Source organism: Haemaphysalis longicornis, unplaced genomic scaffold (genome assembly GCF_048455015.1).
Source record: "Haemaphysalis longicornis isolate Haplotype H1 unplaced genomic scaffold, Haemaphysalis longicornis Haplotype H1 scaffold_1, whole genome shotgun sequence".
Taxonomy (NCBI): domain Eukaryota; kingdom Metazoa; phylum Arthropoda; class Arachnida; order Ixodida; family Ixodidae; genus Haemaphysalis; species Haemaphysalis longicornis.
This window is the reverse complement of record NW_027526203.1, coordinates 21,273,044-21,417,222: the sequence shown is the minus strand read 5'-3', so window position 1 is coordinate 21,417,222 and position 144,179 is coordinate 21,273,044. Positions and strand designations below refer to the sequence as shown.

At 48.0% G+C, this 144,179-nt stretch overlaps 1 protein-coding gene across 1 annotated transcript; it reads left to right on the top strand.

Annotated features, from left to right (window-relative positions):
* The first annotated feature begins 53,965 nt into the window (after window positions 1-53,965).
* On the top strand, window positions 53,966-124,527 carry LOC144157864 (uncharacterized). The gene is made up of 12 exons (XM_077688618.1): window positions 53,966-54,132; window positions 57,686-57,733; window positions 61,087-61,149; window positions 65,593-65,658; window positions 67,206-67,536; window positions 75,454-75,753; window positions 86,509-86,682; window positions 90,268-90,562; window positions 96,573-96,694; window positions 114,403-114,464; window positions 120,462-120,568; window positions 124,520-124,527. The coding sequence occupies exons 2-12, from the start codon at window positions 57,690-57,692 to the stop codon at window positions 124,525-124,527; spliced, it is 1,572 nt and encodes a 523-aa protein (XP_077544744.1). The 5' UTR covers window positions 53,966-54,132; window positions 57,686-57,689.
* Window positions 124,528-144,179: the final 19,652 nt, after the last annotated feature.

Genomic DNA, 144,179 nt, shown 5'->3' with positions numbered 1-144,179 from the left:
GAGAGGGGGCGCCATCCGTATGACCGCGACGCGCGGAAGGGCGTAGCCAGCAACCGATACTGGCCATTGTGTTCTCAGCGGCTTTTTGGGTGGCTTTTTGTTGCACATTATAGACGTTTCGTGGGCTCCTGGTGAATGTAAAGCTTTTTCCTGTATCACTGTGGTAAGGTTTCGGGGACCGTGAACTCCTGTAAGGTTTTCAGTCGAAACCAAAAATAATATGACTGAAAAAGAACTCTGGTCAAGATTCGAGCGTGCAGGCCTGGAGGGGGGTAGGGAGGAGGGGGCGCTAGGGCAAATAATTAAAATGTGGTGAATGTAGGCATGTAAACATAAAACACCCGCATTTCCCCGAAGGGGAGCATGGGGAAGTGCGAATGCACGGGTGATGCTATGAGGGGGAGTTATGTTGAACTGTGTTGGCATTCGCCCGTTAGTTGCATTTAACACCCTCGCGTGATCAAGTGGGGATTCACACACCCCGTTAGTCGTTCTCTGGAAATCTTGGTGAATTAAAGTGTATGTTCGAGGAGATCACACACACACGCAACCAAAGTGAAACGACAGTATTCTTTATTCAGCACTTGTTGGTGTTGTCGTTGTAGTTGACGGTCATTATGACCGCCTTGTGGTCACTGAAATGTACGGTCAAGAGTTGTTGCAAGACCGCGCGTATCAGACAGTTCCTCGCAAAGGCCAGGTCGATGTAGCTGCCGTTGATGGTGGTGGGAGCCTCTAGCGGTAGGCACGTCATGGAGTGGTTGGCGAGCATGTATTCCATCAACCACTCGCCGCCCTTTCGCACGTCCACGTTAAAGTCCCCAACAACCACGACCGGGTCCGAGGGCTTTACGCGCCTGGCCACACTCTCCATCGCCGCGTCCACGTATTCGACGACGTCGTCGCGCGAGATGTTTAGCGCGAGGTAGAGGGTGACGACCACGATTCCGTCGCCCGAGTACGCGTCGGTGTAGACGGCACTGTACGGCGACTCGTCCCTGACCGGCGAGGTGGACACGGCGTGCGACACGAGGTTCGCGTAGACGTGACCGACGAGGTAGACGCCGCAGTACTCGCCCCGACTTCCGCTCCCGGCGAAGCAGCAGTCGTCGATGGGGAAGTGGGAATGCACGGGTGATGCGAAAGAATTCTTCTTGGCCAATCGCCCTAAGTGGGTATGTGTTAAAGAAATTAGGAACTCTTCTTGGCCAATCGCCCTAAGTAAGTATGTGGTGCGGACGGACGGACGGCGGTGGACGCGTGATTCAGGGTCGCTTAAGAAGTGCATTCGCACTTAAAACCTAGGTTGGTTTTCCCGAACAAAAATGGAAGTGCATTCGCACTTAAAACCTAGGTTGGTTTTCCCGAACAGAATGCTGGCAATTTGTATGCACAACCCGTACGCGCTAAATCAACATTTGGGAAATTAGAAGCTGTGGCTGTTTTCAAAAAGGCCCGTTCTTCCTCCACGACAATATCCTAGACCAGTGTTCGTAAATTCATTTTAGCAAGGCAGCCCAGCCTACGTAATAGCCCTCACAAAGTTTTCTGCATTCTAGGGGGCTAGCTAATGTTTGTTATGTTTTGGATATTGAGAGTGTGCATGTAATTTATGTAATTTGAGGTTGTGCATTAAACAAATACAAAACGGCGTCGGACCATTGCAAACACCGGTTAATTGTCTCAGGTAAAAAAGAGCGAAAATAAATTAACAACGTGTGCTAAAGAATTCAATCGGCTGCATAACAGGTGTCTCCTGGAATAGGTATTTAACAAAAATATACAAATGTAGAACTTAAAAAATCAAAAAATAAATTCTCTGCCTCATATTGTTGTCCATTACCCACGTTAGGCGAAAATAAAAATATAACGGCTGTTGCGAACAGGCAAGCACCGGATGATTTGGTCGCCGAAAACTTCGCGCATCGAAGTGTCCATGCACCGAAACGCCCGTACACCGTTATGTCCGTACACCGAAATTTCGGCAGCGAAACATCCTGCACCGAAATGTCCTACAGCCGTCTGGAGTTTAGTGAGTGAGTGAGTGAGTTTATTTTACATCGTCAAAAAGAACGATGCGGGTAGGCCCGGGCAAAAAGTGAAAAAAATCACTTGAGGGACGCCCGAGCCCCCCATGTACAAGGCATACAGCGAAATCGCACAGAGCGTATATGACAATGTTATCTCTAATATTGCAAGAACAACACAATCGAAGATGAACTTACGAACAAAGCATAAAACCAAAGCAGGATCACCACAGCATAAAACAAACAGGGAAAAGGCTGAATGCAGGTATGGGGAACGAGAGAGAATGGGAAATATGTGAACACAACATTACAAATGGAATGATTAGATACATAATGCACTTCTAAGGGCAGCATGTGAACATGTTTCGGGAATTACATCCTTTGACAATAATTTATTCAAAACAGAGGGCAAGGTGTTTCGGAGCATTTGGTGTCCGTACATTGTACGAGAGAAAGGAATGTGCCAAATTTCTTTTTTGCGAAACGAATATTCTGAGAGATTTTGTCTAAGACAGGGTTTTTCAAGAAAACTAAGTTGGTTGTGTCGGATACATCGCTTATATTTTAAGGCTTAATGATATTCATACATAGTATTAATCGGTGATATGTGGAAACGAGTAAACAGTTCTGTGTGAGCAAGGTAGTGTACGTTTGCAATATAGCGGATGGCTTTCTTCTGAAGCATGTATATTTTATTAATATTTGTTTTTGTGGTGGTACCCCAAACCAAGAAACAGTAATTTAGGTGCGATACAAAAAGTGCATTATAAATTATTAATTTTATATGCGTTGGCAGAAAATACCGAAATTTCGCGAGAATTCCGGTGCACTTTGCCAAATTCCCCAGTATGAACTGAATCTCAGCGTCCCAACTCATGGTCTTATTAAAAAATACTCCCAAGATCTTGACGGTATCTACAAACTGTACCTGTGACTTACCTATGTATATACCCATATCGGGTGGAGTGGAAAATTGTCTTGTACTGAAAAGAATGGGTTTCGTCTTTTTTGTGTTTATAAGTAATGAGTTTGCTTCACTCCAAACCTTAACTTTAGCGAGAACATTGTTTATAAGAGGAACCAAAGATTGTCCGGTGCTCCCTAAAAAAATTCGCCTAGGAGATTTTCATTTATTTTTATCTCCAGATAATCTGCTGCCGGCGGTGTTAATATTCATATAATATACGTAGTTCGATGTGAGTTTAAATTTCTCACTTAATTTCACCCCAGGATTATCCGACACTATATTTTAATTTAAAAACCTAATTGTAACGTTTATGTAACGACACGTTCCAATTTTCGAAGTGGAATTGGAACGCGTTCCTTTCTCAATAAAGGAACTTGTAACGGGAACTCGTTTCAAAATTAAGAAGGAACGAGGAACGAGCTTTCGTTCCTATTTTAGAGGAACGTGTACAACACTGCGCAGAACAATCGAAAGCATGGCTGAACAGATCAAAATGATCAGTCAGCAGCTACCAGCTCAACAAGTACAACAGGCAAGTCAGATTCGAGAACTGCAGCAAGGGCAACAAGAACAGCTACAACAACAGCCGCATCAAGTGCTGGAGGAGCAGCAAGCCGAGCCGATGAATGAAGACGTGGGAACTAACGGAAAGAAGCAACAAGCAGCAGGGGCCTCGGAACCATTACCCAAGAGAAGGGCCATCGAAAGCCTAAAACAACGCCACCTGTATAAACAATGCCTAACGCGTGAGCGAAAAATGGCCAATCAGCCACTCTCCTGTTGCTCTCTCCTACCCTTCCCCGCTCCGTAGCCTTCCAGCGTGCTTTCGTGTCCGCCAGCCAGCGCCGCTTCTCGGAAACTATGCAAAATAGTGGAAAGTTTGTTTAGCGTTCCCGAGGTGGCGCTCCTACGCCTTCTTGTTTTTCACCATGCCTGTCTGTCTTGGTCTGTCACTGATGAAACTTCCTTTGTCACGAAGCAAAATCCCTTGCGCTGCCGCAGGCTGATGCCGGCTTTGCGCGCTTATCTACTCGGATCGCAGGCCCTGAAATTTTCTGAGTGGGGCATCCCACCTCTATCCCCTCCACATTTAAGTATTGTTTTGACCCCGCTGTTCGCACTCCGCATCGGTACGCACTTCTAAAATTGAGGACGTACTGTAGAAGCGCCAGGACAGCGTGGCGGGATCCCAGCTGCGTATCTTTTTGTTTCCTACAATTTTCTGAAGTTTAAAAGCACGTGATATTATTGGAAAGTAATCGTAGAAGTGAGCGCCTGAACAAAAAACGTGCACGCAATTTTTTCCTATCTAAATACTCCAGAAAGAAAAATGTCTGTAAAATAATGGCTGCCCCATCCGAAAATATCCTTTTTCTGTTAGCTATATGTCTACCCGACAATCAGTATGTTCTTACACTATTTCAGTCCGCCTCCGTCTTTATCTTTGGAAAAATGCAGCAAGTATGAAGCGAGCGACACGTTGAACGAGATCCCCAGTGCGCCACAGAACTAGCGCCCCGTCGCGGCTAAGATGTAAGCGAAACGGCCCTTGAAGCCCAACAGGCAATCTGACAGACACACGTCGTAGAAGTGGGTGCAGCGTTCGCGACTCGCGAGCAGTGACGTAAGGCGAGATGTCCGCCGGCACGCGCCACATAGCGGATCAGTGCCTGAACTAAGCGTTACTACCCTTCCCATTGAAAAGCGCGCGACGCGTCAGGCAATGTTAATACAGGCGGCGTTGCCTAAAAGAACGCAAACTAGTAGACAGGGTGGACAAGTTAGAAGACACGGTGGCAAGCCTAGTACAGTCGTTCAACAGCTTCAAAAAAGAGATCCGCTAAGATTTCGTGGAAACAGTTAGGCAAAGTGTGGAAACGATCATGCAACAGAAGGTTACGCCGGCCCTGCAGCAGAATATCAGCACGACCGTCCAGCAATACGTGCCACCAATGGTACAGCAGCACATGGCTGCAGCCGTACAACAAATAAGAGTCGAATTAGGCATCAGTCCTGCTGCCGTACCACAGATAAGAGATGAGGTACACCTTAGCATGTCACCATGGACAGGAACACCCCAAGCACAGTAGATGACAAGACCCTGGTCATCTGGCAGTGGAACTGCCACGGTTTTCATAGCAAGAAGGCAATACTCCAGGTCCAAATCATGCAGTCAACCAGAAAGCCAGACATACTAGTGTAACAGGAAGAGGAAGAGGTCGACGAGGAGCCGGGCAGCAGCCAGAAGAGGAGGTGAAAGGACGAGAACCGGACTGTTTGTCTACTTAGTGAACTCGACCCAATAAAGGGGAACGTTACATTTGGCGCAGCCGACTATTCCGGACAACGTGGGTGTTGTTCAATCTGACCCAGCGTGAAGATGGTCGTCTGGTGATCAACGGTTACCAAGAGGACGGGGATGATGCGACCGTGATCCTCCCAGAAAAGGTCAGCACACCTGACTTCATATCTTTCCTTGCCACGAAAGCTAATCTGACGCTAGACGAGTTAGCGTTGAAGAGTAACATCAAGGTGAACATGCGCGCCGCTGATTTTCAAGCTTGGGTGATTAAGCCAAGTGAATCAGTGAACGCAAGGTCAGACCATCCAGAGGAACTCACGCGTATCATGGAACAAGTTTTGCGTTTGCAAGAACAACTCCAGCAGCAACAGCAATTTATGTCTTTCATGGAATTGAGTCGTGATCCGTCCCGGTACAGACAGGAAGTTAAGCCTGATTGTTTTGATGGTACCACCTCAAGTCCCGCGGCATGGATTCAGTTCTACGAATACGCGTGCTCCAACAATCACTAGATAACAGACTCTGATCGCATAAATAACCTACGAGTATACCTTTCAGGGAACGCAAAGAAGTGGTATGAATTGCGGATGGCAGGGAACGCTGACAAGCCCTGGGCTGACTGGCGAGCCAGCTTCATCCGCGCATTCGACTTGAACCCCGTTGAGCGTTGGGATCAGGCCATTTTCTTCAAACACAAGGAGGGGACATTGGTGGATTACTTCTACGAGAAGCGAAGACTCCTGCACCTTGCCGATCCTAATCTCCCCGAGTCGTCCATTGTACCACTCATCATCCATGGTATGACGAAAGCCGTTCAACGCCAGGTTCTTCCAAGGGCTCCTACCACAGCTTAAGGACTCCTCCATGCGCTGAGGGACGTCTGCGTCGACCTTCTGCCGCCAATAGGCCAGACCCGACAGTACGACACTGCTCGGAATGCCATACTATCGGTCGGCAAGCCTAGTGGTGCTCATCAGCCAAAAAACGACTAAAAGAGGGTCATCGGTCCCACCCAAAGACCCCAAGCGAGACTGTGTACTTAATTAAATCTGAATCCAATTTGCTGTATGCACCTATGTATGTCAGCGGGTGACTTGAAAACGTTTTAGTGGTCACCGGAGCATCAGTGAGCATCATGAGTACAGTACTGGCCTCGCCAGATGACGTATTTCCTGGTAGGGTTGTCCAGGTACATGGCTACGATGGGACTGCTAGGGTGCTTGATAAATGGACGCGCGTCGAAGTCGAGTACCAGGGGAGTAAAGTGCTCGTAGAAGCATTACTAATAGATGACGCGAAGTTTAATTTTATCCTAGCCCGTCCTGACATGAAGAGATTGAGGCTCAACCTTTCTTGGAAGGATGAGGTGCTCGTTGACCATCCCACTGAGACGATATACGCGCAGACAAAGCCGTCCATCAGGCTGGTCACGAATAGGGAGACCCGCCGCGGTGGCTCAGTGGCTAAGGCGTTGCGCTGCTGGGCACGAGGTCGCGGGTTCGATTCCTGGCCGCGGCGGCCGCTTTTCTGATGGAGGCGAAAAGCAAAAACGCCCGTGTGTTCGAGATTTCGGCGCACGTTAAAGATCCCCAGGTGGTCAAAATTAATCCGGAGCCCTCCACTACGGCGCGCCTCATCGCCTGCGTTGCGTCGGCGCGTTAAACCCTAAAATCATCAACGAATAGGGAGAACGTCTGTTCCCAATATCCCGAACTTTTGTGTGTAGGCACTTATACGCCAGCCGCAGCAGTCATGGAAGTGCCGTTTCAACTGCGCGATGTTACTGCTGTACGAAAAAAACCCTATGGCATGTCCTACGAAAAAAAGAAGTGGCTAAAAACTGAACTGCAAAGTCTGCTGGAGTATCGTATCATCCGACCTTCCGTATCAACATTTGCGTCACCTATCACAACGGTTCTCAAGGAAGATGGTACATATAGGCTGTGCACAGACTACAGGCTTGTGAATCGCCAGACTGACCTGTTCCCGTACCCAATGCCAAGAATAGACGACATCATCAATGAAACCGGCGGTTGCTCTTGGTTCTCTCGAATCGATCTGTGCAAAGGGTATTGGCAAGTACCACTTCAGGAGGAATACAAGCACTTCACTGCATTCGTGACTCCTTTTGGTACATATGAGTACAACAGACTCCCCTTCGGATGGAAGAATTCTGGAGCATGGTTCCAGAAAATGATGGACACCATCCTACAAGAGTTCACTGGACAATTTTGTGGAGTGTACGTCGACGACATAATAATCTATTCCAGGAGTAGATATGAGTACATATCACATCTCTCACAGGTGCTAGACGCCCTTAGTAAAGCTAAACTGAAGATTAATTTCAAGAAGAGTGAGGTTTTTAACAATTCTGTTGTCTTTCTGGGAAGAGTTTTTGATGGCAAGACGAAAAGCACGAAAGAGGAGTCCGTCAAGCGAATTCTACAGCTATGCAAGCCCCATGACGTGCATTCTCTACGCGTCTTCCTAGGACTCGCCGGCCACTTCAGGGCATTCATCAAGGATTACGCCACTAAGTCGAAATGCCTCACAGCAGTGACGCAGAAAGATGTTCCCTTTGAATGGACCAAGAAATGCGACAGCGCATATCAGGAGCTTACAAAGATTATATCGTCGGACCCAGTGTTGACGCTCCCAAATTTCACCAAACCGTTTGAACTGACCACAGATGCATCCCATTACGGAGCCCGGGCGATTTTGTACCAAAGAGATGACAAGGAATCACCGAAAAGACAGCTCAGGGCCATTGGTTATTATTCTTACACATTTACCAAGGCAGAGATTAATTATTCTACGACCGAAAAAGAGGCCCTGGTGGTAGGGATGGCACTACGTTACTTCCGAACGTACTTGGAGGGCCGACGCTTCAGATTATACACAGACAATCAAGCCTTGACCTATTCTGAATTTGTCCCATCCAAAAGGACGGCTGGCCGGGTGGGTCAGTGAACTGCAGCAGTTCGCATTTGACATTGCTCGCACACCAGGTGACAAGCTACCGGACGCCGATGCCATGTCACGACTTCACATAACTGCCCCACGTGATGATCACCACGTGAGCGCGCTCTTATGAGACGGTGCAGAGGCGATGTCACTGAAAGATGGTCGTTTGCAGGTACCGAAGACTAGTGTACGAAAACTCTTGGCTCTTTACCATGATTCACCTCACTCTGGCGGACATGACGGATTTTGGCGCACATACTGGAAAATCAAGCAAAGATTTCATTGGAACACCATGAAGCAAGACATCTCTGAATACGTACAGACCTGTCACCAGTGTCAAATCTGCAAGGCCAAGTTCAAACCCAGAGGTAGTGCAATGATCATCGCAGAACATTCCAAAAAACCATTCGCAACGATCCACCTTGATTTCGCGGAGCTCAGAAAAAAAAGGTGAGGGAAGAGGCAGCACGCAAGCGTTCCTACTGGCAATTGATGAGCGCACGTGGATGGTCGCGTGTAAAGCCGGAAAGGAAGATGCAAGGAGCGTCATCTCTCTCTTGAACCGGGATATGTTTAAAGACACCAAAACAATTGTGGCCGACAACGGACCAGCCTTTTGGAGTAAGCAGTTGAAGAATTGGGCTCTCCAGCGCAATGTGAAGCTGTGCGTCTCAGCGCCGTACCACCCTGAAGCCAACGGGTTAGCTGAGAGAGCTATACGTGACATCAAGCAGTTCATTTCCCTCTATCCAGATTTCAAAGGGGGCTGGAAATGTGCCCTAGAAACCGCTGTTGCACACCACAACCACTCGCACACAGAAGCTCTAGGATGCAGTCCATACTTTGCATATCATGGGAACTCTGAGTGGCTGCATGCCGATCACCTCCTGGGGATTGCCGATTCAATAGTACTCCGTGAACAAGAAAGGTCAAGAGGGAAAATAAAAGGTACCGGATCGCAATGAAGAAGCATTACGACCGTCTTCACACGGGCAAGGTTCCGAACATTAACGTTGGGGATTACGTCCTTGTCCGGAAAGGCTTGCAGGGTTCCAAGGCTCCTTTTTCAGGGCCCTACATGGTTGTGTAGACTGCTCGCAAACAAGGAATTTTGAAGTACATATGCTACAATGGACCTAATAACATCGTGGAAGCTGCGTCTATGTGCAACGTAGTGCCGTATCAACCCAGGAGGGTTGACAACAGAGGGGCCTGTGTAACAGGAAAAGGAAGAGGTCGACGAGGAGCCGGGCAGCAACCAGAAGAGGAGGAAGACGAGGAGGTGAAAGGACGAGAACCGGACTGTTTGTCTACTTAGTGGACTCGACCCAATAAAGGGGAACGTTACAACTAGTACTACAGGAGACCCTAAACGAGGACGTATGGTTACCGGGATACAGGGTGCACGCCTGTTCTCCGAGTCGAGCAATCAACGGCTCAGGAAGGGGAATATGTACCTTGATAAGGAAAGGAATATTATATGAAGAAAGGGAGGGTCTGAAGAAATCATCGACCGAGCACATCATCACAGAAGTGGTCGTCGGAAAGAAGTGGAAACAGAGTATACATCCTCAACGTATACAGCAGCCCGAGCAACCACAGACAGCGATTCAAAACTCTCATGAGTAAGGTCAGCAAAATGGCAGGACACAACGCCAACCTCATTGTTTGCGGTGACTTCAATGCTCATCACAGGGAGTGGGGATACGACGAAAGTCCGATCAAGGGAAGAGACCTCCTGGAGGCCAACCAAGAAGAAAGCCTAATCCTAATCACGGACCCCGCACAACCAAAGCGAACCGGCTCCATAAGAGATAGAGACACAACGCCAGACCTTACTTTCGTCAGGGTTGCCAGCAATACCAGACTTCCAACATGGTCCAATACAGGCCTCGATCTAGGCAGCGACCATTATATCCTAGAAATGAAGGTCCCCGTCAAAGAGAAGCCGCTCGAGAAGCGAATACACAAGCTGACGGATTGGGATCTCTATCGCACCCTATTACCGGGGGAAGAAGAAGAAATCCAGGACATAGACGCGTGGACAAGTAAAATATTGGAAAGCGCCAAGGCCACAACTAAGGAAATCGAGACGGTACCGGAGATTGAAAAAATCGACAACCGCCTAGCACACATGATAGAAGCGAAGCTATCCATCCACAAGAGGTGGAAACAGCAACGTAACAACAGAAAGTTAAGGCAGAAGGTCACCGCCCTCAACCGTGCAATCCAAAAACACTGCACTGCGCTCTGCCGACAACAGTGGACAGAGATCTGCAATGCAGCAGATGGTCAACTACATGTTGGTAAGACGCGGGCGTTACTGCGTCACCTGCTGGACGAGACCAGAACCAAGTCTCGCCAACGTGACAACTTAAGCAAAGTGCTGAACAAGGCAATAAGAGAGCTAGGGCAGGATGAGATGTACAAGCATATTGGTAACAAATATCTACCGGCCAACCCCGAGGAAAGCCACCCCGACTACTGAGGACCGGCCAACGACAAGCTAGCCAGGGACATTGAAGTCTGGGAGGTTTGCACGGCGGTTCAGGAATTGAACTGCCGCTCAGCAGCCGGCTCGGACCGAGTAACAAATAAGGTGCCCAAACACCTCAGCGAACCGGCGATAGCCAGCCTTACGGCCCTGTTCAACAGGTGCTGCAAAGAAGGCAAACTACCAAAACAATGGAAAACAGCAAAGACCATTCTAATCCCAAAGCCATGCAAGCCACTCGGCATCGAGAACTTACGCCCAATCTCCCTGACATCGTGCGTGGGGAAGGTGCTGGAATACGTCCTCATGAATCGATGGCAAACGTACCTAGAGGAGAACAACCTATAGCCGGACTCTATGCTCGGTTTCAGCAGCAAATTGAGTAATCAAGACGCTATGATACAAATCAAGGCGGAAATCATTGACAACAAGACCAAGGATAACCAGGCCATACTTGGACTGGATTTGCAGAGTGCCTTCATTCGACAAAGTGAAGCACTCTTCAATCCTTTCCCAAATATGCGCCCTGCGAATGAGAACACGGACGTACAACTACGTACGCGACTTCCTCTCGGAGCGCACCGCACAGGTACAAGCAGGTGACCACACCCTCGAAGAAAGGAAGCTAGGAAGTGTAGGAACTCCCCAAGGGTCGGTGATTTCACCGTTACTCTTCAACCTTGTAATGATTGGCGTCGCAAGACGACTGGAAACAGTACCAGAAGTGAGACATACGATATACGCGGATGATGTTACACTATGGGTGCCAGGTGGATGCGGCGGACACATCGAATCCTCGCTGCAACAAGCTGTAGAATCCATAGAAGATCAACTGCAGGGCACGGGCCTGGTCTGCTCCCCGAGTAAATCACAACTACTGATTATTCCCCCGACAACACGGCTCAAGCAAGATAGCAACATCAAGCTACGAACTAACAACGGGCAAACGATCCCTGAGGTCACAATGATCGGAGTGCTGGGCTTCCTGATTGAGAGGAACCGTAGAAACAAGGAGACTGGCACCCGTCTCATTGGTAAAGTGGCGGCAGCTACGCAGCTCATTAAGCGAGTGGCAAATAGAAGATCTGGTATGCAAGAGGACAGCCTGCTACGGCTGATCCAATCCTTCGCAATCAGCCACATTGCTTACGCCGCGGCTTTCCACGAATGGCTACTACATGAACGTAACCGTCTGAACGCTGCCATACGAAAGGCGTGCAAAGCAGCTATCGGCGTCCTCGATCTGGCAAACACGGAGAAGCTCCTAGAGCTCGGTATTCACAACACGCTAGAAGAAATCAGTGAAGCCCAGAGAGTAGCACAACTCGAGCGCCTCAAGGGATCCAAGACTGGCAGATCCATCCTTGCCAAACTAGGACTGCAAACGGTGTCAAACACTCGGCACCTCAACAAGCAAGAAGATATTCCGGCTGACATCATGAATGCAACCAGGGTCTATCCTATCCCCCGCAACATGGACCCTACTCACAACAGGGAAAGAAGAGTGGCTAGGGCAAAAGTCATGCTTGAACAACATTCTAACGTGCCCGGTATCAGATTTGTGGACGCAGTCGAGTACAGTGACCGTAGATGCTTCACGGCTGTGGTCATTAATGCAAAGACAGGGGAAACAATAACAGCAGTCAGCATCGCAACACGCGAAGCACAAAATGCCGAGGAGCTGGCTATCGCCATGGCCATCGCCGACCTGGAAACAACAACAGTGCTGTGTGATTCAATGGGTGCAGTGCGTAACTTTGCCAAAGGCCGAATGTGCAGTGGGGCAGTGCGGGTGCTCACCGCGGTGAACCGTAACAAACGGAGGATAACAGTGAAGTGGTTCCCCGCCCATGCAGGGAACGATGTGTCACAGACAATGGCCAACCACAACGAGACGGCTAATACAGTAGCGCGAGAATTAGCAGGCCGCGCGACAATAATGGATTCGTCTGCAGAGTGGTGGATGGAGACCAAAGATAGGTTTGACACCTTTCAAGGTGTAACCAAGTATTACAGAAACAATAGAAGGGTGATGGCACCGCCACACCCCGAGCTAACTAGGGAGCAAGCATCAATATTCAGGCAACTGCAGACCAATTCATTACTGACCCCGGTCATAATGCGGCACATATCAGCAGAACTGTACCCAGACGACACGTGTGTGTTGTGCAACAACGCCAGAGTGATTTCTGCCCATTTATTGTGGGACTGTGAGGTTAGACCAGTTGAGGCTTCAACCAGGACCGACCTCCCGCCGTGGTATCAAGACGTCACGCGAAGTTACAGCAAGGAGGACCAACTTTCAGCTGTCCAGCAGATCCTGTCGGCTCTCGAGCGGCAGCACCGGAGTGAAAGCTGCGGGGCGCCATCCTCCCTCCGGGGAAGGGGGCGACCACCACTGCAGTGAGTAGCGACGGTGCCCGTCTAGTAGAGTGGCCAAAGGACCGACGAGTGGCTCCGTCCGGGCGTAGTGGCAACACTACGTCTGTTACCGGTATTTAATAAAGTCTTTTTCACTAACTCTTCAGATGCCGTTAGTATGACGCCCGCCATGGCGAGGCGCAGTGCTCAGAATGCAGGAAGTAGCCAAAGAAGCTCGTCGCAGTGGCCGTTCCCAAGCGTTTACAATTCAGGGATCTCAAACACGCGGCCCGCGGCCCTCTCATGAGGGTCTTGGTTCATTTATTTGTGTTTTTTAAGCAAATGCGTGACTGTGCGCCCTGCTTGTGTAGCCAAAGACGCAGATGGCCAGAGACTGCTCGAAAACGCGTGGATATCGTCTTTCACGGCTTTGCCTTACCAGAGTGGACACCCCTCTTTTCCGGAGGCCCCTCACTTCGGGCGCCGTTAAGTCGGGTGCACAATGGTCGCAAGCAACTGCGACTTGTGAATCGAGCACTCTACAGTGCGCACAGTGCTGGGCGAGCACAGGCCGCGGAGAAACTGCCGCGGCGTTTTATGACCCCGCGAACGGGGCTGCACGCCGCTATTGAGAAGACGGCGCCTTGACCGGAGTTTTCCAGGCTTCCGCGAAAGTGTAAAAGATTTCCGGGTGTTGTGTGGTGTTTGCGGATATTTGCTTTCCTGTTGGTCTTCGTGTTAAACACTGTTACTTCGCTGCAGATGTGGCGAAAAGGGCGCAGCCACACGTCGGATTCTGGGTTCGGACTCCAAAATGCGCCCACGTGCGTTTAGGGGCGGGTCGCAGCGTTATTTATAGCCTGGGAGAGAGCGACATCGCGCTGCTGAGGAAAAGACTGCACACTGCACGTCGAAACTGTGTACTTCCAGACATCAAACGCCCCATATCGAGACTGAAAACTAAGCGATTGTCCTTCGACTCGCAACCTGTTGACAGCACTGGGAAAGGTAGCGGCGCCACAAGTCAATCATTCAATTCAATTCAATTCAATTCAGTTTATTTCAACATCAAGGATGTTTGGAGGCACAGACAAAAAGCCATACAAAGGCTTGACAGAGGTCCGTGCCCCCTACATGGCACACAGTGGAGAGTAACGGGAGGCCGTGTTCATATTGGCAACAAAGCAATTACATGTTTTTCGCGTACAGAAGCAGAGCGCCACTTTTGTAAAACAAAAAAAAACTACAACAAAGAACAGAGACCGTACTATACGCCTCGAGATTCGCGATCGCTGCGCCGCCTGCCGCCGCTTGTCCGCGGCGTTTGCGGGAATGCGCTGCGTGGCTGATAGGTGGTCATGCAGTGTTTTGGTTCTCTTTCGCTTCTCTTTGCCTTTCCGCGCACTAAACAACTTGTTATGGGGACGTATGTAAGCTAACTGCACGTTTAGCGCACTTAAAAAAAACAGCTGCGTCTTGGTATCGCTCTAACGCCACCAAAAGCTGCCCGGGGAGGCGGTTCTGCGCGCTTCTTGGCTGCTCTTGCGGGCGTCGGCGACGGCAGCAGCATATCACCGCGGTCACCTTCGAACACGTCAGCACAAGTGAATTCTATTTATTGTCGCCTCGTTTAGACCTGATACTGGCACTGTAAGAGCTTGGTTCGTTTTGCAGCGCAGATAACAAATGCGGCTTTGCTTCGAATATGCACGTCGTAGAAAAATATGTTTCGGGGATGTGATAACCCAATAGCTGACAAAAACTTGGGCCTTTTATGGGAGTATAAGCCACGCGAAAATGTTAAGTACACTCAAAGGCTGTGCATTGTCAGATATGTGCCCACTCATGCCTTATAGTAAGAACCAAGGTATATGTTAATGAAACACGGGAAAATGAATGGTCTGCAAGTCAGGAATGAATAGAATAGTCGTACGGGAATGAAAAAAAAAAAAAAAAACAAGTGCAGCCTCTGAAATCCTAAAGACGTTTGTTTGAGCAAGGTAGTATTCACCAGACCAACTACATGCGAAATGCACTATTTCGCTAGAAATGGGGGGGGGGGGTGAGGAGGAGGACGCTCAACTATCGTTGTTTACAAATGCGGAGCGAAATCAACGAATTAACGTTTTACTAATCACACGAACACACAAGCTGCGTGTTCAATTTTCGTTTGTCTTTCGCCTTCAACAAACGGCTGATCACTCGGCGCACGCATTTTTTGATGAATACAGGGTAGGCAGTTCACAAGCGATACGAGGTGTCGTTGGAAGAGTTGATTGATTGATTTCAGGGTTCAACGCGCCGACGAAACGGAGACGATGAGGCACGCCGTAGTAGAGGGCTCCGGATTAATTTTGACCACCTGGAGATCCTTAACGTGCGCCGAAATCTCGTACACACGGCCTCGTTGGAAGAGTGTCGTATCTGATAAGAGTCTCTGATTTCGGTTTATGCTAGATGCTGCAGTCTCCCTGTGTCATATGACGATGTTTCGAATAAGAGTTTGGACACGGACGCGGATTACTCTATAAGCCCATCTTCACGCTTCTGTGGAGGATAAATGTAACAGATGAATCTTTGCGAGCGCTCACCTCGGGACAAGACGACACAGCATTAAATTTGTCGTCGTGTGCTGACTCCGGAGTGTAATGTTGCATTATCCATCGTACTTCTTTGGTACAATGTTTGTGAAATTTATGCCGCATTGGCTTGTTCATTGTACTGATCAATATCTGATATGTGATATTGGCAGGCGTAACTTGCGTGCTGTCAGGTATGAGTGCTCCGCTGGATTTTGTAAGTGCACAAAGTCGATTTACATCATAGTGTGTATGGCCGCTACATGACCATCGGAGGAAACACTGCTTACGGAGACACTGCCACTAAATTTCAGGGCAGCGGAATTGAAATCAGCTGCATGCAAATGCTGGCTTCGGGACGCCGGCCTGTGACACACGCCCGGCGCTCATATACATCTCACTAAGATCGCGTCATAAACGTTTATACTGTCGTGAACACACCACGCTTGCAAACAGAGTGCCTGCTCCACGTTATTCGGTATTTCGAACGCGGACAAACGGTAAATCGCTGTCTTGAAGGAGCCCCAAAAGCAACGGCGACAGAGGGGAGCGGGCCGGGGACTCCCGCGCTCGCTTTCGAAACAGGCCGCTAGGGGGATTTCAGTGGCGCCCCTACAGGCCGCGCTCGAGGCGTATAGGATAAGGGAAAGGATTTTTGTGTGCACCAAGAGGTCAGTAAGGCATTCCGTAATGTGTGACGCTAAGAACAATAGTTAATCCGGGATTGCAGCAACATATAAATGTCATTGATAACAACGGAGAAACAGAATACAATGGAAAAAAATATACAGGAGGTCTATGAGACAACTACAAAAACGCGTTACGCAGATCTTTAAAAGAGACTGTAAAAATATCAGTTCCATGTTCGCAATAAAGTCGATTGAGCATTAAAGGGAGGCGAAATTTCAGCATTTGCTTTCCATAATTTGTGCGGCACGTGTCAACTTGCCATTGCTGTAGGATTGCGGGTTGCATAAGAAATGACGTTTTTTCGTAGTTTCGCAAGTTCGGCCATTGTGCCAACGTTTCTGGCTGTTTCTGAATTAAAGTTCTGAGATAACTTTAATGGATTTTACATTGATAATTTTAAGGTCATGAAACAGACTACTTGTATGGGATAGCGGAGGTATTTTATTTACAATTCGGATAACTCGTTTCTGCATAAGGAGTAGTTTTCCTATGTTTTGAAGAGTGGTAGTGCTCCACACTAATGCGCCATAATTCAACAGAGATGAAAAGAGACCATTGTATAAAATGATATTAACAGATATGGGAAAATAAAAGTACTGTTTCCGCATACAGCCAGTCACAACCGATAATTTCCCGTTTAGGTAACTGATGTGTTTATCCCAGGACATATGCTCTGAAAAGTATACACTTTAAGTTTGGAAATGCGGTACTATTTCGATTTCGGTATTATCTATATGAATGGGAAGCAATGTGAAATTTTTATGTCGGGGGTGAAATAGAATTACCTTTGTTTTGTCTGTGTTGATCCTGTAGATCATTACTAAAGGTCATTCATGATAGAGCGCACTACATAATTGTGCTCCTACGCGCCTGTCGCCTCCGTAAATGTGACAGGTGTCTTTCTGACCTGTTGTTTTTTGAAAGATCTGCAAACGACGAAGGTTTCTGCTGTGGAAGTCTAACGGGCCACAATGTCGTTGTCCAAGCAGTCTTCAAAACGCAAAGTGGAAGACGAGAAGAGGTGCTTTCAGGAGCGATGAGAACTTTCTTATTTCTTCACGGAATCAAGAGACAAGGTGTTATGCTTAGTCTGCCACCAGACTGTGGCTGTGCCGAAGGCAATGTTCGACGCCACTTCATGTCTAGCCATCACGAGAAGTATGGTGCTCTTACTGGCAATGTTCGTGAGCCCACCGTGACTCAACTGAAGGCGGCGTTGGGAAAGCAGCAAAACCTGTTCAAAAAGGCTGCCAAAGCAAGCGACGAAACGGTAAGGGCGAGCTTCGTCATTTCTGAGCTTATCGCCAAATCATCCAAGCCCTTCACTGAAGGTCTGTTCGTGACAGGGCCGTACCCAGAGGGGGGGTTTGGGGGTTCAAACCCCTCCCGAAATTTTTTGATGATGATGATGATAGTTGGGTTTTATTGGAGCAAGGCCGACTATGGGCAAAGAGCGCCAAAGAAGAAGTTACTGAATTGTGATGAGACCGTACATACTAAAACATGTGACTAAAAGTAAAAGTGATGTAAAACAAAAGACAATGGAGATGGCTGGTGTATAGGGCCAGGATGATTACACTTGATATGACAAGAGCTGCAGAAAGTTCACCTCAGCTAAAAACTTAAAAACACGCTGACTAGAAAACATTGGTTCGTCGGCTAAAAAGTATGATGGGTGCAGATGAATGTGTCGTCTGTATAATTCAGGGAAATGTTTGTGTCGTGTTGTGTCAAGTGCCTTGCATGTGATTAGTATGTGGACTACGGATAGGCCTTTTCCACACCTGCTACACGTGGGTCCCGAAGTCCCAGTGAGCAGGTGGGAGTGCGTCGCATGTGTGTGGCCTATCCGCAGCCTAGCCAGGGCGACTTCAGTGTATCTGTTGTGTGAGTCAGTTATGTAGCGTCCCAGTTGTGGTTTTATTACGTGTAGTTTGTTGTCTGTTTGTTGACTCCAGTGTAATTGCCATGTGTTACGAAGCTGTCGTCTGATGTGTGTCTTTAGGTCGGTGTAAGGTACTGTTGTAATGTCAACTGTTGTCATGATAGCAGCATCACCAGCCATTTGGTCGGCGGCCTCATTGCCAGGGATTCCACAATGCCCTGGTACCCAGCATATAGTTATTTCAAGATTTGAGGCATATGCAGACATTAGTACCTTGAAAAGAGCATTTATCACATAATTTTTAGATGACCTTCCTAATGACAGTGCCTGTACAACGCTTTGAGAGTCTGTGTACACAATGGACTTGGGAATTTTATGTTTGATGATGTGGTTTGAAACGAGCAAAATGCCATATGTTTCTGTCGTGTAAATACTGTTATGAAAATTCATTGTTTTGCTTACTCTAAAATTTGGTCTGTGCGCTGCACAAGATACTGTAGAACCAGTTTTCGAAGCGTCGCTATAGAATTCTGCGCACCTGTACTTGTCCTGCAGGAACAGGAAGTGCAGCAGAATTGCATTCCTGGGTACCCTATTTTTTTCTACAAGAGGGAATGACAGGTCGCATGATACAGAACGAAGATGCCATGGTGCGATGAAATTATGAATGGGTGTCTTGTGCGTGTCTGAAAGGGGGACATTGAGTGCAGAAGCCTCCTCCCTAACTCTGAGAGAGAACGGTAAGGGAATAGATGGCCTGTTTAAAAAGAGTTGTAAATTTGATGTATCGTTCAAGGTGGGATTAAAAGGATGGTTGGTCAGAGACACGATCTTGGATGCATACAACAGGTCAACATACTCCCGCTGATGCCCTAGGCACCATTTGTCGAACTCGACATAAAGACTTTCAACAGGGCTAGTGCGGAATGCGCCACATGAGAGGCGAAGGCCAAGATGCAGCACTGGGTCGAGCATTTTCAGGGCTGTTTTTGTAGCAGACCCATACACGTCACTGCCATAGTCGAGCCGAGACCCCACCAAGGCCGTGTAAAGGCGCAGCAGGAGTTGTTTGTCGGCCCCATAAGATTGATGTGAGAGGACCTTAAGAATATTCATTGTTTTTAAGCATTTGCATTTTAGCTGTCTGATATGCGGGATGAATGTAAGCTTTTCGTCGAATAAAATACCTAAAAACTTGTGTTCCTTGTTCACAGGAATCGACACGCTGTTAAGAATGATGTCTGGGTCTGGGTGGACCCCACGCTTCCTGGAGAATACAACACAATAGCTCTTTCCGGGATTAATTTTAAAACCACTTTTGTCTGCCAAGCCGGCAAGCTTCTTGACGCCGAGCTGGACTTGACGTTCGCAGATGGACATGTTACATGATTTAAAGGATATCTGGACGTCGTCTACATACATAGAATAAGATATTGTGGGTGGCAATGCCTTTCCAAGTGAGTTCACCTTAACTATGAAGAGCGTGCAGCTCAACACTCCACCTTGCGGCACGCCATTTTCTTGCACATGTACCTTTGACAGTGCAGAACCAACTCTGACGCGAAAGGTTCTCTCCGACAGATAACTAGCAAGCGTGTTAAACATATTACCAGAAACACCGAATGACTTGAGGTCAGTGAGGATCCCATAACGCCAAGCGGTGTCATAGGCCTTTTCGAGGTCGAAAAACACAGTTAAACAGAACCGTTTGTGAATGAAGGCATCCTTAATGTATGACTCTAGTGCCACAAGTTGATCATTTGTGGATCTCCCTGCCCTGAAGCCTGCCTGGCAGCTCTCGTAAAGGCCGTTATGCTCCAAAAAGTACACGAGCCTCCGGTTTATCATCTTCTCGAGAAGCTTGCACAGGCAGCTGGTCAGGGCAATGGGTCGATAGCTAGCGGGAGAAGAAGGGTCGTTCCCTTCTTTCAAGAATGCTACAACTATGGCATCCCTCCAAGCCTTTGGAATGTGCCCCGAAAGCCATATATTGTTGAAACGGTGAAGAAGTGTTACAAGAGTGTCTGTGTGTAAGTTCTGTATCATTGTGTATGTAATGTTGTCTGGGCCTGGAGCTGAGGGTTTACACGTGCTTAGAGCACCCCTCAGCTCATGAAGCGTGAACTCCGAGTTATAAGAAGTGGCTGACCTGTCATTGTCATGTAAAGGCTTCTTTTCGGCCACGAGTTTGTGTTTCATGAAAGTGTTTGTGTAGTGTGCTGAACTAGAAACGTGTTGGAAGTGTTGTGCGAGTGTGTCAGCCTGGTCTTCCAGTGTGTCCCTTGTTGTACTGACCAGGGGCAGGCTGTGTGTCTGTTGTCCTTTCAGTTTGCGTATACGTGTCCATACCTTGCGTGTGTCTGTGTACGAATTTATAGATGTTATGAATGAGCGCCAACTATCTCTTTTTGCCTCACGGCGCACACGTTTTCCGAATGCCTTGGCCCGTTTGAACAAGAGGAGGTTTCCCGACGTGGGGTACCGACGGAGGATACCCCACGCCTTGTTCTGGGCCTCTCGCGCCCGCCTACAGTCCTCATTCCACCACGGCCTCCGCTGGTTGCGCGGGGCACCAGAGGCGTGGGGAATGGACCTTTCGGCGCGTCGAGGATGTGCGCCGTGAGGAGTTGTGCGGCTTCATCTACGCGTAGGTGTCCTATGGATGTGTGGTGTAGTTTCGATGTCTCTGTAAATGTGTTCCAGTTAGCTCGTGCTTCATTGAACCTATTATGGGAAGATGAACTGCTTGGGCCTTTACCTATATATGTAAGCGAGGTGGGGAAGTGGTCACTTGCATATGGGTCAGTTCCCACACCCCACTCAAGAAGAGGAAAGAGAACTGCGGAGCCAATAGCCAAGTCAAGACATGAGTATGTGTTGTGTCCTATGTTATGATATGTAGGCTGTTTATTGTTGAAAAGGCATGCTCCAGAAGATGTCAGGAATTTCTCTATCAGGCGACCTCGGGCATCCGTTCTGGAAGAGCCCCAAAGAGAGTTGTGAGCATTAAGGTCGCCTGTAAGGATGTATGGTTCGGGCAGCTGGTCAACCAGCGCCTCGAAGTCGGAGCTCGTAAGTGCAACATCAGGAGGAATGTATATGGAGCATACCGTTATCAACCTATTAAATATTATTGAGCGAACGTCTACAGCCTCAAGGACGGTGTTCAAGGTGACAGGGTGGCATGCTAAGGATTTGCGGGCGATTATGGCAACACCGCCAGAAGAGTGTGTGCAGCCATCCCTGTCCTTTCTGTATACCAGGTAACTATTCAAGAAATTTGTGTGTTTGGAATTCAGATGTGTTTCCTGGACACACATTATACTTGGCTGATTGGCATGCAGAATCTCATACACGTCGTCAAGATTATTCAGAAGGCCTCTGCAGTTCCATTGAACAATATTTTCTCTTCCCATTATTAAGTGTTCAGAGCTACTGGAGTGTGACTATTTATGTAGGGTCTTTCGGGCTTGAACTCTTGGGAGGGGTTTTCTGGCCTTCTCTACTGACCTGGACGTCGCAGCACGTTCCTTCCGCTGCGATGAAAGCCGGAAGGGCTCGACGTCCATGTCGTCATCTGAAGGCAAAGGGCTGCCCAGCGGACTGGGCCCCCTTGACATCGTACCCTTTCGGGTGTTCTTTGCCTGCGCTGCCAGTGCCGAAGGCGTGGGGAGCACCACAGATGGCACAGGCAGTGAGGCGGGGGAGGGGGTCACTGCGACTGCCTCCGTCTCCATCTCGTCCGGGCCCTCGCGTGTGCTTCGGGCCGGTGGAGAGGGGGAAACGGTGGGTGCAGCAGCATCCCCACCGGACGTGGATACCACCACAGCCGCTGCTGGCTCAGCGAGCGGTGCGGAGGCGGGTTGGGCTGCTAGAGGCAACCCTGCGGGGGGGGGGGGGGCGGGGGCGGGACCAAGTCCGGCTCGCGGTACTGGGTCCCCGCCGAAACCAGACGCCGCTCCGCCCACGGCGAGCTGCGTCGGCGTACCTCCCCAGGGGAAAAGAGGCGAACCTCTTTCGCGCCTCGGGGAAGGTGATGTTTTCTGTTACCTTTAAGTTAATGATTTTTTTCTCTAGTTGAAACTTTTCACAAGCGCGAGAGTATGCTGCATGTGAACCCCGGCAATTCGGGCAGGTAAAGTTGGTTGCAGTGCAGTTGTCGGATAGATGATCATGCTGGCCACATTTGGCACATGTTGTTCTGCCACGACAGGAGTTGGTACCATGCCCGAACCTCTGGCACTTGGAACAGCGCCGCGGGTTCGGGATGTATGGCCGGACAGAACAACGGATGAAACCTGCGTTGATATGCTCGGGCAGTGTGCAGCGGTCGAAAGTCAGAATCAGATGTTTGGTGGCTATTTCTTTGTTATCTCTCCTAATGACGATGCGCCTTACTGCTGTCACACCTTGATCTTTTAGGCCTTCGAGCAGATCGGTCTCTGTCTCGGTTAGGAGGTCTGGCTCAGATATCACACCCTGGGAGCTGTTGAGGCTGCGGTGGGGTGTGACTCTGATATCCAGGTCTGCCATGCGGGTTTGGCTCATGAGAGTTGTGGCTTGCTTCTGTGAGTTAACCTCAACTAGGACCTCGCCAGTTCTTAGTTTTTAGCATTGTACGTGTTGCCAAGGATAGATTCAAGAAACTTGGATACAAGGAATACAGATTGTGAAGAAAGACGCTTGGATTTGTCAACCGATTCAACTATCAAAAAACGTGGGTAGTTGTCAGGTTTCGGTGAGTTGATGGCAGGAAGATGTGGAAAAGATTCTTCGGTGCGGACCCTTTTCAAGGTCCGATCATGTTTTTAGGGGGGGTTTTCGATTTACCATATGGCATAGGAAAAAGCAGGGGACGGGGGTACTTCCTTCGCTCGGGTTACCCTGATACCGAGAGAGGTCCCGGAGCTCCCTGCCTGGTAAACAGACAGGGAGCCCATCCGCCGGAGCTTGACCTGGGCTCCGACGGCCACCGTTAGAGGTTTCTACCCTTCACCTTAAAAACACATCACCACGGTAGGTCACAGTTTACGTTGGCGGGCTCGGGGTCCGCGGTATCGCCAGTACCGTCACCAAGATTACTCAAGGTGCCCCGTGCGGGGCCGAAATCTTTTCCAGGCAGCACGTAAACAATACTTACTCTTGCTTTCAGCAAAACTACCCCCTTCCCAAAATTCATAACCCCCCCCCCCCGAAAAAAATTTCTGGGTACGACCCTGGTTCGTAAGAGAGAGAGAGAGAGAGAGAGAGAGAGAGAGAGAGAGAGAGAGAGAGAGAGAGAGAGAGAGAGAGACTTTATTATAAGTAACCCGGCTTCAGGGGGAGCACCTCACAGGGTTCCGCCCTGACCTTAGTGTCCAGGGACACGGGACTGGACGATCGTCTTCAAGGTCCCGCGAGCGGAGCGCGAGGAGTGCCGGGGACGCCGGTGAGGCGACCGGCCTCCTGCTCGGTCCGCCGCTGCGTACCCAGAGCCGTCGCCAGCAGCTGAGTTACCGCGGATTGCGATGCGAAGTCCTTAGCCATCAGTCCTAGAGTCACCCACTCGGAGATGGTCCGTGGATGTCCCCTGCGTTCATGTTCATCACATCCCCATAGCACGTGGGGTAAGTCCGCGATCACCGCACCACACACACTGCACATGTTCGACGGATAGAGTCCAGGGCACACATGATGCGCCAAGGCTGGGGTGAGCACCGATCCCGTCTGGAGTTGGCGGAGATGTACTTCTTCTTCTCTAGTGAGACTACGATGTGGTCGGGCCATCTTTCGCCTTCGCGCCCTGTACCACTCGAGCACGTCACTGTACCCGGTGATAGGGCTGAAGTCGTTCTCGTGGTCGTCGCGGCTGGCAACCGCGTCCCCGTCCGTTGTCGAAGGTCCGTATGGCGTCGCGCGGTGTGCGAGCTCGCGCGCGATGGTGTCGGCATCTTCGTTTCGGTTGGGGGTGCCTCTCTGTAGTCGACCGACGTGAGCCGGGAACCAGCGGAGGTAAACCCGACCGCCTCTGTGCGGAGGTAGTATTTCGTGAGCGACACGGCCCACCGTCATCCTGATGTAGTTGTTAATTGCTGTCAACGAGTCGCTAAGAACTGTTCTGACTTGTAGGGGTCGGCACGTGAGCGCCAGTGCGATGGCCGCCTCCTCGGCTTGTGTTGCGATATCCACTCGTACGCTGCCAGCAGCAACACACTCCCCGGTGCTTGCTCGTACGACCGAGAGCGCATATGTCCCTACTCTGTGAGGGTATGCTGCTGCGTCAACATAGTACGCGTCAGCGTCGTTTTCGTACGTGTGCGCCAGAGTGTTTGCTCGCGCCTTCCGGCGTCCGTCGTCGGTCCCCGGCTGGACGTTGCGGGGAGGCGGAGGAACGACTAGTTGCAACGAATGGAGACGCTTTCGTTGGTTGGTTGGTTGGTTGGATCCGGAACGAGAATGGCGCGTACCCACTCTGGGGGATTGGCCAAGTCTTATTGTGATTTCACTGCTAAAGAAGCTTAGTAATTAGTTTCAAACGAAGGGAAAATAGGGTACAGTGATGCTAACAATTTTGGAACCAAAAGAAATTCAATACTACTGTACCAACAGGTATTTCAATAAACGATTAAAAATGGGTTGAAGCTATTGATTAACAAGGCAAGCGACCTGTTTCGGCAATAAATGAGTGAAGAGCGCGAAAAACATCCCCGTTGCACCGACCAAGCCCGACTGCCCCAAATGACAATAAATTAGGCACCGACAAGGCGAGACCCAGGCGCCGGAGGGGAGCCTCCAGGTAACGATTTCGGTGGGAAGAGAACCGCCGGCAAGACAACAGGAAGTGGTCAAGTGTTTCCTCCTCTTGACAGAAGCTGCAGGTGGCCGATGGCGCTATGCGTGCACGGTGCAGATAAAAATTCAAATTAGGTGTTCGACATCGCAAGCAAGTCAGTGTGACCTCGCACAGCCGAGACTGCGCAAAGTCACACTTCCAAGAGTAACGGAGATGCTCAATGTCTGGGCAGCCAGCGATGCTGTCTGGTGGGAAGCTGTCCAGTGAACTGTACCTTCGAAACCTAGTTCCAACAACATAGGCTATCGGGGGCACAGTATCAACGAGAGGACCATTCAGTGCTACTCCTGCCAGGTAATCAGCAGTTTCGTTAAAGGGGCACTGACACAAAATTTTGAAGGCGAGATAACTTCGGAGATAGATTGGTGGGAACACATATACATCATCTGCAAAATATCAGCGGCGAATACAGCCTAGAACATATTTAAAATCAATTTTAAAGTGTGCGAAACGCAACCGAGCAGCCAGCAGAGGACCACGCGCAATTGTAAATAAACAACATCCATACACGTCACGAGTTTGTGTTTGCCGCTTCCGCACTGCCGGCGCTTTTTGCCGGCTCGCCCGGCTCGCCGCTCCAATCGGAGGGCCGGAGGGCGGAGCTTCTGCTCTCGAGAACGAACGACCCGATCGTTGGCGGCGGAGGCGCCGTGATTTCGTCAGCTCATCGGGCAGTTGGCCACGACCAAAGTTCTACAGCGATTCCAGGCACTCTGTTTCTATTACTGTTTATTACCATTGGATGCGAAAACGCGGCGGAGGCACGAAAAGCCCACTGAGCTAGCCGCACGGTCGCTGTGCAGGCGGCGGCCACGGCCGCGACCGGTGCAGGTAGCTCGAGTGATAGCTTGTAACCGCTGCACGAAATTGTCCCCAAGTCCCGACCATGGTGGCTTACATGAGAAAGGAGGTAATGATGCGATGGCGGGTTGCATTAAAAATTGTCATCTGCACCGCTTACGAGAGCGGCACGCGAATATCCGCCGAAGTGCTAAGCCGAACACATCTGTAGGCGGGCCTGTAGGCAGACCGGCCGGCTGCTCCCAGCGCGCATCTTGCCACCCACCGTCTCGAGCGTCGCGCGTCGTTCTTTAGCCGCGGTAGCATTTGCACTCGCAGCGCCTGCGTCACATCCACGGTCGCTTTTTAATTAAGCGCCTCACGAGATCAGTACGTCGGGGCATTCGCAGAAACTGCCGTCGATGCGGATTCGACAGTGCTACGGCGGCTCTGCTCTGTGATATCCCTCCGACGGTCACGTGGTCAGCTTTGTTCACACAAAATCCACGAAATCCATCGTTTCGCGGCACTCGCTGAAACCGAAACTGCGACTTGCCGCATTGAAAATGCCTCTAATTAAACAACCATCGCACGCTGAAGCAAATGAGGTTTCTACAGGTTATAAGTAGGTCACTAGCTACTTATCGTAACAAAAAAAAACAAGATGCAAAATTTTTGTGTCAGTGCCCCTTTAAGTTCAACTCCTCTGTGCCCTGGGACCCAGACCAGCCGGATTTCCCTGACATGTACTGGTATAAGCATCGACAGCGATCGGCGAAGTGGAGAAACGGTTGGTGAAGATAAAGCGGAGCAAACCGAAAAAGAATCCGTCACAATGATCACCTGGGAATGCTCTTCGCTGAGCTTTCGAAGAGCGAGCGCGATTCCCAAAAATTCTGCCAAATATATTGACGTGAAATTCGGAAGACGAAGAGGAAATGCCCAGTCAAGCGCAGGTGAAAAGATACCTACACCAGCTTTTTTGTCTCGAACAGAAGCATCTGTGGCTATAACCCCATGTGTCGGGAACTCTTCTAGGTAGTTTTCTAAAAGGCCAGATATCGTTCTCTCCGGCAAGCATTTGGCATTGGAGGGGAAAATGTTGACGAAGTCAATGTCCACCATCGCAGTGCGATAGTCAAACGTAGGTACAGATAATATGTTGATATTTAAAGGGGCGAGCAAGGACTGGACGAACACTACCTGTGGACGCTTGTACATGGGCCATGATTGGGCAAAAAAGGATGGGGAGTGTACAAAAACCATTTGTGATCGTGATATAGGCAATTCCATTGCACGAAGGTATGCTTCTACTGTCAACACCTTGAAACGAGATATCAGAGGAAGGATTCGAGCCTCCCAGTACAATACCCGAATGGGGACGTACCTTGGCAATCCCAAACACAATCGCAAAGCTTGCCTTTCTAATGTAATCAATGGTCGGAGCTTGTAGAACGGATAACTAGAAAAAAGGATACAGCCGCATTCCAGAATAGGGCGCACGTACATGCGATAGAGCATAAGGAGGACGTCTCTGCGCATACCCGATTTCTTATTACAATATCTCTTCAACACGGAAACCGCTCTCCCCCCTTTCACCGCAATGAAGTCAATGTGAGGACGCCAATTCAGAGTGCTCTCATACAACACTCCTAGATATTTCAGAGAGGTAACCTGCGGTATTGATTTCTGTCTGTATGTCAGACCAATCGAATTTGGGTCTTTCACTGGGAATGCCAAGAGTGCACACTTGTCGACATTTAAGGATAGGTAGAGGCCATCCAGCCATGACTCTAAGGTCGACATATAAAGCTGCAGTGACTGAAACAAGACATGTACATTGCTTGAAGAGCTAAAAAACGCCAGATCGTCAGCATGCAAGTACGACTGTACGCCCGCAATAACGGGAACCTCGCTGAGTAAGACATTAAATAAAACCGGAGAAAGAACGGATCCTTGAGGTAAGCCTCGCGTTTGATTGTAATGTGAGGAGGTAACGCCGCTCTGAGCAATAAAGAATTTGCGACCGGTTAAAAACATCCTAACCCACGAAGTAATATATTCGGGAAAACATAATCGATGCATCTTTTCTAAAAGTATGCCATGTTCCACGCAATCATAAGCTTTGGCCACATCCAATGTCACAAGCGCTGCGGCCTCTTTGGAACGACGAGCCAGATGAAGGCGGCTCTCTAGGTCTATGTGCGCCGACCATATCGAGCAGCCTGGCCTGAAGCCCACCTGTCGAGGACTCAAAATGTTAGCACTATTTAAAAACTTTTCGATTCTGGCCAATAAAACCCTCTCAACAATTTTTACAAGATTAGACGTTAAGCTTATCGGCCTAATGTTATCCAATGAAAGACCTAACACAGGTTTTTTAGGCAAGGGAACAACTTTCGACAGACGCCAATCGAGAGGTACCCAGGAAGCGCGCAGAGAGCGGTTCACAATATGCAGGAGGTCTTCAGGCGACTCCGTAAACACCATCTTTATCATTGGGACAGTAATACCATCTGGGCCTGGTGCTGCATCGGGTACACGCTGTAACACATGGTATAACTCTCCCTTCGTAACCTCTTCGAAGTTAAGATTAGCCGGGCACAGGAGAGGGGAGCCATCGGCCGGTGGGGCCAGTACTGGGTAGCGGGAAGTGAAACGAGCCTGCAGTCCTACAGCCAACTGATCCAGAAGAATTTTTAAGGCTGTTGGCGTGTGCATGAAGGAATCAAGGTTTGGTGAGCTGTGGCTGTTGTTTCTAATCCGCAAGAACGAGAAGAGCGCACGCCTATTACTAGTTTTCGAGAGGAAAGAGAAGCGGCTTGTGTTATATATCTCTTTTGCCCGTGCAACAGTACGTTTGAACACAGCGCGAAAATACTTAAAATTGCTCCAATTTTTGGGACACTGGTTATACTGTAATTTTTTCCACGCTGCTTTTCTTCGGCGGAAATCCCTCGTACATTCCTCATTCCACCAAGGACTGCTTGGCTTCCCTTTAACCGAAGAAATCGTAAATTTAGCTCGAGTGGCCGAATCCTGAATTACTGATATAAGCTCCTTGGCACGAGCGTCAATTTCTTGAGTTGGTAACGAAGCTAATGCTGAACGCATTTTATTTTCATACCGATTCATATTCACAAAGGAGTGCTTCGTACGGGTGACGTGTTTCCTTGCGCGAATATCAAAAACCACGGAGATGTGGTCACTAGATGTAGCACAGTCTGCCGTAGACCACGCAGCAACAAGACCCGGCTTCGCAAAAGTCAAGTCCAATACCGACTTACTCTGGCCGCGCAGGCATGTAGCCGCTTTTGAGTTCTCACAGGAGAGAGAGTGGTCGCTAATCCACCCCCATAAACGCCTCCCGCAAGCATCAGTACGATATCCCCAGTCCACATGATGAGAATTGAAATCCCCTGCTAATATGACATGATTTTTACAAGCCGCCAAAGCTGCATCCAGTGAACCAGTCGATGTCACCCCATATGGAAAGTATGCATTTACAAGAGAGAATGAAACATTTCCTGGTAATTCAAAGTCAACTGCAAGAATTTCACTCTCAGATGAGAGAGAAACAAATGACATGTGTGCACTATGGCAGAATTTTTGCGATACTAAAATCAATAACCCTCCACCTCTACCTTGCCTGTCCAAACGAAACGAGCTGAAATTTGGAATAAAAAATGATTTCTGGGGAGAAAGCCAAGTTTCTTGAAAGAGGATAACATCAGGGTGGTATTGAGCCACAAGCCAATTAAGATCAGGAGAAGCAGAGAAAACAGAGCGGCAATTCCATTGGAGTACTCGTATACTTGTCATTGTTAGCCAAGCTGCGCCGATGATATGGCCTGTTGTAGTATGTCGTGCGGCTGATTGGGAGACTGCACGGAACTTTTTGGATTTTTGGTATTCTTTGGTTTGGAATCTTTGCTTACCTCCCCATCAGTGGGGGAGAGCCTGCGCTTTTGGGCCAGTGGGGAGGACTGGCCTACCTCCATCTCATCCGAGTCCTCAAAACAAGCGGACGACATTTCTTGGGACACAGGAAACTGTCCTAGATCAGTGAATGCTGCATTATCATCAGAAGTGGATGGCATGTTTACAAGAGGTGTAGGCGGGGAGACCCGAGTGCCGCCCGGCAGCGATGCCGAAGGTGGCATTGGGGCTAGATAAGCCGATGCTGAGGGAGGTGCTGCTTCTGCTAAGTCAGCATTATTCAGTGAAGGTGGTTTCCCACTTGCGGCACCTACAATGGAGCCAATTCCTGCAGGTTGAAGCTGAGAGCCGGAGGAAATCGCTGAGAACATTTGCAAAAAGTCTGCCATTTTCTGAGTCATGGCTTGGATTTGACTCATGCACTCGGACAGAGACCCTATAAGCGGCTGTACAATGGTAGTCATGGAGTTCACTACCGAAGCATTGATCATGCTGGAAATGGACTGCTCGCTGACAGAGTCCTGGCGGGAGGCCACAGTAGCATAACCACGCGCCCTTTCTTTGACCGCCGCTACAGCTTCCCCACGTGAGCACCTTCTCTTCTCTATGGTTTCCAACACACTGGTTTCCTGAGCACGAGTCGGACAGTTGGAGTAATCAGCCGGGTGCGATCCCTGGCAAAGGCAACATCGGGGTTCAGCTGCTTGGCACTCGGAGGCAGCATGAGCTCCTCCACACGACACACACCGGGAGTTCGATTTGCAGCCTTTGATGCTATGGCCGTATCTCCAGCATTTGTGGCATTGGAATGGCCGAGGCTGAAGGGGTTCCACCCGGAACAGCGAAGGCCATGCCTTAATCTCCGAGGGGCAGGTGATTCCCGCAAAAGTCACGATGACGGATTCCGTTGGCATCTTTCTGTCGTTGACTGTTCTGCTGCACCGGAAGACCGAAATGGCACCCGCCGCTGCGAAACTATTCAGCACCTCCGGTGGACTCAAGTCCTTACTAACTCCCCTCACGATACCTTTTGAGCATGCAAGGTGAGGAGGAATAAACGCTCTCACCGGCACTGAGGAGAACTGAGTACAGGCTAGAATATCCATGACGCAGGCCTCGTCAGACGACCGGACGAGTATGCCACCCCTGCCGAGCGGTCTCACCTCCGAGACCTTCCTGAAATGCGGAGTCACCCCTTGCAGGTCCACCTGAATGGCCTTCGGATTATTGCGCCGAATTTCGCCCCCGTTTGTTGGAACCAGGGCCACGGGGATGTTCCGCACTCCTCCGTTGAGAAATGCCTCCACAGACAGGTCCTGCATGGGGAGGAATGCCGACCAGGGCGAGGAACCCTGACCGGGGGAGTTGAAAGACATCTCCCTCACCAATACACTAACTCACAAGAAAACAAAAACCCTTCAAGGCTGAAAATCAAAGCCTCTTAACCTCAAACAAACACAAAACCACTCAAAAACTCGGCCAAACCCCACAGAGCGCTCGTACGAGCGAAAACGTGGTCGCGTTTCGGCAAGATTTCCCGGGCCGTCGCTATGCCTGCTCAGCCCGAGTGCGTGCGAGTGCTTTTGCTGCTGACCGCAGCTTAACGCACAGTGCCTGCCCCGCCCCCTGCTCCTCGTAGCAGTCACTTGTGGCGTCGTGCTTCTTGGCTCGTCAACCTTTCATCATGCTGTTGTTGTTGTTGTTGATCCTGATAATTAATGGCGCATACCCAATCAGGGGATCGGCCAAACAACAGAGGATTGTAAAAATGAATGGTACTCTTATCAATTCACGACACGCCTAGGAAGGATAATTTAGATCAGTTGGTTTTGAGAAGAAAAAAAAACTGGAAAATTAAAGCGAGGATGACCAATCTCAATCATAAAGAGAATCGTTTAGAATTTTCAATGTAGCGCAGGAGAGCAGAGCATACATCCCGGCGGCAAAACCCCGTTTCGGATGCCCCGAACGATAGTATAGCCGGCCCTGTTAGTGATATCCCCAAACTGCAAAGCGGCACCTCCAGGGACTGACGTCTCTGTCGAGAAAAACGTCGGCATGTCAACAGGTAGTGTTCGACAGACTCGTCTTCGTTGCAATAGCTGCACAGAGCTGTTGGCGCCAGACGAGACCTGTGCAAGTACCTATTTAACTGGGGTACTCGACAACGTAAGGCTGTGATAACCACCTCTAAGTTGCGTGAAGGGCACCATTCAGGTTTCCATGAGAATTTAAGATGATTAAATTCACTTAATGACAGTAAAACCGATTCTTGCTGTTCTCGGAGTTTCAGCATCCTACGGTACCTAGCTGCTGTTATTAATGGTGTCGGCTCTACGACGTCTACTACAGGACCTGAAAGTGCTATCCTTGCTAGAGAGTCGGCTGTCTCGTTGAATGTGATCCCCGCATGACCAGGAACCCAAAGAAGGTTAATTTCAGTGAAGTGAGGTGGCAGGAGTGACCGAAACGTCCGCAGAAGAGGAGTGTCTTTAGGGGAAGAAAGGGCTAAGCATACAGAAAAAGAATCAGAAATTATGATTGGAGATGTAATTGATACATCCAGCTTTCGTAGCGCCAGGACAATTGCCAGGAATTCCGCGAAGAATATCGGGATAAAATCAACCAGACGAACCGAAAAGGACCAGTTAAGGGAAAGGGAAAATATTCCTATACCGGATTTTTCTTCTCGTTGAGAGGCATCTGTATAAATTATAGCACCTGGCTGCATGGAGGTCAAATAACCTTCGAGAAGACGATTGAGCAGTCGGGCTGGTAAAAGTTTAGCATTTTTGGGGAAAATGTTCTGGAAATTGATAGAAAGAGGAGAACTCCTGTCTCTATATGGAATAACCTGATTTATTGCTACACCCAACGGAGAAAGGAGGCTCTGTACCAGAGTGCTTTGTGGACATGAGGACTTGGGCCATTGGTGCACCATAAACGCACCTGGTTCTACAATAAAGATAAACTGCTCCCTGTTCACCTCAGAGCTATAAGCTCTCAGAAAAGTTTCAACAGTCAGTGTCCGGAACCTATTAAGCAGAGGAGGAACGCGCGCTTCCAAGTAGACAACTGCATTTGCTGCATTCTTAGGCAACCCTAAGCAGCAGCGAAGAGCCTGGCGCTCCAGAATAACCAGACGATGAAGCTTATACGCCGCGGACCCAGCGAATAACACGCACCCAAACTCTAAAATGGGGCGAACGTACATCCTGTATATCATAAGAAGGGTCTCTCTGCGCATTCCCTTCTTTCTATGACTGAGACGTCTTAACATCCCAACAGCACGTGCACCTTTGGTCTCAATGAGGGCAATATGTGGGGTCCAGTCAAGTTCACTGGTGTAAATTATCCCAAGGTACTTTAAGGAAGGAACCTGAGGAATTATGCACTGCCGGTAACTGAGCGTAATGTTAACAGGGCCTGAGATCGGAAAAACTAATAAGGAACATTTGTTGACGTTCAAAGAGAGACAAATACTGTCCAACCAGGAGGCAATGAGGTTCAGATATGACTGCATTAAAGGGTGAAGTGATTGAATGTCAGGAGCTGATGCAAAAAATGCAACATCGTCGGCATATACATATGTGGAGACACCAGAAACCACCGGAATATCGCTTACAAGGATGTTAAAAAGAACAGGGGAAAGGACCGCCCCTTGCGGAACGCCCCTAGACTGTGGCCGCTGTGAGGAAGTAGCATTAAATTTAACACAACTGAACTGCCTGTCCTTCAGAAATTCACAAATCCAAGCTATAATGTACCTTGGGAAGTTTAGGACTTGTAACCGGGACAACAACACAGGGTATTCCACGCTATCAAAAGCTTTTGCTACATCTAGGGTAACTAGAGCCGAAAACTGGTTAGTGCGACGGGCTAGTTTAATCCGGCTTTCAAGGTCAATATGCGCACTCCAAATGGAACACCCAGGGCGGAAACCAATTTGTCTCGGGCTAAAGATTCTAGAACTAGACACCAATTGCATTATGCGTTGCTGCAAAATCCGCTCGACTAATTTAACCACGTTCGACGTCAACGCGATAGGCCTGATGTTTTCAATCGAGAGGCCCTGACCAGCATTCTTAAGTACAGGAAGTATTTTGGCGAGACGCCAGACATCGGGGATCCATGCATGTCTAATAGAATAATTGATCATGTTAAGTAAATGATTCGGAGTTTCATTATATAATAATTTCAGCATTTCAGTAGTAATGCCATCTGGGCCAGGAGCTGCAGCTGTCAATTTAGTCATGACATCAGCGAGCTCTGAGAGCGTTACCTCTATGAAGTCGTCTGCCACGTCTGGCGGGGAAAAGGACACCGCTAAGGAAGATGAAAAACGAGCTTGAAGCCCATCAGCTATCGACTCTAGGGACTCTAAGAGTTCACCTGGAGATAGCACCACAGAGTCTGTATTATCTGGACAGGGTACGGCTTTCCGCGATCGAAGAAAGCGAAAAAGCGCACGCTTATTGTTAGGCTTGGAGAGACTCAAAGATTTATCTGTGTCATAAGTCTGTTTAGCATTGGAAACAGCGCGTTTGAATACCGCTGAAAAATATTTGAAGTTGCACCAGTTAAGCGGGGATAAGTTCTGGCAAAGTTTCTTCCAGGCTACCTTTCTACGTCTAAAGCTGCGCGAACACTCTTCGTCCCACCAGGGACTAGGCGACACTGACTTCTTCGACATCACTTCAAATAATGACGACTGAGCTGAAGTGGAAAGGGCAGAACAAAGGCCTGTCGCACATTCAGCTTCGTTTTGTGGGACTAGAGAGGACAAGGACTCCTTCAGAGAGATTTGAAACCTTTTATAGTTGACAAAAGATCGGCTTTGGCGGTTAATTAAACGGATGGGACACCCGATGTCAAAAACTATTGGGATGTGGTCACTACTCGACCCGCCATCAATGGTCGACCAAGAAGGCACTGAAACACCTCGAGAAGATATAGTTAAATCCAAAACAGATTGCGTTTGTCCCTTAAAGTAGGTTGGAGAATCCGAATTTATGCATGTTAAGTTGTTATCTGTAATCCAATCCAACAAGCGATTACCGCAAGAATCCGTCCGGAAGCCCCAAGTAACGTGGTGGGAATTAAAGTCTCCTGCAAAGATAATTGGAGGTACAGCCGAAGCAATAGCCAAATCAAGGGGTTCAGAATCAACGACGCCACTGGGAAAGTAAACATTGGCTAATGAAAAAGGGAGGCAACCAGGTAGCTTCAATTCCAGCACTAAAATTTCACAGTCAGAGCGTTGAAGTTGGAAGGACACCTTCGCGTTATGAGCAAACTTTGTAGATATCAAACTTAACAGACCGCCACCTCGGGTTGGTCTGTCTAGCCGAAAGGTGCGGTAATTATAAAGACCAAATTCCTGGTTGCTTCTAAGCCAGGTTTCCTGTAGCAAAATTACGTCTGGGGAAAATTGGGAGCACAAACAAAGTAAATCTGCAAAGCCTGCCGAAACAGAGCGACAATTCCACTGAATAACTTTTAGAACCCCTATGATTCAGAGAGACCGGCTGCAGCAACTGCAGCCTCTAATATCTGACCCTTGGGCTTTGAAACAGATTTACCTTTCTTGGATTTTGCTTTTGGCTGCACTTCCAGGGTTTCGGTACTAGGTGATCCGGAACGCTTACTAGACTGATTTACAGTCTCCATGGGCCAAGTCTGAAGCTCCATGTCCGAGTCTGAAGAGGGCGAAAGGGGGGGAAAATAGTCTGTGTCGGCCGTAGCACCACGATCAGACGAAGTACCAGCCTCAGCGTAAGTAAGATGTTCGGATCCACGCACAGAGGTAGTGAGAGTAGACGAGACTTTAACTGAATCCGAGGCAAGATTAGCTGCTGAGAGCAGCGGACCTTCAGGGGCGGTGGAAACTTGCTGGATCACTTGGGGAGAAGAGGTACACGAAAGCGGAGCGGGCTGCAAATATGGCGCCAGCTGAGTCACCACTGTGCGGGACACGCACTCGATTATGCTGGAAGTTAACTGGGTGATAACTGAAGTGACACTTTTCTCAACGGCCGCCGCAACCACGGAAGCAAAAGCTGGGTCAGCGAGGGAAGGCTGTTGGATCTTGGCAACCGCTTTTTCCACCGCGGCAACAATGGCACTGACTACGGCTGCGTCAGCGAGTGATGGAGATTGTTTGGCAGTAACTCCAGCGTACCCACGTGTCCTTTCTTTGACAATGGCAACAGCATCCCCGCGCGAGCAGCGACGCTTACCCATGACCTCAACCACTTGGACTTCTTGAGCTCTAGCAGGGCAATTAGAATAGTCAGCTGGGTGTGCCGCTCCACACAAACAACATTTGGCATCTTGGGCAGTGCATAGCTCGACAGAATGGCTCTCACCGCATGCGCGACACCGGGGAGACGATTTGCACGCCCTGGATGTGTGGCCAAAACGCCAACAGCTGTGGCACTGAAGTGGCCGAGGAGAGAGAGGTTCCACACGGTAAATGAGTGGCCATACTTTAATCTCCGATGGACATGCGGTCCCTACAAATGTAGCGATGACAGATTCTGTTGGCACCCTGTTTTTCTCTACAGCACGGCTGCAACGGTAAACTGACGTGACTCCCGCTACTGAAAACTGCTCTAGTACCTCCTGAGGTGTCATCTGAACATCAACACCTCGAACGATGCCCTTCACGCAAGCAAGGTGAGGGGGGATAAATGCACTCACCTGAACAGAGCCAAACATTGTACATTTCAAGAGGTCAGCGACACAGGTCTCGTCTGACGATCGGCACAAGACGCCACCTTTGCCGAACGGGCGAACCTCCGTAATGTGCTCGAACTTCTCAGTAGCCGCTCGAAGTGCCGCCTGTACAGCCCGCGGGTTTTTCAGCCGGATGAATCCGCCGCTTACTGGCACCAGGGCCACGGGGATGCTGCCCACCCCACTGCGCTTTAGGGCTTCCAATTGCACGTCCTGCGGACGAATAGAGGCCGCCCAGGGGGAACTCCCCTGGCCAGGAGACTCTAAAGACATCCAGGCGCGGAAACCAGCAACCTGGAAGAAAAGAAGACCAAAAGAATGACGGCAAACAACCGCTAATCTGCCTGAAGGTTGGCCGATCACCTGAACCAGGAAAGCGAGAAACCAAGCGGCTTAGAAGCAAGCGACCACGCTGGCAGACACGTCAGAGGAGTCCATGCTTCGGGTAATCATCTTCTTTCTCTTCCGCTGCTGAACTGGTTCCCTCCGGAGAGGTTAGGCCCAGTCTGCGCAAGATAGTTCTGCCAGTTTTGGTGACTCCGAGTCGCACGAGCTGCGAGGTGCGCTGGGCTTCGCCGATCTCCTCCAAAGTATTATGCATTCCCAGATCCGCTAGAGCAGCGTTGCTGGTCCCGGGAAGCAGACCCATGATCGCTTAATACGCCTTGCGTATGGCGGCGTTGATTTTATCCCTTTCATGTCTGAGCCATTTATGGAACGACCCTACGTATGCGACGTGGCTGACGACGAATGCCTGAGCCAACCTGAGCAAACTGGCTTCCTTCATTCCCTGCTTCCTGGTGGCGACTTGCTTTATGAGGCGGGTCGCTATGCATATATCTTTGTGATCAATCGGTCCACTGCTAAAGAGTTTCCGCTGCCGGTGTTAATATGCATTCCGAGGACGCGCAGGGCGTTCACGTGCGGGATGACGCCGCCGTCTCTCGTGCGTAGCGTGATCTCCGAGGCCTCTTTCGCCGCAGACTGCGCCAGTGGCCCGCAGGGGGAAGAATGAGAAGTTCAGACTTCTGGGGAGAGCAGTACAACCCCGTGCCCTGAAGTCGTTCTTCGATGCAGTCGATGGCCTGTTGTAGGGTGGTCTGTAGGTGTCCAATCGTGCCCCCGTTCATCCAGATCGCATAGATGGTGTGATTCACGGACGGTATGCGAGTCAGGCCCTCGGCGATTGGCAGCATGGCAAGGTTAAAGAGGAATGGAGATATGACCGCTCCTTGTGGGGTTCCCTGTCCTCCTAGTTCGCGCTCCTCGAGCTGCAGCTCCCCGGCCTGTAGCTGCACCGTCCTGTAAGACAGGATAGATCGTATGTAGTCGTATGATCGCTTCCCCAGGCCAATTCGACAGACTTGCTGAAGGATGGCTGAGTGGCGCACGTTATCAAACGCGCTCTTGATGTCGAGCCCCAAGATGGCTCTGCAGTCGACAGTGCTAGGATGTTCGAGCAAGTCGTTCTGCAATAGGACATGGCGTCTTGGGTGCTGAGCTTGCTGCGGAAGCCCAGCATTGTGCAAGGGTATAGACCCCTGCTTTCCACGTAGTCCTGCCATCTATTATTTAAGACGTGCTCCAGGGCCTTTCCCACACAGGAGGTGAAGCAGTGCCTGCTCGGAGTCGCTGATGCTACCTGTCCCAGCATGAAAAAGACATTCGAGAAAATAAGCCTCTCTCCAAACACAGTCGCCCAGAGAATTAACGAGATCAGTGGAGACATTGAAAAAGGATTAATCAACCGATGCCACGAGTTTGAAGCATTCTCTATTGCAGTTGACGAAAGCACTGAGATCGTGAGATCAGCTGTTCATTGCTAGTCTGAGAAAAATGTGCCCAATGCCTCGATCTCCGCGTTCGAATCTTCTTCTTTTCTTTCTTTGTTTTGCTTTTGTTTTTGTTTCTATAGTGATCGCATACGCGGCTACAGGCTTCTCGTTGCCGACGGCGCGCATCGACGAGCGGCGTGCCGCGCGCTCCCGTTTGACTTCGGCGCCGCGGAGCGCAGCCGCGGCGGAGAGGAAGCAGACGACGCAGGCGACGCGCCTCCATTGTCATAGCAACACGGCGCATGCGCAGAGAGCTGTGGGGGTGAGATCAAGTGCGAAAAACCGCTCCCACGCAGGGAGGAAGAAAAAGTTAGGGGACGGCGCTACCGGAGAAACGTGAAGCCTATACATAAAAAGTAATAGCGTCCTCGATAAACACGCACCGGTGTTGCCCCAAAAACCGGTGCGGTGTACAGTGCCCCACGACGGTGCGGTTCTACCCAGGCGCCATCTCTTAATCTAAGAAATCAACTCATAAAAACGTTCACAAGTAGCAATACAGCACTGCAATGAAACACAGCGTTATTAGAAAGTGGTATTTATTGAAGGCCAATGATTATATGTACGCACAACTTAAATCCGTCACACATGCGGAACAACGTACCGCCACCGCTTCCACTAAACAGCTACATACAAGCTGCTTCTCATCTTCGTTTGAGCCATAATGCGAGTGCCTGTTTTGTTCCGCCCTGCCGTTACCGCAATGACTCATCTTCGTTTGAGCCATAATGCGAGTGCCTGTTTTGTTCCGCCCTTCCGTTACAGCAATGAGCGGCTTTGGGACTGCACAACACCATCGAAGAGCTCATGGAGGCCCACCTAACGGCGCAGAAAGTAAGACTCGGAGCAAGCCCAACTGGTAGGGAAACGCTAGCTACGCTTGGCTACACGGCGCCGCACATCACGGAAAACGCAGTGGACATCCCACCTGAACTAAGGACCAGAATTCTTGTCCGTCCAATACCCCGGAACATGGCCCCTCAACATCATGAGGGAAGACGCCTAGCAAGAGCAACTGCGCTATAAAAACAGTACGGAGGACAAGACTACGTCGTATCAGAGTCCTTCAATGCTTTACTGGTCACGAAACTGCTCCGTAACTCAATGGGAGAGCTTCATATGCTGCGTTTGGCCGCCGCGCGGTGGCGCCACCCTCTCACTGAGGTCACTCCTCGGGCGGCGTTGCGCTGGCTCGAACGGCGGAGCCGCGGCGAGTTGTGTTTGTTTTGTGCGGGAAAAAAATGTAACGTGCATATCGCACTCTTGTGATGCGACTTAAGTAGTGCAACGACGATGCCGAACATGTGTTGCGTCCCGGGATGTCGTTCCTTGTACAACGATACCACAGAAAATGTTTCCTTGTTCTGTTGACCGAGCGACGGGCACCTACGTGAGAATTAATTGGAGGCGCGCCAATCCAAGGCAAGCAAAGGGAGATTTCAGCTTCGATTATAAGTGTGCGACAGTGTGTGGAAATGCACTGTATATGAGAATGGAAAAAGCAATGTACCATTTTGAGAGCATCGTGGACTTAGACTTGTACAAGGGTAACTTAAAGCCGGATTTTGTCATATCAGTCAGGTTGTAGCGGTGCTCCATTACCTGTTTGCAAACTTGTATTACCTTGCGCTCAGGCTCACGTGTAAAAAACCTTTGGGACGTCCTTGTGCTTTTACTTTTCATATTTCCGCGAATCATCCCTTAGGGTTCGTTTTGTTTGTTTGTAACCGCGCGTGTCCGATTCCGGTTTCTTATCTGGCGTTTCAACCGGAGCGCCCATTTGCTCTGTTTGTCTCACGTCCCGCCAGGCAATATTGTTTGATATGGAAAGGGTGCCACCTTGTCGCTAACTTGATTTTTTGTTTCTTCGACAATGTTCTCGATCCCATTTCCATGGATCTGAAATTAATAACGTTCCCAGCGTAATGCATGCATAGCAAACGCCGCGCAACTCACTTTATCGACGTTCATCTGTGCACGTCAGCCCTCATTCACACAGCCGTCACCTTCTCCGTCACGGCACCGTCACGTCAACAAAAAGCGACATTGTCGGAACGGAGAAGTGTTCAGACTGGATCCACACGGGAGCTTTCCGTCAGATTACAGGGTCGTCTGCCTAGTGATCAGTTTAGCCTATAGACTTGAGCGTTTTTAATCTAAAAAGTAAAGAAAATGGTTTGGGCTCACTTTTCGCGAAATTTAGTCGTAAAAATTTGTTTTCTGATTAGCTGGTTTAGCGCGGGGCATGGTCCCGTCACGTTGACGTGACGGAAATGTAGAGCTCGGCCTCTCGCCACCGTCGCACCGTTTTCGGCGAGAAATCGGTCGAAAAACGGTGCCCATGACGGAAGACGGTGACGGGACGGTGACGTGACGGGGTAAAAAACGGTTGTGGGAATGAGGGCTCACACTGCGGACTGCTTCTTCGACGTTTGTGTTTCATTCTAGTCTTTTGTAGTGCAGGAGATCGCTAGCTCGCTGCGTTCAGAAAAGCTTTGCTTCGTTCTTGGCTACGTGGAAATATTCTGTTTTCCCCGTGTGCTGCACATCGCAGCGCGAAAAAATAAATTTTTGTACGCTGGACCACGCTCTTTTGTCTCCCTTCGTAACATTGAAATTTTTTAAGTGCGAATGCACTTCTTAAGCGACCCTGAATCACGCGTCCACCGCCGTCCGTCCATCCGCACCACATACCCACTTAGGGCGATTGGCCAAGAAGAGTTTTTAAGTGCGAAAGCGACCCCACCACATACCCACTTAGGGCGATTGGCCAAGAAGAGTTCCTTCGCTACCCATTCGGCATATCTTCGTGATACTAACCACTTCCTACGGCAAATTAACAACATAAAAATCCCTGATGGCGCCTTCCTTGTAACTATAGATGTAACTTCTCTGTACACAAATATACCTCACCGAGATGGGATTGAAGCCCTGGTTGAATCCTATAGCATACATCGGGATCACGAGGCGCCAAGCCCACAAGTCATTGAAACTTTGACCAGGCTAGTGTGGAATTAAATAGCTTTTAATTCCACAATCAGTATTATCTTAAGCGACCCTGAATCACGCGTCCACCGCCGTCCGTCCGTCCGCACCACATACCCACTTAGGGCGATTGGCCAAGAAGAGTTTTTAAGTGCGAAAGCGACCCCACCACATACCCACTTAGGGTGATTGGCCAAGAAGAGTTCCTTCGCATCACCCGAGCATTCGCACTTCCCCATGCTCCCCTTCGGGGAAATGCGGGTGAATTTTTTGTTGCGTGTGATAAAATCAGTTTTATTGTTCTTTTTTCGCTTCCTGTTTTTTTCAAGTATTGCAAAGCGTGGATGCAGAAAGACACATGGTGCAACATATATCTCTTCGTGTTTTGATCCTTCGCGTTTCTGCAGCGTTTTTAGATGTTCTCAAGTATGTAACAACTCATCGAAACGACAGTACTATTGGTATATCTCTTTTAGCGTTCTGTGCATTCCAGATCAATCAACGGATTCATTAAGCGTAGTCTGAACGACGCGTACTTGGTTTCTTTCAGTTTTTTTATTGTATTATCGATAGGCCCGCAGCATTCCGTGACTCTACACAGCTACCGTATATGTGGTAATTGCACCTTTGCTTTACGAAAAGAAGCAATATAGATTGAAAAATCCGTAAACACGACGGCGCAGCGCTTGTGCTAGAGCACACAGAAGCCGTTGCCGTTCGCGGCCGAAATCAACGGTAATTTACTTCGAAAAATAAAACCCCATTGAAGGAAGGTGATATACACAATGACTGGACTATTCAGCACTAACTACTACGAAAAAAAACACGCTTAATCAGAGCGCAGACACCAAAAGCAGCAAGCGTCTGCACGCCAAGAGCTGGCCAAAACGCCGCACGCGCGGCGGCTGGATGACCTTCGTGGCGCCTGCAGCGGCGCGCGCGGTCCCTATATGAAACGAGCGCCGAAGTTTCGTGACCAGTAAAACATTGAAAGACTCTGGTCGTATATACAGACGCGGCGGAATACGCGAGGTACGGGGTAAGATCGGCGGCCGTTACCTCCACAACCGACCTCCTTTCCAGTCTGACGCTTCGGTCGTCGAACACCCAGCAGGCTGAAGAGACGGCTATCGCCCTTGCCCTCTCCCAGACAAAGTCCAGCGTAATTATTACGGACAGCCAAGCCGCCTGCCGAGCATACCAAGCAGCGGTTTCAAGACAATCGCTTCGGGTTCTGCTTCAACAGCCACCGCAGAAGCAGGTCACAATCATTTGGACCCGGCCCACTCTGCTCTTCGCGGCAACCAGACGGCACACGTCCTGGCCCGAGAACTCGCCCACCGGGCACCGCAAGAAGAGTCGGAGCGAACCTGGCAACCGCTCCTCACATACGCCGACATCACCCAGCATTATCGACTAGCAAGACAACTCTATCCCCCAGTCACCGATCAGGCCACGAAAGAACAGGAAGTCATCCTGAGACAACTACAGACTAATACCTACCCCCACCCAACACGACTACACGCCATCCACCCTACTCTTTACGACCCCCTATGTACTCACTGCCAAGCACCAGGCACGCTGTACCATATTGTCTGGGAATGTCAACTGAACCCAGACCTTCCCCCCATCCCCAACCCCTCACGCGAGCAGTGGGAGAGTACGCTGGCCAGCTCTTCTCCTGAAACGCAGCTTTTGCTAGCGGAAAGGGCGAAGACAGCTCGGTCGTACCAACGGAGTCTTGGACTGAAGACCCCGACCACAAATATGCTCACTTCAACTGGGATTAAAGTTTCTCTCTCTCTCTCTCTCTCTCTCTCTCTCTCTCTCTCTCCGTTACAGCAAAACAAGTAGGTCTTCATCGCCTAGGCACTCCGGTGACAGTTCATGATAATTCGATCGAACGAAACGAATGTCAATCCCCAACTGTCTGGCAATGCATGCAGCCGTCTTTGAAGTACACGAAGTTCGCGTCCTCATTTACAATCTCTGGCCATTGTTACCGCCCGTTAAGAGCCTGTCGCATCGTTGCCCGATAAATTCACAAGCACGCCATCTTTGTCAGCAACAATACACAGCTCCTCCCGCCTTGACACGAGTGCGGCGATGCGGCGTTGCTGCAGCAGACAGGAAGCCCCTTCGCCGGCGTCGTCCGCGATGCATCTCGGGATTGCGCCCCGGCGCACCGTCGACTCTCTTGGTGCGCGGCGGTGCAACCAAAAATTATACTGGTATCGTCTGCTGCAACCCGGGGCTTCCGAGCCGATTCCCCCCGAACTGGCTGCTGCGCCCCACGGAAGTGACGTACGTCAACAAAAAAATTGCATAATTGCATTACATTGCAATTACTTCAATATTATTGCGTATATTTGTGGCAGTGACACACTAATATTACAGTATCAAGATTTATTTTTAGCCTGAGTTTATTGTCTTTTAATATGACGTCACCTAGTCACCTGACGTCATGGACATGCTTTGTAGATGTTTGCATTATATTTTTCTCTGCGAAACTCGAGTTTGTTATTGTGTTTGACACTCGCGTAGAAGAAGTTGTGTAAACAAATCACTTTTTATAGATTTACCACGGGTTTTACGGATGACCTACGGACGAGCGGCACGGAGAAGAGGCCGAATTCCATCGAAGAGCGAATTTTGGCCCCGTATTCGCATACGTACGGGTAGAGTTCACTCTAGTACGGGCTTGTCTGTTCCGAGTTTGTTCCGTTGGCCTATTTCAAATATTCCGGCTTCGCGCGGTGCCGAGGCAAGCAAGAATGTTACGAGCGTCGGCGTTGTGTGGAGTCGCTCACGAGTGGTGCGGTACTGCGCTGTGTTTTCGTTTCATATGAGGTGTTCAGCTCCAAGCCTATGTCACCGCGCTTGTATCTTCTGCAGTAATTCACAGTCTTCAAAGTCCGATGACTATTCGTGGCAGTAACGCGAAGTGCTGGTCAGCGCTTGTGCAATGTTTTCATATCAAATACGTACGTATCAAAACCAAATGTTGCCCCAAAATGTGCAGTAAAGTACGAAGCACCGTGTTGCCTTCAAAACGTGACCGATGTGTGTGGTGCGTCATAGTTTTCCAGAGGTTTGTTTGTGCATCGCCTCCTTTAATAGTTAAAGGAGGCGATGGTTTGTGTGAAGCTGCTGGCGACGCAGTCATCGATGCTATCATCACACTCATTGTTATACACGGTGTTGTGTCGGTATCACAACGCGAGTCAAATACTTTGATACTGCTCCGTACTCGACTTGCAAGTGTCCAGATTCGTATCGCTGCAGGAGTGTATACGTGAATAATCTAGAGCCCCATCAGCTAGCAATGGTGCGTCGCAGTGACAGCGAGTTCTCGTTCGTGCGCTTCAACTTGCCGTGATCTCTGTCGTTACAAGCGTGGCCAAAAAATGCGCCGGATATCTGTCGTGAGTTACTGTGGCATTTTCCGTGTGTGTTGTGTTCGTGTGCTCCAAAATTTACGATGTCGCCAAACGTACGTGATCGTGCCCATCTATGACAGGCTAGGTGATGGGTCAGTGGCTTCAGCAATAACAGATGCTACGTGCTGTGTTGAACTGTTATATCTACATTCTAAGCATACCCTCTAGGTGACTCTGCGCAGTTGTTTCTATTTGCTCTAACCTCAGTTGCCTTGTTCATCTTTTTTGCAGGGTATTTTTATTTACGTGTGCACGCAGCATATTAGTACACACTTACCTGTACATGCCATAGCCCTCTACGTAATCACGTGTGCATGTGCTACTGTTACCCTGCAGTATTTCGTCAGCTACTGTGCATGCTAGCAAAGATTGTTTGCATGTCGTTCTGAACCATTGCTAATAGCCTGAATTCCTTTAGTATTACTAGCATACCTTTTTCTTTCTCACCTGCTGGCTTCGTGTTGCTTTTAAAAGGAATTGACGATTTAACACTTATGTCGAACAAACTTGTAAAAAACAATACACGGGATATACCTGCTAAATTTCTCAATGGCACAAAGCACGTACACTGATCACACAGGCTAAAAGTATGTCTGACGTGCTCCACACTCTTCGTCTGCCCCTCAACGCAGTCATGCTTGACTTTTACCCAACCGGCAAAACCACTTCTGCTCACTGACGAGCCAGGGTCACTGTCACGCCCACTTCACAACATATAGTGAAAGCAGTCTGTTCTGATTTTTACCCAACAAACCAAACCACTTCCACTCACTGACTAGCCATGTAGAGTCACTGTTAATAATTAATCGTTACTAATAATTAAAAAAATCCAGATGTAACTGTAGCGATGGTGAAGGCGGTAGTGAAAGTCCGGGGTGGGCGACTTTGACGGCGCTTGTGGGTTTCAGTGCATTTGGACTAAGAACGGCTCTCACGGGGTGGAAGCCCTAACATCCTTCTGCTCGCAAATCCATAAAATATTTCTCTGTCTCGTTGTTTAATGCAATGCAAAGTTGAGGCCATTGAAAAGCACCATCAGAGAAACATGAGAAAGCGTTGCTTGTGCCTCCGCGGACTGAACCAAGGTGGACCCACTAGGTATATCTGCATCTAAGCACACATTGGGTGCTACTGCGCAGCCGACTGGTACCCGTTGGCAAACCTGCTTCCCACACAACAACACAAACACATGCCTGTTGCATGCGGCCTGTGCGCATTTTGTTTGTCTGCGTGGAATGGAATGGCTGTGCCAGCAGGAAATAATTCATGAAGCACTGCAGGGCAGTGCAACAGTCGCCAGAAAAAATTTCCATCGGCAGACTCGCATACTCGAATGGCAATTGGCAGGCTCCATGGTTCAACACAGTGGTAATTCCAGTGTGCCACCAATGCAACAAGTCTCTCCATAGTATCAGGAGATTCGAATATAGGTTAACAAGGGCGGTGTGACAACTGTCGCCGTGCTGAAAAATGCCACAACAGGGCTGTATTGTGCACAGATTTTTGTTGCCACTCCCATCCCACCTAGTTGTGCCAGCTTCCAAGTTTACCCTGTATCATTTCAAATTAACTGACGTTTGCTGGTGTTTGATTGATAGATGCAAGCACCATTAAAGTGTGTCTGTCATCTTTAGCACTAAAATCATGTTCTCAAGGGGAAACCGAGTTTAACGAGGTTGCGGACATGAAAGCTGGCGGTGCTCATGGGGGTCGTAGCAGAAAAGTTGCAGCATGGCGTCGTGCTGTTTTTGCTATGTTGATGTTATAAAGCGCATGGTATTTATATGGGTCATACGTTTCAAACAAGGCACTAGCTGGAAGTCGTTGCTGTCCCTTCCCTTTGTTACACTTTGTAGTCGTGCTCTTTGTTTGAAAAAATTATTAGAAACTAGCTAGTGTTATTACAATTATAGAACTTATTTTCTGTGAAGGAAATGCTGCCTTGTGCCGGCTAAAGGATACACACTGTTTTGGCTACACACATCATAAGACAAGATAACAATGCAATACTCCACAGAGCCCGTGCACAAGCTGCTGCCTTGCATTGGTCTGACCCACAGAATTGACAGGAAAAGCTCCCCAGGACTGATCCCGAGCAAAGGTTCTGGCTCGCTCATGCCCCTCAACTTCACAGAAGTCAATGAAACCTTGTTACACAGGCTGCGGCTTAAAGTAGCATTGACCTGAAAGTATCTGCACACAATCGGACGCGAGGACAGCCCAGACTGCCTTCTGTGTAAGGCTGTACAGAGACAATTGATCATTTGCATAGTTTTTGACCAAGGTATACTAGTGGGTGAAAAGACCTTGAAGCAGCCTTACTACGCTTGAATGCTTACCCTCTGTCTGAACGAAAGATTTTTGGCACGTGGGCTGACACGAAGAAGCAAGATCGAGCTGTCAAATCGCTGCTTGTCCTGTCAGGACTCTTGGGTCTATGTGGTGAAATTTCAGAAACTGCGGAACTTTTTTTTTATGGTCGGTAAATAAGTTATGCGAATTATGCAGTGATTAGTCTGTTTCTGCGCCCCATACATGCTTTAAGTGTACAAAGTTCATTGGTTGATTTCACTGTCATTTCTCATACTCTCAGTATTCAGTACCTTCCTTGCCCCAGTGGGATTTAAGTAGCAGGCCCAAGTTCAGTTTCTCAGGCTGGCCTCTTCTCCTTTCAAAAATCTTTTACTATCTCTACCTCTCTCTTGCCAGCATGCCAGGTGCTTGTAACGGTTTACTAGGATTCGCAACGGTCACCATACGATAAAAATTTCTAATGACTACTTTCATTGCTGAAGTTCACTGCACTCAGTGTACTAGGGTGTTTGGCACACAATAGTAATTATGACTGCAGACAGCCTACAGTTCTTAAAGCCCACATCGAAATCTTGCCACGGACTCGTTCTTGCCTTCACTTCGATAAGGCTGTCACAAATGGGTTGATCAGCCGAACATGCTGGAAGGGATGTTTTTCTACACTCTGAATTAATGTTTGATCATTGTGCATACATTAAATACATTAAAGCATTTTTGCTGGTTCTTCCTTTTTATCTCTTGACACCCAGTGCAACCAATGGGCTTTACTGGTAAAAGCTGTGGCTTGTCATATGTGTTTCCAGTTCATAATGGTGCATTCTGCTTGTTGCCAAAGCCAACTGCAGAAAAGTTCTTCAGCCATAATGCAGTGCTGGCGATGGTCTTTTGTGGGCTATAAAAGCAAAATGTACTGGTTGTTGGTCAAATAAAGTGAGCCAATTTTAAATGTTTCTTCCCAATGCCGGATGTGTTTTCTTGGAGGTTGTGTGTTTGCTTAGTCCTTTTGGGAACAGTTGAACATGTATGGCTCATGTGTTGGCCATGAGACTAATCAGCATTTGAAGGTTCATGGGGCAGGTACAACTTGTACAGCTGGTGAGCGAAGGGATATAACTATTACATTTCCGATTTTCTTGCAACATATGTCACTAGCATACAGCAATTAGGATTTATAATTTAGCTGCAGTTCTTTTTTACGACAATACTGCTATTGTGGCCATTATAAAATGAATAATAATTACGACCAGCCGCCATACGTTGCTGGCCGTAATGTGTGCGGCGTCATCAGAAAACATCACGTCATAGTTACTCCCGCCGTTTACCGCTCACATGTGCACGCGTTTTGCGATGAGCGTGCGGCATCAACCTGGCTTGCCCGTGGAGCTCGGAAAAATACCAGGAAAACAGTCACGTACGTCTGCGCCACAAGGATGAGCACAAGACACATCGCAGACGCCCAGCTCGCGAAGCCTGTTCTACCGCGTGCCGACGCATTTCACTTTAGGAGGAATGGGAAAGTCTGCGGACAAAGCAATCCGGGTCAGCCAGTCATGCATGCGGAAGATGGATATGACGATAATTTTAGGGACCTTATAGTATGACGATGACTACTACTGCCACAGTGAGAAGCGACGACGGAACACGTAAATAAACAAATTTCGCAATACGTGGTGGTGTCATTCGGTGCTTCAGGAGGATCTAAAAAGAAAGCCTCCAGCTCGCCTTGCGTCACTTGGTGCAAGTTTCGCCAGTTTTAAAGACGAAGGTGTAACATCAAACGCGAAAACTGACCGTACATATATGTGGCGTCGGCGGGGCCACCGCTATGGACTGGTGTACTTGAACTCATTTCGCCAGAGCAGCAGCCAAATCCTCTCACCACGGCGCTAAACCGGCACCTTGCAGAATGGAACCTTGCTGCCACGTGCTGCCAGCTGCAGGTGCACGTGGCAGCACGTATACGCGTAAACGGATGCGCACACACATATCTGACTGCTGGGGAACTTCAGCGTGATGAGTATCCAGTCTGCTTGTCAGAAAACGAAGGCCTGTATGCTTCTTTCTTTTTGGACAACAAACGTCACATGGTTGGCCGGTTCTTCACTTGCAGTGGTAGGCTGTTGGACAGCTGCTGCTATGACCAGAAGCAACATGCGCTCTACTTACATGACGTTTGTATACAAATTATGTGCAACAACGCTTTTATCAATTTGATGTTCACAGTAGCTGTGGGCACAGTTTATGTGGGAGACTATATTGGCGCTACATTTGCTGCCCTTACCAGCGTGTGATACAGCGCTGTGCTCTCGCTGTTTATTAGTTACCAGCACAATTTTTACAACGGTGTGTGAAGTTGGTGAAATGAAGTACAGTGTATCTCCTGGATTGGTCGGTGCTTCCTGCTTCGGCGTGATTCTTTCCAGGCCATCACTAACAAGGGTGGCGAAGTTGTGCTTGTGCCAGAAGCCAAATTTTTTGACGCTTTAATTGTGATCAGTACTTGTAGCACTGCAGTGTACCTTGTAACTTTGGAAGCTCGGAAAAGTTGGTACAACATGACCAAATATACAGAGTTGTAGGCGCGACGAAAAGAGGCATATTAACACGCGTTTACTCCAAACATCTTTTTGTCACATCTAATATAATTCAGGCCTCTTTTGTCCCAGCTATATGCTGATTTCACTCCCCAAAATAAGGCACCTCCTGGTCTTTTTATGCAAAGAAAGTATGGTGAGGTTTCAAAACATTTCAGGCTGCTGCGCCAAAACTATACGGACAAAAACGCTGGTGTTCAGCGGCGCGTACTACAGTGCACCAGAGTGGAAGATCAAGTGCAGCTGGGCACCAGTAATCTAGACCCAAGAGAACTCTTGTGAAATGAGGGCCTTCAAAGGTATTCCTTCGGCCTATTCTTCTCCCCACAAAAGCCACAGATTCTATGATCTAATGGGAGCGCAAGCAGCCTTCGTGCAACACTATTCAGACCTTTGCCGGCAGAGTCTTCAGCCAGTGCCCACGTTTGAGGACAGCAGATCAAACCTGATGGCGTGATATGGGGCGCACACACACCTTCCAAAATAAAAAGAAAGAAAGAAGTGCGGTTACAAAAGCCGGCGAATTTAAACGTGCAACACCCCAAGCAGCATTGGCCGATAGCCAATCATTGGACGCCCCTTGGCTTCCCTTTGGCTTCCGATAGCTTGGCCAGACGCCGGCCTGTACGCAAAAGCCATTCGTGGACAACGAGCGCTATACGACCGGCCTTGAGGACACACATTGGCCGGTGCGCAAAAAATCACACTGGACAGCCGATAGCTTGGCCAGACGCCGGCCTGTACGCAAAAGCCATTCGTGGACAACGAGCGCTATACGACCGGCCTTGAGGACACGCATTGGCCGGTGCGCAAAAAATCACACTGGACAGCGCGCTCATTCAGACGTAATTTTTGATCATAAAATTTTATGAAGAGTAGTAGCCTATATGTGACGCAGGTATTTATGAGTGCCTTTACGCACGTCTTGGCATGTTCTTGTTAGTTGAATGACCACTCAAGTTCACTCAAAATATTACTGAAGTTTGCGTGTTTTTGAATTTGTTTTCACGCGCAGCGCACAAGAAAAAAAGTAGTTCCAAATCATTTTCAAGCTTGTGTCAAGTAGCACATTTAAATAAAAAGTATTGGCAGGTGTAAATACCGACAGCCTTGCCTGTTTTTGCATATTGTTACATGAAGTCTCACTGTAGAGCACTCGTGTGCGTTATTTTGCGTGTGTACATGCGCACCCGGCGCGCAAGCAGCACCACTCGAGGGCAGCACTGCGGTCGTTGCCCGCGGCGGTTCCCCAAACGGTTAGAGCGCGGTGCACAGGCCAAAACGCAGCAAAAAGTAGTTACCTAAAGAGCCACAGCACCGTGCCACGAAACAAAGCGTACTTAAACTAAAGTGCAGCTTATTCAAAACAGCGTGAGAGAGAGTGTTAAACGTTCAGTAGGAATTGGTCATTTGTGTGTCCTAACGCAACGGTGAACGTCGAACTACTTCAGCGTTGTGCCTTTGCGCGTTCTTTGAACCCGCGGCGGGGCCGGTGCACGGGCGCGTTGCACCGACGGTCGCCGACGGCTCCGTCTCTTTTGTGGCATTGAAACTGCGGTAGTACTCCTGTACGTGTCTGTGAGGTGCGTTTTGGTGTCGGTGGCTGTGTGAAGTATACCTGACTGGTGTAATAACATCGTTTGCCTGCTACGGCCGCCGCTGAAAACGTAAGTCACCATTTCATTTTTTCGCGGTGCGGGAGTGCTCGCGCTCGTTCCCGCCAAAACTTCAGCTGTCGTTTATAACTGGCGCTCGCGAGTGCTGCTTAGTGTTATGTTGTTGGTTCTTGCGAAAAAAAAAGTGGTCACATACATGTGCTTCCAATTGTGTGACGCCAGTTCTAGCTATCCTTTTTCCGGCTTTGTGTTTTCCGAATAAGCAGCCGTGCTCCCACTGCAGGTTCACGACGTTCAGCATGCGTTGAAGCAAGACTCATGTGCAGTATAAGAGTTGCGGATGTATTACGCTGGCTTAATTAAACTCTACCTATTAATGAAGCTTTCGTTTCATTATTTTCTTGAGCAACGTAAAGGTATTGTCGAGCGACAAAGTAATTACACTACCGTTGGGCTTCTCCGTCGGTTCCGTTCGCGTCTGTATTCCGCGTCTGACGGGGCAGAAGTGAGCGAAGGCACAACAAAATTTCACGGAACCGCTGGCGTGTCGCTTTGTCTATTGGACTTTTTATATTACTTTGCGCTACTGCAATAAGAGTGAAGCCCATTTTGGGTGAAATTGCGGACTGTTTTCTCAAGAACGAGCCAAGTAACTGCCACCGTAAAACGCAGTATTGAAAAATGAATAGTGCAGTACGTTTTATGTTTCATAGCGAGTGTTAACAAGCTAGAACTTTAGGCTGAATATTTTCACACGGATATGTGGTAAGGCTTGTATAGGTGCTGTATTTAGTAAGCAGCGTGAATTTAGCATTATAGTGAACTATTTTTTTTTTTACTTATTACAGGCGCTACGACGCACAGGTGTTTCCCGTGGACAAGTGGCGGATGCAGCAGTGACAAGCTTTCCAAGCTGGGCTATTCTACAATAGTGCTGTTCAAAAACATATTGTGGTCTTGGCAGGTCGGCGAATTACCGGGAATGAGGGTCCTGTTTTCATTTACCTGAATGCTTCTGTTTTGTAGGCATCTCAAGCAGTTAAACGAATGATAATCGGTTCGCGCTTCATGAGCAGCGCTTTTTAAAATTTTTTCTCGACTGTTATTTGTGTTTGCTTTCATGTTTGTGTTCGTTTTCTTGCCACTGTTAAGCGAGGTTTCTCGTATATTTGATGAGAATAATAAAAAAGCTACACAGAGAGACCCGGTGTGTTGTGTTGCTCCATTGTTTTTGGCAAGTCACGTATGTATAATTGGTTCGCAAAGTTGATGCAGTTTGCTTATTGTGCCTCGCGGTCCCATTTCTGTTTTATACATGCCATTGTACAGGAAATTATTTAACGAGTGCGCATTAAATAAATAATGCGCACCCGTTTAATAATTTCCTGTATACTGGCATGTATAAAGCAGAAATCGGGCCGCGAGGCAACTCGTAAAATACGCATTGGTCATAAGGACTGGCCACAAAGCCAAAAATGTGCATGAAAATAGCGTGGGGTCCACCAATTGGCATTATCATGGCAAGGTACTTTGCCAAGCGTTGTCCAATATTGGCCTTCCAGGGCTTGGCCAATTGTTGGCTTGTCACCTTTCCCAAACACCAGCCAATATTGGCGGCCGAGGTATTGCCAAGCTCGGACACATTGGCCACTGATGTTTTGCCATGCTTGGTCTTGGCAATTTCTGCTGCTTGGGACAATCCTCTGAATCCTCCACTCGGAGTGGTTTTGCCTTGCCCGCAGGTGCGCCGTAGATAATACAACACCGAACGACAGGCGATGTACCAAGGAGGAGAGTTATCAGCCTGCGCTTACGGCGCGTACAAAAAGCGCGTGCTTTTCATCGTAAACAATGAAAAGCACAGCCGACCTAAACATGAGTGCCGGCACGGCCGCTTTGCACGGCTCTGGTACTAGTTCGGCGATCAACAACGACGACCAAATCCAAGAAATAATAACAAAAAACAGGTGACGTCACTTCCGTGGGGCGCTCCAGCCAGCCCCGATCGGGCGAGGCTGGAGCACCCCGGGGGAAAGGATCCCCGGGGTGCAGCAGCCTTTGCCATATCGGTAATCTCTATGGTGGGAGCACCTGCTTGTTTGGCGCCCCCGCCGTTGGCGGCGCGCATGTCAGCTCGATGGAGGCGCCGCCCGACGATTGCAGGCAACGTTACTCATGACGTTACTAGATACGTTGATTGCAGGGAACGCCGTTCGCGATGCATCTGGGCATTGCACCTCGGCGCTCTCTCGGTGCGCGACGGGGACCGCGCCCTATAGTTATCGACGACAAACGGTGCGCGCCGGTGCGGTTTATTGAGGATGAAAAGGCTTATCGAAGATGCTAAAACGTTGCCAAGGTTCCATGAGCACACTCACCCGCCTGCGTTGGCGCGAAGTTTGAATTAACGGGAGCGGAATCATCGCATTCGAATTATTCTCAGTTTATAATTACTTAAATTCGATTGAATAATTTTAACTGTATATATTATTTTTTAATATTGTTGCTGGAAAGGGGCGATTTGGTCATCAAAAAAAAAAAGAAAGCGACGCACCTAATTGCCGCGCTAGGGCGCTTAGATCGCTCACCTGCCTACATTTGATTGGTTGAGACGGCTCCGCAAGGACGGCGGGCGTTTGGGTTGCGCGTTCTGAGCGCGTGCTGCATTCCGCTTGAGCCATTCAGAATCCTCCCTGTTCTGTGCATTCAACAGTCTTGGGCTTCCAGGTCAGCTGCTGGAGTTCGATTTAGTCCTGGAACACGGCTAGCCCGTTGGCCGCCCTGCGCCCAGGTGAGTTACCTCTCTGTGTGCTTTTTCCTCGCCGTTACGTTGTGAGAAACGTGGCGATACTGCTCCGCTCTCTCATTCCGCTGCAGCCACCCTGGCCGATTCCGAGCTTGCATGGCTCGCGTCGCCTGTCTGCCGAATTGCACCTGAGCGAAGACATTTTGTTTTTCATGGTTATTTATGAGCCCGCACCGCGAACTGCGGACCATTTAGCGAATTGCGAGGCAACGTGTCGAGCAAGCGAAAAAGACCCATGCTCGGAGCGCCTTATCAAATCAGGAGTTGCCCACCAATGTTGTCGTGTCAACTAGTATTTCTTTCTCTGGCCCGGCCGCTGAATGGGAAGGAGCTCCGGCCTGCCGAATGCGCCTCTCCGCCGGTGACTGCGTTAGTTTTAAGCATTTTGAATACGTTTCCGCCACAGCGTCGGTCCTGGCGCTGATAATCAGTGAAAGAAGCGCGGCGGCTGCTCTTTTACTGCTAGGATGAGCTCTAAGGCAACCCGCGTAGACAAACGGCCGTATTTCATAACATCGTCATAATTAAAATGGTTTGGTGATTCGTGAGCGTCCCAGAATAACCGCATTTCCAAAGCACACTTAGCGTTTCATTTTCCCCTTAGCGCCAGTTGGCTGCATGCGCCGTATTTTTCTGAAAAAGTCCCTCACTGGGCCGACCATTTATTTTTTTCCAGGATTGTGTGTGCGATGTCTACGCATCAACGATATTTTGTAAGAACTCTGACGAACCGTTCATCTGTTGACGTTTCACACGGTGCGTGATCATCAAAAGATGAACCGGAAGGACCACAGCCTCTTTTGTTATTTGCTATGTGAAGGTCACAAAAAAGAAACCGGCAGACGGAACTTTAGCGCTTTAGCTGGTAGGGATATTTGCCGGCGCTCTCTTCTGATTGGTTGTTCAGGCTTACGTGGCGCAGGGGTGCGGTTCTGGTTCCTGGTCGCGATGTCCTTGGTTCGATCAGGCCGGCGGTAAACCTAATTTTTAAGTGCGAATGCACTTTATAAGCGACCCCAAACCATCCACCGCCGGCGGCGGCGGCGTCCGCAGTGTTTGATTTCTATGAAATTAGTGCCTTTGATTTTCGTCGCTTATGGTGTTTGTTTATTCCGAAATTCTATCCTGGGTCCCAACTTCTATACTAAATCCCGCTTGGTCCCGTTGCGGCAGTTTTTTTTTTTTGTTCGAGACCTGCTTTTATGAATTGGGTTTAGGCCAGCAACATTAGTGCAGCCTAATTTGCCGGCTGCGAGCAGTTCCTTGCCATTGGCTGGCTGCACTCGCAGGGCATATGAAGGAACTGCTGGCAACTTTTCACCGGGCTAATCTGCAGGCAAAATAAGCGCAACCAGAAAAATGTTAGGGGCTGTGGCGTATCGCCCACTTCGTACCGCGCGTTTTACAACTGTGACGGCGTTTTTCCACGGCTTCCCCTAATTCCGTTTTTGAAAATTTCACTGGCCCCTTAGATTGCTTGCTTTGTAATCACTCTGGTTAACTGCCTGAAAAAATGCTCAACACATTTGATTAAAGTGAAATTGCTGCAAAATAGTACCGTGAAAACATTAGGCACCATTGTGTTTGCTAAAACTTACGCAGTATTATCTTTTCAAAAACCTTCTGGGGGCCTTCGAATGGATTGTCTGAGTGGTGTATTGTTTTTATATATGTGAGTTAGTAGTGAACTGTCAATTTAAAGTTTCCGTGCACCTGGCACAGGTTAAAACTGCCCCAGACAGTTAACCTGTTTTGTCTTTCAAGCATAAAACTTTGCGCGAAAGAGACTTTTATGACAACTTCAGTATGTTCTACAGAGAGCTATTGACATCACCAGCCCAGTTTGCGAGCAGTGGCCTCAGCAGCTTTCTTAGGAAACCTGCCGCAGTGGCTAAGGTGTTGCACTGCTGAGCACGAGTTCGCGGGTTCGATTCTTGGCCGCTGCGGGCACTTTTCTGATGGCGGCGAAAGCAAAAACGCCCTTGTGTACGAGATTTCGGCGCACGTTAGATGCCCAAGGGGTCAAAATTAATCCGGAGCCCTCCACTACAACCCTCCTCATTACCTTAGTAGCAACAGCGTGTTAAACCCCAACATCAACTAGCTACGTATACCATAGTGACTGTTAATGTCGTTGTACCAATTGTTTCCTGGGTCTCTTAGTGGGTAACTCCATCCGAGCCCTTACCATGTTTTGTCTTCACTTTAGTGGAAGAATTCAACCTCAAACCATGCAAGCCTCTCGCCATCACAGGAATCAATAGTCCCTGGTTTTCCGCACAGCTATGTCGTGAATGTTGTACCATCTGGCAACGTTCTTTATGGATGTTATTGTTGACTCGTAATTTCCAAGTTTCTGAGCCATATTAGTTTGCGTAGTGAGGCAGCTTTAGACTCTAGGCATGTGAAGCAACATTGCACAAGTTTAAAATACCGCTGTTTTTAAATTACCCTTTAGGATAGCTTAGAGTAATTTAGCATAATTAATGCCAGCAGTCATACAGTTTCATTTTAAAGCATTCAATGAATTTTTGAACCAAATTCGCATTGCTACAGGCTTTACTGCCATTTCTGGAACACCATGTGGGTCCTGTGTCTCCAGAAGTGGCAGCATCATCGCTCCCATCTTTAAACTTCAATTACTAATTACTGACTGTATTCCACAAAATCAAAATTCTTTCAGATTCTTGAAATTACAGAGTCAGCTTTCTGATCAGTTGTAGTAGCGTTAGTTTCTATATACATACGCTTGTTACAGCCTCTTTCATGGGCGATGACCACCGTTACTCTGTAGGCGCTCTGAAGCGGGAGTCAAGAGGAGGCATCGCCGATGTGTGGTTCTCCCGCCGAAAGTAGCAGCGGCATCTGTAAACTACTGTCACGCACCCGCCCATTGCCAGCGCGTGATTTGGCAGGTCGGACCTCTTTCACCAAGCGGCCGTAGTGCATGAAATGCAGTATGAATGCAGCATTCCTAAATGCTTATCCGTGAATGCAAGTTACGGCGATCTAAAGCAAGTTCGTGGGCAGCGTCCATAACCCAGCAGGAATGGTGGATGGTGGAAACGTGTACTCTCGCAATGCCCACTCCAACTCGCCAGTGCTGCGAGCTGTGAAATGAGGGGAACAACAGTCCCCAGGATTCAGTGGCTATACGCACGACCCCATGTGTTCTTCAGAATCGGTTACAAAACTTAGTGTCCGCTTGTCTTCATGGTGTAACTTGTCGCAGAAACAGCTGCAATAGTGAAAGTTTCCCAAAACGCATGGCCAAAAAAAATAGCGTTGTGCAGCTTGTTTGCTTCCATGCCAATCCACAAATAAACATTGGAAATGCATGCACGATGCAGAGCCTGTATGTTCGCGTGAACAGGGCAGTATGCAACGAACATACCATTCTTTACTGGCTGGGGTAGTCAATACTCTCTCGTGGCAAATATTATGGGACTCATTCGTATATGGGCTAATTATACTTGCTATGCCTTGCATGGCTTTCAAGGTCTTCTGTGCTCAAATCCTCCTGTGTTGTTCATTGCAGCAACATGGAGCCACGCCGTCGCGACTTGGGCACCAAACGTCATGTAAGGTGAGTGAAAGCACCAATTTTCTGCCCATTACTCTATCCTGTGGTGTCCACCATTTCTGCGACAAAGGGCCCTAAGGTGACAGCTGCTGCCAGTGTAGTTGCACGCAGGGACCTAAATTATCCTGTTGAGGCCTTTATTGTTCAATGTTTTACAACAAAAGTGCCAAAGGCTAATACTTTCTAAAGAAGCTAGAGGGCAGCTGTGACTGGTGCCAGTTCGCAATGAAAGGTTATCCGAGCAACACGTGTGTTCTGTTTCATGTGATTGGTGGCATTTGTGGATGCAATTTGTAGTAATTGTAAAAGGCAGTGGTCTTTCTCAACCAGGGAAGGGTGGGACATGCCACCACAGGGCTTTGAAGTTTTCACTTCTAGCTGCATCCGTAGCTGGGCATTAAAAAAGCCATGAAGAGAAAACACAAGTTTGGTTCATTCAAAAGATTGCCTCGTTAGAATCATACTGACCCCACTTTTAACGTAAACTTCGCTCAAACAAGCCACATAATTAGGAAAAAAAGGGAATGGCCATGCGACCCACTAGCTCATTTCCCGCAACAGAACCTATGATGTCACACGAGACAACTCTGCGATTGGCGGAGGGCGGCAAAAGCAAACAAAAATTAGGCAGTGTATAAGCCTGCCGAACAAGCTATTTGCCTTAAATTTAGGGCACATTCTTTTTAAAGCAGTAAGAATGGTGGTAAGTGTAAGTTACGAAAGCACATGTAAACATAGAAATACCGCTGCGTACTGCTGTTGTTAGTACTGCGCGCACTATTCTTGTTTAGCTGCACAGGACTTGCGGGGCTTTGGGGTTGTCTCAGATGACACTGGCCGATTGATTGACGCGACGGTGTCTTACATGAACATATTTGTCGAGCGAGCAGTATGTTTCACGAAACGATTTTCTCCCAGAACGAAAAAAAGGGCAGAAAACAACACGCAACGGTATGGTGGTGCCATCTAGGTTCAGTAACTTAAACAAATGCACGAATACCTCGATACCAACTCTGCCGTACAGGGTGGAGACACCCTTTGAACAGTCCCGTGCCGCTGTGATTGGGTCAACGTGCTCAGCGCGTTGTTTGTTTCATTTCCCACGCGACCCAGCAACGCGAAACAGATAAGTTTATTCAAACTTCGCCAGTTAACTGCGTTGCGGCGATACTTTTAGCGCGATTTTGATACGACTTGCTTCGGCGGCGAGCGAGCGGTCCAAAATGGCGGCCCCAGCGTGTACGTGTCTCTACTCTGTACAGCGCACGCGCGTATCAAGGGATCCTAGGCTGCAGAGCGTTCTGTGATGTCATTACAGCTACGAAAACACACGATTTAGCGGGAAAATGAACATTTTTAACATAAATTGATTAATTTCTCAGTAAATAAAACAGCGTTTGCATTCGAACAAGCGCTGGGGGAAGTACAAAACACGAAATCTTTCGAATAACACAAACTTGTATTTTATCTTCGTGGCTCTTTTAAGGGATGTGGAACAGAGAGCTACGAAGATTGTGAAACCTAATGTGCTTTAGAACAGGAGCTGTTAGTGTTTCAGTCCACAGCACTTCGGTGGCCACTACTTTTGTTGGACGTCTGCGTTGTAACCAAGCGAATGAAGACAGAAAGCGGTTGAGGAAAGTGTGGGGAAAGTGTGATGGAGGAGGGCAGTATGCTGAGCCCGCATGAGTAATTGTCAGCAGTTTTTAAAGGTTGCCGTGAAGACAAAATGTTTTTTTTTTTTTTTTTTTGAAAGATTTGGTGCTTTATATTGCTCCTAGCACTTGTCTGGCAGCAAACGATTCTTTAGACACTGGGAAATAAAACTTTTTAAAGCAAAATTTTAATTCTCCCACTGCATCGTGTGTTTTGTGATGTCAAAGATGTTCTGTCAGACGTGCAAGCCCAATGTACGCGCCCAACAGCTGTGCAATCTTGGCTGTCATAGTTGTGCCGTATGCACTGGTGCTTCTATGTTTGAGTTCATAAGTTCCACTGTTTACCTCACCATTCTTACTGCGACAAAGGGAATGTGCGCTGAACTAGCTCGTTTTGCTAGCTTATGGTATTTCCTGTTTCATTTGTATTGGATTTGGGCAGCCCAGCCAACCTCAACACGGGCTGCCCATAACATCATAGGTTCAGTGCAGAAAAATAGCTAGGGTGTTGCATGGCTGTTCTGTTTTCCTTATTACACAGCTTATTTGAGTGAAGCTTGCATTAAAAATGCATAGTTCTAATGAGGCAATATTGCAAATTAAAAAAAGAAAACTTTTATTTTGTCCTCATGGCCCCTTTATGGACCCTTCTCATTGTGCATGTGAAACATTCAAGGGACGTTGGGGTTGTCTCTCAGCCCACTGGGGATCCTGAAAGTGCCTGGGCTTGGCGTCTTGTGAAAAACAATCGGAATTGCAGGCCCAGACCTCTTTTTCACGAGGTGCAAATCAATGTGGGGGGTGAGGCAGCTTGAAGGGCACCATGGTGAAATGAAATGGGTTGAAGTTCCATGCTGTGAGGCAGGATTTTAATGGGAAATTGCAGCAGCTCTATGCACTACGGGCTCCTTGATGGTGGAAGGGGCACACCTTCTCCACATTGTAAGAGAAGTTGGATTCTACGAATGGCGGCTCTGAATGCAAATAGGTCAAGCTGGAAAATTTTTGCCGATTTGCTACAATAAGTACAACTTAATTTTTTTTGAAAAAAAAAATTAACCTCTGTATAGCACTGCTTGTGAAGAAAACTATTGCATTGGTTCAAGGTGTTGTTGCTTTTGAATTTAAAACATGCCATTACGTGTGCCCGAGGAAAGTGACACAGCTCATTAGGCAGCCAATGCTGGAGTGAGGTCACTGCTCGTTACAGCACTTTTGATTTTCAGATTTGCCTTCTCAGTTGCTAACACGCGGCCGATTCCTGCCAGAAGGGCACATGTTTGGGCCTGCCGGTCCTTGACATGAGAGTTCATCTGTACCGGCTGGAGTGTGCATCCCCTTGTAGGTATGATGATAGGTGGACAGGTTGAGTAGGGCGCTTCAGCTCGAATAATTCGTTCTGCTCCTGCGGATACACATTTGCTTCCTATTCTCAAAAGCCTCTGCCAAGCCCATGAAATTACTGAGCAATGTTAAGTGGGGTCACAGACCGTGCGCCCATCGTCCCCCTGCCAAGCTGCGTTGCAGTGTTCTTGTCAGTGCTGTCGAAATGTTTTCCCACAGTAGACTCAAACTGAGGTGGGTGGAAGGATGGAGGGGGACGACCGGTGAACACATCTGCCGCTCGACCGGACGGATGTGCGTTCCATCAGCGGTCATCGGATGTGGCTTCTATTATTTTCCCCCTGTTTGTTGCAGGAAGGGCTCAGCAGCGCAAGTAGCAAACAGTAAGGGAATCAAGGAAAGGGTCAAGTCGATGGGGTGAGCAGGGTGCCTTGTCCTCTTTTCGTCCACTGCATGAACCAACTGAGCTGAAGTTCTGTTTGCTAGATCCACAATGCTGTTGTCACTCTGCGAAGAAAAAAAATGCACAGGTGTAGGAAGTTTTCTGGATGAAGCTGCTATGCTTGTAAAACCTTGTAAAGGTGTATGGAGTTTGTTATGGCCTTGCCTCTGCACATTTTGCTTTAACATGCCGGCTTTTTTTATTTATGCAGTCAATCTTCTCTCAGTACAGAGAGGGGAACAAAATATGCAGACAAAATACATGCATTGACACTTTCAGCAACTTGAAAAAAATGGCGCCAATCCACTCTGTGAATGTGGTTGAAAAGCAAAGCTGTAAACGGCACCCACAACGATTACCTATGCAACATCACATAAATTTTCTCACTTCGCTCTACAAAACGTAAAACCAGAGAGATGTGAAATGTACTTACCCACACCCTCTATAACTTCAAAGAGATATTTTTTCCTCTGGTTAAATAAATGCAGGATGCATGAGTGGTGGTTGGTTGAGTTGTATTGGTGTAGCACGTGAGTGGAAACTTTTTTATAAAATAAAGCTCAAACCCGGTGTCAAACGATCTCACTTCTCTGCCGTCGCGGACGGAGGCGATGAGATCGGTGGCAGAGACGGGGGAGGAGCAGGATGGGGAGGAGAAGGCGGAGGAAATACTTCTATTCAGATTTCTGAACGGCCCACAGTGCGGCCCAGGGGAGTGGTCCTTCTTCACTGTAGCCCATATTACTAAGTCCGCACCGCCTGTGCCCTGTCCACCACCTGAAGCTGAGTAGGCTGAGAGGGGCAGGACAGCAGCATCTCGCATTGCTCTTGTTAGGTAGTTGACAGAAGGAGAGGAGGGTGCTCAGGGCTAAAGTCGCACACACTGATTATGTGGCAGAGTGTTCCTATTTGCGAGCAAAATTTACATTCAGCGTCGTAGTGATTTGGGCGCATTAAGTGAAGACGCGTCGGGTGTGGGAAGGAGCTGGATTGTGTGAGCCTTAGGGTAGTTTGTTGTTCTCTGGAAATGTCATGGTAATGCGAAGGTAGGGTCTGTCTCTGAAGGCGGTAATGCTGGGTTATGTCCCTGAACGAAACAAGCGGGTGACTGCCCTCGTGCAGCTCCATAGTACAGGGGGTAAAAGTGCAGGCTTGGTGGGCGTATTCGTTGCCCTCCATGGAAGCGTGAGCAGGTGTCCAAATGAGCTGAATGGAACCATTTGGGGAGTGGTTTTTTAGCACACGCAGTGAAGGTCGGGACACCAAACCCGACACGTAGTTCCGGTAGGCTTGTTGGGAATTGGCGACTACCTCACGAACCCCTCGTTGAGAGCCAAGGCAACGGCGGCCTCTTCTGCTGCCATCATGTCTTCGGTCTTGAGTGGGGCACAAGCAAGGAGGTTGGTTCTGGAGGTAGCGACGATGATGGCGTACAGCTGCCCTCGATTTTGGGGGCGTCTGTGTAGATACTGCTCAATCCCCACCGAGGGTGGTGTTGAGCGCTTGAGCCCGTGCTTGTCGGCGACCCTCGTCGTCTGAGGGGCTCATATTTCTAAGCAAAGGGAGCATATTTACTACTTGTCGCCAAAAGCCCAGGAGTACATCAAGCGAAGGGACGTTCTGTGCTGCCCAGCCAATCTGGTGAAACATGCGGCGACCTGCCGCAGTTCTGCTCATTCGGAGCTTCGATAGAAAGATGAAGCTCTATCAGATTTTCCACCGTGTAGTAGATCCCCGTGCTAAGAAGTCTCTCTGTGGCGCACTCATGGGAAGACCATTGGCTTGCTCAACCGCCTTTCTAATCATTATATAAAGCATCTTTATGTCCTCCTTGCCGAGAAGAAGACAAGGGGTTGACATAAGTGATTCTCGAGAGGACGAAAGCTTGAAGTAATTGAAAGGTATCTGATTCCTTGAGGCCTCACTTTTTGGAGGCAACTCGCCTGATCATATGTAGGATTTATTGATGCTGTGTTTGAGGCACTGCAAGGATACGTTACCCTTGGTGTTGGCGTGAAGATGTAGGCCCAGGATTTTGATGCTGGTGCTTGGAGTGATGGCCTGGCCATCAAGGAGTATTTCAATGTGTTCTTTGAGGTATCGTCTGGTGTGAGGGCGGACGAGAAAGAACTGAGATTTTTTACGCGAACACTGGAAGCCACAGGCCCATTGGCGTACTAGAAGTGAGATGCCATGGGTTGGTGTGAGCGTCGTTTAATCGCTATCTCTTTTCATTCAGCGAGAATGCAGAGGTTAAACCCATATATGTGCTTGGTCGGTGCACCACTTGCTTTACCCGTCTCCGCGTGGGCTCGTAGCTAAATCAGTAAGACTACGGGCTCTTGCTTTGTCACTCTGTTAGTTCCAGGTTTGATTCCTGGCGGTGCAGTAAATTCTTTTATTTGTTTGCGGGAGTTTTCTGGGGACACCAACGGTCGCGAAAGAACCCTTGGGGGGTAGAGGTAAAAAGCTTTGCTTTAAAAAAAACTGCAATCATAAGTTCATTGCTGTGCGAAGTTTCAAATGTCTTAACATCGGAGTTCTCAACAATATGTCACGGGAACTTGTTCCATGGTTCTATTACATCAGGAAAACACTTGTGAAAGACGTCTGTGTGAGCACCAAAAGGGCGAACTGCCGTGTCATGGTTTAGTTGGCTGCTACCTGGAGGCTGTACATAGTCTTCTATTTCGATTTAACCTTGTAATATCTGGAAAAACAACTTTAAGTGCTGCTTTTGTATTATAGTTTCCAGAAACTCTAAACTGCATAGTTTTAACATCTGGGTAACTGAATCAGTCCTTTTATACTTCAAATTTTTGGTGTGGGCTCCTTACAGCATGAGGGTATTACAAAACAGGGCACAGGAATATTGTGCGCAAGCAGCTTCGTCTTATTTAGCCTTTGCAATTTAGCATGTAAGAAAGTTTTTTGTTACCGATCCTTGGCTGCCTTCAAGGCCAGAAACCAAAAAGTTAAGTCTACTTCTGCTTTCAAAATCTGCTAGTTTTTTTGGCACATACAGTCGCCTAACGATATTTCGGATCCTTAAAGGAGCCATGAAGACAAAACACAATTTTGTGTTTTTCGAAAGATTTCGTGTTTTATAGTGCCGCCAGCGCTCGTCCAAATGCAAACAATGCTCTATTCACTGAGACATTAATTTCAGTTAAAATTTTAATTTTCTCGCTAAATCGTACGTTTTCGTGGTCTGCAATGACATCAGAGGGCCTTGTTTACCATTACTGAACCTAGATGGCGCCACCACACTGCGGCAAGCCGTTTTCTGCCTTTGGTTTGTTTGTGAACGTATTTGTGCCTGGCTTGTTTTGTTCAGAGAGACAATCTTTTCGTGAAACATGGTGCTCGCTCGACAAATACGGTCACGTAAAACATCGCTGCTTGTGTCTATTGGCCAGTGTCGTCGGAAACAACCCAAAAGCCCCGCAGTTCTGTGCAGCTAAACAAAGCATAGTGCGTGCAGTACCACCAGCAGTATGCATCAATACTTCTATGTTTACGTGTGCTTTCATAACTTCCACTGCTTGTCCACCATTGTTATTGCTTTAAAAAGAATGTGCCCTAAACTTAAGCACAAATAGCTCATTTGGCAAGTTTATAAGCTCTGCCTAATTGGAGTTTGCTTTCGCCGCCCTCCGCCAATTGCAGAGCTGTTTGGTATGACATCATAGGTTCTGTTACGGGAAATGAGCTAGTGGGTCGCATGGCCATTCCCTCTTTTTCCTAATTATGTAGCTTATTATTTATGTAGCTATGTGTCTAATTATTGTGTCTAATTTTCCTAATTATGTAGCTATGTGTCTGTGCAGTCAGCTGTTTACATTTTATATGTAACAATGTTGGAAGTGAGTGTGGCAGGTAAAAAAAAGTGGTTTTAACAAGCTGACGTAACGTTTTTTTTTTTTTTCTCTTTGACGTTTCTTTCTTTCTTTTTTTTTTTGTAAGCTCAGTATTATTCTGGCCAAAACTACTTTCTTTGGCACATCACTGTTTGCCGTGGTTGAACGTCACTAAACCAAATTTGTTGAGCAAAAGCTCGGTGTTTGCAACGAGTCTGCATGAATGCGCACAGCATTGCACCTCAAGACAAAAACGCACTGCTCCGTGCAGTCGCCCGTCTACGCGCAAACATGCAGTGATCTAGGATGCAGCCAGTGCCTCCTTGTATTGCTTTCTATCCCCCTCTCTGCACCCCTCCCCTTGGAACGAGCGAAAAGACTGTTTCAATGTGCAACCGCACAAGCGCTTTCTCTCCCAGTGCCTCCCAGGAGATTTGTGTGGCACCATGGTTCTGGCTTATGCATTGTTAGCAACCAATCAGAGTAGCCGAAAATTTCTTGGGTGTTTTTTTTCTTAGTGCCTCTAGCTTTGCTACATGGCCACATGTTCTCTTGCAGCCTCGAGGAGCTTCCAGTGGTCAGGAATGAGGTGCTCACAGACGCAGATTTGGCTGCCATTATCAGGTGAGGCTCTTTCTCCCCACGGGGCCAGCCTGCTTTCTGGAGTGTCCGTGCTCCCTCCTTGCGGTGAACATACTCGACTCTGTGAGCTACATCATTTTTCTTTGATTGTCTAAAGCTACCCAATGCTTCTGCCGAAGTGGTCTCTAAATTCCAAGCTAAATTTTATTTTCTGATTGTCCCAAGGGCAGCTGCTTGGTAATGTGGATAGGTGACGGGTCCTCTTAGCCTCGCAACTGTGCATGCCATTTGTACTGTCTAGGTGCAGGTGGGCCATGTCTCTTTGCATGCCTGCCTCTATGGGTGCCCACTGTGAACTTTTAAATTTCCCATTGGCATGAGGAGCTGCTTGCTTACTGGTGAGTTCTGAAGCCTGTGGCATGTTTGGGAGGCACTAAATTTTGTTTTTTGCTCAGTAGGTGCACAGAAATGATGCTTGCCTGCTTCCCTTTGCTGCGAAAGCATACCGTACTTTCGCGCTTATAATCCGCACCAAAAATGATAAAATTTGAGTGGCAAAGTAGGGGTGTTGATAGTATGCGAGGCGGATAGTATGCGAGGATAGTATGCGAGAGTCAGTGTATTGGACTTGCTAAATATACGCTTTTTCTGTCTCCGTCGTATGTGATGTGTTGCTTGAACAATAGCTTTGGTCAGCATTTCCTATGTCAAATGTGTGGGCAGTACACCAGTATTTTTTTCTTTTCCAGCGGGCTGAAAGGGGGGTGCGGATTATATGCAGGGGTGGGTTATACGTGCAAAAATACGGTAATTGCTGCCAAGTGGGCCAGCCTACTTTGGGGCCAACATGGCTTAATACCAATTTCCATTTGTCGAGTGTCAATGTCTGCTGCGTGTTCCGTGCAGCCAACAGTGTGTCAACGTTCCTTGCTTTGTGCAGCATGGCAGCTACTATCAGCCATTCTGGTGTTGAGGTTTACTTAGCCGGTGCAGCTGTTATGCCGAGCAGTTATTGCAGGCTTCAGTGGGTGGTTAGTTCCGGTGTTGCTGTGCCATCCCCAATGGGCACGGATAACGGGGATTTGAAAAGCTACCTCGCACCATAATGTTTCTTTATCACTTTCACCAGGCAGAGTTAACCAAATGTGTCGTGTTTGTAAACAGCATTGCAGCTGGTGAAGCGAGGCATCTCTTCATTAATAAGGTATTGGGGTGTCTGCCCACCCCCAATACTGTGCTACTGGAGCACAGGGTGGTGACATTACCATTTTGCATAGCAGTGGGCCTATTTTCTTTGCCCTTGCATGCATTGCCCAAACATGTTCGGACAAAGCCCGAGATGACCTTAGTAGTGCAAAAAGTTCATATTCGTAACCATGCACCCTACTGAGAGGCATGCACAAGTGGGTTTTTTCACATGGTAGTTCCGCGCAGTATGGTGTCACATGTTTTCCACTACAGGCAAGTAACCCTGGCTGCACTGGCTCCATTTATCTATTTCCCACGTTTTTAAGATTATGCATGAATTATGGCGAAGGTTCTGCGCAGTGGGCCGCAGAGCGATATGTGTGTGGCTGGGTTGCGTGCAGCCGGGTGCAGGGCTTCTTGGAGGAGAAGGGTCCGTCCCCGGAGGAGGAGCTGGAGCAGCTGCTGAGCGACCGGCAGGTGCGGCTGGTGCGGGCGGCCTGGGGCACCCTGGCGCCGTTCCTGACCCGCATCCGGGGCTTCTACCAGGCGGTGGAAGGGGATTTCACCTTTGTGTACTATCTGGGCCCCGAGTACGAGTGGCTGGCCCCCAGCAGCCCCCCGGCCGCTGACCCGCAGGAGCAGGGCTCCCCCGCGGCCGCTGACCAGCAGGCGCTCCCCCCTAGCGAGACGCTGGTGCCTTCCGGCGAGGACACTGCCCCTCAGGCCAAGCAGGTGCGCCCTCTCTCCAGGCGTGTTGGAAGGAATATCTTCCCACATCGTGGCACCGCACACTGGCTAAGATTTCTGGGTACCAGTCTAGGGCTGCCCCTAGTATGATGTGGCTTTTCTTTCCTTTTTGGGACTGGCAAATCAAGGAGGCCTAGCATGTGCTCATTGTTAATTGAGGTTAGGATGATGCTGTTACTGGCTCTACTAGGTTAGGTATTTAAATACGCTTTCCTCCAAGCATCATGTTTGAACGCTGTCAAGTCGTGTCGTGCACATGCTGTCTTGGTGAACCAGTAGTAATGGCCAGGGTGAAGGGTTAGCCTGCATTAATTACTTGGCGTGCCTTGTGCATTTCAATAAAACAGAATTTGGAAAGGACAAAGCCGAAGTGGAAAAGCACTTTGACTTTAAAGAAAGGACATGAACAAAAAGAATGACTCTGAAAGGCTCATGGAGCAGCGCAAGCTTTTTCTAAATGTACCCAGCAACTAGTCTATGCACTGCATCAGATGTGAATGCACACCCGAGTGTGGAAATACTTCGATTTCACCGAGGTCAAGTGATAACAGCCAGGGAGATGTAGGTTTTCAAGCTTGGTGTCGGGAAAAGGAAAGTGTGGCGGAACCTCCTTTTGTGAACCTATCTGGCAAAGGTAGAATTCTTAGCAAAACCTCCTTTTGTGAACCTATCTGGCAAAGGTAGAATTCTTAGCACCTGGGCAGCACATGTATGCATTATGGACCATATGTGCGTTGGCACGTGTGCATATCGGCTACATTTTTATGCATACAAACAACGTTTAAATGTATTTTTCTAGTTTTTTCTCTTTTCTTTTTTCACCTGTTTTCTTTTTTCAAAGTTTCAAAGCACTTTAGTACTTGAGCTATGCAGCACCAATTAGCCTCCACTGATGCCTTGTTTAATCCAAACCAAACTTAATTCTGTTGAGGAGGATGCATTGCGGTTAATTTTTCGCCCATAAAATGGCACAGCCAGCAGTGAATAAAGAGATGGCAGTTAACCTTTTTTTTTTTTTGAGCAAGTTAGGGACATGCATTGTTACCACAAACCTTCCAAGCAGTACAGCAAGCACACTGGAAAATTTGCCAGCATTCTAGAATGTGGCACGTCGATTTGCCAGCATTCTAGAACATGGAGTGCCCATTCCTTAGTGTGGGTATGGGTTTCGGGCAGATCTTAAGGCACTGGGGAACCGCTCAATTCCTGCATAGGCAAGTGTCGAGTGTGTGAGCATTGTTCTGGGGCAGAAAAGGCATGCTTTTTTGGTGTTACTGTTCCTAGTTGTAGTAGCAGTAACTACAGACCATGAATTTGGTTCTCCTTCCCGGTGTCTAGTGGTAAAAAATTGTATCTGCTGGATTTAATTTCTGCATCGGGAGTCGTGGCTTGGGCGTTTAATATTAGAGAAACTCCCACAGCAGCATGACTGCTGTACAAAGGCCCCTGCCATGCACTTCCAACCAATCTTATCCTGCATCGTCTGAATCTCTGCTTTGCCTGCAAACTTTCTTATTCTTATCCCTTGATGGCCATTTTTTTAGTGGTGTGGTCTTTCTGTGTAGCTGGCCTGTGCTTATGTGTGCCGTTTGCAAATAGCGAATGCTTTCAGACCACCACAGCACAGGCTCTGCATGATTTCTGGCGAAAATAGGGCGCTGCCACTGCCTGTCACGGGAAAGAAGGGAGAGTAGAGGCTCTCATCTATTTCCTAATGAATTGGCTTGCTTGAAACATTTCAGTGGGTGTGAAAGTACAGTCTTTGTCAATTTTCTAGGCCATGCCAAAAGTGCATGGGCTGCAAAAAATTCAATGTACGAGCTTACATCTCAAGTGAAGCTGAAACACTTGTAAAGCTAAAGAAAACACCTTCCTTTCTTACTATCATAAAATAATGGGGTCATAGTTAAATGTTAAGCTTATTTTTTTAATACTTTGTGGTCGGAAAGCCTTTGGCTTGGCCTGGAAAATTTTGGCAGACTGTACATCACACACTACGGAAACCAAAACGCACTGTTGCAATAAGAAAATGAAGTAATGCTCATATTTTCTTTTTCTCTTTCAGTGGACGGAATACATAAATGGTACTATATGTCCAGTTCTTCCGCACCAAGCCAGCTGTTACGATAAATTTCAACTTGCAGAAATGGAGAAAAGCATGCTTTTAGCCATTCTACCATTACTTGTACAAAATATTCTGATGCTTTATTTCTTAGTTGTATATAATGGACAATGCATCTGGACTACCAAAGCTAATCGGCGCGCAGTTTGTACTGTCAGGTGAATGAAGTCAGCAAAGTTAACCACAGTGTACATATTTTTTTCGTATATATGCAACATTTACGAAATGTTCTGATGCTTTATTTTCAATAATTCATGGTGGAATTGGTAAAAATGTTTCTGTGCATTTCTTTAAAATTTTGGGGCTGGCTTGGTGCCCCAGAATTGCAGAATGAAAACTATTGCGTATTCCGTTTGTTGAAACACACAAGCGAGAAAATACCCAGCACGTTATTTTGCAATTGCTAGTGTTTTTTTTTTCTCCTTCTTCCTGAAGTTTGCATATTTTCGCAGGCTAAAGCCGAGCTAATGCAAATCTGCACTCCTCCCCAAATTCTCCTGATGGCAAGAATGGTCGTGTACAATATCATAGTTCCTGATCCCTCTAGTACAGTCGAGCAACTGTGCAGTTATATCGTCTTTCAGCATTGTGTGTGTATGCATGAAGTTGTGCTTTAACAGGACAGCGATATTGGGTGGTACCCTCCTAGCATGTCCGCGGCACACGTTAAGGCATTGCTAGGCTTGAGCCGTAACCTTGAACAGGCTGGTTGCTCTGTGGAGGTGTTGTCATTTTGGCTGGATGATGGGGGCCATACAGTGCACCCCCCTCCGGATGCTGTTGTTGCCGGGCAGCCAGTTTCTGTATAGCATTGCTTGACACAGTTGCTCCAGTAGCGGAATCAGAGGCCGCAGTGCATCTGGCCTTGCCTCTTCCACTGCTCTGGGCCATATGAACTGGCAGAGTGCACACGGGGCACTTGTGGGGCACTTTCAAGAAATGCTATCAAAAAAATTTTTAGCAGGTGATGTGAGCCACTGCAAAAAGTACTTTGCTGCCGCTTTTTTAGCTAAGGTGGTTGGGTAAAATTGCGGCAATATTAGAGGGGAAATGCACAAAGAGAAGCAACGGCAGCCATTGGGACAAAAGCTTATCTGGAAGACTTGTTTGCACAAGTTGTGTAGAGCAAATTGGGGGGATCGCATTGAGCAGCTAAGCGCAGCACAGTGGATGCTGGCAGATGTAACCTGACTGGTGGTAGGAACCAAATAAGGCAAAGAATGTTTGTGGCAGGCAGAGCATAGACCATGTGGCATAGGAGCGTTTGTTCTTGGAACATTGCTGGCATTAAGTTGAAGTGGATGGATGTGTCCAACTTCTTCACCCATTTTAGCCAGCAGTGTTCTAACAAAAATTGGCTGCACAGCTGCTTGCTGTGCTGCAAATGCTATCGAAAGGCGATGGATGGTCTTCTGCCATGTAACTGCTTTGGCTTCCATTGTGTGGGCATAACTTGGATTGTGCTGGATCATGCAATGCCCCGTTTCGTATGTGTGTAGTAGTTCAAGTCGTAAGGCGGTGCAGTTTTGTGCCACTATTGTTGCGCATCCAGCACCCTCCCACTCTTTAGTTCTCTCCTTCCCTCTTGCTCCTTCCGTGATGAATACCATGGAGTTTTGCCCAATTCAATTCAGTTTTCTCACATTAACCCTGCTCACACACCATCTATTAGATACTTCTTTTTTGTACTCTTGAAACAGCTCAAGAAGTGTTATTTTGGTACTTGCTTTTGTCACCAGTCTTTGGTCCTTTTTATTCGTTCTCATTAAAAGCAATCCAGCACATATTTTAGAACAATGCTATTGTCTGTTATGTACTTACAATTTCCTCAAATATGCCTAATGGTTTCTTCCAGTCTTAGTAGTTTGGAGAGGTCTAGTCTGTATATAATTGTATTTATTTATTTAGACAATACTGCAAGCCAGGATTAGGCCCAAGCAGGAGTGGGAAAGTGATTACATATTATATCAGCCAAAAGTAATTATACAATCTCTAAGAAACATCAACAAAAATGACAGACAGACTACCGTATTTACTCGCGTAATCCTCACACTCGCGTAATCCTCGCACCCCTAATGTGAGCCACCAAAACTTGGATTTTTTGGTTCCTCGCATAATCCTCGCACCCGCACTTTGCAGCGGCGAAAGTTACCTACTCGCGAAACCCGCATGGTGCACGCGCTCTCCAACACGCGCCCTCCCTCGCCGCCTCTCCATTCGGCGGAGAGCGCTGTGTATCCAAGGCCATCCAGGCGCCCTAACAACCTGCATGGCTACTCCCTAACAGGCGCCTTAAAACGCTGCTCACACTGTCCTTGAGCCGGTTTCGCACATGTTTCGCGTGCGCGCAACTAGACGGTGTTCGCGCAGCCCGCTGTCGTGTCGCCGTCGTGGTCCCGCCGTTGAGCGGCAGCAGTCAGTGAGTCACTCGCGTCAGTGGTGCATAGCTCGCAGCCATTTTGAGAACTTTTTGATCTCTTGGTTTTGTGCTTGGTGCCGCTTCGCCATGGGGAAGAACGCCAGCTACACTGCCGCTTTCAAACTGAAAGCGAAAGAGTACGCGATCGAACACGGCAACCGTACCGCAGGCAGGCACATGCTTCGGCGTCACCGACTTCAACGTGCGTTACTGGAGTAGGGCTTGCACATACGACGACGAGATAGGGCGCGCGCCAGACAGCAAAGGCAGCAATTTCATGATCGCTGATCGACGGGAGACTATTTACGTTGTAAATAATAAAATAAAAAGAAATAGCTGCTGTTGGCAACACTGAGCTTACATATACAAAAAACGACCACTACATTTAGCGGGATTGGCATAAGGCAAATTGGCAACACTGTGCACCGGATTTTTTTCCCCGCAAAATTCTCGCACCCCTAACTTGCATTGACTTTTCAGAAAAAAAACTGCGAGGATTATGCGAGTAAATACGGTATTACTACACATGAAAAAGCTGCTCAAGTGATGCATGCAGATTCGGCGAAGTAAAGACAGTGGCAGGGAGATTGTTTCATTCAGATATTGTTTGCGGGAAAATTGAATATTTATAGGCGTTTGTGCAGGCGAATATGGGGGTAAATTTAAGAGTGGTATTGCCTCGTAGACCGGGGGGAAAGAGGGGCAAGGTATAATGATGGGTCAAGGCGCAGTTTGCGGTTCCAAAGATCGGCGAGAAATTTTAGTCGATTGCTTGTGCTCCGAGATTCCAGCGTTGGAATTTTGTTGTTCTGCATGGGTGTGGTAGGCGAATCGTGTCTTTGATAGCGGTTATAGATGAAGCGAACAGCTTGCCTTTGAATTTGCTCGCGTTTGCCAATATATTTTTTTGTGGGTGGTTCCCAGACCACTGAAGCGTACTCAAGGCGCGATCGAATTAATGTGTTTTAAGCCAACAATTTGATGTTAGGTGGAGGTCAAGCATCCTTTTAATTTTTGGCCGGGCAGTTGGATTGACTGACACAGACTGTCCAAAGTGATCATGTTTAGGTATTCCAAGAAAGAGTGTGTCTTTAACTGCCCCCTCCCCCTTCTCAGCGATTCCGAGTCAAGAGATCCAAAGAGTCAAAAGATCCAACGGGTCAAAAGGTCCAATATTGGATCTTTTGACACGTTGGATCTTTTGACTCGTTGGATCTTTTGACTCACTGTGGACCTTTCGACCCATTGGATCTTTTGACTCGTATTGGACCTTTTGACGCGGCTAAGGCGAGTCAAAACGTCCAACGAGTCAAGAGGTCCAATATTATACATTCTGACTTCTATCTTTTGACACGGCCGTAAGGCCAGTCAAGTAATCTAGTCTCTGTATGGGCCGCACCTTGGCGCACTTATGTTTGCGAATGGTCAAGACTACAGTTCCGCTGCCTCTTCGTTTTCCCTACAAGGAGCGTGTTCACTCGTTCTAAGCCCAAATTTCCGAGGCATATGCTGGTTTTTCTTTCAAGTATATATGCATGTCGCTCTCATACAAAAATACGTTCGCGTCACGGGCATGGGAAATTATCTCATTGGTTAAGCGCACATTAACAATGCCATTTACCGGCTTCAGTCATTCCAGTATAGGGCATTTCGCTTTCGGGGCGTTTCGGTACACGAAGCTTCCGGTACAAAAATCAATTCAAGCTTGCGTTGTAGGCAGCAAGATGTGTGCGACGTGGCAGCTGCAGGCACAAAAATCTTATTTATTTCACGTGTTCTTGCTCGTAATTCTGCGTTATTTTAACGTAGTGAAAAGGTCATGCGGCCTTACCAAATGAAGCACTATTTGTCTGCGGAATTTTTTCCGGAATAACTGTAGCTTTGAGATAATATTATTGTTGCATATATCGTTTTCTTTTTAGCGTTTTATTATTACCATATCTTTGTTTAAAAATCAGTGAAGGTAACAATTTTTTTTTCACTTTTGAGTACCTGTGATAGCAGCTGCGTAATTTATCGCCTTCTCTAATGGATAGGAACCAGTCGCTTTCTAAATCAATCACAAAATACTTGTTATTTTTTGCATTTTGCATCCATGTGCTCTTCTGTTTGCTGATAACAAAACGCACATAAGGCCTTATTACGAATGCGTTACCAAGGGCACCTTCTCTACCCCGCCGGACGTTTCCGTTTCGGCGTCACCCCACCTTTTTCCAGGAAATCGGTGTGCTTAGTGTATTTGTGTTTTCAAATACCCAAAGGCATTTTTAGTGCTTTCTTGAATACCCAAAGGCATTTTTCATGCTTTCTGGAACATACATAGATTGAATTTCCTGAAAGGAGGGCTCATTTGTCATTTTCGGCGTTCTTCCTCAAAGCGTACTGGTCATACTTCGGCCGTGGCTTTGTTCTTATCCGAGACAAATGCCATCATCAGCTCCCCACCCCCCGTACCTCTTAACCTGCACAAAAGGGAAAAATCACTTATGGAAGCGAAGCCACTCAAGCAGGGGCTAGCACTACGTTATCGAGAGTGTCAAAAAAAAGAGACACGCGGACTGCAACCAGCGGCTTCAGGTTATTATGACGGGCTTCAACTCAGGTCGCCTAGAAACCTAGTAACGAGCTTCCTAATAGCGAGAAACCTGGTAATTAGCTTCAAATAATGGTCATTCATTTGATGGATGTTGGCTTTTATTAACACGATGAAGAACATTTGTCCGGAATATTTTCAGCAGCAATCATGTAAGTCAGCACAGCGTAGCTGAATATGAGTGACATGGGGTCGTGGCTCGTTGACATCACTAAGCTCACATTCTACACAAGCAATAACTACCAAATTATCCTAATGTAATAGTATCCAATGACAGAGGAACGACAAAATAGAACAACCTGAGAAAATAATGAGAAATAAAAACAAGCTTTATGAATGGTATTGTTCATAACATTAAAATTAGCCGCCGCTTAATTCGGAGCGCCAAGTCCATAGCTTCTACAGTTAGAAGTGAAAGTTCAAGGGAGCCAAAACAACACTAAAAGTACAATAAAATGACGTAGTCTATAAATTACATACCCTAGCCATGGCTCTAAAGGTTCTCATAATTGTCGGACCTTCTGACGCGGTTTCGGAATTATTGGACCTTTTGACACATTGGATCTCCTGACTCGCTGGATCTTTTGACTCGCTTTGGACCTTTTGACTCGTTGGATCTTCTGGCTCTTTGGACCTTTTTACCCATTGGATCTTTTGACTCGGCTGTCACGTGATTATTGGATCTTTTGACTCTTTGGACCTTCTGACTCTTTGGATCTCTTGACCATAAGCGCTTCTCAGCTATGCTTGTTCTGCCTGTCGTTGCAGGATGGTCCAGATAAGGATGACATAGCGGCAATGGAGATGGGTGGGATGTCGTCCATATGGAGCGTTTGTGCCAGTCCATGCAGCACCGACAGCTTGGGCAGTGGCTCGTACGTCACTGCCCTGGATGAGATGGAGGTGTGGGAGGAAGAGGAGAAAGAGAAGAAAGAGAAAGAGGAGGAGGGGGGGAAGGAGGAGGAGGAGGTGGAAGAGAGGCGACATGTGTGGACCCAGACTGCCCATCCCTACTGGGAGTCGCGCGCCATCTGTGAAACTGAGGCTCAGACGGACATCGACTTCGAGGTAACTTTTTGTCTTGTCTCTACAGCATTTGAGCTGTGAATAAGCGTGTAGGTCTGTTGATAAAATTGTTGCTCCGAGAGGGCAAAGGCAGGGCAGGACGTGTAGTGGCCAGTCTTTTCTTCACTCTGGCCATGCGCTGTATTCGTATGCAAGTTTTATCATACTTGCAATATTTTGTTTCTTTGAACCCATTGCTAGAGCTGCACCTTGTGCAGCTGGCTACCCTGTTCGAGAGTTAGTTCAGCGTTGTCCAAGCCTGTTTCATATTTCAAGCTCATTCAGCCAGTGTACAGGAACCCCGTTACTGTGAACTCCACTTTAGCGAAATATTTCCAATTCCTCGTCTGCTAGCCATAGAAGCTAATGCAGCAAGGTCCTCGCCACAGTGAAGCATTTATCAGGCTTTTTTTTCGCTTCAACAAAATTTTTACTCCGTGGAGCAAAAAAAAGCCATCTGTACTAAGGCGCAAGCTGAGTTCACCAAACCGGTGGTGCAGCCAATTCGTATTCAGTTGAAACTACGCAAATGAGGTCATGAATGAGCGCTGCTGGCACTATGCCATGGTGTATGAGTTGTGAGAAGCTGTCATTGCAGTTTTCTTTCTACTGTTCAAAGTCAAAAGCAAAACATGAAAGAAGCTCACACTAACACATAAGACTTGCAGGTAGCGAAGCTGTACACAACCTTCACAACCATCATGAAGGTTCAAGCCTACAATTACCCCGCACGGGGCACCTTGAGCAATCTTGGTGACGGTACTGGCGATACCGCGTACCCCGAGCCCCCAAACATAAGCTGGATCCAACCGCGGCGATGTGTTTATAGGTGGAGGATTAGAAACCACGAACGGTGGCCGTCGGAGCCCAGGTCAAGCTCCGGCGGATGGGCTCCCTGTCTGTTTACCAGGCAGGGAGCTCCGGGACCTCTCAGGCTATCAGGGTAAGGTTTGAGAAGAAAGTACCCCCGTCCCCTGCTTCTATACTATGATGTATGGCATTCTCTAAACCCCCCCCCCCCCCCCAAACGTGATCGGTCCCTGAAAAGGGGCCGCACCGAAGTATCTTTTCCTTTATTGCCATCTTTGACATTTCCTGAACCAGATAATTTTTCTCGATTTCTTGTCATGGAATCCATCAATCCAACCCACCCTCTTGCATCTCAGTCAGTCTTCTTGATTGCCAAGTATCTTGAAGCCATAGTAGGAAAATCGTATAAGTGCAAAAAACAAAAGTCTGGTGAACTCCTAATTGAAATAAATGACAAGCAGCAGTCTGCAAAGCTTCTTGCTCAGACTAGACTGGCTGATCTCGACATCCGGGTCACACCCCATCGGAGCCTCAACAGCTCGCAGGGTGTGATATCCGAGACAGACCTGCTGAACGAAACGGATGTGGATCTCCTTGCCGGCTTGAAGGATCACGGCGTCACTGCCGTGAGACGCATCACTATCCGCAGAGACGACAGGGAGATTCCGACCAAACACATTATCTTGACTTTCGACCGCGCAGTTCTTCCACAATACATAAACGCAGGTTTTATCCGTTGCTCCATTCGTCCCTACATCCCGAACCCGCGGCGCTGTTTTAAGTGCCAGAGGTTCGGGCACGGTACGAACTCTTGCCCTGGCCGAATGACGTGTGCAAAATGCGCGGCGCACGATCATCCTAGCGAGAACTGCCCATCCGAAACTCTCACTTGTGTAAACTGTGGGGGGCCGCATGCAGCGTACTCCCGCAAGTGTGAAAAATTCCAAATGGAAAAAAAGATAAGTAACATCAAGGTCACGGAGAACATCACCTTCCCAGAGGCGCGAAAGAGGTTCGCCTCTTTCCCTCTGGGGAGGTACGCAGACGCGGCTCGCCGGGGGGCGGAGCGGCGTCTGGTTTCCACAGGGACCCAGTTCAGCGAGTCTGACCTGGTCCCGCCTCCGCCCCCCGCTGGGTTGCCTCACGCAGCCCAACCCGGCACCACGCCGCTTGCTGAGGCAGCAGCGGTTGTGGTGCAAACCACTTCTGTCGGGAACGGTGCCACTCCCGCCTCTGTCTCCCCGTCCTCCAGTCCGTTGGAGGGTACCGAGGTGATGGACACCACGGGCCCCGCACCGGCTCCCACCGTCACCGCACCGCCCGTGCCACCTCTGGTGCCCCGGACGCCCTCGGCGGTGGCGGCTCAAACGAAGGGCTCCCGAGGGGGGGCCAAGTCCGGGGGGCCCGGTTCGTCAGGCACCCCTCGGACATCCGACGACGAGATGGATGTCGGGCCATTCCTGTCTGCAACGCAGCGCAAGGAGCGGCCACCGACTTCCAAGCCTACAGACAGGCCTAAAAAGCCTAACCCCAGAGTAACAGCCCCGAAAGACGACACATGAACACATACACACACTCCATTCATTCTTAAACCTAAATAATGGGAACAGAACACATCATTCAATGGAACTGCAGAGGCCTCCTTAAAAATCTTGATGATGTGTATGATATCCTGCATGCCAATCAGCCAAGTCTCATGTGTCTCCAAGAGACTCACCTCAATTCCAAACAGACTAATTTCTTAAATAGGTACATGGTATTCAGAAAGGACAGGGTTGGCTGCACACACTCTTCAGGAGGTGTGGCAATTGTCGCCCGGAAATCCTTAGCCTGCCACCCTGTCACTCTGAACACTGTCCTCGAGGCTGTAGCAATTCGAACAATAATATTTAATAGGTTGGTAACGGTGTGCTCCATTTACATTCCTCCTGATCATGCACTTTCGAGCTCTGATTTCGAGGCGCTGGTCGACCAGCTGCCCGAATCATACATCCTAACAGGCGACCTTAATGCGCACAACTCTCTTTGGGGCTCCTCCAGAACGGATGCCCGAGGTCGCCTGATAGAGAAATTTCTTACATCTTCAGGAGCATGCCTTTTCAACAAAAAACAGCCTACATACCATAACTTAGGACATAATACGTACTCACATCTCGACTTGGCTATTGGTTCTGCAATTCTCTTTCCATGTCTTGAGTGGGGCGTGGGCACGGACCCATATGGTAGTGACCACTTCCCCACATCCCTAACATACAGAGGTAAAGGCCCATGCAGTCCATCTGCCCATAACAGGTTTAATGAATCAAAAGCAAACTGGAGTACATTCACAGAAACATCTAAACTACACCACACAACCATAAAACACCTACACGTGGAGGAAGCAGCCCAACTCCTCACGGCGCACATCCTCGACGCCGCCGAAAAGTCCATTCCCCACGCCTCTGGTGCCCCGCGCAACCAGCGGAGGCCGTGGTGGAATGAGGACTGTAGGCGGGCGCGAGAGGCCCAGAACAAGGCGTGGGGTATCCTTCGTCGGTACCCCACGTCGGGAAACCTCCTCTTGTTCAAACGGGCCAAGGCGTTAGGAAAACGTGTGCGCCGTGGGGCAAAACGAGAGAGTTGGCGTACATTCATAACATCAATAAACTCCTACACAGACACAAGGAAAGTATGGACACGAATACGTAAACTCAAGGGACAACAAACACACAGCCTGCCTCTGGTCAGCACTACAGGGGACACACTTGAAGACCAGGCTGACACACTCGCACAACACTTCCAACACGTGTCCAGTTCAGCACACTACACGAATACTTTCCTGAAACATAAAGCCTGTTGTGAAAAGAAGTCCCTACGCGACAACAACAAATCACAGACTTCTTACAGCTCCCTGTTTTCACTACATGAGCTGAGGGCTGCTTTGAGCACGTGTAAACCCTCAGTTCAGGGCCCAGACAACATCACATACACAATGATACAACACCTGCACGCAGACACTCTTCTAACACTCTTACGCATATATAACAAGATATGGCTTTCGGGGCACATTCCAAACTCTTGTAAGGAGGCTATAGTTGTAGCTTTCCTGAAGGAGGGAAAGGACCCGTCGTCCCCCTCAAGCTACCGTCCTATAGCCCTGACGAGCTGCCTGTGCAAGCTCTTCGAGAAGATGGTAAATCGCAGGCTCGTGTACTTCCTCGAGTACAACAGTCTTCTCGAGGGCTGCCAGGCAGGCTTTAGGGTGGGGCGATCAACGAACGATCAACTGGTAGCTCTTGACTCGTACATCAAGGATGCCTTCGCGCATAAGCAGTATTGTTTAACTGTCTTTTTTGACCTTGAAAAGGCATACGACACCGCTTGGCGTTATGGGATCCTTAGGGACCTCAAGTCATTCGGTGTATCGGGTAACATGTTAAACACTCTTTTTAGTTACTTGTCAGACAGAACGTTTCGAGTAAGAGTTGGTTCTGCACTCTCAAACGTTTACGTGCAAGAAAATGGCGTGCCACAGGGTGGCGTGTTGAGCTGCACTCTCTTCATAGTAAAAATGAACTCTCTTGGTAAGGCACTGCCACCTACAATCTCTTATTCCATGTATGTAGATGACGTGCAGATATCCTATAAATCATGCAATATGTCAATCTGCGAACGTCAAGTCCAGCTTGGTGTAAAGAAACTTGCCGGCTGGGCAGACAAGAATGGTTTTAAATTAAATCCTGTAAAAAGCTCCTGCGTTGTGTTCTCCAGGAAGCGCGGGGTTCATATGGACCCAGACATTACTCTTAATGGCGTGTCGCTTCCTGTGAACAAGGAGCACAAGTTCTTAGGTGCAAGGAGCACAAGTTCTTAGGTGTTGTGTTTGACCAGAAACTCACATTCATTCCACACATCAAGGAACTTAAACATAAATGTCTGAAAACAATAAATATACTTAAGGTTCTCTCCCATCAATCTTATGGTTCCGACAAAGAACTCCTACTACGGCTCTATACTGCTTTGGTTGGGTCTCGTTTAGACTATGGCAGTGTGGTATATGGGTCGGCGACTAAAACAGCGTTGCGAATGCTTGACCCAGTGCTACACTTGGGGCTTCGTCTCGCCTCGGGTGCTTTTCGCACTAGCCCTGTCGAGAGTCTGTATGTCGAGTGTGATAAGTGGAGCCTTGAGAACCAACGAACGTACATGGACTTGCTATATGCTTTTAAAATTTCATCACTGAATAATCATCCTTTTTATGCTGTCTTTAACGATACATCAACAACTCTGCTCTTTGCAAATCGCCCATCCGTTCCTCTGCCCTTTTCACTTAGAGTGAGAGAGCGAGCCTCGGATCTCAGTGCTTCGTTTTTAGATGTGTACAGGTCATCCTTTTCTAACAGTTTACCGCCTTGGCAAGTTCGCCCTGTGTCGTGCGACCTTTCTTTTATGAGACTTGACAAAAATCGTGTACCACGAGCTGCAATACTGCAGCACTTTCTGTCTTTGCAGTTTAAATACACATGTGCAGAATTTTATAGTGACGCTTCTAAAACCTCCAGTATGGTGTCAGCAGAAGCGTATGGAATTTCTTCAGCAGAAGCGTATGGGATTTTACTGATTGTACGACACATCCTTGAAAATCACATTCCCAATTCCATCTAATATACAAATTCTTTGAGTGTTGTTCGCGCACTGTCATCGCACAAGCCCCCCAGAAACCACATAGTTAATCTTGTGTTCTGCACTATCATGTCTGTGTATGCACAAAAGCATGAGCTGGTCCTCTGCTGGGTCCCAGGACACGCAGGGATCTCTGGGAACGAGTTGGCAGACGAGAGGGCCGGTGCTGCTGCACTCAGGAACACTGTGGACATTACAACGGTACCCTACACAGACCTCAAGCCACACATAAGACAACACCTGCGCAGAACATGGCAAACACACTGGGATGAACAGACAGACAACAAACTACATGTAATAAAGCCACACTTGGGACGGTACACATCTGACTCGCACAACAGACACACGGAAGTCGCCTTCGGTAGGCTACGGATAGGGCACACGCATGCAACTCACTCGTATCTGCTGACGGGATCTCCTAGGCCCCAGTGCAGCAGTTGCGGAGAGGCCCTATCCGTAGTGCACATACTAATAACATGCAAGGCACTTCACACAACAAGACACAAACACTTCAGAGAACTCTACAGACAACATATCCCACTACATCCATCGCTGTTTCTAGGTGACGAAGCCATTGTTTCTGTTAAACGTGTGTTTGAGTATTTGTCCGACGTTAAGTTTTTAAACCTCATTTCCTATCACGCATAATCAAATCTGGCCCTATACACCAGCCATCACCATTATTGTAACTGATTTTACTATGTTCGGTTGACATGTTTCTTTTTTACCTACCTTTTTGTGGTAACCACTTCACTTCATTAAATAAACTTTCCTTTGGCGCTCTTTGCCCCTAGTCGGCCTTGCGCCATAAAAACCCAACCATCATCATCATCAAGCCTACAATTACAGCGGATTTGCTTTGTCTTCGCAGCCGCAACGACCTTTACCCAGAGCGTTGTTGCTAAAAGTGTGAGCTTTTTCATGTTTCTGGAAGTGATAATCATTGGGCATCTCCTTGGAAGGGCATCCGCTGTAGACCTTTTCAACTTCTTCATCCTGGGAGCTGCCATTTTATCAGTGGGCTGTGCTAGCGGCCCTATAATTGGCACAGTCGACAGGAATATGTAACTGCGCATGTGCAACACAGCCCAGGATATGTCCTGATCTTATGAAAGATTAACGCATGAAAAGGTTTATAACGTGTCGTTCTCGTTCTGAGCAAGCGTTGCACGATTAAGGCAAACGCTGGAATCTTTCTCATTCTGAGCAAGTGTTGCAACGATAGCAGCAAATGCTTGCATGCATCTTCTGGGATGGCCAGGATAGAATGTCTGGGTCACTGCTTTGCCAGGTAGAAACCACTTGGTTCACTACCACATTCTTTTGAGGGGGGGGGGGGGGCTAATCATACGTGGCATTTTTTTATAAATCGTGGTGAATTGAGGTACCTCCACTGACTTCATGCTCGCTTTGTCTGTAGATTGTAGCCATAGCACCACCCTTCATCTCCTGCTCCAACTTAAAAAAAAAAAATCTGCATTACTATGAATGGTTTTTAACATTGTGTGAGGCTTCAGTAAAGCTTGGTGTTGGGCTAGTTCGTAGAACACCATTGGGAATGGTTGCCCTAGGGACTTTCTACAGGCAGAAACTGACACAAACTGAGGGACCGTCTCGACAACGCAGTAGTTTTTTTTTTCGGTCAGTTTCTGGTTGACTGCTTTGTGGTTCACTTCGTCCCTGGAAGAGTAAAGGCATTTGGGAAATGTGTACAGTTTCAGGGGTGAAGCCCCTTAGGGGCTCGGGCTGTCGGCGTCTCCTGTTGTCGTCATTTCATGTAGTCACGGTACTAAAACACTGGGACACTCATTTTTCGCCTTGTGCTAGAACGTAACGTGTACTAAAAGAACACACCGGGACACTCGCTATCCAACGCCTCATGCTAGACCGCTTCATGCTTCAGAGACGAGAGAGAGCGCGAGAGCTAAGCTAAATGTGCTAAGAGAAATGTCTCTTAGCTCAATTCTGCGCATTCTTTTCGAAATTATCTTTTAGGTCGGTTTAGACGTGGAGCGCAGCATATCAACACTATCACACTGGAAGTGCCGGGCTTGTATCCATCTTTGAACAAAATATCTTTGTATAGCCCACCAACTAAGCTTTTTTGTTGGTGTTTCTTTTTACCATCAGTCCTTGCACCAATTAATGGCCTTGGCTGGGGCAGCTAAAATGCTCACTGCAATGTGTGTGCGGAATTTATGGGTGCTATTGTTGATTTAAACGCAGGAAAATGAGCACACTTTCAAACAGTCAGAGCTGTACGTCTAGCAGAAACATTTGCAGATCCAGATTTTCGAGAAATCCCAAGCTCCATGAAAAGCCAATCTGTGCCCTCTGTTAGCTAAGGCATGGTTTCTCAAAGTGGGTTCCGCAGAACCTAGGGGTTCCGCAGGCCCTTCCTCAGGGTTCCGCGAGCCACTGATAAATTTTCCCTGGTTCCGCAGTCGCAAAGTCTTATATGGTGAACTTGAGGTGCGATCGATCTAAGGAACCTCCATTACTCACGCCTGAGTGTCAGTAAGCACATCTCGGCGCATAACAGAAACGCGCGAGCTGCGCAATAAATCTCGCCAGCAGCTTGTAGCCAGCCAGACTCCGAAAACGGGCCACGTGGTTAAACTATTGCACTTGAATCTCGGTGTTGTATTACCCCCATGCGCATTTCTACTGTTTGGAGATAGGGGCCGCTAGCGTACGCATTCGCGTAAAGTCGACGGCAAAAAAAAAAAAAAAAAAAAACAATACCCTTGCTTGCTTTTGAATTTATTGCACGTTAATGTAGCATGAACGGAATGAAAAATGGCGAGAGGGGGGGGGGGGGGGGGGGGGGGGTCCTTGGCACTTAACGGAACTTAGCAGGGTTCCCTGGGACCAACATGCTTGAGAACCCCTGAGCTAATGTAATGCACTCGTAAGTCTGTATTGAAAGCACTCATATCCTGTATAAAGTGTGCTAGGAGAGTAGAACCCATGTATCAGAATTCTGAAGACTGAGATAGCATCGAATCATGTAGAAGCATTGCCGCAGTAGGTTGCGATGGGACACGTGCTGAAGCGACCCTACAGCCATGGGCAGATAAGTATTTTGTTTCTGGAAGAATGACTTGCGCAAATAACTTACACCTGTGCTACACGGCCATTTCAAGGGTCTTTCAAAGGCCTTTGAACCAGTTGTCTGTCTCTTAGCTGCACTTGTAAGTGCTCAGCTGTCTCTGGAAAGTTGCTGTGTAGCACAGGCAATAATGGTGCTTTTCAACAAGATTCATTGTCGAGTTTGATGCTTTGCTGCTGTAGTCGTAGAATTTGTGTTCATTCATATATACCGCCCCTGGCATGGCCATGGGAAACGTTGCAGTGTCAATAAATGTCCATAAAAACTTGTTACTTAATATTCCTCATTCCCTTCATACGACGCCTTGCCCATTTGTGATGTAAAGTTGGTTTTGCAAAACTGCAGCTGAATGGTGGGTATTAGAATGCAGTGCCTCTGTCCCAGGGGAAGTGGAAAGCAATTTGCAGTTGACAGTAGCAACCACCTTGTTGTTTCCGCTCACTAGCGTTGCCACCGGTGTTGCACACAGTGCTAACAGCTGTAGGCTATGCTTGCAAAGGGGTACTTCTTGGCCTGGACTGCCACTAGTACAATGGCTTGTGATTCGATGAGTTAATCTGCTGATTCCCTAATTCTGATGAACTGGCTTCTGATTCTCTGACGTATAACTGGGCTAGACTGCAAACAAATGCCTTAGTTGCCTTATGTTCTTACTGTTTGTATTTACCCACAGTAAAAATTAGGCTCATGCCCTCTGTAGGTAGAAGTTGCTTTTTTATGGAGAGCCATTATCCACTGCAAGGTCTCTTCATGTAAGGAAGTAGCTTCAGGTGATTGTCATAATGTTCGCATTGTTTTAATGTATGCTTGCTGTGGTGAGTGTTCTGGAGATAGCTTTGGGGCCTGTTGTTAGGCACTCCTTTGTGCTGTTGGCACACTTCGTTGAAACAGCAGGTGCTGCCTAGAACTAACGAGAGGCAACGCAGATGCAGAAAAGTGGCTACTGCAATGTATTTAGCAAACAATGTTAATTCTTGGTCACCTACAAAAGCTGTGTAACCTCGTGAGAAGTGCAAAAATCCTGGGCCACTATTCCACTAATCCACTAATGTGAAACCCGGGGAGGGGCAAAGCATGCAGTGTATCAGTGTATTCAAAGATTGCAAGTCTCCCTTTTGCCACACAGCGTGTGCTGATAGGGTGCCGGAGAAGCATCGGTGAGAGGAGGAATCGCGCGCTTGCTGAGGTGGTGGTGCCCTCTATTGTGTTTAACCGGATTTAAGCAATTTGCATGCCCCATCGGCCCCAGTTTGGGGTAGTGGCAGGGCTCAACTTGAGTGCAGTGCAATGCTCGCCTCGGAGGCTTGTCCTTGGTGATCGAGGCCCCGGAACGAGGTAAGTATGCCTTTTCTTGCTTTTCAGCCCTAGTGTAAGAGCCTGTGGGTATTTGAGTGTAACATAAATGACTGCCTGTCTACAAACTGCTTCTGCCTATGCTTGACGATTGCTAAAGTGGACAGGTAGCGTTACACAAACCTTTAAATCATGTTAGTTTATTTTAAACCGGTTTTATCAATTATACACTTTTAGTACGCATTACATCCTAGTGCGAGGTGTTGGAAAACTAGTGTCCCGGTGTTGTAGTACCGTGACCGTTTGAGAATACGACGGGAGACGACAGCTCGAGTCCCTAAGGGACTTCGCCCCCTAATAAGGATAGCTGTAATGCATGCGGGGTCCATTCTCCGTACAATACGGTGCATTGCGAGTCTTCGTGAGACCTTTTTGACTTTGCAGTGAACTCTTGCGCCTTTTCTGCACCCCTGCAGTGTGGCATTTCTTCTTGCTTCTGCGGCTTACCAGCGAGCCGGGGGCCTTCTTTTTTGCTTGGATCTATTGGTGGCACCTTTGTCAGAACCCCCTGTCATCGTTCATGTAGGAACATGGAGGGGGGGGGGGGGGAGATTTGGTAATCCTTCCTATTATTATCCTTATTAAGAGAGGTGGGAGATTAACTATAACTGTGTTTAGTTTGCCCATGTGACTGTGTGATAAAATGGCCAGCTTTGCTGGGCAATCATTTGATCAGAGGTTGGTGCGTGGGCACCTTCTTTACTCATTGTTCCTGCTTGTGGGAAAGTGGGCGTACTTCTTCGCGGTGTTGCTCAGTGGCAGAAGTTAAACGTAAATGTCTCTCCATCTGGCTTGGTGAGTTGGGCCTGCTGTTACTGCAGGTTCTCCGCCTGAGTGCCGAGATTGAAAGTCACAACAGCCAGTCTGATGCCTCCGGCATGCATCGCGAATGGGATGAGGGCTTTCGCCGCTACCAGGCTCGGCCCATGGACAATGCAGTGGGCGGTGACCCACTCGACTTGCACGACCACTCGGGACCAGTGGCCGACCGACACGTGAGTGGGCCACTCGGGGGAGGAGTTTCCAGTTTCCGCTCACTAGCGTTGCCACTGAAACCCAACCCCATGGTTATAAAATGGTGAGGCAGCATTACCCACTGTGACAGTCTGCATCGATGTAATGAACGAAAAGTTTTTTTTTTCTGTTTCATGCACTTCCCACCATTACTGTGTGCTCGCATCGTAGAGTAGTTGGGGGCACTTGCCTTCCTCATAATGGGACCACCTTTCTGTGAGGCATATAGCGTTGCCTGCCTTAGCAGCACTTGATGTGGCACAAGGATGCTGTCAATATTGTTTTGTGGCTCAATAATGCCAAAAATGAATGCACTGGTGCACTCGCAACCGGCGCAGATGTCACACATGCTCGCGTTGCCGCACTCGGCTCCCCATTAAAGGAGCACCGACACCAATTTTCGGCGTTAATATTATTGCACAGTTCGCTTCCTTCACTCAACAGAATACCCTGGCTGAAATATGATTTGATTGATTGTAGGGTTTAACGCACCGACGCAACGCAGGCGATGAGGCGCGCCGTAGTGGAGGGCTCCAAAATTTATTTTGACCACCTGGGGATCTTTAACGTGCGCCGAAATTTCGTACACACAGGCGTTTTTGCTTTTTGCCTCCATCAGAAAAGCGGCCGCCGCAGCCGGGAATCGAACCCGCGACCTCGTGCTCAGCAGCGCAACGCCTTAGCCACTGAGCCACCGCGGCGGGTGGCTGAAATATGAGCGGCCTGCGACGCGAAGAACATAGTTCAATTGGATCGCATTTATCGCGCCGACGGAGCAGCGCGCGGAGCGGCACTCAGCAAATGGACATGTGCGTGACATCACTCCAGGAGAGGAAAAAGAAGTGACGCGACAGCGCTCGTCAAAAACTTGCGACGTCACTTCACGCGCGCAACACCCTCTCAAGCGGCGAGCGCGCGCAACACCCTCTCAAGCGGCGAGCGCGCGCAACACCCTCTCAAGCGGGCGCGCACAAAGCGGTGAGGTCAAACCGGGAGGCTGTCATATGCGCCGTTCGGGATGAGAACGCGGGAATTTGAAACAAACTATTTTCAGGCCGTTCAATGTAATTAACTATCACGCGCTGAAGTATTTGAAGTGCTGTTTCAGGTTAGCCAGACCATTAACCCTTTAATGCCGGTTGCCGCGAATTCGCGACGTACTGAATAAGCTGGCGAAGCAACTCGCGCAAGCTTTGCTGCCTTCAGCGGCGGCTGTCAGGTGTTTGCGGCAGATGTGGTGGTTGCGCAGCAGACATGTAGTGCCATCTCGTATAAGTTGCTGAAAATAAGAACCCAGCATGCCTGTCGGTTGGCGGACAGGGCGAGCCACATGTGACGGCTTCCACTTCTTCATCGTTTTCTGTCTAACCTAAGTTGGAACAAGCTCCCCCAATTGTGTTTCTATTTGCATGCATTCCAGAGACTGCCCAAGAGGTGTTACATTGACTAAAAATACGTTTTTTGTTGAACGATTCTTGCTTTTGCAGTATGTCGCGAATTCACGACACTCGGCCATTTAGGCACTTTAGCGGCGGCTGTGATGTGTTTGAGGCACAAAGGTGGTGGTTGCGCTTTAGACATGTAGCGCCATCTAGTATAAGGTGCTAAAAATTATAGCACAGTATGTCTATCAGCATCCTCCTTGTTCTGTGCTATCAGTTGGCGGGTAGCGCGCGCCACGTGAGACAACTCACACTTCATCGTTTTCTGACTAGCCAAAGTGAGTACAAGCTCCCCAAAACTTTTTTCTATTTGCACGCATTCAAAAGACGGCCCATGAGGTGCTACATTGCCTAAAACTACGTTTTTTGTTTCATTTTCATTTTTAAGGTTTTTGATTTCAGGGCTTGGAATCTGTGCAATAAGAGTTTTTAAGACAAGCCATTGTTTTGCAGGCCTGAAGACATCCCCTTTATTCATGCGGCAGAACTTCCTCATATTGCCTAAGCGCCTGTTGTCGCGAATTCGGGATAAACCTAAAAGTAGGCGATAAAGTTCCATTCCAGATATGGGCTTAAGTGCCTGTTGTCGCGCATTCGCGACAAACCTAAAACTCGGCGTTAAAGTTGCATCCCAGATAATGCAAATCTAGAATGCAATCCCGGTGCCTGTTTAAAGCCGTAACACAATAAAATAATTTTTTGTGGCCTATTTCATAATTCCGGCATTAAAGGGTTAAGCATCGATAAAAGCAATAAAAGTGTAACATAAAATTTTCGTGTCAGTGCTCCTTTAACAGACCATTAAGCATCGATAAAAGCAATAAAAGTGTAACATAAAATTTTCGTGTCAGTGCTCCTTTAAGAAATCCCGCAAGCGTCTCCTGCGCTTTTGTATAGAGAACACTACAAATGGTCAAATGTGAATATTTTCTACACTTTTTTCACACTGGGCCGTGCAACATCCATTGTTAAAAATGTAACAATATTCTAATGGCTAGATTTCAATTTAACTAAATTTTTACTGTGCTGATATGTACGAAAGTTGAGTTAAATAAATTTTGTGATTGCTTTTCCCGTTTTCCACCAGCAAACCGCAAACACTTTTGGTCGAGTGGAATTCCCATCAGTCGTGCTCCTATTTATTAACTCATTTTCCACTGCACATGTTGATGGTCGTGGCCGGCGTGCATGCAAAGCTCAATGCAAATGATGCTGTGTCTTTTGATATAAGCTCTCTCAGTATGGCACGTGTACGGTTAGGCAATGTCTACTTGCAGAAAGTGTGCGACATTGAGCAGTACACAGCTTCGTCGCAGTTTGTTTTTCTCCCTGCTGAAAAAAGCCAATTTTCTGCTCCTGCAGGGTTTAGGGTACCACTCATGTGACCAGAGGAGGCCCAAAACGTTCTGTGCAGTACTGTGATCCTCCTGCATTGCTTTGTAGTTTAGTAAGGCATGCTTAAGGTACTACATGTAGTATTATGCACAGGCGTCAGTCGCACAAGTTGTAAAAAGGGCAGCACTTGGCTGCATGGTCAAAAGTGCCTCAAAGTGAGCCCTTGGAGAAACACAAATTGTTGACTGTCTTGTCATTTAAAAACTAGCCTGTTCAATTGTGCTGTGGCGTGGAAAAACAAGCAGTTAAAATGGCAGGTGTTAATGTTTCATCAGATCATTTGCTTCCTGTGATGTCTGGTAGCCACAGATTGCAGAGGAGTGCTTTATTTTGCTTTTATTTTTGCTGTAGCTCACGCTTAGTTTGGGCAACTTTTGGATGCTCCTCAACGTTGTTCACGAGGGCCAGAAAGTCATTTCACCAGTTCCACATGGCATAGATACTGTTGTGAAGCGGAAGACCTCGGACAGCAGCCAGAAGCATCATTCTGTTTCGCGGTGCTGTTTTCCTATTACTTTTATGTGGCAGTTGTTGATACATTCAGATTAGTGTAGAGGGTAAGCAGGGTGGGTGCGTACCATTTTAAAAATTGCCTATTTTTTACCACCAAGTAAGTGTTTGATAACACCCAGTATCGGGCACTCTCAAATGCCAGATATAGCGTTGAACAATGAAATATATTCCATCAGATATAGGAGACAAATGCCATGCACTGCACCGTTTCTTTAGGCACAAGAGCAGCGCTCGGGTGGTGAGGAGAAGGAGAATGCCCCTGGAGTGCTGCTGCAGCCCCCCGGGCGAGGAGCCGTGGGTGGCACCTCGAGGAAGCGGGAGGGAGCTGAAGGGGGACGAGTGCAGCGATACTGGCACGGCCGGCCATTCCGGAATCGGCAGAACGTGCCCGCCGCCTCAGCGGCCAAGGGATCGCACGAGTCAGTGGCCAAACAGCCAGCAGTGAAGCCGGCTGCCCCAAAGCCCAGTGGGCCGGTCACCCCCCCAGCCAAACCCAGGTGCCATCTCCCGGGTGAGTGCCTCCTCTGGTGGCTAGCACCTTTAATTAAGGTTATGTGAAGGACCCTTGGGATGAGGCCTCGCCATCCACCCCTCACACCTAGCCGTGCATGAATTCCCATGGGTGGAGTGAACTTGCCCAGGCAGGCTTCGTCAGCTTCATGTTCGGCACTTCTTTAATGTCAACAGCTACCCGCCGTGATGGCTCAGTGGCTAAGGCGTTGTGCTACTGGGCCCACGGGCGTGAGATCGAACCCAGCCACGGTGGATGTTTTTTTGATGGAGGCAAAAAGTGAAAACACCCCTGCAGTAACTGGTGTAACAGGTGAACTTGGCGAGTTCTTGCTCTGCATTGAAAAAGTGCTCTTCTACAGGTTGCAGTTCCTATGGCCAGTGAAACAAAGTGCTCGCCAGAGGCTGCAGCAGCTTTTACAGCAGTGCCCTTGTTGTGAGAATAGCGAGCAGGTTCAATGAGTAGATTTTTCACACGAGCACTGTTGCAGGGAAACCCTCCTCTGCTCAAAATTTTCTCGTGCAAACAGCTTTTCTTTCAGCTTCAACATTACGAAGGCAAGGAACAAGAACACTTTGTCTGAGGGTTTTACTTTGTTCTAGCATTTGTGACAGCACCTCTGTGTAGCAAAAATCTTTGCCACCTTTAGAATAAGCAAGTTCTGAAGTGAGGTTACATAGTGAGGTTTGTAACCACTTGTTAATAGGTACTAGGTTGCTGTGTGTCTCGTTCAGTTGCGTGTTCACAGAAAACATTTTTTCTTTGGCATTGGCTTGGCTTAACGTACAGAGTCCTGGTGTGGAAGACGTAACATAAAACCTTGTCATTTTTCATGAAACAAACACCTCGTAACCTTTCCCAAATGCCTGGATGGGCTGAAAAATGTGGCTTGTGCGGTTTGTGCAGCTGGTGACAACCGAACATCACAGAAATCGGCCCACTGGACATAACAGGCTCCTCGTTACTGCATTGTCAGCTGTGGTAGCTAGCTGTTCCGAATCGGGCAGCCAAGTAAGAAACCAGTTGGCAGCACACGTTCTCCTCGTACAGAAGGAGCACAACTCAGTGTTGCACATTTCCTTTTTTTTTTTTTTTTTGTAGGTTGCGCACGCATGAACTGTTTTAGAGTACGTCCTGCTTATGCCCGCTCGGACTAACCGTGAGCATACTGGTGGCTTGGGTGACTTCTAGCCACAAAACGGGACTCCTGAGCCAAGTAAAAATGCATTTTTCATGCCAGTGTACCATTTCAGTATGACGGCTGCTGTTTTACAAAATCTGGCCCCAGTGGAGAACTAACCAATGCAGAAGCTGTGGCCACTAGCTACGAGAACAGGCTGGTAGGTGAAGGCCAATCACAGACGGGCACGCATGTGGTCGTGTGAGCCTATGTCGAGCAGGAAGGCTGGTTTATTAGTGTGCACGCAGTGTCTCCGCAGTCAGCGATGCTGTGAAGGAAAAAAAAAGGGAGGGGGCATTGTAGCTGTGCATTTCCTGCTTGTGTGGGAGCGAATTCCTCACACCCCGCCCAGCTTCATGGGTTACCGAAGTAGCCTGTGCAAGTACTGCTTTTTCTCCAGCCATCATTGCCATGGTGAAGTTGTTTTTCCAGCTAATCTTTCTTGAAGTCCAGGGGATGTGTTGTATTGAAATTACAGCATCACTTACTTTGTTATATTGAAAACCGATGTGCATTGCTCTTAGTGGACATTCGGTTGACTATAGTGAAGATTTCGTCATATTAGTCGGTTGTATCGAGGCTTTACTGTACTGCAGAATACTTTCACATGCCTACTTTACTGGCCGCACATGTTCACCTGACTTTAAAAGTTTGAAGGACACAATTTTGAGTGTTTATTTCTCTGCTGTCTGATGGCACAGTGTGGGATTTGTATTCATACTCAAAGCATCGCGCTTCAAAGTATCACTGCATGTGTAGCAAGAGCTTAGGCATCAGGCAGCCAAGAAGTCAAATTTTATTGTTGAAATCAGGTTCCATAAACTTTTGGTGCTGTGTGTAAATGTACTGGCTGTAGCCTTCGGCAGCAGCAGTTCACTGTGAGCTTCACTAATCTGCCATTCTAGTGAGCCAGGGAGGGTAAAGGGCGTGCATTGCAGAACGGGCACAAAGTAATTCATTCAAACCCACACAGTGCAGGTTGATTACCCATACACGTGTAGCACGTGGAAACGACGTACTCCACACACATGGGCTGGTCTGTTGCACTTAAAAATGCTTCAACTGCTTCTCGTTTGGCCTGGTTAGTGTGTGTGTAAATGACTCTTAACACGGTAGGCATAGCATGCGCTCAGCTAAGTTGATTACATAATGTTAAGGGGCTTTACAGACGTGTACCTCTAAAAAAAATCTACAGGGCTGTGCAGCAGAACAGCCTCTAAACCTCAGTTTTAACCAACCGTGGTGATGTACTTATCGGTGGAGGGTAAGAAACCACTAACGATGGCAGTCAGAGCCATGATCAAGCTTTGGCCGATGGGCTCCCTGTCTGTTTACCAGGCAGGGAGCTCTGCGACCTCTCTCAGCATCAGGGTAAACCGAGCGAAGAAAGTTCCCCTGTCCCCTGCTTTATACTATAACACATGGTATTTCCTTCATGTGTTGTGTTCTCCCGCAATGGCAGCTTTCATGCGGACCCAGAGATTACCCTTAATCGTGCATCAACTCCTCTAAAAAAGGAGCACAAGTTTTCAGGTGTCTTGTTTGATGAAAAACTTATTCATTTCAACGTAAATGCCTAAAGCAATAAGCATTCTGAAGGTGCTTTCTCACCAATCGTATAGGGCTGACAAAGAACTACTTCTGTGGATCTATAGTGCTTTGGTTGGGTCTCGGTCAGGTTATGGTAGTGGGATGTATGGGTCAGCAACAAAAAACACATGCCTGATCCAGTGCTTCACTTAGGTCTCCGCCTTGCGGCCAGTGCTTTTCTGCACTAGCCCGGCCCAGAGTCTGTAAGTTGAATGCAACAAATGGTGCCTGGAATATCAGCGAACATAGACAGATTTGTTATGTGCTTTTAAGATTTCATCATTAAGTAACCATCCTTTTGAAACCTGTCCTTGACGATATATCCACAATCAAGCTCTTTTCAAATCGTCAATCTGTTTCCTTGCCCTTCTCACTGAGGGTGCTAGCATTTTACCACCATGGCAACTGCAGCATGTTTCTTGTGACCTATCTTTATGAAACTACATAAGAACCCAGTGCCAAGAAGCGCACTTGTGCAGCACTTCTCGTCCTTGCAGTACACATATCAACGGGAAGAGTTTTAGTGATGCTTCAAAAACTGCCAATATTGTTTCTTGTGCTGCTCATGGACCTAAATTTAATAAATGTGTCGCTCTAAATTCTACTACCAGCATTTTCATGGCAGACGCGTGTTCATTTTTCTTGTCGTGAATCACATTTGAGAACATCAAATTTCTAAGTCCGTCATATATACAGACTCCCTGAGTATTGTATGTGCACTAGCATCTAAAATGCCATGTAAAAACCACATCGTCAGTCTTCTTTACGATGCCATAACGTCCGTGTACGTATATTGAAAAATTTGAACTAACAATATGCTGGGTTTCTGGCCACTGTAGGATTGCCGGGAATGAGGCAGCAGATCAAAGGGCTGCCACTGCTGCTGTTATTAAACACAGTAGACATTGAATCTGTACCCTACACCAACCTCAAGCCACACATTAGACAATAAATTCATAAAAGATGGCAAGCGGACTGCAGTAAACAGGCAGACAGGCAAGCTACATGTAATAAAGCCACATTTGAGACCATACCCCACCTACAGACACGCAGATACGCAGAAGTCACCTTGACCAGGTTACTGATAAGCCACACACGCGTGACTCACTCCCACCTGCTCACTGGCTCTCCAAGACAGCTGTGCAGCAGGTGTGGAGAACACCTATCCGTAATCCACATTCTAATACAGTGTAAGGCGCTATAGACACAAAGTGACACAAACACTTCCCACAACTTTACAGACTACATGTTCCACTTCACCCTTCGTTTTTTGTCTGACAAAGACATATCTTTTAACCCTTTCGTTACCGGGCCTATTAAAAATTTTTCAATTTGAACAATAACTTGGAAGCCCCTTTTTATAGTGTTCCAGCTATTTCTGGAACAAGTAAAGCTATTTGGGGTTAGCTCAGAAAATGCCCTTATAAAATAGGTTTTTTTCATTTTTGCAACGAAAATTTGATTTGATCACTTGGGTGTGGAAAAGGGGCATGGTCATCGCGCGTCACTGATACCAAACAAGGCGTGCCGCTCGAAATTACTCTGCATCAGCGTTTGGTTTTTGTTATCAGGGCACAAATGGTGAATCACAAGAGAATTTCGAATCGTCAGTTGTGCACTCTGACCGTAATATTCCCTGATATCGGCTGAAAATATCCAGCAGTGCCTGTTTTCGAAGTTATTTTATGATTTTAGGCATTTTTCTTGCCCTTGCGCTCATTGTTAGAAGTCGTGTTGTAGTTCTACTTGCCACAGGGCCATTTGCGTACAGTTTGCAACAGTTTCGGTTTCATTTGTGCATCGCGAAATTCATATTTGGCACTAATGTGCAGTTACTCAACTTCAAGCCTATCTTCCATGGAACCATCAGCATCCACTACTGATGTTCGAAAAAAGCATGCCTCTCCTGATTTAATCCCACTCTAACCCAATTTCTGCGATAAAAACTTCAACGCAAGTCAAAAGATAACACGCAGACGCCAAATATCAGTTCCGACAAGGAGCGCTCGGCCTTGCACACCGCAAGCTGGCTGGTTTCGTTTCCATACGAGGGTATCTCTGGAGGTCTAGTGTTGCTGCTTAGTAAAACTGTCTATACGAATGGAGATTTGGTATTGTTTCTTTTCTAAAATGTTAGGCGGCACTCAAAGCAGGAGGCTCATAGTGCTGAAAACTTTCATCGTGCAACAGCTACTCGCTGAAAGCTTGCAGGGCACAATTCTAGCACATTGTACCTCATTCCTGCAAGCAGGGTTACAACAGCGAGTCAGAAGATAATAAACCGCATGTTTGTTTTGAGAGATAACTGACAGGGAACAACAGGAATCAACCACCGAGTTTCGTTCTCAACTTCATGCAGATTGTCAAACCGCCAAATTTCTTTTAGGAAACCACCCAAAATTGCTTATTTTTAAATGGGGTTGGGCTTCACTGCATGGTGGGGGCACCATGTGCGCTAACATTTTTTCTAGGATGGGCTTTTGAAATGTTTGCCTACAAAATGTATATTAAACTTTGTACTATCGGTGGTGAGTTATGCACAATCCCTTTTTATCATTTTTTATGATAACTGGACAAAACTTTGGATTCGCAACTGTGATACATTAACACATTTTGAAAACTGGTGTTGTTGGAAAGGGTGTTAAATCATCTGCATATCATGTTGCTGCAATTAGAGCTTAACCAATATGTTTAGTACTAGGACCCCTAAAAATCGGTCGATTTCACGCAGTAACAAGAGTTAATTGGGTTTCCAAGTACTTGTGTACTTATGTGAGAATAAATTTTTACAGCTAATGTCATAGTGCATAATCGGAACCTTGTCCTTTACACGAGCCATCTCCGTTGTCTCTAATCTGATTGTTATTCTTCCTTACTGGCTTTAGCACTTTTTATCTGTTTGATAACCACTCTTTTTGGCACTGCTTTCCCTCATTGGGCTTGCACCATAAACATCCAACCATCATCATCATATATTCACCACTCCAGCCCGTGGGTGAATACCTCTTGTGCTGTGTTGACGTAATTACTAGGCTGACTAAGATGTCCTTGGGAGATGCCTTCACACTGAGAAGTCCTTTTTGATAATACTAATACAACTGTTAACATGCTGACAATTCCAGTGTGGCAGTGCTGTTTGCTACGCCCTCGTTTGGGGTTTACTCTTCAGAAATGAACACGCGCTCCTTGTGGCCATGGTGCAAGTCTCTGACGGTGTTTCCTTCCACCTTGTGCGTGCAGGAGGACAACCGCCTCGCACTGAGTCACTCAAGTTTCACTGGAATATCAGTGACACTGGAGCCACGTCTGTGCGTGTTGAGTCCTGGGAAGCGAAGTCGAGCACTTGCACACCAAAGAGCAAGGTGGGCATCTCCTGCATCACTTGTTGAGCACCCCTACAGCTTCGACAGGAATGAATCCCATGGGCTACCCAGGCTCACTTTTCACTAGAAACTGTACTAAGCATTCAAGTGTGAGAATGCGCAATTTCTTCTTAGCTTTTTCTTTTTTATGCTAAAATTTTACACAGGGATAGCATTTTAAGATTTAACTTCCACAAAAACAATGACAGCACTTAAACCTGGTTATTTTGTAACTAAATAAAAACCAGTTTTCAGTTGCAAAGGTGGCATTCTCCGCAGTGGGTTTATAAAGACAGCTTGCACACGAAAATTTTGGTCTGTCTGTATGTCTGTCTCTCACCCGCCGTGGTGGCTCAGTTGCTAAGGCGTTTCGCTGCTGACCACGAGGTCGTGGGTTCGATTCCCGGCCGTGGCAGCCGCTTTTCTGGTGGAGGCGAAAAGCAAAAATGCCCGTGTGTATGAGATTTTGGCACACGTTAGAGCCCCAGGTGGACGAAATTAATCCGGAGACCACCACTACGGCGCGCCTCAGCACCTGCATTGCGTCGGTGTGTTAAACCCTACAATCAATCAATCTGTCTGTCTCTCTTGATTCAACCACCCAGGCAAAAGTACAGTTGAACCTCGTTATAAGAGGCATGGATGTAAGAGACAATCGGGTATAAGAGACACTATTCACCCACATGGATGGCCACCCTATCTTTCCCATTAAATTGACCTCTTTTATGACAGACATCAGGTGTAAGATAGTTACAAAGGACAAGTTATCCTTGAATGTTGGTCAACAATCTTGCTTGTAAGAGACATTTTCACTGCGGTGCCACCAGTCACTAACTGCAGTTGCATCCCTTGGGGAATCAAAGGGGACAACAGACACCCGCAGTTGCTATTTATTATAGCTTCAGCAAACACAGTGGTTCAGTCAACTATGAAATGATAAGCCCTGCCAATGGAAATGAATGTACAGAGGTGGTTGAAGCTTACCGCCATGCATACTAGGGCGACCACGTATGTGGGAGTCTGCGCAAGCCACTGGGAGGGTGGAGTGGGCTCTCCAAATCTCATAGCTTCCAATCAAAAAGCATCTCGCATGTTGAGTCCTGCAAGCCTGATAATAGCGAAAGCACACAGCAGGAGAAGCTGTGAGCGCTGGCTATTCATCAGGCTTGTGTACTCGACATCTAGGGTTCTTCATCTTCCACAGACAGTGAAAGAAGAGAAAGCTTGTAGAAGCTGCTGTAAAAAACAGTATTAACACACTCGTGAAGCAAAGATTCAGAACTATTTCATAAATTCTGCGGGAAAAACCTAAATTAGAATAAACCTTTTGCAACATGCTGTAGCATTCTTCTGAGCTTACTTTAGTCATATGCTGCCCGCATTACACTAGGGTTTGACCAGTAAGTGAAAACATGGTACCCTGCTTGTAAGAGACCTCTCACATAAAAGACAGAAATTGCTTCGTCGTACGTGTCTCTTATAAAGGGGTTTAACTGTAGCAGAATTCTTAAACGAGAGGTTTATATCGGCAAAACCTTTCCAAGCCACTGAAAACCAAACTTCATCCTTGTCAACACTATCAAGCAAAAAGAAAACATCCAGCATATTTTAAGCAAAATACATAAATGGTACTAGCAATGTTCTTTTAGTTAAAAATAGCACATTAGCAGTGGAATGTGGGAATGCAAAGGGATCCATTTGCATTTCTCTGGATTTCAAGAAGGCGTGCTCTGGCAGTTGCACTCGTCTTTTACCTTCTGACGGCAGTCCTGCATTTTGCACAAAGCTGCGAGAGTCCTTGCACATTTCGTTTCAACTGGAATGTGTGCACAACTGGGGCGCGTGTCTGAAGCATAGTAGGCCTTGCCAGGTCGACCGTGTCGCTGCGGATACAAAGTTCCCACCATTGTCTGCGACCTTATAGATTGATGGATTGATTGACTGTAGAGTTTAATGCGCCGACGCTACACAGGCGATGAGGCGTGCTGTAGTGGAGGGCTCCGGATTAATTTTGACCACCTGGGGATCTTTAATGTGCGCCGACGTCTCGAACACACAAGCGTTTTTGCTATTCGCCTCCATCAGAAAAGCGACTGCCACAACCGCACTCAGCAGTGCAACGCTTTAGCCACGTAGCCACTGCGGCGAGTGACCTTATAGATTGAAACTAGGCCTTGAACTGGGATCTCCCATTCTTCAAGGGTGCTTTCGATGAAGATTCACAAGCTTTCAGTGGTGTGAGATTTCGCCCTTTCGGCACAGGCCAGTGTGTGCATGTGCTGCACAAACTCTTTGTTCATGACTTGGCAAGAAATACACACATAGCTGTCATTGACATGCAATGTCAGGTCCAACTATCTGTCGTGAGCGATGTGGCTTTGACTCCGCCTTCAAAAACCTTGGCGAGATTGCTTTTTACCTCCTCCTTTCTAGCTTTATATAGTTCCAGGACAATCGCTCCAGAAAATGTTGTGCATGGTGGCACTGTATAGTCCGGCATGGCGATAGGTTAGGTTAGGTTAGCTGTTGATGAACTAGGCTCCTCGAAAATGCGGTATGGATACATACCTCTGGTGGGGAACTGAGCGACCAGTTTCGTCATCGCTTCAGCTTTGTGTGCACAGGCCTAAAGCTTTGGGCCACCGACAGTTGCACGCTCTGTTCTTGACCTGCGCTGGTCTTTCGGCTGGTTGACACTTGTCTTGATAACTCTGGTAGATGTCCGGATACCTCTTTAGGTGCGTCGCTAGGGTAGCCGTTGTACTTGTTGGTGTTTGTAGGACAGCCTTGCATTTCAAACAAGGAGCCTACTCTGGTAGATGTCCGGATGCCTCTTTAGGTGCGTCGCTAGGGTAGCCGTCGTACCTGTTGGTGTTTGTAGGACAGCCTTGCATTTCAAACAAGGAGCCTTGTTGCACGGGAGTATTTTCATGAAGTGTTTCTGTAGTGGATTTTCGGCCCTTGCAGTGCTGGTCATAATGTAGTAGGACTGACACTAACAATACAGTATCTGCTTGTGGCAGCTCTTCCACTTTTGGCTACACACATGCGCCCTTGCGCAAACAGTGTGCTTGCGTCCACATAGAGAGGCTCTTGTTTCGTAGCGGTTACTTGGCTTGACTTTGCTGGATTGGTGGTTTGTTGCCAACATTGATGAAACCTCGGTGTGGCTGCCGCCATGATTGAGTAGCATCGGCAATTCGTGCAGTCACTGTGCGCAGTGCATTCTGAAAACACGATGTGTCATGCGGTGCAGCCTGTGCCTCCGCAGGTGTAAAAAAACAAAATAAAGTAGCCTCCAGCGTCGTTATTCACGTTTACGGAGAACTTTGAATTTTTTTACTACTGATATCAAATCAAAACTAACATTGAATAGCCTAATATTCGATCAAATATGTGAAACAACCGAATATTCGCACAAGCCTACAGGAGACACTTTCTTACAAGAGACATTTTAATGAAAGTGGTCTGGTTGGTTCTCTCATGTTTGCCGTGTTAAAAATTTCACATACAAGAGGCCTTGGTTACAAGAGACATTTTCGCCATTGTCATTAATTCCAGCTTCAACTTGAAACAAAGTTAGTAGCAAACGGCATGTTCCAACACACTTGTCTCGAGATGAACTGTGCGTTCATCTGGAAAAAAGTTGTGGGCAACCCATAGGCGTAGAGTTCATTTTCCCGGAGGGGGCAGAGACACGGTGAGCCCTCCATTCGGATTTGTCCTAATATATATATCAGGGTGTCGAACCGGAACCGAACCAAACCGAAAATCGGAACTGAACCAGTATTTTTGCCGGAACTGAACCCGAACCGTTATTTTTTGAGCACGCTGAACCTGAACTGGAACTGAACCGAAAAAAGAAATAACGGTTACCGGTTCATGCCGAAACGGTTCGAGCCTCCGTTGTTATTACACAGTCAATGCAATTTAGGCCTTTTTTTCTTCACGTACCATCAACTTCGTACCCGCTCGCGCACTGTCCCCTCCAGACAACTGAACACTATCACGCTCTATGTAACAACAGGGGAAATGAATGAGCACTAATGTAGCAATGGTCTGTTGTTGCTGGAAGCGTGAGCGTAGTACAAGCTGACCAAACGAAATGTCATTCCAGGGAGTTTGCAGGGGATATAAAACGACTTTGCCCTTCTCTAGCTGCGATTTTATTGGAGCAGTCAAGCTGCAGGAGTGCTCCACTGTGCAACAGCGAAAGCCCACACCTGATGTGTGCAAACTTTTTGCATTTCGTAATTTGTTTAAAAGGTCCGACACCTGCAAATTGTTAATACTTGACAAGTGTGACCGCAGGTGCTACTCAATGGCGAAGCCATTGCTGCTGATGCAGTTTTGTATCTTTCAGATCTGCTTTTTTTCGAAGGTGCACTTGTACTGACTGCCCAACTCGCTCCATTACTTCTACTGCTACTCGTTCCAAAGGGGAGTACTGCTGTGGACGAATTAAAGAGCGTCTACCCAAAAAAGTCCCATCTCATGCTCCGCGTGTCAAATTTCCCTTTTATTTTGTAATAATCTGTTATAAAATTCCGCAATGTAGCACACGGAACGATGGCCGGGGTTCAGGCGGTACGATGACTTACTGATTGTAATGCACACATCCGGTATAGCTATCGCAAAAGGACTTGCAGTGGTCAGAGCAATAATGCAGTGACTGAGCGTTAACTAAAGCTTACTTTTAACAAAAGTGTGGCTAACACATTCAATAAGGTGACAGCTAACAAATTATTCAGGGTGACCAAATAATCTAATTCATTGGTAGTATTTATGTGCCTGTTGTAATGATTTTTCTATTTCGTTACAAATATAAAAAAATGTGCGCCATTGGTATCAAGCGCTGGTATTTGAATGCGACAGTATGCAGGCCTAAATTTAAGGCTTCAAGTTTAGCATGATGGGCGATTCGAAGCAACGATTGCGGTTTCTACAAAAAAAGGAAAGGGCAGAAAATATATCCCCCACAGTCATCTCTCTTGGCAGTGGCTTTATGAATAGTCGCTAGGACAACGTAGTCTTGGTGAGAAAGTAGGTGGTCAATGGTCGCCGCCTCATCTGTTTTTCTAATATCTCGTAATTGTGTAAAGTTTGCTTTGCAATTGCGCCACTGCCCTTGGGGACCAGCAGCATTTTGAATTTTTGTTTATATTTTGATTTGACTGTCGTTTTAAACTACTAAATGTTTTTTTTTTTATGTCAGTGATAATTCAACTCATCGAACCTGTTCGCGAACCGGTTCAAGCTCCCGAACCAGTTCGGTACGTGATTTTGTCGAACTGGAACTGAACCGGAACGAAATGATTTCGCCTGAACCACAACCGTAACCGAACAGGTATTTTTTTCGGTTCGACGCACTGATATATATATACAGTGTAGACCGCTTATAACGTATGTCGCGGGAGCTGCAAAAATCCACACTATAAGCGGTACCGCACTATAACCAAAACGTGTGTGAATTCAACCAAATCGCCACCTACCTCTCAAGTCATTTTAAATTTTTTACACCCAAACGCACAGCGCCTAAAAACGAAGGAAAGGTGTTTATTTCGTATTATTTTTAACGTCAGCCGCTGCTGCCGGGTCTCACACATTGCAAAAGCGCGGTCTTACAAACGGCGAGTGTGACTTTAACTTCCATTGTGTTTGTGTTTTGAAATACCATGGCTGCGTTTTTTGCGTCTATGAAGATGCTGCACGACATGATAAGAAAGGCCAGCGGGATTTTTTTTTTTTTTTTTACCCCACCTTGTGTTCACGATGCCGAAGACGGCTGCTTATCAGCGCAATGTACTGGTGGTGGAAATCTTCGTGCGGCTCGCTTGTCCGGGAAGAGCGGTGGCTTATCTGCACAACATTCTAAAGCGTGAACTGCATGGAGCGATTGCTTGCGAAAACGTGTCGACGCCGGCGCGGATACAACTGACGTAATGTGTGCGTCGCGGTAAGAGGCGGCAACATGGCGTCGGCACTGGCCGTGAAGCGGTGCAGGCAGCTCCAGCGACCACTTCTAACCGCTCGCTGAAATGCCGCATGAGGCGCAAGCGAAGATGCTCATGCAAGAAAAGAGCTGATAATGTGACCGCAAAGTGGAATATAAACTGCCATCCACGCTGCTTGTGAAAGTGCCCATCAAAAAATACCGCGGTGGTAAGCCTAAAGTAAAGTCCCTTCATCTGATCGAGGGACTTTAGCCTAAACACCTCTGGCGCGGCTAGCCGGCTCGGAGCACTTCGAATCTCCCGCCATTAGGTGCGCATCTTTCAATTGGTGCAGATCGTCGGGCTCCTCCCTCTGCCATGCAAAGAAGCCACCGCGAGCGTGGAATCGTAGACGCGAGCATGAAAAAAACGCACGCGCAACGCCGATGTGCGAAATTCGTGTGCGAAAACAGGCCATGCGGTTCACAATTAATAGAAACAACTTGCCACACGCGGACGGGGAGCCGGTCGCTATCTTCCGAGGTGCATCAAGCAAGGACAGCTGTGGTTATCACGTACGCGCGAACTTAAGGGTGCCTATTTTTTTGCTTCTGTGTCGAAGTTAGAGAGCAAGGGGTGCGCGCTGCATCAGATGGCCGATTTCATCATTTCTTTTTTTCTTTTGCTACCCTAAAACGATGCCCCAGCTGCGCCGGTCGATGAGCAGACCCGCCAAAAAACCGCACTATAAACGGTATTGTGCTTCGGCCAACCGCATCTTAAGCGGTATGCTTATGCATTGAGTTCTATGGGAGGCAAACCGGTGGTCACAAAAACCCGCGTTATATCCGGTCCCGCACTATAAGCGGTTACGTTATAAATGGTCTACACTGTATACAGTTAAACCTTGATATAACGAAGTCATACTTGGGGGCGCAAATTTCGTTAAAGGAGTACTGACACGAAATTTTTATGTTACGTTTTTTTCGCTGATATGCGTGCCTACCAGCCCACTAATCATAGAATGACAGATTAGACGGTCGAGCGCAGCGTAAACATTCATTTACGGCGTCGTTTATTCGTGCCAGTTTCGGTTTCGACAAAAAAACTCCAAGCGGCCGCCATGACAGCAAGTATCACATGGCGTCACCATTCTTGCCGTATCGCTGCCTCTCTAGAAGCGCGCGCGAGCGAGCGCACGCGCGCACGCGCCCAGAGATCAGTGGCGCGCCCAGACCGGCCGAGGTCTTCGTTGTCCCCACAGGCCCGGGCAGCATGACGTCAGTCCCAAAACTATGACGTGTACACACGCCCGAGCAGCGCGCGCCAACCACAGCCAGCGCGTCGGCTTCGTCACGGGAGCCCCGGCGTCGACAGTTTGGGGCACGTAGCAGATGATGTCACGTCGACCCGCTCTGACCTTTCTCGTGCGGGCGAAGATTAAAACGGATTTTAAATATGTTTCGCTGAACGGTTGCTGTTGAAACTTGCTGGGAGATATCTCCTGATAAAAAGGAAGCGTTTTACATAGTTATCTCAGCTTTGAAATTTCGTGTCAGTACTCCTTTAAATCACGAATTTCGTAAAATCGAGGTTTCGATTTTAGAGTTCATTTAACCAGTTATTGAGGTTTCAAAACCTTTCCCATTGCCCAGAAACAACTGCTATGTAGTTACCTCATCACTTAAAGCGAAATTTGTGCTAAAACTGGCAGCAAAATAGTGTGAATTAAGAGTTTCAACACTCAATGGGATTCGGATGCCGATGATAGTTCATGTGCCGTCGTAAAACCAGTGCTTTTTCTGCAACGTCTCATTAAATATGATAGCAGACTAGGTTTGCACATTTTCTTTTGTTCATTTCAGTTCCTACTAAACGCCGCTGTTAGTCAATTGAACCCACGTCCATGCCCCGTGAACTTCACCCCGGCGAGGTGCTGGTTCGAAGTTGCGCCTCTTTTCGGCCGTTCAGTGGTAGGCTTAGGTGCGGCGTTGAGGGGTGTGGCGGGCCAACAGCGGAAGGGGGCTATGAAACATTCGAAAGACTTTTTTCATGTACAAAGGCTCTGCAGTATGGGCACATGATGCAACCACGACACTCCAGACAAAGCCATGATTGTGATTTGAGTGAAGTACAGTTAAACCTGGATTTAACGAACCTCCATGTAACGAATTCCTGGATTTAACAAATTTTTTCCAATCCCCAACTCCATCTCCATAGAAGTCCATGTATTTGTGACCTCCACGTAACGAAGGTGTTGCGGTAATCGACCTGAATGTAATGAATTCGCGGCACTGATCATTTATGATTTTGAGCCGTAACACTACTAAAAATTTGTAAATACAACGCGCAAGTTCTATATAATAGGGGAAAAAATATGGGGCAAGATGGCGGGTAGAACGCATACGATTGCAGCAAGCAAGTGCGTGCCATCCATGCGAGCATTGATGTTTTGTGACGTCTGGTGGCGCTGCCGTGCCGAACGGGCGAGCGCACTCTGGTTAGGCTGGTCCGGTAGGTGTTCTGTTGTTAGGCGTAGCCCGTTGCCTACAGCAAAGGAGGTCTTGGATGCGCTGGACGTGCTGCGCCGTCACGTCGGCTCGCAGGATGATGCGGAAGCTTTGGAGGAGTTCGTTTCTCTGGACCGCCGCGTTGCGTCGTCTTTGACGCGAAACACACAGGCGAAAATAACGCAGTTTTTTTGTGTTAAATAAACATTTGAGGTAAGTTGCGCTAAATCGGCATCTGCCGTATGTTTTTTTTGGTGTTCGTGATGATTTCCCTGGTGTTTACTTGAAAACTGCATGTAACGAAAACCTGGATGTAACGAAAATTTGCGAACTTTTTTCAATTTCGTTACATCCAGGTTTAACTGTACACGCAAACTGCTTTACTGTGTGGAGCAGCGCTTACATGCTGCTGCTAAAGCGGAAAGCTTACATAAATATCTTCCGGCCAAATTCGATTAAGCAATTGCTTTTATGCCTAATGAGCCCTAAAGAAAAAGGTTTCTCCGCATCGCAGCTGTCTAATGAACACGGGTAAAACAAAAAAGACCACATTCAAAGAGAGCAATTTATTGCCACCAGCACTCGATGTTCAAGTCGTAGGGAAGAAGTGTAAACAGCGCTTGGCGTTTTTTTGACCAGGGTGGGCTTTATGTGACGCTCGTATGCTGACAGCGCTAACGAGGCTTGCTCCTAAACATTCGCGTGAGCCTGCGTGCCTCCGCAGAGTGTCGATGGCCTCCATCACTTTGGTGGCCGACGGTTTCACCGACGCTTCCTCAGGCTCTTGTTCGGCACACTTTTCTTTCCCTTGAAGTGCATGCTGCTTACAAGACTCACCTAATGATGCACTCACCTAATGATGTGGTTATCAGCGAGCACAACCTAAAGCAGCAGCACCATGAGCAAGGACGCGTAAAAGAAAAGCCTGAAGTAGGCTTCGGCAAGCTAAGCATAGAGGGCGCTAGCGTAGGCAACGATAGAGACATCAAAATGGTGGACACACTATTAAACCGTGCATGACTGCTAGCGGTTTGAGCAGCTTCTTTCATCACTTTTAATTGTTGTCAACCGCATATTTCGCTGCTTTTCTTTCATTTTAGCCTTTTAGAGTTAATGCGAATACTGAATGTTTTCAATGTAGGCGCTGAGAGGCAAAATAAAACGTACCTCGACCGAAATTTTGTTCTTGCTTTCTTGCCGTGACTTCGCTAAATCGGAAGCGCCACACAAAACTACTTCGTAAATTCGAAATAAAAATACATGCATTTAGCAAAATTTTGATAGCAAACTTGAAAAAAATTCGGTATATCGCGAATTTCATTAAATCGAGGTTAGACTGTGTGTGTATATGTATGTATATGTATATATACACACAGGGTGGTGCGATGATAATCGGAACACTTTAAAATGTTTTCCTTAACGAACCACCGCTCTGTTCATGCTCAAACTTCACACAAAGGTCGCATTTTGTCGTCTATTTTGTTTGACACTGGGAACAATGACGGTACTTACCTGGTTATTCCGAAAACAAATAAAAACGATTTTCACCAATGGGAAAATGGCGGCGGATTTAGACGTGTGAGCCAGTGCAAGTTGATCTTGGAATGACGGCGCCACCTGGGGTATGCACAGCGAAATGCACGTTTGGAATTCACGGTAGGAAAGAGCCAAACTGTGCAGCAGACGATCAGAAAATGCACCTAGGAAGGAGTCAAATGAGCTAGCAGACGATCAGAAAACCCGCTTTCACATTCTTTTGATCGTCTGCTACACCATTTGGCTCCTTCCTACCATGAATTCCAAACGTGCGTTTCTCTCTGCATACCCCAGGTGGTGCCGTCGTTCCAAGATCAACTTTCGCTGGCGTGCACGTCCAAATCAGCCGCCATTTTCCCATAGGTGAAAATCGTTTTTATTTATTTTCGGAATAACCAGGTAAGTACTGTCGTTGTTCCCAGTGTCAAACAAAATAGACCACAAAATGCGACCTTCGTGTGAAGTTTGAGCACGAACAGAGCGGCGATTAGTTGAGGAAAAAATTTTAAAGTGTTCCAATTATCATCGCACCACCCGGTGTGTGTGTGTGTGTGTGCGTGCACGCGCAAGTACGGACATTTCCAAGCATGGGATGTCCCAGGCACTATTCTGACATCTTAGCTTTGGTATTTTAATTATACGATTCTAATGTTCAAAAGTTGTGTTTGGGCCACACTGCGTGGAAACGAACAGTAAATCGAGGGGGAGCATCAGCACGTAAAACCCCATTTCGATACGTGTACGTGATGTTAAAAATTAACTTTGTTAATTCACTAAGTTCAATTTTTTTTTATTTTAGCATTCCCGCAAACAGCCCTAATCCTTTAATCTAAGTGTTACTCAAGCACTTTGATTTCACTTTACCCAACACTGCAAGGTGCTGCTGCTTTTAGTTCATTCCTATCTCCCCCCACCCCCCGCTGGCCGTGCGTGCATTCCGGTCGATTATTTCTTCTATAAATCTCGTCTTTGTTGCATTCGGTGTCGGGTCTCCTTAAAAATTAACCAACAATCGCATCTACAGGGGCGCCCCTGAATGAGTGTAGCAGGGGGAAACAGAGCACAGGGCACTGAGTACCAGTCCTTGGTAGGGGGGCAGGGGGAGGGGGAGGGGAGGGGAGGGGGGGCGTGTAACTTGTGCTTTTTCACTGTGTAAACTGGACCTCGAAAACTTGAATACGACTGTCCCAGCTCTTGCCAAACCAGACTATTCCTTTTCCCCTCTTATAATGGTATGAAGCGAGGAATGGCTGGGGTGGGCATGATATAATGATATGCCCAACTCAGAGTTAATTTGCTGATGGGGCGACCGAAGGCGACGAAGCAAAATTGCTGGAGCGTCACGGTCATATATGACCGTGACGCATGGAAGGGTGTAGCCAGCAAGCTTGTTCCTTGAGGGGGGAGAGAGTGGCCAACAATACTGGTCATTGTGTCCTCAGTGGCTTTTTGTGCAGCTTTTTGTTGCACAATAAAGGGGTTGTGTGAGCTTATGCTTGAATGTGTAGCTTTTTACTGCATCAATGTGGTGACACTTCAGAGGTCTAAGGTTTTCAAGGGAAACCAAAAATATGACTGAAAAAGAAATCTGGGATGGATTGCAACTTGAAGGCGGGGGTGAGGGGGGAGAAAAATAAAATAAAAATAAATAGAAAGTAAGCGTGAACGCACAAAACGAAGTTCTGTTTGCCCGAACGGGTAGGACTGCTATTTGTACGCACAACCCGCGCGCTTTAGCATTTCGAAAATATAGAAGCTGCAGCTGTTATTGAAAAGGCCCGTTCTTTCTCCACGACAATCCTAGACTTGTCCGTAAAAAAAGCTGGCAACAACTGTTTGCAAATTCATTTTAGCGTAACAGCACAGCTTAGAAAAACTGCATGAGATTTTTGCATTTTTGTGGGGAAACCAAATGTTCGTAAAGCTTGTTTCTTTGGATATTAAGAGTGTGGCTTTTAAGAGAAAATTCTATTAAGAATGAATTATGCCATCGTAAACATCGGCTCATTGCCTTAGCTGATTTGCATGCTGCAGGAAAAGAGCAAATTAAATTAACGTCTTTTCGTAAATTTAAAAAGAAAAACGTGCCAAAAAATTTAATCATTGGCTGCATAACCGGTGTTCCCTGAATGGGCAAAAATATGCAAATGTTCAATTTCTAAAATAACCGGCAAAAATCAAACACAGTGTCAATTTAAAAGTGCAGTCGCTGCACACGGTTGTTGTCCGTAACCCGCGTTATGCAGAAATAAAAATGCAACGGCTCTTGCAAAACAAGCATGCACCCGACAGTTTGGTCACCGAAAAGTTTGTGCGCCGAAATGTCCGTGCACCAAAATGTCCACACCGAAACGTCGTGCACCGAAATGTCCTACACCGTTAAAGTATAGCTTCTGTTAACAGCGACCCTGATAATTTTAGACTACCAAGACATGCGAGATTTGCTAAAAATTGGAAAGTTGTTTACGGTGATAGTTACTTGGTCATTTTCGTCACTTAGGTAATGCTGATGATTGTTCTAAGATTCATCTAAATGACACATGAAACATTATAGCGTATATTAGAAACTGGTCTCGATCTCGGCAGGGTCACATCAGGGTGGCCCCGTAGGAGGGGGATGAGGCAAAGGTGTCTATACTCTGTTACAACTTAAGAACAGCAACGGAAGTTGCGGCTGTGCCTCATCACCGCAGCCGGATGTTACTCCGCGCGGCACAAGTAGCGCGTTACTGGGAATATTTTGAACATGGTACGAGCCATTTCCCTGATTTTAAGGACTTAATATGCTTATAAACTACTGCAGTGACGACAAACAAGCTACATGAGAAAAGGCAGGCGATATCACGCATTCATAGCAACCTCCTTTCAAAACACGCGCGCTTGTTGACATCTGGGTCCGTCGCTTAGGCGGAGTGATTAGCACGAGTTATTGCCGTTCTTAACTTGTTCCCGAGTATAGTGGCCTGTGGCGCATTTGAACACCTACATTCATTTATCATGCCAAACTGGCTGAGCATTGAAAGAACAATGCTGTTGCGCCCAGACAACTTAAAAAAGATAAAGAAGAGTTCAAGGAAACACTTGCGGGAAAGGAAAGTTTGTTTCTTGCCACCAGTACGAAGGTACTTCGCTTGCGCAAGCTGCTAATAAAATAAAGTGTTATGGTGGATGCATGTGTCGTCATGAAACATGCTAAGAAAAGTCACGATAACGGTCACACCAAGCGACAGCTGCTACCTCACATGGAGTATCATGCCTTGAAAAGCAAAGTACTGTAACTGCTAACTGCAGCAAGAACAACTATAGTTTCAACTCTTCATGTACTGATGCTAACATTGCCCCAAAGGACTCTGAAAACTCTCGGCAACTTCGCACACCACAAAATATTCAAACGTTTGTGCCTTTAGTAATTAAGGTTTCCTCACCCGAAGTTGCCTATCTGCTTCATTACCTTGCCTGTCTTGCTACTGTCTGCAGCAGCGCTTTCAGGAGGGGAAACGCTGTGCGCGCACGCGCTGACCATACAATTAGCCCACTGAAAGACTGTTATGGCGATCACCCCGCGCGCGTTACGCACACAGGGGAATCTCGGAGGCCATGGGTCGACAGTAACGTGAAAGAGAGGGGATATGAAGGGGTGATGCGCGTAACAGCGGCATCGATGCCGCTGTTACCTTCGTGAGTAAGAGGACCTTTGTGAGTAACACGCATAGCAATTTATCAGTTGCTATGCGCCTTAGTCACAATGGTCCTCTCCCAGCGCATGGCCCTCATTCATGTAACCACACATTTTGCAGGATACGTAGCCCCATTGGTTTGTTCTTGCACTTTGTAGGGGTCTTCTGCTGCCGCTGTATTGTGCGCGGTGCTGCTTACAAAGGCAAAGTTCATCGGTTCCCTTTGGTTCACCCATCAATGGACGGCGGTCCCCGTTTTTCTGCCGCCAATTACTGCAGGCCGCTTCTTGTTTCCCCCGCCACACCATGATAAATAATCTTCTTTGCTGCGTTGAAGTCACATGTGGTTTTCCTCTTGGGAGGAGGAGGATAAACAACTTTATTGTTGGCAAACTTAGTCTTCAGGAGGTGAAGTTTTCAGTCCAGGACCCCACTTGCCTTGCCAGTCGCTACAGCCCTCGCCACCAGCCGAAGCAAGTCGAACTAGCATGAGTTGGGCAGGAGAGCCTGGGAGAGTTGAAAGGATTCGGTGTGGGGAGAGGCTGCTCTTCCGGTGGAGAACGACCCTGCCGACCATTTAGTCTCCGTGTGGCGACATCGGCCACAATTCTCTACGCATTTAAGTGTGAGACAAGACATAATATTCGGGAGGATAATATGGAACCACACAAAAGGACCACACAAGCGTTTGGCGTCCTGCGCTTAGCTTGCCTGAGGAGGCCATAACTTTGGTGGCTGCAGCCCTCTGCAATCGTCCTGACTAAGGCATTTCGTTCTTAGTAAGCGCCCAGACGTCGAACGGGCATTGAGACGCGAATGTTTCTAATAGTGACAAGTTTGAAAGATATGCGCCTTTGTTTACACACGACTTAAAGCTCGTAGCAGGGAGCACGGCACCTATGCTAAAAATTACAGGGGTAGGGGGGGGTAGGGGCTTAAACCTGATCAGCAGCACACCCCTGGCTATGCCACTGGCACACACTGGGGTCAGGCGCCCCGCTTCCCCCACGTACTTGACGCCTATGGGGCAACCTCTATATAGGCCGTAAAGTGTACGACAGAAATGGTGTTACTTCATCAAGGGAACATTGTGAAATAGAGCTGCTGCATACACCATTTATGCCCTTATAAGGACTGAAGCACAGGACAGGCGTTGTTGGTCAGTGGGAGAAGCCTTCATCCTGCAGTGCACCTGAGCTGGCAGATTATGATGATGATTATAATGGTGGTGGTGGTGGTGGTGGTCGGAAGATGCTGACGAGCAGGACTAGCTGCATTGGCTTACAGGTGCGACCTACGCTTGTATTGCCTTAAAGGGAAGGTGAAGCGCTTTCCAAAAAATTTGAGTTAGATTAACAGTTATATAGTTTTTTGCGCGCTCATTCCGAATATCACATTGAAATTTATCGTACATGAGTCCAAGCGGCATTTATCTTGCAAAAAGCGCGGCCCCGTTTGAAAGACGCGCGCTTTTCGTCTTTTGACGCCCCTGATTGGTTGCGCCCATCATGACGTCAAAGGAGGACACCCTTCGGCCGCGCGGGTTGTCGGAAGCATTGCGAACGATCGCACGGTTGCCTTTGCGGCAATTTAGCTTTTTTGAATTAGGCAACCAGCATAGGGGGATTTTATACCTTATGTTAATATTAGGTACTGCCTTAACTGTTTCTTATTATACACAAAACCATTTATGCCGAAGATTAATGGGCGTTTTATAAACAATCTACCAGCGAAAAGCACGTACGTGCACTGCGCGAAAAAATAGCGTTCATGCGCTGTAAACGTATATGCGAGACACATCTTGCCGGTACACGCATAAACCAACAAGCAGACTCTGCTTCCGCATTTCCTTTGTTCGTTGTCGCCCACCCCAGCCCCGTTACTCATCCCCGTGCACAGACTCACACGCGCGCGCCATTTCGGCAGCGGCGCTACGGCGCCTCCGCGATTGCTAGCTGCACTTCGATGAGTGGCGTCTTACTGCTTCACATGCATTTATTCTGAAAACACTGCAACTAGTGCCTGCTCAGCATTATTGGCTGTAGTAGGGCTTGATTTTCGCTTGTGCGTTGGGCATTCTGCTACAATATTACAGCCACCTCGTTATAATTAACAGACCAGTCGGACAAGGCAGTTAGGTTGTAGTTGCGTTACTTTAGGTAACAATCGCCAAACGTTTGTGATAATGAATCTTTGGCCTGTTTCAGCATTTCTAGATTTAAGCATTTACCGCGCTAGTCGGACAGAGGCCGTATGTTTACCCTTTGCTCCTAATTTTTTTACTATCATCATTATATATATCACCGACTATCACTGGAGCACACTTGAGGTTCAGTGACAACAAGTGCTTGCCAGGTTATAATATGCAGCCGCACGGAATCTTGGGCAAAAAATTAGGCCCCCGCAGTCAACACAAATTATGGCACGGTGGTGGTTCGGAGTGGTATTTTTTTTTTAATTCCAGACAAACATCACCTTATTGTGACATGTATACTTGCAAAATAAGTAATCTGGTTGTCTTGGTTCTTTTACTTTGTAGGAATACTGTTTACCTCTTAGCCGGGAGAGAACTTCTATCAGGATTGGCCCCTTGTTTTAGTTTCACCAAAAAATTGTTTTGTTGAACACTGTCCTGAGCCCATAGGGAAAGAAAACCGACGCGTTTAACGAAACAAGTATTTCCTGAACAAATGTGACTTGGTTTCTGGAATGGAACGAAACATCCCCGGCCAAAGTACAGCAGTATTCCCCATCCTTCCTAAATCTAGAATCTAATGTGAACATTCACGTCCGTCGCTTAAAAAAAAAAAAAACGCATTGGAGCGGTTTACAAACGTAGTGTAGTATATTCTCTGTCATCAAGCACAGCCACCTCGGCTGTCGCTTCCGTATGTTATCAAGCATCCCGGCGTGGCATTATTCTGCTTAGGAATACGGCATGATAACGTATGCCTCGTTTGGCGTTTGTGCATACTTTCTGAACACGAAAATTGTACATATGAGTGCTATCAACCCCAACAACGACAAGTATCATTCACAAGGAAACACGGCGAAAAGAGCATGGCCGATCCGGCCGGAAGTCCAGGTATGACGTTTTTCAGCTGGTTTTCGCCCGCGCTCTTCGGTCTTCCGGCATCGCGCGGCGAGATGGGGGCGGGGCATCAGGCCACTTTTGTTTGCTCATTGCGCCGCTTCTATTGCATGTATTGCGAAAGTATTTCGTACACGGGAACTATTCAATGTGTACTTGCTGCTAGTCAACTTTTCTTTTAATTCTAAAACCGCTTCACCTTCCCTTTAAGATGTGGGCGTGAAAGTCTGCAGCTGAGGGTATTGCATGTCAGTGCACGAGAAGGCTAGTGTCATTGTTTCATGTAGTGTGGTGGCAGTACTCGGCCAGTGCCGCCATCCATCTTTTGCCGGAGAGAGCAGAGACAACCAAGGTGTGAGAAATTTTACTGAAAGGAATTTTCAAATTTGTGATTTGATGCTTTTTACTGTATCAAATTTATATTGAGGACACATTGTAGTTCATTTCTACTCCTCATTTAGCCTTCCATTTGTTTTTGAGGGCCTACTGTTAATTTTTTGCCATTGCGTTTTGAGTTCAGTTGCGTAATGTTGGTGCTGGCGTCAGTTCCTGTGACGACATGTTTCTGCAAATGCTTCGTGAGCGTGGCTCCTGCGGATGCCCAGTGCCCAAGGAAAAGTGCTTAATGAGCCTAATAATGCTATTCTGGGAAAAGTTGCATAAACTATGGTGATCAGCCTAAACCAAGTGATTAGCTAATGTTTACATCTCTTTCCCCCTTCCTTTGTAGTTCTGCTGCATACACCCAAGCTTTCTAGCTAAAGAAAAAGAGGTTTTGCCTGAGTAAACGTTCCAAACGGTGTCTTGTGCCAGTTATAAGCTGCAATCTCTGCCAGAAAAGTTTTATTCTGCTACAAAAAGGGGTGACAGGTAGCCGCATATGAGTTCGAACTTGGCCTTTGGGTTCCTTGTCTGCCCCCTCCCACAATGTGGCTTTGACCATTGTCTCCTTTCCTTTCAGGCTGAGGCCCAGATCGAGCGGGTGGTGATGTCGGTGAAGAAGCGGGTGCCTGAGCGCTCAGAGTGAGTGCCCGGCCGGTGGAACTGTAATGGTAACTCGTTACGTTTTTGAAGGAACGGCAGGAACGGCGTTCCTGCCGTTACATCGCTAGGATTTGGCTGTTTTTGATGCCAAGGCTCGAGTACAAAAATCCACAAAGCCTACTGCGTTTTTCTTCCTATAAGATGGTCAATTTGCCCGCCCTTCAGCCGTACGTGCTTCCTCGAAAGTCAAAGGGAGAAGAATAACCACGCAGCAGGCCGCAGCTTGTGTTTGCTTTCATGCTGGTTGCTTGTGTGGCGTTCAACGGGTGAATAGCGTAGCCGCGAGAATGCTTTTCACCCTTCATCGTTTGTCTGGGGAGGCCAGAATGTGCGTCTGGCCGATAGAATTGTTCCCTGGTGGGGAAAGAATAGAGAGTTTTAGCAGTCCGTCTGTTCTGTCGTATGCGTTGTTACTGGGTTGACCGGGACCCGGCTGGGCACTTGGGCATTCGTCGCGGTAGGGGAATTAGTTCCGCGGGCCTGCCTTCGCCATGTCCGTGCCTCCGCACCCTTCCTACTCGCCCTTCCGTGCGCTCAGGAGCAGACCGGTCCCGGCAAACCCGGTAACAACGTAGCCAACGAAACGGACGGACTGCTAAACGGGATCCGGACATTTCGGTGTCGGACATTTCGGTCCAGCACGTTTCAGTGTGGACATTTGTGTGCACGGACATTTTGGTGCACGACGTCTTGACCCAGACATTTTGAGTGAGAGGATGTCCCAGGCATTCTTTGAACATTTTAGCTTTAATATTGTAATTTCGTGACTTGATATGATTTTACGTTCGAGACTTATGCTTGCGCCGCCGTTCCAGGAAACGAACGCTAAACCCTGGCAGAGCTTTGCCACGTGAAACCCAATTTCTCTAGCAGGTGGTAAACATTAACGTTGTTATTTTGGATTCGTGCAACCATTTTCCTGTTATTTTAACATTCATGTGAACAACCCTAATACTTTAAGTGTTACCAAAGCGCTTTCCTTTCACTTCACCCAACGGTGCAAGACGCTGCTGCTTTTAGTCTATTCCTCCCCCCCCCCCCCAGGAAAACTTCCGCAAAAAAACAACAGAAAAACGAGTTCGATTAGGCACGTGTGCATTTCGGTTTAATTAATCTCTCAATCAATATCGCCTTCGTTGCATTCGGTGTAAGTTCTACTTAAAACTAACAAACCAACCATCGCACTTACGGTGGCGTTACATAGGGGAGGGGAAAGCTGAGCCCCGCCGGCAATCATCCCCCTAAGTCGAGAGAGAGGGGTGTCACTTGTGCTTCACCATTGCGTCGACTGGACTTCGAAAACTTGAAGGCGACTGTTGCCGCTCTCGTCACGCTAGCCTATTCATTTTTTTTTTTTTTTTGCTCCTTATAATGGGAGGAAGCGATGTATGCCTGGGGTGTCCATAATATGCGTGACTTCATAAGGGGGCGACTGAAGGCGCAGAAAGAGCAACTCCTGGAGTGGGGGCGCCGTCGATATGACCGCGACGCGCGGAAGGGCGTAGCCAGCAAACAATAATGGCCATTGTGTTCTCAGCGGCTTTTTGGGTGGCTTTTTGTGTCAAATTATAGAGGTTATGTGCGCCCACGGTGAATGTAAAGCTTTTTCTATGTTTTAAACGCGAAGTGTGCTATGTAATTGTTCTGAATGTATCACCCAATTCCTGCAAAAGCCTCCACTAAGAGGCTAGCAGTATGTTCTAAATAAAAAATAAAAAATCACTGCAGTGACACTTCGGAGACAACGAACTCCACCACGCATGTAGGATTTTCAGGGGAAACCGAAAATAATATGGCTGAAAAAGAAATCTGGTCGAGATTCGAGCGTACAGGCGGGAGGTGGGAGGTGGGGGGGGGGGGCTAGAACAAAGAATTAAAATGTGGTAAATGTAGGCTTGTAAACATTAAACGAAGGTTGGTTGTCCCGAACACAATGGCTGGATTTTGTATGCACAACCGGTATGCGCTTAATCAGCATTTAGGACATTAGAACCTGCGGCTGTTTTCCAAAATGCCAGTTTTTCCTCCCCGACAATATCCTAGACCAGTGTTCGCGAATTCATTTTAGCAAGGCAGCCCAGCCTACGTAATACTCTTCATAAGGTTTTCTTCATTCTGATGGGCTAGCTAATGTTTGTTACTTTTTTGATATTGAGAGTGTGCATGTAATTTTTGTAATTTGAGGGTGTCATTTAAAAAAATACAAAAGAGGCGGTAGACCATCGTACACACGGGTAATTGTCTTAGCTAAAAAAGAGCGAATATAAATTAACAACCTATCATAAATGAAAAAAAAAACATGTGCTAAAGAATTCAATCGGCTGCATAACAGGTGCCTCAGGAAGAGGTATTAAACAAAAATATAGAAATGTAGAATTTCTAGAATTACCTGGCAAAGATCGAACATGGCATCAATCAAAAAAATAAATTCACTGCTCCAGATTGTTGTCCATAACCCACGTTAAGCGGAAATAAAAATATAACGGCTGTCGCAAACAGGCAAGCGCCGCATAATTTGGTCGCCGAAATTTGGATACCGAAATTTCCTCACCGAAATATCCTGCACCGAAATGTCCCCGAGCCGTCTGGAGTTTGTCCAGTGCTCCCTGAAAAAATTCGCCTAGGAGCATTTCTTTTGATTATCTTTATCTCCACACAATCTGCTGCCGGTGGTGTTAATATTCTTATAATATACGTACAGTGGAATCTCGGTGATACGAATTCGGTTGATACGAATTTCGTTGTGATACGAATTTTCAAAATTCCCCGGCCAAATCATTGTACGCAATGTAAAAAAATTCGGGTGATCCGTTCGCATTTATCACCCGGTGCGGGTGATACGAACACGCGAGCAGATGACTGCGGCATGGACGGGAGGCGGGAGTGTTTGTGCGGCCGTGTGGCCTTGGTCGCACGCAGGCACAAAATCATTAAGCGTGAACTGCATGGAGCGTTTTCTGCTCACGAAAACGCGCCGCGCAAGCCACAGGCGTGCTGACGCCACCGCGAATACCACCCGCATGCGGCGCGCGGCGCGGTAAGCCGCGGCAACATGGCGGCGTCAACGGCCGCGAAGTAGGGCGGGTGGCTCGACCGACCGCTTCTGACCGCTCTTTAAAGAACAAAAGAAGTTGCTTATGAAGTAAGGGAGCTGATGAGTCCGAAAACGACACTGTAAAGCATCGTCCGCCGGCTAGGGAAAGCGCCTATTAAATATCCGCCACCGTAGTAAGCCTAAACATCTCCGGCGGAGCCAGCGGGCTGTCCGGAGCGCTTTCAAACTGCCGCCATGAAGAGCGTGCCTCCCCGTTGGCGCAAGTCGGCAGGCTCCTCCCACTGCCGCGCGCGTCGCGCGTCATTTTATGAGCGAGGTAAAATCTGACGTGGGGGCGAAATCGTCGACGCGGGCGTCAAAAGAACGCGCGCGCAAACGCCGACGCGCTCGAATGGCATGCGGTTCAGGCTTGAGTTCGTGTGAGCGCGTCGCGTCGGCGATGAGCGCGCGTTCTTTTGACGCCCGCGCTGACGATTCAGCGATTCAGCCCGGCACCCAGGCGCCAGCCTCTGCCTCGGTTACCGCTAACTGCATTGGGAGGAGCCTCACGACTTGCGCCAATAGGGAGACGCGCGCCTCATTGTGATTGCTGCAATTTCGGAGCGCCAGCAGCAGCTGGCTGGGCCACCTCCGCGGTGGATATTTGGCGTAGATGACATTTTATAGTGCTTCTCCCATACTGTCAGCTCCTTTCCCGCATGAGCAATTTAATTTACACATTGAGCACCGTTTTAACAAAAGGTTAGAAGCGGTTGCTGAAGCTACCTGCACCTCTTCGCGGCAATAGCCGACGCCATATTGCCGCCGCCTGTCGCATGCGCAGCACATTTCCATTTTTTCTCGTTTTCTGATGATACGAATATTTTTGCCGCCTCTTGAGATTCGTATGACCGAGATTCCACTGTAGTTCGATGTGAGTTTTAAATGTCTCACTTAATTTCTACCCAGGATTATCCGACACTATATTTTAATTTAAAAACCTAATTGTAACGTTAATGTAACGACACGTTCCAACTTTCGAAGTGGAACTGGAACGCGTTCCTTTCGCAATAAAGGAACTTGTAACGGGAACTCGTTTCAAAATTGGCAAGGAACGAGAAACGAGCTTTCGTTCCTATTTTGTAGGAACGTGTACAACACTGATATCTCTGCAGTTTTGGTTGGCGGTGCCACCACTTTTTTTTTTTTTAAAGGGGCACTGACACAAAAATTTAGCATCTTGTTTTTTTCGTTGCGATAAGTAGCTAGTGACCTACTTATAACCTGTAGAAACCTCATTTGCTTCAGCGTGCGACGGTTGTTTAATTAGAGGGATTTTAAATGCGGCCAGTCGCAGTTTCGGTTTCAGTGAGTGCCGCGAAACGATGGATTTTGTGGATTTTGTGTGAACAAAGCTGACCACGTGACCGTCGGAGGGATATCACAGAGCAGAGCCGCCGTAGCACTGTCGAATCCGCATCGACGGCAGTTTCTGCCAATCCCCCCACGTACTGATCTCGTGAGGCGCTTAATTAAAAAGCGACCGTGGATGTGACGCAGGCGCTGCGAGTGCAAATGCTACCGCGGTTAAAGAACGACGCGCGACGCTCGAGGCGGTGGGTGGCAAGACGCGCGCTGGGAGCAGCCGGCCGGTCTGCCTACAGGTCCGCCTACAGATGTGTTCGGCTCAGCACTGCGGCGGATATTCGAGTGCCGCTCTCGTAAGCGGTGCAGATGACAATTTTTAATGCAACCCGCCATCGCATCATTAACTCCTTTCTTATTTAAGCCACTATGGTCGGGACTTGGGGACAATTTCGTGCAGCGGTAACAAGCTATCACTCGAGCTACCTGCGCCGGCCTGGGCCACTTCGCGGCCGTGGCCGCCGCCTGCACAGCGACCGTGCGGCTAGCTCAGTGGGCTTTTCGTGCCTCCGGCACGTTTTCGCATCCAATGGTAATAAACAGTAATAGAAACAGAGTGCCTGGAATCGCTGTAGAACTTTGGTCGCGGCCAGCTGCCCGATGAGCTTACGAAATCACGGCGCCTCCGCCGCCAACGATCGGGTCGTTCGTTCTCGAGAGCAGAAGCTCCGCCCTCCGGCCCTCCGATTGGAGCGGCGAGCCGGGCGAGCCCGCGTAAAACGCCGGTAGTGCGGAAGCGGCAAACACAAACTCGTGACGTGTTTGGATGTTGTTTATTTACAATTGCGCGTGGTCCTCTGCTGGCTGCTCGGTTGCGTTTCGCACACTTCAAAATTGATTTTAAATATGTTCTAGGCTGTATTCGCCGCTGATATTTTGCAGATGATGTATATGTGTTCCCACCAATCTATCTCCGACGTTATCTCGCCTTCAAAATTTTGTGTCAGTGCCCCTTTAAGTTTTTCGCACCCTAACCGGAAAGATCGCCCATTCTGTATTTTTCACTTGGTATCTCTAAAATTTGGGTGGGTGTTCTTTTGGAACTTTACAGTAAGCAACTTAACTTGTTATGTGGGCAGGTTCTCGTGCAATTGCAAAAAAGTTTCCCGAGCCCTTCTATTTGTTGTCAGAGGTACCTCAAGGGTCATCTTGAGTGCCATGACCAGCAATGTGAAGGGCACCGAGACTATCTGAGGAGCGAACTCACCTGTTTGGCTCTCCCCCGTTGTTGCTACATCATGTGGGTGCACTCATCGCTGATCATCTTTTACTGCATCTGGGTAATGGAAACAGAACTTAGGGTGCAAGCTCTTCTTTGTTTTCATGTCCCTCAACCGGCACCAGTCCCACCATTCCACAAAACAGAGATGGTGTGCCCTGTGTGTAGACTTCTGTCTGTGGTCTCATGGGATGGCTTGGCAGAGGCAATGAATGGGCCGTGCCCCTTGCGGGGGACGGGCAAAGAGATTGCCGACGCTCTCCAGCACGACCCCACAGCGTGCTTGCGGTTGGTGCAGGTCGGAAATCCGCCGTTGTGTGGACGAGCTGCGTCTCACGCGGGGGGGGTACTCCCGCATGACGCTCGGAGAGATCGTTGATGAAGTGCTCGAGCACATAAAAGGTGGTGAGTAGTCCTCCCTGGCATCTCTGCGCTCAGAAGCCTGTGCCGGCTCAGGGGTGCTTAGCACAAGTCTACAGGCTCAACTTACCTGTACCCGCCGCGGTGGCTAAGGCATTGTGCTGCTGAGCACGGGATCGCGGGTTCGATTCCCGGCCATGGCGGCCGCTTTTCTCATGGAGGCGAAAAGCAGAACAGAAATGCCCGTGTGTACGAGATTTCAGCACACGTTAAAGATACCCAGGTGGTCAAAATTAATCTGGAGCCCTCCACTATGGCACACCTCATCGCCTGCATTGCATCGGCCCTACAATCAATCAATCAATCAGCTTACCTGTGGCCTCCAGCAGAAAAGAAAATGCCAGTGGGCATGTGCAGCCACTGCTATAACGTCACTCACATACAGTCTGGTTTTATGCTGTCTGTCTGCCTGAAATTTCTCATTTTGTGGCTGCGCAATGTGCAGGTGAAACATGCTATCAGTCTGCTGAATTTGGCGTGATGGACTTCTCAGCAGTTTGTACCCGACATAATCAAACTGGAGGGTGGTGCAAGAGAAATGGCACTTCCACACAAATTTTTCTCTGTCAAAATTGTGGGTAAATAGGTGGGGGAAAAGTATGGGGAAAATGGCCTACACTTCCTATGCTTCCCTGGCATTTCTCTTGGTTATAGAAGGAACCAAGACAGGGGTGTCTCCAAATATCTGCAATGCTGCGAGTGGTCTATGCATATGTAATTATGTCAAAGCATTGATGTACAACATTTTCATCAATTTTAATTACAAACTTCCAGTGACCTAATAAAGGTTCAAGGGAGACTCCACCCCACTAAAGTTATTGAAAATTGCTGGCAGGTAAAAGTTGATTTAGTGCAACTTTACTGTTTTTTGTCTCGGTTTTGGTATTAGGGTATTCTTAATGTATCACTAGTGTACCTCTGTTCTGTAAGGGCTATGTACAGGCCCTGTGTGCCTGGGTTTCCTCTGGACATCCCACCATACTTCAAATCCACTACACCATCTGTACTACTCAGACTGTATTGACATTGCATTTGCATTGCACTGAGATTTTGTGTGGAGGTTTGTGCTGAATATTGTCACCACCTTCTGCTGTTGTAGTTGTTCCCGGTAGTTGTTCCCCCTTGTTGCATGTTGCTGTGCATTTCCTTCGTGTGCAGCATATAGGAATAGGAAAGTAGCCCCAGAGCCAGCCAGCTGCAGTGCTTTTAACTTAGCAGGCACGTCCTAAGACTGCCACCTTCTTAAGGCAGCTCTTTTGCCCTCTCCTGCTAGCCAAAAGCTTGCTGGGTGCGGCAAAGCAGCACCTTGGATGACGGGCAGCCGGCCTCTTGCAATGCCTGCAGTGGAAACCGTGAGCAGTAGTGTGAACTGTCGACATGGACCAATAAACTAGAGCACGATTCTTAGAAAACACCTAGCACTCCCAACATCTGCCCAACAGAAAACCGGCAGTGGAGGGGGAAGATTTTGGGAACAGATGAGCGCCCATATGGTCTGCTTACCAGACTGTTTCCTTGAGGGCGCTTTGTTAAGCGTGAGAAGTGCTAGGTAATTCTAGGTCGCAGTGCGTGTGTGCGGGTGTTTACTGAAGCACCTGCAAAACTGCAAATATACCTAGCGGTTGAACTAGAAACCGGCAGCATGTACAAAAACAAAAAGCATGACAGGAGCGAGCCCGCCTTCTCCCATCCGTGTGTTTACCTTTCCTTGCAAAACTGTCTTCGTGGTCTGTTCAGAAACGAGCTCAGTGGGGATCAGTTTAGCCTTGCTCTAGAATGTTTACGCATGGGTTTTCGAGTTAAAACCTGCGGTGCACCTTTTGTGTGGTTTTGTAGCGTAAGCTATACAGTTGGACCCCTTTATAAGAGACACGTACCAGGGAGCAGTTTGTCTCTTATACGAGATGTCTCTTATATGAGCAGGGAACCATGTTTTCACTTACTAATCAGACCCTAGTTCAATGTGGGCAGTGGGCACCATATGACTAAAATAAGCTCAAAAGAACGCTACAGCATGTTGCTAAAGATTCATGCTAATTTATGTTTGGCCCCCAGAACTTATGAAACAGTTCTGAATCTTTGTTTGCTTCATGACTGTATTTACACTGTTTTTTACAACCGATTCTACAAGCTTTCTTTCCTTTCACTGTTTGTGGAAGATGAATCGTAGATGTTGAGTTCACAAGCCTGATGAATAGTCAGAGAGCACAGCTTCTTCCGCTGTGTGCTCGGGCTATTCATTACACTTGCAGGACCCAACATCAGCGATGCTTCTTGATTGGGAGCTACGCGAGTGGGAGAGCCTGCATGTGCGATCGCGCTCCATCCAATGGATGGCAGTGAGCTTCAATCACTTCCGTAAGTTGCATTTCCATTGGCAGGGCTTCTCATCGTCATTTCATAGCTGACTGAACCACTGTGTGTTTGCTGAAGTTATAATAAATAGCGACTGCAGGTGTCTGTCGTCCATCTGTGTTTCCACAATGGAAGCAACTGCAATTACTGACTGGTGGCGCTGCATCTGAAGTTAAACTGTCTGTTACAAGCGAGATTGTTGATTAAAGTTCAAGGATGAATTGTCCCTTATAACCAACTGCCTTCTACATCCGATGTCTGTTATAAAAGAGGTCAATTTAATGGGAAAGATAGGGCAGCCAACCATGTGGGTGAATTCTCTTATGCCCATTTGTCTCTTACATCCATGTCTCTTATAACGAGGTTCAACTGTACTGGCCGAGGTTGAGAAGTTTCGCGTGGGCCGTGAAGGGCCATACTGCGCAAGCGCGAAGAGCATCACATTGGATTGGATTGCATTGGATTGGATTGAATTGAATTAAATTGGATTGGATTTCCAATACAATCCAATTAGAGTACGGGTGTGTAGATAATTGGGTCTCCACATTTGCCAGTCTGCGCATTCCAGAGGAGTGACGTCATAGCCGTGGCAGACACACTGGCGCCGGCACATGCCCAGCTGTCAGCTCTGTTGCGCAGTAGGTGCCAGAGCCGCTTGATAGCCGTTGCGCGTGGCTCCTGGAGAGCTGTGCTGCTCATGCAGAAGGAGCAGTGAATGGACTGGACTGGATTTGATTGGATTGGAAATCGTTTTAGCAGCAGTAAGCATGATAATCAGCTAATCCTAAGCAACCGGAAACCTACGAATGACCAGCTGAACCTTATATCACGCTACGTATATCTTGGCATAGCCGAGCTGAGCCACTGCTAATTTTTTTTTTTTTTTTTTCGCTGCTATGTGTGCCTACCAGCCCACTAATCATAAAATGACGCATTAGACGGTCAAGCACGGTGTAAACATTCATTTACGGCGTCGTTTCTTTGTGTCAGTTTCGGTTTCACCAAAAGAAACTCTGAGCGGCCACCATATGACAGGAGGGCGCCGTGACATCACCATTCTTGTCGCACCACTGCCAGTCAGGACGCGCGTGAGCCCAGACCGGCCGATGTCTTCGCCATCTCCATCCCCACGTGCCTGGGCAGCATGTCAGTCCCAAAACCATGACTTGTACACACGGCGTAGCAGCGCACGCAAACTGCAGTCAGCGCATGGGCTACATCACGGGAGCCCCGACGTCGGTAGTTTGGGCAAGGAGCAGGTGACGTCGTGCTGGCCCGTTCTGGTATTTTTCGTGTGGGCAGAAATTAAAATAGATTTAGAATGTTATACTGAATGGTACCTGTTGAAACTTGCTGGGAGATATGTCCATATACAAAGGAAGCATTTTACATAAGTATTTCAGCTTTCAGATTTCATGTGACTATTTCTTTAACAAGCATGGGAGTGGTGTCCCGTGTGGGGCTAAACTGGCCATTGCCTGCGCATGCATCCTTTGCATAAGCCTCACCTCCTTAGCTCGAAGTTTTGCTTTCCACTTGGCCGCTTTCTAAGTGTGTGTGCATGGCCCATTCTCTTTTCAGCCTTCTGACACAGACTCTTGACGACTTCCTCTGCATCCAGCTGCTCTGGCTCGCACTCCGCATGCCGCTCTCTTCCTTTTCTTTTCCTTCTTTCTTTTTCTGCCCTCCCCGTTGCTTGCTGTCCCGCCTTCTGCCAACTTCTTTTCACAAATTGTGGCAGGGCATCACAAGCTGGGAAAAGCGGCTAGCTGTAGGCAAGCTTTGCTTGTTCAGTTTTTCAACGCAGCAGCAGCAGGGTAGAGGAGACGTTCCTTGCACCCACCCCAGCCTAGTGATGTAGCAGTACAGCCTGGTGGGTGTGGCTAGCAGCAGCCAGGGCTTCTCTGTGATTCGGCTGCGTCTCGGGGCTTGGTGAATGGCAAGGAGCAACTGCTTTTGCGCCTTTTTTTTTTTTTAGGGTTTTCAAAGACTTGTGCACTGCAACCAAGCCTTTTTTTGAAGCACAATGCCCGTAACCAAGTGCTTTCGCACGTGCTTCGTTTTTTTTTTTTTTTTTGAATAATAAAGTGTTTTTTTTTTTTTGTATTTATTTGCCTCTGTTTGGTTCATTGTGAGCACAAATGTGCTGCAGGTTTCTTTTCAGAAACATCCCCTCAATCAAGTTGGCATTCTAGTGCTACATAGCATAGGCAAGCAAGTTTACCTCAACTCCCGCAGGAAACGAACACCGCAAAAAGCCTTTACCTACAGCAGTACACTTTTACCTACAGCAGTACCTCATGTGCACCTGCTCAACTGCACCTTCAATTCCATGCCAAGTTGTAGTCTGCAAATGAGCAAGGGCAAGCACAGGCAATCATACGTGTAACATTGTGAATCCACCACCTTTACAGGAAATGTGCCCTTGGGCAATAAAGTAGCTGTGTGTTCTGTTTCATGACGTTAAACACCAGCTATAATCTCACTCCTAAAGGGGATTTCATGGTTTGTTAGCCACACCCTCTGCCTCTGTGTGATTGCCTGAGGCTTGACATATTGTAAACAACTGGTGGGAATCTGGACTTCATCGGCTCCTTGAAATTGCAGTGAATTTGCAATAGCCACCATTTCGCAATATTCATTACTGCGCTGTTTGAGCTTGAGGAATGGTCTTTCGTTGAAGTATCGCTGTCACTACCGCATCGCATAACCAATAGTCAAAGCCTCTTTCTCCTGTGGTCAAAGGGATTACAAAAACAAGGTAACATTAAAACACATTCCTGCCAACTACTTCAAATTTTCCGTAAATTGTATGAATTTGGACACTTGTTAAAGAAATTTTCAAAAAAAAAAAAAAAAAAATGGGAACGTCTATTAAAACTGGTACCTTGCGCCGCGTGCCTGAGAGGGCAACATGTGCTCTTACCATCTGCTGTCTTCTTTAAATGTGCCGTGCCTCACTATCAAGTACTTGTTGCCATCTCGGCAAACCTGTTCATAGCAAATTGTTCGCGGGCTGTTTAGGACTTGGCGTGTTTTCGTCACTCTTTACAGCCGCGTCCAATGCAGTAAAACCTGTGGTATGACAGTGATAGTTGCTTTGCAGTGGAATGGCGGGCTCAATCGCAACAGTACTACCATGTGTTTTTGAAATCCTACACGTCGGAATTTGTTCCTCCTGCCCAGTGGAGTAGTGGATAGTTACTGCACAAGACTGACGTTTCTCGGTTATGATTGTGAAATCGTGAGGATGCTTGTCCCAGGCCCCTCCCCCTTCAGTCTGTGGGTTTTACGAATTTCCCAAGTCATCAGGTTGACAGGTATGGAAACATCTTGTGTATAAGGTGCCTCTTCACAGGGAAATCTGGCAGCTCATACAACTGTGAGGGACAGTTAGTGTGCACATAGCTGTTTTCCCCGACATTGATGCCTTCCTTCAATGATGCCTTCGTTCCATGATCACCTTCGCTATCTGTGTAAATACACTGCTACAAGAAAGAAAAAAAATTCGGGCCACGCCACCCTGTGAATGTGGTTGGAAAGCAAAGCTCTAAACGGCACCCACAACGATTACCCATGCGACGTCACTTAAATTAACTCTCGTCGCTGTACACATATTGAAACCTTACAAGTGAAATGTACTTGCCCAACCCTTTATTACTTCAGAGATATTCTTGGTAAGGTTAAATCAATGCATGATGCATGAACGGTGTTTGGTTGAGTTGTATTGGTGTAGCACATATCTCGCGTCCCCGTCTCTGCCGCCACGGACGGCGGCCATGAAATCGGCGGCAGAGACGGTGGAGGACGAGTAGGAGGAGAAGGATGAAAGGAAAAAGAGGTGGAGATGGAAAAACTTCTATTCATATTTCTGAACGGCCCAGAGTGCGGCCCAGAAGAGTGGTTTCTTCTTCACTGGAGCCCATATGCAGTCCGCGCCACCTAGTGCTCTACCCACCAGCTCAAGCTGGGTAGGCAAAGAGGGGCTGGACAGTAGCATCTCCCATTGCTCTTGTTGGTTAGTTGACGGAAAGAGGAGGGTGTTGAGGGCTAAAGTCGCATATCCCGGCTATGTGGCGGAGTGTTCCTACTTCTGAGCAAAATTTAGAATCAGCGTCGTAGCGTTTCTGGTGTATTAAGAGGACTCGTTGGGTGTGGGAAGGAGCCGTAGAATAGTTTGTTGTTCTCTGGAAAAGCCAGGGTAAGGCGAAGGTAGCCCGTCTCTGAAAGTGATAATGCTGGGTTATGTCCCTGAACGTAGTAAGCAGGTGACTGTCCTCGTGCCGCTCCATAGCACGGGGGGTGAAAGCGCAGGCTTGTTGGTGGGCGTATTCGTTGATTGATTGATTGATTGATTGTGGGGTTTAACGCAACGCAGGCGATGAGGCGCGCCATAGTGGAGGGCTCCGGATTAATTTTGACCACCTGGGGATCTTTAACGTGCGCCGAAATCTTGTACACACGGGCGTTTTTGCTTTTCGCCTCCATCAGAAAAGCGGCCGCCGCAGCCGGGAATCGAACCCGCGACCTCGTGCTCAGCTGCGCAACGCCTTAGCCACTGAGCCACCGCGGCGGGTTGGGCGTATTCGTTGCCCTACATCGAAGTGTATAGAGGGCGTCCAATTGAGCTTCAGGATGGAACCGATTAGTGAGTGACCTTTGGGTGGCCTTTGAAAACACGCATGGCAGCTTGGGACACCCACCCCAGCTGGTGATTCCGGTAGGTTATTTGGGAAACAGTGACAGCCTTTGGAATCCTTGGTTGAGTTAGAGCCAAGGTGATGGCTGCCGCCTGCGCTGCCATCATGTCTTGAGTGAGGCACACGAAGTGAGGTCAGTTTTGGTGGTAGCCCCGATGATAGCGTACTCCTGTAATCGATGTTGAAAGGCGTCTGTGTAGATAACTGCATGATCCTCTCCGAGGGTGGTGTTGAGTGCGTGAGCCCGTGGTTGTCAGTGACCCTTGTCGTGTGAGGGGTTGATATTTCTAAGCAAAGGGAGCATCTTTCGTACTTGTCGCCAAGAGTCCTGGAGTGCATCAAGCGGAGCGACATTCTGTGCTGCCCAGCCAATCTTGTGAAAGATGCAGCGACCCGCTGCAGTTCTGCTCAATCGCAGCTTCTGATTAGAAAGATGGCCCTCTATCACCTCTTCCACCATGTTGTAGGTCCCTGTGCTAAGCAGCCTTCTGTGGACGCACTCATGGGAAGAACAGTGGCCTGCTCAACCACCTGTCTAATTATTATATAAAGCATCTTTATGCCCTCCTTCCGGAAAAGAGAGGGGGTTGACGTTAAGTGATTCTGGAAAGGACAAAATCTTGAATTAATCGAAAGGTATCGGATTCCTTGAGGCCTCTTTTTGGTGGCAACTCGCCTGTTCATGTGCATAATTTTATTGCTGGTGCGTTTGAGGTGCTGCAATGATATGTCACTCTTGGTGTTGGCCTGGAGATGTAGGCCCACGATCTTGATGCTAGGGCTTGGAGTGATGGCCTCGCCATCAAGGAGTGCTTGAATGTGTTCCTTGATGTGTCGTTTGGCGTGAGGACAGACGGCAAGGAGCTGTGATTTCTTACATGAACACCAGAGGCCACTGGCTTTAGCACATTGGCGTACTAAAGTGAGATGTCATGCGTTGGTGTGAGCTTCCTTTAATTTTTGTAACTACTAGTACATGCATAAGGCCCGCATAGGGCCGCTAGACGTGCCGTGGGCACAGCGGCGCGAACGGTCGCGTGACGCTATCGCGTGGCATTCAGTGAGCATGCAGGGGTATACCCGTAGAAGTGCTTAATGAGTGCACCACCTGTCTTTCGCGCCTCCGCGTGGGCTCGTAGCTAAATCTGTAAGACGACGGGCTCTCGCTTTGTTATTCTATTAGTTCCAGGTTCGATTCCTGGCGGTGCCAGTAAATTCTTTTATTTGTTAGCGTGAGTTTTCTGTTGACACCAACGGTCGCGAAAGAACCCTTGGGGGGTAGAGGTAAAAAGCTTTGCTTTAAAACTCCGCCTCAAAGACCTCAGCCCGCTTGGGTTCATTGCTGCTCTGTAAACTCCCAAGAGCTGCTGAGATGTTACCTAGTCAGTGCCAGCAATGCACCCGAAACCATATGCAAATGGTTCACGCCTACCGTAGTGCCACTGCTCTACCAAAGCTGATCTCCACCATGTCAGTTGGTGGTGCTCCTAATTAGCTCGTTATAAAAATTTCTCTTCCCCCACCAACCATCCGATGATACCCATAAATCCCCATTGTGTGGACACCCCTACCCTTCACCTAGCCGCGCCAGTGATTGGACTTTCCAGTCGTCTTCCTTGAGCAGTATGGGACGACGGGTCTGCTCCCCTCTTCCTGTAATGATGCCCAAGAGACTACTACCCACCTTATCTTAGAGCCCACTTCATCTTGCCCCATTCTTCAACCCCTTCCCCCAACAGGCCTAGAGCCCCTTACACCAATAAAGGCTTTCCTCTCTCTCTCATTTGGATCAGCGGCGCCAGCGTGAAGTTGCACAAGTTTTATCTTAGCTATGTGCGTGCACATCACAGATGGTTCACCAAGTCGGGGATAGGGCTTGTAATCCCTGAGCAGGAGGATTTGACGTGGATTCAAACACAGGCCTAAGGTGTGGGTGCTGTGATGACAGCAATGGGGGCCGCATGAGCAAGGCAATGCAGCAATGTACCTTGTCTCATTTCAGCACTGCACACTTGCGTGCACAAGCATAATTTTCAGATGTGCATCTCCGATCGTACTCGACATATTTTACATGACCTGCCCCCTAGTTTGCGGAACTCCAAGTCATAACTTGGGTCATGTTGTACAACAGTAGAGTCTCGGCACACAAATATCAAATACAAATGTCATGTGCCCTATGTGGCCCCATGTAAACCTATAAAGTGCACAATGTCGTAGGTTGGAACTGCAAGTTCGTAAGTGTAACAAAAATGTCTTGCTTGAACCCATGTATACCCATGGAGTGCATCCTTTGTATTGTACAGACAGGTCTCCGCTAGTTCGCCACTCGCCACGGTGGCCCAGTGGCTAAGGCGTTGTGCAGCTCAGCCCAAGGATGCGGGTTCAATTCCCTGCCATGGTAGCTGCTTTTCTGATGGAGGCTTTTGAAAAGGGAGAACGCCAGCAAGTTTTCGCCACATGTTAAAGATTCCCCGGTGGTCAAAACTATTCCAGAGCCCTCCACTATGGCACGCCTCATTACCTGTGCAGCGTTGGTGCATTAAAACCTTATAATCAATTCGCTAGTGTACAGCTAGCATAAGAGTTTGCTAACTGGTAGACCTTTAAAGGGTCCCTGCAACACTTACCATCGACTACTCGGAATGTAATTTGGGGTATTGTCCCAGCAATTTCCTCCCTTAAGAATGATAAAAATTCGTTCACTATCACCGAAACTACATGCGATTAGAAATCGCGCATAGTTGTTCCCTCTCAACTCTACTGCGGACAACGCGACGAAAGCTATGTGCTCTCTTCCGGAGATCCGGAGAGGGGGGGCGGTCGCACCGTTCTATTCGCCGGCCTTCGATATATCACAGGCCGGGGAGTTTTCTCCTTTTCTCTGCAATGTAGAGGTGTCTATTTCCGGTCTGCTACCACAAAAAAGCTGGCCTGGCTGCCTGCTAGCAAGCACGCGCTCAGGCTGGTAGGGCGTTTTTGAAGCAATAAACATTTGTTGTCGACTGGTCTCGTTGAAAGGGGAGTGTTCAGACGAGCGAGACTAGAGTGACGGCATGGAACAACGAACGTTCAATGAAGAAGTAGAAGTAGCAAGCGCTCGCGCGAAGGAGCAGTCTTCATGCTCTTCCCGCCTGCTCCCGCTTGGCCAACTTGAATCGCGCTGCATTTTGGCGGGTCATTTGAAGCAGCCCTCCAAGGGATAGATGTGATTCGCCGATCTTCTGAGAAGTTCTTTGTTTCCCGTCCGAAGGAGGCAAGCTCTTGTTACTCCGTCGCGTCCAGGGTAGGTTTTCTCAATTCGGCACATTTTCCAAAACGTCCTTGGGCCCCGGTCTTCAATTAGCACCACATCTCCTGCGGGCAGTGGTTTAGCGTGGCTCCAGTAATAGCTGTGGTTGTGGACGGAGACGGAGCCTGTTTTTTCGGGAACTGTTTCGGCACCTGACTGCGGGCCAGATGCTGACGATGGCGACAAAGACATGCTACCCTCCTCATCCTCAGATTTTTCCTCGAACTTCCTTTTTGAACTTTTCTTCTTGCGTTTTTTAGATTTGCCCTTTCTGGACTTGTGTTTCTTCGTTTTTCGTTTTTTAGATTTCTTTCCAGACTTCTTTTTCTTGGATTTCTTGCTTCCTTTCGCAGACTTTTTTTTCTTTTTCGACTTTTTTCGTTTCTTCTTCTTTGCATCATCCAATGCACAGTACGCAGTGAAGGTATTTGGTACTGGGTCACCGGAACTAAGTACGGCGGTTTTACCGTCACCTAACTTTCGGGCCCCTGCGGCTTGCGCAAGTCCGAAAAGCGGGAAACTAGAGTGTGGACCGACGACATCAGGCCTGTTCACAGTCGCTCCTATTTCTTTTATGTACTCTTGATGCCATCTTTTCAACCAAGGTCTTACGAGTCGGCATCGACTTCTCCATTCCTCTTCAACATCTACTCTGTGTGTTTTCGCTTGTCCATCGTGTAGCTGTTGCCCTCCGCCTATGTTGCTGTCCGTCTTTAACCTTTTTGTCAGTTGTAATAGTCTTTTCTTGGCGTTTTCGTTGTTGGTTCCCAGATTAACGCTCTCCTTCCACGGCAAGCTGACTTGATAACGACCATTTCGGTGCTCTATCTTCTGCTGAAATTCTTCCACTACTTCGCTTTCTGTATTATTGCCACTGCGTTTTGTTGTGCCAATTGATTCCCGGCTCCAGAATTTCTGTAGGCCTTGTTGAAGTTCTGTTTCCGCAGCTTCAACTTTCAGAACCATGACTGATTGGGTTTCCATTATTCTCATTTTACTTTTCTCCGAAGGACCTTGCACTACCCAACCTAAGGTTGTTTCGACTGCCATAAGTTTACTTTCAAGTCCATGTGTTCTACCAGTAAGAAACTCCCAATAATAATCGGAGCCAACTAGTAGTCCTATCGCATCTGTGGCTGTCGTCTTGGTCCTGTCGTCCGCTACTCGTAGCTGCAGTTGTTCCATTTTTTCGTTGATGTTCTGATTGGGAGCAGGAAGCCTACTGTGCGAAATCACGTCAACCTGTCGAGCTTTGATTACTGTTTCTGTTTGCTTGTCTCGGGGTGCTATAGTCACTTGAACTACGTCCATGTACTTGATTTTCTCGTCTCCTCCGAATGAACCGATTGTTAGCCATTCCTGTCTTATTTCTTTTGCGCCAATTTCTTTTGCCAATTCAGTATCAATGAATGACCGCTGACTTCCGCTGTCCAACAGCATACGGCAATGTCGGCCAGACGTGTGATCCCCTATCCATGCCACAGCCGTCTGCAAAAGCACAGAACCATGCTGTATATTTTCAGTAGCGTGCAGAGTAGACGTCGTCGCCTTCTCTTGCTGTGCTTCAACCTGCACCGTCTTTTCTTGTCGCACTGTTCTACACACAGACGTAGCATGTCGTCCCTTGCATTGCTTGCAGTTCACGCGTGCTCTACAGATCCGTGCAGTGTGATTCGGTCGGGTGCACCTGAAGCATGCTGTGAGAATGGCCTTCTTTTCGGTCATTGGAATGCTCCTACGACAGTCCTCAGTCGAATGGTTTTTCCGCTCGCAGAAAAGACAGATTCTATCCGCTGAACTGTAGAAGCTGGAAGTTGTGCGCAGTTGCCTGATGCTATCTCTGGCTTTCGCAGCTGTCTTCTCCTGTTCACGCTGTGTTTGTTCCCAAAAGCATAACTGCTCCCGTAGAAATGCCATCAGCCTGTCCAACTTTTCAGCGTACTCTTTTCCCGTCGAGTGGTTTTGCGCGCTAACTTCCGTGGCTGAGCTGCTCCTGTGTGGCTTCTTTGGACTTGAACTGGACTGATAACTCCGATGGAATCGCTCTTTTCAACACTGGAAACAACATCGGTGCGTAACTCTCGGGTTCCACCTTCAGTGATTTCAGTGCCAATGTGTTGATCTGTACTCTCTGCACAAGCCTGCGGAGATCGTCCGTTTCATGTGCCGAACTTACTTTCTCTAAGTTCAACAGCTCACTCATGTGCAGCTCCACCGATTGTTCTCGATTTCCGAACGTTTCTTGCAGTATTTTTATCGCTTCATCGTAATTGTCCTCTGCAGAATACTGTAGCCCTTCTATGGCAGCCGCTGCTTTACCGCTGAGAGATGCTAACAAATAATTGAATTTTTGTCCCTTCGACATGTTAGGCCTGAGGTGAACTGCTGACTCATACTGAGCCCAGAAGCGGTGCCACTCCAAAGCTCTTCCGCCAAACTTTATCATTTCCAGCTTGGGCAGTTTAACTATCTCCGTTGCGTCTTGAGTGGTACTTGGTGCTACCGCCTGCCTTGCGCTGCTATTTAATTCCATTTGTACAGTCTCTCTAATTCTGAACTTGTTGGTAGACAAAATTGCTGTTATTTTCATATATACTCTATCACTCTTTCAAATTCAGCATCGGCGGTTTCTTCAGGCAGATATTTCTCCATTTGCTCATTTGCACTCTTGAGGCTTTCGCTTATCCCTTTGATCTGCGCCTGAGTCGCGAGTAGCTGTTCTCTGCTGGCTGCTTCATTAACTTGCTGCTCGGCTGCGTTGATAAGCTGCGTGATCTGGCAGCGAAGCGCCTTCCTTTTCTTTGTTAGCACTTCTTTGCTCATTTCTCTGCGGTTTATGATGACGCCTTACTTGTTAGCCGTTCCAAGGCCTCTGCTGGCCACTCCGGTCTCGTCGCGCGATCCAGGTCGGTCCGCTGCTCCGCCGCCGTTTCCTTCTCTGCTGCTCAGTCGCAGGTAGACGTCTGTTGTGTGTGGGCGTGGAGGTAGTATCCTGGTCACGGCACCATTTGTTCAGACGAGCGAGACTAGAGTGACGGCATGGAACAACGAACGTTTAATGAAGAAGTAGAAGTAGCAAGCGCTCACGCGAAGGAGCAGTCTTCTTGCTCTTCGTCTTCAAGCGCCGTGATGATTATATTTAACAGGGAGTATTGAGTTCGTCACTCAAACTCCGCGCGCACTCAAAACACTGAAGAAATGCCAAAACTATGCTTACAGGTTCAGGCACAGAAGAGGTTGGTACACGGCGCCGACGACGGCGGATCGTCACAGGAAATGGGAGAAAATAAGCCGCGAAGTTGACCAGCGACAGCCAATAGGACAGCCATGCCCCGAATGACGTCGTTTAGGCCATGCCAGCGGTGCATAATGAGAGTTGAAGAGAGCGCGGTTGGTTTTCCGTGTCTTTCAAAGCAATTTGCTCGCTTACCGCTTTGCGTGCACGTGTAATATTTGGCTCTGGTTTTCCTGGCAGTGTAATGTAAACGTCGAGCAGGTTTACTTGCACTGCACAAAGAGTGTTGCAGGGTCCCTTTAAGGTTTGGCTCGAAACCACGTGGCACATTTTGGGAGCAACTGCTGAACAGGACTTAAAAAAATCGCAGTGTCTAGAGTTACGTCCGACGGAACCCAAAATTGAAAACTAGAGTTACGTCCGACGGAACCCAGAATTGAAAACTAGGGTTACGTCCGACGTAACTTTAAGCCAGTTTCTAGAGTTACGTCCGACAGAACTTTAGGCCAATGTTTTGAGTTACGTCCGGTGAACGTAAAGCATTAAAAAAAATTACAGCTAACGGCACCAAATACCATGACGCTCCATAGGTGTAATCTGTCACTTGTACACTGTAATCTGTCACTTGTAGAGTATAAAGGAGGCCATGCTTGTACGATACACAACGTACGATGTACGATGCAGCGCATCGTACATCGTACGATGCGCTGCATCGTTCAAATTGTTCGCTCGCTGGACTGCATCGCATGTGACTGCATCGTTCGCTGCTGGGTTCGAATCCCAGCTGGGTTGATGGATTTTTCAATTAAATATTTCAAAAATTTTCTGTACTACTCCTTGTAGACTTCTTTCCGTATCCAACACATGCAAGGAAAGGAGAAGGCACGAATTAACAAAAATAGAATGTCCTGCCCTGGGCGCAGTGCCAGTTTGTAGGGTCTGCAGTTTGTGCCGAGAACGAATTTGCATGGGTCAAGAGTCTTTTAACACATCTAATTAATTAGGCTGGGCGTCGGTTAATATTTTACCCCGATTAATCGGCATCGATTAATGCGATTATGTATAGATGTTGTGTTGGTTTGGCAGAAAAAAAACCAAAAATAATTATTGATCAATATGCTCACATGCTTGTTCAGACACATTCCAGATGAGGTTACTACGCCATCATCACGACTCATGATGCGGGCGACACGCTTGTCAGCTCGTTCGTCGCTCACTTTTCTAGAATCGGGAACATCAGCACCCGCCGTGAGTGCCGATGGCGCCGATTAATCGTGCTTTTCTTACAGTCGGCGCCCGCTAATCAGAGAAGGATGTCTGATGCGCTTCAGACTTCTTCAGCCCCCCACGTGCTAGTACCAGCCGCGGCAGACGGCCTTGTAGCAGCTTCCTTGAAAAATGTGCTTCAGGTTCGCCGACAAGTAAATAACAAACCGAAAGATCAGAACAATTATATCCGCACAATTATAAAGTTTACTGCGTGGTTTCCCATCTACTGCATGCTCACCTATGTAACCTCCGTAAAATGTACATGCAAAAATTAAGCTTGAGTGTTTTTAATGCCTGGACGAATATGTGCGAACCATTTCCTTCAAGAGAAAATTTCAGCTTTTCACTTCAATATCATTTTGCTGGCATTTGAATATAAAGTGACTGTTTGCTCCATATCACAAATGGGCGTAAAAACCACCCACTCTGCCCATAATAGTAGCGACTTTGATAAAATACGTTTTTCATTAATCAGCCGGATCAGGTAACTAAAATGTAGCGACATTTTTTATTCTGTGAAGAAATAAAGGAGTACCAGGGCATTCGCTTTATTATCACTAATTATTTATTATTAGTGCTACGTAATTGATCGATTAACCTTCCGATTAATCGATTAATGCTTTAGTCACGATTAATTGTTTTAACCAGTTCAAGCTTCTGAGCAACAGAAAGAAAAATGTCGTTGAAATTATACGCAAGCATGTCGAGTATCATATTCGTGTTCAAATAACCCGCCTTACGTAAAGACAGAAAACGATGCCAGTATGCGAAAAGATTGCAGTGATTAAAACCGAAAACAGACGGGAAAATAGCTACTCAATAATATTTCATCGACAACTCTTATCTCAACTCGTGTATCTTCATGCCACAGGGCAAAATTTCAAATAAAAACTACAAATATACATGGTACAAAAAACGACCAGTGGGCATTTATACATACAGTTTTGCCGTTGTAAAAACTATTTCTGTAGTGAGAAAAGCGCGATTAATTGGCGCCATCGGCACTCATGGCAGGTGCTGATGCTCCTGTATCTAGAAAAATTGTGAGCGAGGAACGAGCTGATAAGCGTCGCGTCCGCATCATGCGCCGTGATGATGACGTACTTACCTTATCCGGAATGTGTCTGAACAAGTGTATGAGCATATTGACCTGATATGTACTACTACATAATTATTTTTGGTCATTTTTTTTCTAAAAAAAAACCACACAACCGAATAATCCATGCATAATCGAATTAATTGATGCCAATTAATCGGGTTGAAATATTAACTGACACCCAACCCTATTAATTACTCTGGAACCATGTAAATTGGTTCAAGAGTCTTCAAGAGCTGTAAATTTTTTGTGCTTTACGTTATGCCGGACGTAACTCAAAACATTGGCCTAAAGTTCCGTCGGACGTAACTTTAGTTTTCAATTTGGGGTTCCGTCAGACGTAACTCTAGAAACCAGCTTAAAGTTCCGTCTGACGTACCTCTAGTTTTCAATTTTGGGTTCCGTCGGACGTAACTCTAGAAACGGGCCTAAAGTTCCGTCGGACGTAACCCTAGTTTTCAATTTTGGGTTACGTCGGACGTAACTCTAGAAACTGGCTTAAAGTTCCGTCGGACGTAACTGTAGTTTTCGATTTTGGGTTCCGTCGGACGTAACTCTAGACACTGCGTAAAAAAATACACACAGTATGCACCGGTTTGGTTATGTGAAAAGAAAGACAAATGAAGGGATGGCCTAGAGCAGGGGTCGGCACCCTTTTGTGGCGGAGGGCCAAGTGGCATGCAGCCGACACGGCGGGGGCCAGACAGCAAATTGGAGGGATTGAGTGACTGACTGATTGATTGTAGGGTTTAATGTGTCAACGCAACTGAGGCGATGAGGCGCACTGTAGTGGAGGGCTCCGAATTGATTTTGACCACCAGGGGATCTTTAACGTGTGCCAAAATCTCGAACAGATGGGCGTAGTATTTGCTTTTCATCTCCATCAGAAAAGCGGCCGCCACAGCCAGGAATCGAACCCGTGTCCTTTTGTTCAGCAGCACTACGCCTTAGCCACTAGCCACCGCGGCGAGTCCAAATTGGAGGGAGGAGTGGGGAGGAAGGGAGGACGTTATGTGGCTGTGTGAAGATGGGAGACTGTGCCAACTGGAAGGGATATTTATTTGCTTGTCTAACCCCAATTTGAGGTCAAAACTTCCATGCGGATTCTCAAATGAAGTGACAAGAAGAGGGGGCTTGGTCTGAATGTTGTGCCAGGGACCGCATATTACTGCCCTGCGGTCTGCAGAGTGCCGAGCCCCGGTCTAGAGGAAAGTCAATGTTATGGTTTTGTACTTGCTTGATGGCTGAAGGCAGTAAAAAAGGATGACATTGTTCTTGCGTGATCTCTGCATGGAATAATTTAAAACCACGTGCATGATGGAAGCACACTTGTCAAAAAAAGTCTGATGCCTACAACCTGTGTTATAACGCACACATTGTCTTATAAACAGTGTCGCCGACCCGGCAGCAGTGTTGCCGGTTCAGCGATTGAACCCACGTCACCGTAGCACCAGACAATGGCTTAGTCACTCCAAGGGCAGAAGAGTGTATTGTGGAATGGTAGGGCACACATGGTAGCAACGTCAACAAATTTGTTGGTTCGACAGTAAATTAGCCTGCTAAATGTAGTCGTGCAGGCAGAACAGCCATTCTTATAAAAAAAGAGACTTCCTTAAAATTGTTGACTGCAAGCTTGGGCAGATGGTGGTTTCTCCCTGGTCGATGTAAAAATGAGCGGGAAGTTTTTCTGTTTTCTTTGCGTGCATTCCCCCGACAAGGCGCAAGCTCGTACTGACCTGTTTGCTTCCCCACAAACAGTACCACATAATGTAACGGGAAATTTATTTCTTCTTTGTGAGGGGATATTAACTGCATAAAGTGTCAGTGACAAGGGAGAGCAGAGCCAGACACTCTCAGCTTGTACACTAATGTTCGTTTTGTGGGACAGCGATAGGATCCATGCGGACCCGGGACGTCCGTGGGGTGCCGCCCCGCAACACATGGCGGCATGGCACGTCTCAAGCTCACCTGGACCGCTTCTGCGTTACCAGGGACTTCTTGCAGTGGGTGGCTAGATGCGGTGTCACACGTCTTTTCTGACCATGGACTAGTGTCTTTCTCCATATTAATCAGTTTGGCTCGTGTGGAAAGAAAGACCAGCAATCGCCGGATAACGAATCCTGACGCTGTTCACAAACCCCAACTTGTTGAAAAGGTAAACAAGACCACTGGAAACCTTGAAACCAACACTGCAGACGTGGCCGCCGCATGAAAATATTTTAAGGAAAGATTTGAGCGTGAGGCCACAAAGATAGGTAGGCGAAGGCAGCCGAGCATAAAGTTACAGAGCATTGCCTCAATAATACAAGATTGTCTTTTCAATAATGCAAGATTGTGTCACCATCCCCCTTAGTTTTATGTTTCATGTTCCTCAGCCCTACATTGTTGACCAGCCATGTAAACAACCTTGGTATTGTTCCAGAAAAGAAGTTGAATTCTGCTGCATAAAGCAAACATAGTGGGAGGATACACAGGTGGCAAGCTCGCTGTAGGCCAGACCGCTAATCAACATTTGGTGGGCTCTTAAAAGAGCCGTTTGGAGCTTCGGAGCTGAAGACTGCAGCATGGTAAGCCTCACTCCATATGCTCGATGCCGGAGAGGTCGTCATCTGCACTCCCACAGCTGTCGTCGTCTTCCTCCTCCCCAAGGCTGATGATGATTGGCTCCACATGGTCACTGAACCCACGCGCCTCTCGGCACTTGTCCTCAATGCCAATGACGTGCTCAACAGCCTTGGCCCAGTTGCTTGGAGAAACATTCTCAGCTGCTGTGATGAGGAGCTTCCGCACACTGTCAATCTTGAAGTCAGTGTTCAGCCTAGCAACTTCACCTTTCATCTGCACCCAGATCAGCTCGATGGGGTTAAACTCGCAGTGGTATGGTGGCAACCTCAGAACGACGCACCCAGCCTTTTCTGCCGCGACATCAACCCTGAACTTCACAAACTGGTCTTTCACTGGCGCCACCAGTTCAAGAAGCTGCTTCTTTGTCATCGTTGCATCACACGCATAGGTCGGCGTACTCACTCGTGAGTACACTCATTTGTACTCATTTGTACTCAAACTCACGAGTGAGTACGATGATGAGTGATCACACACCCAGAAAAAAAACAGTGAGTACGATGACGAGTGAGTACAGGGGTCAGTCCACTACTCGTGAGTACAGTACTCATGAGTACACTACTCATGAGTGTGAGTACTCATGAGTACAGTATTCATGAGTATGAGTACTCATGAGTTTGAGTACTCATGAGTATGAGTACTAATGAGTATGAGTACTCATGAGTACACAGTACTCATGAATACACAGTACTCATGAGTACACAGCACTCATGAGTACAATACTCATGAATACTGTGTACTCATGAGTACTGTGTATTCCTGAGTATATGCACTCCTGAGTACAGTAGTGCAAACAAGTTTTATCACGAGCTCGAGTCTGGACGCGCGTGTACGAGTCGCAAACATTTAGCGGTGCCGCTGTGCACCTTAACTGTCAAGCATGGTAAAATTACACAACGAAAACTGCACCTCCCTCCTTTCCCGGTCCCTGTTTGGCGCTGTAAGCGTTTTTCGGCGGTCGCTCGCAAAGGGGTCACGGTGAAGAGGGAAAAAGGAGGGGGTGAGGGTCCGGCGGGAAACGCGGCCGCAGTTGCTCTTCTCTGTTGGGACTTGTTGACTGCCGCAGTTATTTTTGTTGACGCGGCCTCTGAACGCGTGGCGGCTTCATTGCGCTTGCTCCCTTCCAATTGTTTTAGGGGAGAGGCGGTGGAGGCTGCTAACAACGCACGAACTAGGCGTACTGAAGTCTCTCTTTTTCGGTCTTCAGAAGTTTCTGTAGACGCATGTCACGCTGTGTAGTCGTTTCGTGAGCCGAACCGCTTATTTCAACAGTCGCAGTTAATTTACGTAACTCGCGTCAAACAGACTGCGTGGTTTGTAACGTAAGCTGTGCGCATTCAAGCGACAGTTTGGCTGATGTACGTGCGCTCATATGGTTTTATTAGGTTCCCGTTTTGAAACATTTTGCTCAGGTTCGCTAGTAATATGGTCTCGTGTAGTGCCATTTAAAAGTGAGCATATAGCCCCACCGTGTACTACGGCGTGCAGGCGCGGCGGTGGAATTTGCCCCAGCAATGGAAATAAAATATCCGAGTACACCTAAGCACGTTTGTGAGTTGTGAATCGGACATCATAATATCGAGTTCAACGCGTGCGGTGCCTTGTTTAGCCTCGCATATTTTGTCGAAGAGCTCTGTCATCTTGCCGCTGGAGGAGCGTTTTGCTTTCGAATGGCTTTACTTTCGAGTGGAACCCGATTCGCCGCTTCTCGTTTATGCCACCGTGTAATGAGGGCGCTGACGATGATGGTGAATTTCGGTGGTTGTTATTCCCCTACCTTCACTACTGTTTACAGGCGGGGCGACCACCCCTCGCTAGCAACTATACCGCGGAGTTTAAGCTCGCACTGTGAGTGGCCTCGTGAAGGAATTGTTTTGAATTGATGAACGCCAACGCCAGATGCCGGGATTGTCGCTTAAGCTCTTATCTTGGAACGTCTCGTAAAACATGTGGATTGCACATAACGACGTCACCGCACTTTTTGATCGATCGCTGTCAGCTTCATCCGCGTTGCTCGAGATAAGAGCTGCAGATTTCCACTGTGCAACCAACCCACAAACACGGCAATACAGTGGTCAGTGCAAGCTATCACGCCTCCGAAAAACGCGTCTACAAACTTTGTTCTCGAGTACACAAAGCACGGCAGAGCAGTTCTACGCTGCTGTAACGGCTGCCAAGTACCGGCAACAACTGGGTGCACTGCGGCCCTCGACTGCGACCGATACCCTCTCCACCCCCCCCCCCCCCGAACACACACACACACACACTGTTGGGACTGGGCCATTCTAGCTCAGTCACCACTGTTCGATTCACTTCACTTTATTTCCTTAAAGACCCCACAGGGGGTGTTACATAAGGGGCGCGTTGTACAACATAGATACAAAAGCCACAGGTTAACAATACAGATGCATAGATGTTGCGACGGTGCCTTGCTCAGTCCGCCATCGACGCGGCGCAGAGGAGAGCGATGAAGTTGTCGAGCCGACGGTGATTTTAAGCTGCATTCATATACAATATATACGAAGGTAGCAAGAGCATTACATGGCTCGCACAAAGGCACTTCTCAACTCAGTGCCTCCGATGAAATGCCGCCGCACAGCCGCTGCTTCAGGGCTGGTTTTATACCCCCGGGGTTCCGCCGCAGCGGCGTGCAGTTCGAATCTTTCCAATCAAGACTATCACTGGCCGCAGTTTGAATCCGGCGAATGCAGGCGAAGTGATTGCGTCAGCCGAGCCACGAATGGGAAAGGGGAGGCGACTCAGCGGCGCCGTCTCCAGAGTCTACTCGTCGCTGCATGCCTTTTGCGGGCCGGTCGTCCCAAGCATGATTTGTGCGGCCGTCTCGATGGGAAAAGGAGAGTAGACTCGGCGGCGCCGTGTGCCGCCAGTTGCGGCACGTCTGCCGCGGGCTGGCTGACCGAGGCGCGAATCGGGCCCACCGTCGGCGCGTCGCCAGGTGCAGCAAATTTGTGTCGGGCGCTCTGGTTAACCGCACACACACGCATAGAAAAATTAGTAAGATCAGACTCATGTGGGTTTTGGCCTAGCTGTTAACGGAAATAGACACAATGACGCGTAGTGCCCGTCCTGTCCCTTTTTCGCGGCGGGACCTCCCTCTTTGGCTCTTCGCGCGCTAGTCGGTTTTCGTCTTTCTGTTTATCTCTTACTTTGCGGGCTGGCGGCGGTTGCGAGGGGTATGGTTGCGCAATGTTCGCAGAATTCGGAACAGCGGCGGCAGCGTCTCTTTCCAGATGGTTTTAAAGACGATAGTCTTTCTTTGGCCACTTGGGCGCGACAATGTTGGCCTGTCAGTCTGTCTGTCTGTGTCCGTCATAAAGATAATTCATTATTGCAACTTAATATCACGCCCCGCTGTACACATGGAAGCTACTGGGGTCGCCGTTAAGTAGCTTCACGTACATAATGCGCCCTCTCTACAACTGGCCAACTGCCCCGCGATTCAGCCGCGATTCAGCCCGCGATTCAAAACGCGAGTGCGTACGTCCCGTTTCGCTCTCTCCCGTGTACGTGCCTTCGCGCAGTGGGAAGCCCTACGACAATGCGCCGTGTAAGACGTTTTCTTCTCGGGCTCCTCTGTCCTGATGTATATGTAATCTCAGTATTTCTAATTAGTTAAACATTTTATTTTTTTCTGTTTAGCCTTTAATTCGAGCCACGACCTAGCTAAGATGTTGCAGTCGACAGGATCATGATTTAAGGCCACGGGAGGACGAACGGACGAACAACCTGGACGGACCGCACCACGACTACGATAGTGCAGCATGCAGACATAGGGCACCGATGCACTCCACGCCCGCGGTGGTCGACACAGTGCTGACTTCAACGGAACGCTACGTCCTATGCTCTACGAAGAAACAGCAGTTCGTGAGCGCACTACGATTACGAGGGCTACCCTGCTCTGGCCGTAAGGACGACATCATCTTGCGTCTTCTAGAGGACAACGAAGAACGTCGCCATCTCTCCAAACGAACGAATGTGCCAACGCTACTTCAGGCTGCCTCCGACAACAAACGGCAGATGACCCTGCAAGCGGCGCTGTTTGAGAGCAGAAGGCTGCGTGATGAACGAGAAAGTTTTCTGAGACAACTGGCGAGAGTCGGCCACACGTTTTCCCCGGTACCTGGACTGCACGAGATCCGAGCACAGGCAGAATGCACGACGGCACGCACATGAACGAGACGATGCATGCAAAATTGTGATTGCGTGCTCACCGGACCTTTCCCAGGTAATCGCCACGATTACGGATACGCATCGAAGGTTAGTGCATATCTGGCGAGATCACGAACACACGTTGCTCTGCTACGTCGCCCACGAGCTACATCGCCCACGCGCAGGTCATTCCAGCAACGAGCAACGAGACGCGCAACGTACGCAGCGCGCACGAGCCAGAAGGCACCACATTCCTGGCACCCGCTCTTCCGCTACAGACGTACACGAACGGAACGCTGAGAGCACGGAACGCAACGGAGCCGGTACGTACATTTTTCGCACGTGCTGTCCCGGCGCGGGTCCACGCAACCAACGACATCGCATCCGGATTGGTGGATATGGCCACGACAAGCGAGCAAGACGCACGGCGCCCGAAATGCACTATACGTGGCGAACGACCGCACCCCAATTATAGGGGAGTTTCATAGATAAAACGAGACGCCCAGCGCACGAAACGCACCAGAAGTGACGAACGACATCCAACTTGAACCAGTGGAGCTGACCACGGAGAACGAAATGCACAACGCACGGAACGCCACGAAGCCGCAGCACACACGGAGGAAACTGCTGTTCGCGACATCCTCCGCTCCCACTGCAGGTGCTATCCGGACTTGGCCAGCGAATGTTACAACCGCAGAAATCACCTGGCCACAAGCAACAAAAGACCCAGCGCACGCGGTTCAACCCTACCGGAAAGTACGAGCTCTCCGACACCCGCTGCTCCCGCCCGAGTCCAGCGGACGAACGACGTGACACTCGTGCAAGTAGGTCCGTCAACGAGCAAAGACACGGCCAGCGCA

Coding starts and splice junctions, on each gene's coding strand:
- LOC144157864 (XM_077688618.1), top strand. CDS start 57,690: ATGGAGCCACGCCGTCGCGACTTGGGCACCAAACGTCATGTAAG. Junction 61,150..65,592: donor GAAAGGGTCAAGTCGATGGG/GTGAGCAGGGTG, acceptor GTTCTCTTGCAG/CCTCGAGGAGCTTCCAGTGG. Junction 90,563..96,572: donor ACCCAGGTGCCATCTCCCGG/GTGAGTGCCTCC, acceptor TTGTGCGTGCAG/GAGGACAACCGCCTCGCACT.